Raw genomic sequence first — 144,179 nt, forward strand, 5'->3', positions numbered from 1 at the left:
GTATGGGTGGCTAAATTAGTTCAATTTAGTATGATTTGCCACTGCATGTATTTAACAATTAAACCTGTCTTGCCGAATGCAGAGAAAAGCCTTCAGCAAAGCTCAGGGACTGGCTTTTCATCAGTGATAAGAGATGACAGCAAGCACTGGGAAAATATGTCAGTAAGTTTGTTATTGGTTGAGAAATCCTGTTCAAGGAAAACTGAGATTTTCTGGGAAGTTACTCTTCCGAGTAGATTTGACAAAAATGAAGCGAGACAATCTTTTGGATATGTCAAAACTACTCATTTTAGCTTCAAAAAATTTTGAAGGCTGTCTGTACTAAAAAACAATGGAATGAAGAGCTGCAATAATTGTCGCAGAGATGGTCTCCGTTTAGCTGCTACCTTCCTGGTTACAATAGTTTCTCAGGATGTGGGAGACGCAGCTTCATAAACGTGTGGAGTACACTCACTGGCTGCATCTGCGCTGTGAGGGCGGACGTACCTACAAACATAACACATCTGCCCGAGCAGACCTGTAGAGCAATTCAGCTGATGTGGAGTACCCGGTTGTCCACCCTGTGTGCCGTTCAGGGGACTTTTGCTTCAGGCTGGCTCAAGTGTGGCTGTTTGGCCTCCACCTTCGTTAGCAGTTGGAGCGGAGTAGCGGTGTGCTTCGATTTACCTTCCTGTTCGGTTTCATCCATTTTGTGCAGTGCACTCTGGTCAGTGGTACCAGGCAATGCAAGTGTCGATGTGCTCGGTCAAGTTCTACAGCGGGGGGTCTGCAGCCCGTGATGGCGTCCAGCCAGGAGCAGACACCGGGTTTTATTCAGTTGGCCTATAAACCCGTACCGCTCTACCCACAAACTTTGTCTGGTTCCTGCAGCCAGGGGAAGTGAGGGACGGTGACCTGAGCGGTTCGCTCTGGCCCCCGTTTTGGTGAATGTTTTGAGTCTCGTTATTCACAATTCGCTCGCCCCTGCTGGAGACGGTCTATCAGATTGACCGGGGGGGGCGGCGGGAGGAAAAAGTGCTTGTCTTTATTGAGACGTGCTATTTCACAGCAGCGGTGTCCTCTTTGCATTTTATTTTTGATGAGGGTGAAACAAATAGCGTTTCAGTAACAAGAGTAAATTACCTTGTCTGGGCAGCACCGTTGCGATAGCAGTTAACTTTGTATGTTAAAAGCGACTTCAGCGCTAAAAGCTGTAACAAGGGACCTATTCAGTAATTCGATCAATTTTCAACGAAGATGCGTTTTCAGTAAAGCTGCTGTAAGACGCATCGTGGTCAGTCGCTTCGCTACCCCGTGCTGCCGCTCGAAGGAGCCAAGGCCGGTGCCGGGCGCCGGCCCCTTCACGACTCGACCGGCCTCCGCTGCGGGCGGCGGTTGGCGGCCGCAACGCCGCGCCGGGGGCGCGAGCCCGCCCCACCCCGCCGCCGGCCGTTGCGCGGCCGCGCGCTCCCCTGGGCGGGGAGGGGAAGGGGCGGTGACGTCACAGCGGAGGCAGAGCCGGGAGTTGCGAGGGCGCCTCCACTCCGGCGCGAGGCGGCGGCTCGCGTCAGCGTGCTCGCTCCCGCCGCGCCGCACGCCGGGGCTCTCGCGAGAGCGGGGAGCCGGCTCGGTTCCTGGTTGGTGGGCGCTCGCCGGGCAAGCCGGGGCGGCAGCGGGGACGGGCCTCCGCCGGCGGCCGCGTACCGGGCTCAGCGCGCCGCTTCCCCAGAGCCCCCCGCCGGGCGGCCGCCCTCCCCCCAGCGCGCAGCCAGCCGGGCGCGGGCCCGGGACCCGGCGGAGCATTGTCCGCGGCGGGGATCATGTCCGCCGGGCAGCAGGCGCCGCTGCCGCCGCCGTCGCAACCGGACGAGCTGCCAGCGCCACCGCCAGGCGCCAACAGCAGCGAGGCCGCGGGGACAGGTCCCTGCGCCGCCGGCCCGGCCGGAGCCGACACCGAGATGGAGGTCAGGCGTTTTCCGCCGGCGGGTACCCCCCCCCTCCCCGGGGCCGCGGGCCCCGGCGGCGGGCTGTGGCGGCGCCGCGGTGGGGGCGCGCCCGGCTGCGCGGCGGCAGGTGTCCGCCATGCGGGACGGCGCCGGCGGGGCGTCCCTGGGCCGCGTGGGGCCGCGGGAGACAATGGAGGGGCGGGCGGGGGCGGGCGCGGGGCCGTGCCGTGCGGCGCCTCCGGGGCGCCGCCGGGCCCTGGCGGGAAGGCGGGTGGCGGGGCCGGGGAACGACCCGGCGGCTGCTGGGGAAGGGTCGGGGCGGCGGCGAGGGGGGGGGGGGGGGCGTTGCTCCATCTCTCCGCCTCCCCTCACCGCCGACCGCCGCACGCGGGCCCTGGACGCCGTGTTCCTCCGCCGGCGCCGCCGCGGGGAGGCCTCGCCGCCAGACTACTTTACGGAGTTATATTCTTGGAGATGGGGTCGCGGGGGGAGCCCCGCTCGGGAGGTGGTTCGCCGTCCTCTCCCCCGCGCCCACGTACGCGTGAAAGCGCAGAGATCTCGCTAGGCTCGTCACCCCCTCCTTGCAAGCAGCCTTTCTCCTCTCCTCCCTCCCTCAAAAGCCTTCCCATCGTTTGCGCTTCCTGCTTCAGTGATGAGCAAGTCGGCGTTCTCAAAAGCAGTAATGTTTTCTCTCTTCTAAAGTCCTTCAAAACTAGAGTGCTTCAAAACTTCTTTTTTGGGGGGATGGGGGGCTTGTTTGAGGTTTTCCTGTGGCAGCAGGTGCCTATTCCAGAAATTTCAAGGGGTTTCAGTGATTGCCTAGAGATGCAAATTTTATCGCAGCATTGTTTCTTTAATGATATGAGGAAACTGGTTGGTCCTGCTTTCAGGCTGGGTGTTTTGTACTCTGAGTCATGCTGTACAGTCCAACCGACTTGATCTAAATAAATTTGCAAATGCCATATTTTTCGGATGAGCAAGTAGCCAAAGCACTGTGGGTAATAAGTCCTGCTCGAACCTGCAAAAATAGGGCAATTCCGGGCTGGGGCTTAAGCACGTGGAGGCCGTGAAACGCGCGCTCTTGAGGTGCACGAGGGCTCTCTGTGCTGGCTAAGTTGGTTCCTTTTCGCGTGGGGAAGGGATTACATTGCGTAAAGTGACATTTCAATTGAAATAGCTTCTTGATAGTCCGGATCATCTGAGAGACTGCTTTTTCTTACTCTCCAGCTAAATTGCAAAGTTTTGTCATCTTTATTGCACCTGGTGAGGTCAGATGGCGCGCTGCTGCCTTTCTGTGTTTAGCGTGTTAGGCATTTCAGGAGAAACATGAATTTTGTACAGAAGTTCAAACAGTCCTGTGCTTGTGCTCACTGGTAGGTAGGTGGGTGTTGGCTAAAGTCAGTGGGAGATGAGTGAGAAGATTTGGGTATGAGTTGCTCCATCTCTCCGCCTCCCCTCACCGCTGACCGCCGCACGCGGGCCCTGGACGCCATAATCTGGACGCCTGGATCTTTAGCCATAACTTTTTATGCTCGGTCCTTTATAGTTTCACTGGTGAATGAAACATTTATATTGGGATTTTTCTGTTTCCACACACCTTGCCTGTCAGAGTTTTGTGAGGAAACACCCGCCCACAAACATCCCATGTTTTGCCTGCCTCTGTTTCATGTTGTTTCTTACTTTCCTGCTCCTTTTTTCTACGTTGGCTAGTAAAGACCGAATTTAGCCCAATTCTTACTTGGCTCAATTTAACAGATGGCTAATAATGGTGTTGACAGCATTTCATTTGTTTCCTTTTCTCACCCTTTCAAGAATTATTTTATACTGCCTTAGCGTGGTTTACCAGGGAAGGATAACCCCATTGTTTTTGGTTTTAAGAACAGAATATGAAGTTACACGTGGGAAATGATGGGGCAAGAGTTAACCTAGTAACAGGAGAGACAAGGATAAAACAGCCCTCATCTGAAAGCATAATTGAAGGCATTATGTCAAGGATTTGGCAGGAAGGGGATGAGGAAGGACTGCCCCCTCCAAACCAAGTTTCTATTAGTAGTGGTACCATTGGTGATTACAACAATTATTTGATTCAGTAAACTAAACGGGGAAAATGCAGTGTGTCTAAATTCCTGCTCTGTTTCCAGGACAAAACTGCAGTCCGGGTTCTTACGTAGACTTGTTGTCTTGATACAGAATGATGAGGGGTTGGGGTAATCTGGAAAAAGAAAAAAAAAAAAAAAAAAAAAAAAAAAGTGGAAACTGTGCTTGCTTCAGGACTGGAGCTGGTTCTTTCCCAGTACTCTCCAGAGCCAGCTTGAGGAGGGCTATGGCTCAGCAGCCTAGAAGCGGCATGCTGAGCTCCTGGACCACAGCTGTCTCTCTCATTCACATTGATGTGAGGCTTTAATGATGGAGCTAAATCAGATTACAGAGATCTAGCTCTGTCCCTCACCCTGTGGCAGGGATCTTTGATCCATCTCCAGGTAATTTTACAGTAAGTAATAGAAAGCTGGCTATATCAAAGCAGCAAAAAATGGCTGTGCCATTTGATGTGGATACAGAGTAATTTGAAACAAGCTTATTCTCCTTTACATGGGTATCTTCTCTTGTTCAGAAATAATTTTTTTTCTAATTCTTTTTCATCTCAGGAATCTTTTGATGATGCATCACCAGGAAAACAAAAAGAAATCCAGGAAGCAGATCCTACATACGAAGAGAAAATGGTATGTAATATTTGGGACTGTGTACAGCTGTCTAGTAGTTCTGCACTTGCTGAAAATAGACTGAGTTTTCTGCTTGTTTGAAATCTCGTGACTGGATTTATAAAACTTTGCCTAGTTATTAAAAAAATATTTAAGTAACTTGAAACCAAAAAATACCCAGAAAAAACCCCTCAGACCTTTTTCCTTTGTAGCATTTTTTTGCTGGTCCTCTGCTCTTTCTCTATATCCATTGCAGTCATTTGTGGGAATAACTGTTGATGTGTTTTGCTGTTTCTAGGAATTATAGTCCTAACAGCTTTGAGGTGCTCTAGATTTAGAAGAATGAGATAATGGGAAATACTCAAATGTCCGAGGGGAAAAAATGTCATTAAAAAGTTGTCAAGTTGCTTTTGAAGTTATTTGTAGAGTTGTCCTTCCTGTAGGCAAGGGGGACTATGAGGGGCTGAGTATTTATGTTCTTGGTCAGAAATGGAAAAATGCTCTAGGAAAGCATCCCTAAGTATTTAAATGGCTGATACCTTACTTTTTCAATTGTATGGAATCAGTTGAAGTCTAGGACCTTTCTTATATTGCTGTTGAATACAGGAAAGTAATTCCAAACTTACTTTTGAACTGCAGGAGTAGCGGTTCTTTGTAGGAAAAGTATAGTAATTTCTATTGGGGGGTGAGCAGTAAAAAGAAAAGTTTGACATAAGGCTTTGAGTAGGCACTGCATTCATTTTCAGTGGAAGTATGCTTTAGTAGGACGACTTCAAAATAGGCAGGTTCTTTCAAACAGCACAGTTTACGGGTCAAAGTAAATAAAAGTTAGCTTTCAAAATTCACAGGAGGCTGAGGAAGGATTTGCTGTTTAGGACAAACACTGACTGTAAGTCTTGGCCAATTTTTCTATCCTTCTACTTTGTTTAGACTGAATGGGATTTTGTTAGCTTTTTCTGAAATTTAATTTGTTCTCTGTGAAGCTCTAGTTAGAGTCCTAGAACTTTTGAAGATGGGTGATTCTGTGTTTCATGGGTTAGGAGAAAACTTACTGTTTTCCTTATGTTTTCAGTTTTTATAATATCCTGAACGTAAGAGATGGAGCCGTCCACTCCTCGCCATCTCATCACGTTTTCTTTCTCTGTTCCTCCCTGTTTGCCTTCCTGTTTGTAATTCCAGTGTCTGTGACTGCATGTGGAATTTCTTCATAGGAAAGTGAAACCGGTTCTTATAGTTTGCTGCTTCCTGTGTTGTTTTTTCTTGCTGCTGAAAATAACCCAGTCATCTTCTGCTAATTTCCTTGTGCTACTTACTGGCAAACTGAATAAAGTGAACTTGGGGTTGTCTCTTCTAGTTTCTAGGCAGGCATGACTACAAGGAAGAATGTATTTTACCATTGGAATAGTCAGAAGATGTGCCAGAAAGGAAAACAGGAAAAGTTGCTCTGTTGGTAGGAGGATAGCTCAAGGTTGCCGAGTACAGCCTGTTCTTGTCTGTGTCCTATCTAAAAGATACAGATAATATTTGTTAGTCTCTTAAAGGAATATTCTTAAGCACAATGAAAACTAGTTGTGGTGATGTGTGTGCAGTGACAAAACTTGCAGAAGATTCTTCACTAAAATTTTAGAGCAAGGAAGCTTTTGCAGTGGCCTTTGTATCTCTTCTCTTTTGCACAGCCAGTGAACAAGTACTTAAAAATAAGGATCAGCAACATGGGTAGCACTAATGACTTACCTAGTTTAAACTTTAGAAGCTGTTATGAAGTAAACAAAAAAACATCCTATGAAGAATAGACAGGAAGACTTGAATTCAGTGGATGTGGATTGTAGCTGTGTCAATCAAGCTTAAACTACAGTTAGAGAGAGTCTGACTCTCTTCTGGTACATACAGGATCTCTTTTCTTTGCCTCTTTCTTCTCTCACCCCCTGTCTTCCTGTCTTTTACATAGTGCAGGACTGCTTGCTTTAAAGAGGAGAACACTCACAGAGCTGGCATTGCTCTTGCAGAAGTCTGGAACATATGTTCCTTCTTACTAAGAAAATTGACTTCCTGTAACTGTGCAAGTTGCTAAATACCAGGTTATGTTGTGGCAGCTGGCAGAATGTCAGAGTGGTTGCTGTTAAGCTTGGAACTGTTTTCTGTCTTGATTGTCTGTTCTGAAGTCTTGATGCGGCCGTGGGAAGGTGTCTTAATTCCAAATGAAGCCTGTCTCAAAGGAACCGAACCTTTTAGATACTAATATTGTCTCCTGTAATCTTTTTTGCACAGCAGAAACAGCAACTCATATCAAAGGGGGCAGCCTGACAAGTTAGGCTGAGCATATCTAAGAGGTCTCTGCTGCTGAAATAGGTGTTCTGGCTTGTGGCTATGGGCTCTTCTGCCTTCTCCACCCGCTTTCATGCCAGCCCTTTTGCTTATCTGACACTGCAGTGAGGTGGTGTATGTCACTGAGCAGGCTGGAAACTAATGCGGTAGAAAATAGTTGTTGCCAGGTTGGTGAGATGAATGAGTTCATTGAAGAATCCTGTGCATGCTGGGTAGGGGTAAATTTATGGGAGCGGGACTATCATTTTTGATAGGAGAAGGTGGTTAAGGGGCCTCTGGCCATGTCTAGTGACACTCATGCAATATCTGTGCCAAAGTCAGATTGCAGTCGTAGCGCAGGTCTGTCTTGCAACTTTGATCTTACTGGGTAGCAAAGGCTAGCCTTGACCCAATGAAAGAATATTGAATCTGTCAGCAGCAGTTAAGTTGTTGATGTTAATCATCTCTTCTTTCTTATTGTAGGTATGTATACAAAGAAATGTGATTCTATATTGTTTAAAAAACATTTGTTAGTTTTTTCTTTTGAGTGCATGCATACTGTAACTCATACTTGTTCCACTTAATTTTCCTTGTCAACAGCAAACAGACAGAGCAAACAGATTTGAGTATCTGTTGAAGCAGACTGAGCTGTTTGCTCATTTCATTCAGCCTGCTGCTCAGAAAACTCCAACTTCACCTTTGAAAATGAAGCCTGGACGTCCACGAATAAAGAAGGATGAGAAACAGAATTTACTGTCAGTTGGCGAGTGAGTGATGACATGTAGGCCAGCTTGTATTGTAATTATGGATTTTATTGTACTTTAGAAGCGTAAGTTAAGCTTGCTAGTCTTTTGTCCTAATTGGGTGTGTGTTTTATGCTGTGTAATTGTGGGGTTTTGTCAGCTGCCCACCTGTAAGTTGACGGTTCTGTAAGAATTATAGGAGTTACAAGAATTTTGTGTTGGTGGTGATTCATGATTTAATCATCATTAAAAGTATTCTGGCATGAAGAAAGTGGGGGCATAAAAGTAGAGCATTTGTGGCAGTAAGTTGTAAGAGTTCATGGAGAACGTCAGTATACAGCATCTTACAGGTAGCTTGAAAATCAGAAGCCTAGAAATTTGGATTGCCTTCATTGCAGCTTGTATGGCTACACTATATCTAGCGTTTGGCACATGTTCCAGACCTCTTACATACAGTGTCATTCCCTGTCTTACAGGTAAAGGCCAGTACCGATACACACAATTTATCCCTTTCCAGTCACTTTGCTCCAATATTTGAGCCTGTTAACAACATGGTCATCTTATTTTATTAAGAAGCTAGTGGATCTAAAGAGTTAAAAAAGCAGCATTTCAGTTGATCAGCTCTAAACAGGAGTTCTTTTGAAGAATCTTGCAAGAAGCTTCTTTGGGTGTTTGCATTCTGTACTGCAATGACGTTAGATTTAATTTTGGAACAGTTTCGCATCTTTTCAGTTGAGCCAGAAACTTAACGTACTTACTTGTACTCTTTCAGCTACCGTCATCGTAGAACAGAGCAGGAAGAAGACGAGGAGCTGTTAACAGAAAGCTCCAAGGCAACTAACGTCTGCACTCGATTTGAAGAGTCTCCATCATGTGTGTTTCCTTTCCCTCCCACCCTGTTCTTTTCCTTCAAAATGTTGTTTAAAATGAAGTTTATTTTCATCCTTCCCAAGGAAAACAAATCAATATTGGGGGGCAGGAGAAGGAGAAAAAAAATCCAGCACCAGTCTAATGGGACAAAATGTGTTAGCGAGGGACTGTTTATTTTTAGTCAGGCTATAAAGATGGTCCAGTGAGTCTTGTCCTTTACAAATCCAGTTGCCATACTTTAGTTACTAGGAAAGAGCTAGCTGTTTCTAAGTCTGTCATCTTACAATTTTTACATATGTAACCTGTCTTCTTATAGAATTTAAAGTACCTAACAGCTTCCAGTTTATTTAACAGAGAATTCAGTATTCTGTTGTTTGAACGTTTGATTGTGTTCTGATTTGGGGGCTGGTGATAGAATTTCTACATGTTTTGGGTTCTTGCAGAAAACAAAGCTGTTGGAGCAGCTTGCAGAAACAAAATTAACATGTCGCTGTCTCCAATCTGCATTGTCCTTGGAATTTACTGCATGAAATTTGTTACTTGATTTTATTCAGTAGCTTAGATAATCGGTGTCAGCTAGCAGGCAAGGGATGGTGAAATTCTTTGGTAAGTTTTTACAGATTTTTTTAGTCTATTCTTTCATGTCTTTTAGATGTTAAATGGGGAAAGCTGCGTGATTATCAGGTGCGAGGATTGAACTGGCTCATCTCTCTCTATGAAAATGGCATCAATGGTATCCTAGCAGATGAAATGGTATGCCCACAGCCCATGGGGACTTGTGAACACATGCTATCGCATACAATTTTATTTCAGCTATATATGTGTTTTTTCTAATAGCACTAAATATAATATATAATTTGCCAAATCTTATTTTTCTCGTATTTAGTTTTAAGTCACTAATGTTAAAAGTGTCACAGGTATGTTAATTTAAATAAACTGTGCAGGCAGTTTTAGAACTTGGCATACAAAAAGAGAATCTGTCAACCTTTAGAGAAATAAAATTTGGTGGAGGGGAGTTGTTCTATAGAATGATGTGTCCTCTATTCTTTCCTCCAAACTGCCACTATTTTCTTACGGTATTCTCAAGCTGCCCTTGTGAAGAGAGTGTCATGTATGAAAAGAGCAACAAATGTGGGAGTGCTTCTTGTTGTTGTTAGCGTAAAATACAGATAACAGGATACGTATGTCCCATGTGGACGGATCTCAGCAGCAAGAGCTGCGCTAGTGGGCAATTTTCTGGGAAGAATGATACAAAGATAGGTGTAGCTAGAGAGCCGTGTTAAAATTTCTTTCACACCATGACCATGGACACTTCAGTCAGCACTGGCCATAGCAGCTTTTGCTTCTGTTTTTATTCTTTTTCCCTGAAAGACACGGGATGAATGCAGAAGAAATTGTATTAGTTTGGCAGGCAGGTATATTTTTGTCTTTTTAAGTTATTTTAGTTGTATCTGTTTTTCATAAGGAGCAGATAAGGAAAAACAAAAATCTAACTATATTTCAGTGTATTTCATTTCTCATACTTTCTGGTAATTTCTGTGCAATTAAAGTTCCATGAGGTAAAATAGACAAATTAATTCAAATTATCATTTAGTAACATGTTTAGTTTTGAAATGGATCAAGGATTTTTTTCAACGTATGTGCTTATGAATAGAGAAAAATTTTTTTTTCCTGAGTGCAGTAGGCTTATTATAACAAAAACGTCTGGGAAACTGTATAAGTCCTTGGATTTCTGGTATTCCAAAATCCATCTTGCGTTTAGGAGTGTAAATATTTACTATTAAATATTTTTGGCTTCATTCTTAAATATTAATCCTTTTGAACTTGTTAATGCCTTTCGCACAGCTTGTAAACGCTTTTCCACATCTTACACCAGGTGGAACGTGGTTGTTTTGAAGACAAAGACTTGAAATTTAGAAGCAAAATTAACTTGTACTGATGGTTTTTGGTTTTTTTAAATCCCGTATGTTTGAGTCATAATATTTTTTGAATTATGGAAATTACATGAATGATCTGGTTTTTGCATGTCTTCCTCAGTTTTGTTTTAATTAAAATTATACGCTGAAGACACAAGGTTTTAAATATTTGTTGAATAGAGAACAGAGCACTTAGAAAAAGTATTTCCAAAGAAACTCAGTGTTTGTTTTCTTCTTTGACATATGCAGCTGTTTACATTTATGTTTGGCTTTCTTCTCACAAGAACTGACATCACGTCGTGGCCTGTGAAAACCTTACAGGGTTCTTAATTTATTCACTTTATTTCAAGTTTCAGAGAATGCATATGTCCTGTTTGTAAAGTTCATTGACCTCTAAATAAATAATCTGAGCACACCCTAGTCTACAAAACAAAATTTCATGCAATAATGTTTTCTTGCACTTCTAAGAATGTGTCTTATTTGAAAGGTAGGGCAAAATTCCAACTTCATGATCCAAGGTTAATTAAATATGGGAAGCCATACAAGGTTTTCCTAACCAAGATTTTGATGCCTTTTGTGAGTAGCGCTGTCTTTAATATATCTCACTCCTTTGTTCAGGCTCCTGTGTCTTCTGTGTACTTACTGTTGGGGGTTTTAAAGGCGTTTCTTGTAAGAGAGATGTTTTTTCTGACACGTTAATGTCTCTTACAGGGTCTCGGGAAGACACTGCAAACAATTTCTCTTCTTGGGTATATGAAACACTACAGAAATATTCCTGGCCCTCACATGGTGTTAGTTCCAAAGTCCACTCTACATAACTGGATGAATGAATTCAAGAGATGGGTACCTACACTTCGAGCAGTTTGCTTGATAGGTGACAAAGACCAGCGAGTAAGTTTTGATGTGGTGGTTTTTTTCCGTGTCAATCCAGCATGCGATTTTGCTGTCCTTTACCCATCGTTCGAAGGGGGGGATATTACTTGGATTTGTAGTGGTTAAACAGTAAGACCTACAAGTGCTACCTACTTAAAAGATAACCAGCTTAGAACTCACATGTATGTTGCCCAGCTATTGCTTCATCACTTTACACTCCTAATTTCTTAACCAAAGGTTCTCTCTCTCTCCTTTTGTGAAAGCAATACACTGTGTAGACCAGCAAAACCTGATGAATTTTAAAATAGGAAAATGAAGTGTTTCATGTACAGTGCTGTCATTTATATGAATATATGAGTTTGTGAAAAAGTAGTTTATTTTCCGCTCTGCATAGTACGGTATGTTCTGTTGGCTGTAACAGCAGCTCTTAAGAGGATTATGGGGTCTGTCACCTAAGCTGTTTTCTGAAAACAGTTGTCAGCTTAATGTTGGAGGGGGCAAGGTGGGTTGGTTGGTAGAAGTGATACGCAAGTGGATCTTAATTTGGCTTGAATTTTGTCAATTAAAAGAGAAAATACTGTTCAGCCTCTTATGTATGGCCTTAGTATTTCAGTCATTCTCTTTTTGTTACTTCAGTATCAGTTCTTTGCTGCTTGTTTTTTTAGCGCAGCAAAGAAAATTTAAAAAACATGGAATATGATGGCACACCTGTAGGTTTGCTGACTGTTAGATTTGCGGAGTTACCCATTTATTTATCGAAGGAAGAGTTATTACTGGTGACATTAAACTTCTGCTTTTGTCAGCAGATTTTTTGTATTCTGAGGTCATCTAGCTCTATTTTCAGTTTGGTGGGTTAGAAATTACAGAAATATTGATGAAAAGTGTAAATAGTTCTGGGGGCCATTGGTTCAGTTCGGATGTTTTGTGAGGGTTTTGTTGCATTTTTTTTTAATTGAAAGTTTCCTCAGTATATTTCTTGCTATGTGAGTTAAGCTCCTGACATTTATACCTCTCTGTATTTTGAATTCTAATTACTCTTTCCACTTTTAGCCGTGGATGTCAGTGTTCTAGAAATTGTTCAGTTAGCCAAATAAAGCTGTGCTTGGGTTTACTTTTTGTATTCAAAAACTACCATTTTCTAAACATTTTAAAAAAATACAAAGCAAACCTACAGAAAATTAATTTTGAGTTCTCGTCTTACAGTTCAGCTACTGAAAACCTCATGGGTATAGGTAGTCATCTCCAGTTTCCAAAGCCGGAAGCTGAAATCCCTTCACTGCTCCGCCCTAAGGGTTTTAGCAGCTTCGGCACTGACAAAATTGTCAAGCTTTGCAATGGTTGTATGTTATAAAAATTTTGTAAAAAATGTTTTAAAATTTTAACAGTGCTAGGGCGTTCTTTTTGTTTTAGATATGACAAAGTCTCAGTAACTTAACTGTCACCTTGTTGTCTAGGCTGCCTTTGTCAGAGATGTGTTGTTGCCTGGAGAATGGGATGTCTGCGTAACATCATACGAAATGCTTATCAAAGAGAAATCAGTATTCAAAAAGTTTAACTGGAGATATCTAGTTATAGATGAAGCCCACAGGATTAAAAATGAAAAATCAAAGGTAACTTATACTTTCACAGAAAGAGACATTCGTGTGGGTTATTAGGTGGTGGTGTGGGGATTAGCAGTATTTTTATATTTGCTCGTGTTTCAATGTCTTTCAGTTATCAGAAATTGTGAGGGAATTCAAGACTACAAATCGGCTGCTATTAACCGGAACTCCACTTCAGAACAACTTACATGAACTCTGGGCACTTCTTAACTTCCTTTTGCCAGATGTCTTTAACTCATCTGAAGTAAGTCTTTATTTCTGCTAATCAAATTAAATGAACTTTGCTGGTTTTCCAGATTTGAAAATAGACCTGAATATGTGTAGTTAGCAGTATCAGTTACCGATAACGATAGATTGACAGTTAGAAATGTTTCCGGAATTGTGAAGTATAGTAGGGTAGACTATTTTTTTCAGCTTGGCCATTTTTAAGGGCTGTGGTGAGCTTAGCAGCTATAAGAGTATTTAAAATGACAGCCTGAAGATGATCTCTACTGCGATTCAGAGTAGGTTTAAATATTGTGATGGCTAAACCAACTAACTTTGTTCTTATATTTAAGTATAAGTTACCTGGCTGTTTATCTAAGACTTCTTTTCTGTGAGTTGGGACATACTGTATAATGAGCAATAGACTTCACAAAGTGAAGCGTATGCTTAACTGCTTCGACGGTGAATCGGGAGTGTAACGTCTGTAGAAAGCGAAGCCTTTTGGTGCATGACACCAAAATTCTACTCCTTCCGTTTCATTTTTCATCAAATGCCGCGGTAGTACACTTCTTCCAGATGGAATTTGTCCAGTGGAGTAATAAGAGTGAATCTTTTTCAACAGAAAGGAACTTGCATATTGATTTTTTTTTTTTTTTTTTTAATTTTTTTCCCCTTCCAATGGTACGGAGCGGGGTTTTTTTGTTGTTGATTTTTTGGTTTTTTTGGAAGATGATGCATTATAGCTTTCCGTAGAAATAGACCAAAAAGGGTAATTTGTTTTTTTTACTTACTGCCTATGTAAGAGTATCACTTGAGTTGTATTTCTTCACCATTGTAATGACATCGCACCTTGAAAGGAAACCTCTTACATACCAGTGATTTTGTTGATACAGGACTTTGATTCATGGTTTGATACAAACAACTGTCTAGGGGATCAAAAGTTGGTGGAACGTCTCCATATGGTAAGTCTTTCTGCTTTTTGTGGAAGTGTTACGTTTACCTAAATTAGGTTCTAAATAATTATTCTAACGCTTGTTGTGAAAGAATATTAGGGTAAGTTAGCTTATTCCAGAAACTATGGTAGACCTTCAGAATAGGTTGGTGAAGCTCAGAAGATGATCTGTTTCTTGAAAAGGAAATTGCTTTGGAGGGGAGAGAAGGGTCGATAGTTCTGTCTTTCAGGGTTCTGAAGTGCTTACAGTAGAAATACTGGCTATGAACAGGTGATAAATACTTCAGTCAAGCAAAATTTAGAAAGAATCAAGGGGCATAGAACCATCTGAAAGATGCTTTTGGCCTAATCTTAGTCTTCCAAAGAAAGAGCGTGTATATATTCCCATGTACAATAACCTGTTCATGTAGATTGCTTTTTCAGATGATCTGGTAATAGGTCTGGTGGTTGAGCATTTACGATAGAGGATATCTGCACTGCTTTTGTCGGTTGACCTGTTCAGTATTTCAGTTTCCAAAATATGTTTAATGATGCAATCTCTTTCAGGTGCTACGACCATTCCTGCTACGTCGCATTAAGGCTGATGTAGAGAAAAGCTTGCCTCCAAAGAAGGAAGTTAAAATTTATGTGGGTCTCAGCAAAATGCAACGCGAATGGTAATTCACAGACTTGACTGTGCAGTGGTTAAGGCTTGGAAGGAACGTGCTGCTTGTGACTTGGTTGTTGCGTGGAAGTTGATTTAATTCCTTCTGGTGTACTCCCAACTCATATGTATTTCCTTGTGATGCTTTTGTGATGACAAAAACCATGCATATCAGGGAGAGTTACCCCATGAACTGAGGGGGAGGATGGGCTTTTGACTGCACTTATCGGTTAAAGAAAGGCCCACCTTGTGTTAGAGTTACAAAAGTTTTTTCTGTCTTTGTTAGGTATACACGAATCTTAATGAAGGATATAGATATATTGAATTCAGCTGGGAAGCTGGACAAAATGAGACTGTTGAATATTCTCATGCAGTTGCGAAAGTGTTGCAACCATCCGTATCTCTTTGATGGAGCAGAACCTGGTCCACCTTACACAACGGATATGCATTTGGTCACCAACAGTGGCAAAATGGTAGTATTGGACAAATTGCTACCTAAGTTGAAAGAACAAGGTATGCGTCTTGTCGTCGTCGTTTGGTTCAACGATAAAAATGAAAATCAGCGCTGCTTAATGTTTCCATGTATCCTGAGTGAAAAACAGCACGCTTTAGCCAGGATTATTGTTGGTTTCCAGCATGATACCAGCTTGTCAAGAACTGTATCTTAAGTAGTTGATACAGAAACAATTTGTGAAGTGCTTTCATAAATAATTGGACCAATAGTTCTTTATGGCTTTTTGTGATGGTGAAGTGTTTTGGTTTTTTTTTTTTTTTTCATCCCAGCTAAATTGAGACCACAGAAATATCAGTTGGTCTGGGCTTTAGGTTTTCTTTCTTAGCATTACTAGCTGTTTGAAACCTAATCGTGCGGTATTTTAGCCTCTCCTTTGGTTTGCCATGAAGTACCACTTCAGAGTCAAAGTCTTCATGTAGGGTTAAGGTCAAATCCCGTGTGAAATGTTGGTCTTTCTCGCTGGATATGATTTTGAGCAACACCTGAGTTTTTTTCAGTGAATTCTTTAAGGCGTGAAAACATGGAGGAACACTCAGTTATTGTAGAGTTATTTGGTAGCAGGCACAAAGCTCTGGAATGCATTACCGTAAAACTCAGTTGCCGCAGAATTTTTTGACTCTGGAATAAATTTTTAACTCATTATTTTAATGAGTATGCTTATGGAAGTAACTGGGCTAAAGGAGCGAAGAAGAGTTTGTTACTGGGGAGGCGTTGCAGAAAAATAAAACCAAATCCAAACCTTAGCCTTAGGTAATATAAAAGTAACCTGTACTGAGTATCCGAGTATCATTCAAGCAGCTGTGGTGATACGTGTCACTGTAAGACTAAAAAAGAAAAATTCAGTGGGTACTGTGCTTTTTTTTTTTTAATATTGGTTTCTTTCTGCTATTGAAAGAAATTGCCCTGATCTTAAATCAAATGATCATCTTAAGCAAAAGAGTGTTCCTTATTAGACCTTGAGTCTAAAGGAAAAAAAAAAAAAGATGCTAGGAGAAAATAGGTGGAAGTGGAAGCTTTGTAATATTCTGTGTTTTACTTAAATCTCTTAAGTAGGTGGGAAATGTTTGTATGTATATGTGTAAGTCACTGTACTTTTACATTTTTTCGGAGGTTGTTGGCAGGTAAGTAAACTGACAAGTTTTTAAGACGACAAGTCTTTATACTCCTTGATGATTTTATATTTGTGTTATCATCTTACTCTGCGGTGTCTGGGAACATTTTGATAAGGAGTATGACAGAAAACAAAAGCAAAAAGGCAGCCACTAACTAGACTCGAGTACACAGTAAGGCAAGCAAGGCCCTTGGCAAGCACAGGAGCCTGCCAGTTAGTAGCTAAACAGCTAGAACAGCCATGAATTCGGTGTAGCACACTCTAGTCACGTCTGCTGTTATCTGGAACCCTTCAAGCCCCACGTTGGCCACCATAAAGGACTGTTGCAGTTTAGCTCCAGTAGGCAGCTAAGCCCCACACAGCCGCTATGATAGCAGCGGCTGCAGCCCTGCATTATATATTGGGTTCTGAAATTCTAAGTACTTTTCTTCTTAGTACATGGAGCTGCTCTCCTTCCTTTTCTGGTAACGCAAACTTGCAGAGTTTTGATAAATCTCAATTTTTGGTGAAAGCATAAAAGGAAGCTTTTTACCCAAACAGGTTCAAGAGTCTTAATCTTCAGTCAGATGACTAGAGTCCTAGATATCTTGGAAGATTACTGTATGTGGCGAAATTATGAATATTGTAGACTGGATGGACAAACACCGCATGATGAGAGACAGGTATTTAAATTTTTAAGTATTTCACTTAAGTAAAAGTTGTACTTGTAAAACATTTGGTTCAACTGATATGTTCCTTTTATTTATTTAGGCATCTATTAATGCATATAATGAACCTGGTAGCTCAAAATTTGTGTTCATGTTGAGTACACGGGCAGGAGGTCTTGGAATCAATTTGGCTACTGCTGATGTTGTAATTCTGTATGATTCAGACTGGAATCCACAAGTAGATCTTCAAGCTATGGTAAGAATCCAGCCAGAAGTTGCGTTCTTTTTTTCTTCTCTTTCTTTCTCACAGAACTTTCCTAGAAAGGTGTGGGTGGCATGATACAGTATTTCCAAAATAAATTGGTATTTTTCGTGTTTTAGGACAGGAGTAATACTTTAAGACTGATTTTTCAGTTCCAGTGCAGCTTCCGCTGTGTGGAGCCTTTAATCACATTTCGGATATTGTTGTGGTTTAACCCCAGCCAGCAACTAAGCCCCGCACAGCCACCCGCTCACTCCCTGCCCAGGGATGGAATGGGGGAGAATCAGAAAAGTGAGAAAACTCGTGGGTTGAGATAAAGACAGTTTAACAGGTAAAGCAAAAACCGCGCACGCAAGCAGAGCAAAACAAGGAATTTGTTCACCACTCCCCATCGGCAGGCAGGTGTTCGGCCATCCCCAGGAGAGCAGGGCTCCATCATGTGGAACGGTTACTTGGGAAGACAAATGCTGTAACTCCGAACATCCTCCCCTTCCTCCTTCTTCCCCCGGCTTTATATGCTGACCTTGACGTCATGTGGTATGGAATATCCCTTTGGCCAGCTGGGGTCAGCTGTCCCGGCTGTGTCCCCTCCCAAGTCCTTGTTCACACCCAGCCTACATCCTGCTGGGGTGGTGTGAGGAGCAGAAAAGGCCCTGACTCTCTGTAAGCGCTGCTTAGCAATAACGAAAATATCCCTGTATCATCAACACTGTTTTCGGCACAAATCCAAAACACAGCCCCGTACTGGCTACTATGAAGAAAATCAGCTCTATCCCAGCCAAAACCAGCATAGGTATACAGTGATTTATGCAGTGGAGAATGCTGAGTGTATGCTAGAGTACTCTTAGTAGTACTGAATGAGGATAGCCTTTGTTGTTTTTAAAAAAGAAAAGATCTAGCATGGTATGTGTTAATCCCAAAACCATAAAGCTTTACTTGTGTGGGGAGTGGAGGTGAATGTGTCTACACTGTGTTCTCTGATCCTTGGGAAACGAGACAAAGAAAAGCTGAAGTAAGCTTTTCAAAACCTGCTTTTATGGTGGTGATAAGTGAAGCTCCTTTTAGCAACCATCCTTAATTTATCTGCATGCATCTGCAACCTCAGGAGTAGTGTTAAGAACACCATTGACAGCATAAGAAAGTAAAGCTGTTTTTAAAACTGCCAATATTTTTTGACAAATGAGGCCCTTCAGTGACAAATCTTGGAAATTTATTTTTAATTATTTCAGTTAAGCTGTAGGTTCTCAAGTAGTCTAGCAAAAAATCAGTTCAAAAGAATGATGGAACCAGTGTCTGGAAGCTAAAGCGAGAGAGTTCCAGCTACCGCTAAAGAGTATGCTAATTCTCACAGTGGTTAATGATTTGCCAGTCAGGTGAGGTGGTGCATTGTATTTTTCCTGAAATATTCATGGCCCAACTGAACAATTTTGAGAAAGGTAGCTTTTGGTCAGTACAGAGATAATTTCTTAAATACTTTGATTTTCACAGAAGGTTACATAAGGTCAGAAGCATCCAGTCTTCTCCCCTGTGTGATTTAGCTAAAAAGCCCAACTCTAACACACCTTGTATTTGGGTATGACATCTGGAGACATACATTTAAAAAACACCTCAAAACTTGTAATGGGGATAAGAATGTGCTATCTTGGGTAGTCATGTTAACTGGCTGCGTATAAAGATTCAACTAACCTACGCTGTTCTGTTTTGTAAATTAGTATGGTGAAACTAATGAAAATTGAAGACTAATTACATAGTCGTGCTGGAAACCAAGTACTGAATTTTTTGTTGTTACTGTTTGTTTTTCATGCCTAGGATCGAGCACACAGAATTGGCCAAACAAAGACGGTGCGAGTGTTCAGGTTTATCACAGACAATACAGTGGAAGAGAGAATAGTGGAACGTGCGGAAATGAAACTCCGGCTAGATTCCATAGTCATTCAGCAAGGCAAGTATATGAAGGCAATTTGTTTGCACTTATGATGCGAGTCTCTTCTTTTTTTTGCCACTTGTAAACTATGGCAAAATCAGCTAGTAAGAATTAATGGGAATGGTGCTTTTGCCTCAGCTGAACTCTGAAGATAGAGTGCAAGGGCCTGATCCACTCGAACATTCATTTTACTGTAGGGGTAGGCTTTTCCTCGCTACATTTTTGATTGCCTCCCTGGTGAGATGTATGTACAAGTGGATATAGTCAGATTTTTCACTTTTTTTTTAAAGCACTCAGATTCTCCTTTGAACGGGAGAAATTAATGCCTTGCCTTTTTTTAATAGACAGGGAGAAGTGATGACGGTGTAAGCTTCTTGGTTTACTTGATTGGAATTGGGAACTTTATGTTTGAAAAAAGGATTCAATAAGGTTTAGTCTGGAAATTGTGAAAACAGGCACCATAAAAAAGCTTATGTGGAAGACCTTGCATTCAAAATGATGTTGTTAGAACACAATTAATGTATAATAAAGTAAACGCTTGTGGTCCCTGCCTGGATTTTGCTGGCGTTTGGTTTGTTGGGTTTTTTTTTCTTCTTCATTTGGAATTTCCTTTACTGAGAGAAGAGGATATAGCTTTAACTTGGAAATGCAAGGGAGGGAAAAATCATGTATTGCTTCTCCTGTAATGTAAACTCCTTCAGCTAGCTGCTACCTCCAATGCTTTTGTCTTCAGGAAGACTGGTGGATCAAAACCTGAATAAACTTGGGAAGGATGAAATGCTGCAAATGATTAGACACGGAGCGACGCATGTGTTTGCCTCAAAGGAGAGTGAGATTACAGATGAAGATATTGATCACATTTTGGAAAGAGGGGCAAAGAAGGTGAGATAAAGTGTAAAAAAACAGAAGCCCGCCTGCAGGCTTGACGTTGATGGCGAGATAGTATATCCCTAGATGATAACTTGATTGTAAGCTGGAGAGAATAGGGTTTTTGCAGTTGAGGGTTTTCATATTGGCTCAATGTGTGTGTTTTTTCTATTGTTGTGAGTGAGTAAGTAAGTGAGGTGTTTTAGAATGAAGTACCTTTGAACACTGCTGATGTTCTTTTCTCTCTCCTCCAAGACTGCAGAAATGAATGAAAAACTTTCAAAGATGGGTGAAAGCTCACTCAGGAATTTCACAATGGATACAGAGTCCAGTGTGTATAATTTTGAAGGGGAAGACTACAGAGAAAAACAGAAGGTAACGCTTAAATTTCTTTTGGAGGAAGGCGCTAAGTTGTATGATTGAACTGTATTTCTCGACGAAGTGTTGGTTAAAATACAATATAATGTATAAAAACAGTTTTTATAAGTCTTATTTAATGAAGTAGATGTAGACCTAGCTGGTCTGAATATTTTGCAAGGCTTCGTCTTAATATTTTTTTGGGGTGGTGGGATTTGTTTTTATAGATGGCATTTACAGAGTGGATTGAACCACCTAAACGGGAAAGAAAAGCCAATTATGCGGTGGATGCTTACTTCAGAGAGGCTCTTCGAGTCAGCGAGCCAAAAGCACCCAAGGTGAGTTGGACTAAATGAAAAAACTAAATTGTTCAGGTACGCATGATAAATGGCTAAAGCTCAAATTGAGAAATTGGTCTTTATTCATAAAAACTGCTCCAGTCACTCCTATAAATTGAGGCGGCGATGTAAATTTAGAAAAATCCGAAGGACTTGAGACAGCTTCTGTGAGAAAAAAGTAAGAGCAGGGTGAAACATGTAAGATGGTTGGAGGGCAAGACCAAAGAGTTTCTTGTTTTATTTTTACTTAAGCAGCTGTGGATTTTCCCTGCTGCTGCTCAGAACACCTGAGCTTTGTTCAAGGGGCTGCATGTGGGACTCTTTCCCAGCTGCAGCCTCCTCCCAAAGGACCCTCTCCCCTTTTCTCACGGGGCGCTTAACTTTTAGAATTCTTCATGGTTGTAGCTGTCTCTTGCACGGTGTGGCCTTTTGGTTTGGTTTTTTTGGTTGTTTTTTTAGTAAAGACAGTGCATTTTTTTAAAAATGGAGCTTGCTTTTTTTAAAACTGAAGTGGGTTACTACAAGCAAACAGATTCTGGATGCGAAAGGGAATCAACGCAAACTTTGTATGTATGTATTTCAGGCACCCCGGCCTCCAAAACAGCCAAATGTACAGGATTTCCAGTTCTTTCCCCCACGCCTGTTTGAGCTATTGGAAAAAGAGATTCTCTACTACAGGAAAACGATTGGGTACAAGGTAACGGAAGAATTCACGCATTGCCACAGTTTACTGCAACATTAGGAAAATACGTACTTGTCCTGCCCTTCACACTAATACAAATGAAGGGAAATGAGGTTGAGCTGAACAAATGATTGGGTTGGTTACATTAACAGCAAAGTGACAATTAACAATTACCTGTGAAAAATTCATCAGGTTTTGCATTTTGTAAAATTTTTCAGGTACCTCGTAATCCTGATCTCCCCAATGCAGCCCAGGCACAAAAGGAGGAACAGCTTAAGATTGATGAGGCTGAACCTCTTAATGATGAAGAACTAGAAGAAAAAGAGAAGCTTCTAACGCAGGTATAGTTGGGTCTTTCTTTAGAAAGACTGACAGCAGCTGAAGCTTGCTTTGTGTGTTACAGCACTAGAGGGGAACATTTCTTGGTCATCGGTTCATACTGAAAAGAGGTTTAGCGTTAGGTTTGTCGTGGGCCCGGACACCTTTGAAGAACACGCGCCAAAGTGGCGTATCCAGGTTCTACTGAATCTGATCTGTGTTCTGTGTATTTTAAGCCTGAAGAGTAAGAACTAAGCCTAGCGTCAGTCTGGCTTCCCAAGTTTGCGTTGACTGTAGACTCTGATGTCTTTGCTCAGCTGTGGGACCTTGCAGACTGGCTGCAGCGCTTGAACGTGCTTCTTGCCACATTGGCAGAAGATTGGCTTTGAATAAATAAAGTAAAGTAAAGTACCGCTCCTGCGTGGAAGTGAATCCTGCATGGTCAGTCTTCCTAAGCTCTCTTTAAGAGAGCTATAAGCTGAATAGGGATGTAATTAGGTAGCATGTACATTTAAATAATTTAAACCAGGTTAATTAATGCCTGTTATGCCTTATTTGGGTGTTACATTTTCATGTTGTATTTTGCGGGGAGCAATTACGGGACGAGGTCTCTTGTTTGAGTAGTGCACTATGAAGAACAGTACACTCAAGTAAGCTGTGGCTAAGTCATAATGTGGCTGGCAGAATGCTTTACTCTTTGTAAAAGTTAAGTTAAATTAGTTACTGCTGCTGTGAAATCAGCCCATTTGGGCAGCTGCTAATTTCAGCATTACCATTCTTGTCCCTGCTGAACAGCATCACAAGACAGCTTCAGGCCTCCTGAGGGAGAGGGACCCGGGGAAGTGGCTGATGGTGCGTGTTTGAGAGGCACCTGGGGAGCCTTTTTGACAAAACAAAACCGTCACAGAGACTGTTGCTTCACTCACTTACTTGGGGTTTTTTCTTTCTCCTCCTTAAAAAGTGATCCCATGTTCTCTTTCAGAGAATAGTGGTAGGAGGGATTCATTGAGGAGCCTGAAGGACTCCTCTGTGCAAAAAACTAGTGGGTACGTACGTACTTAGAGAACCAGTGCTAATCATCAGCATTCTGCAGTATGTAGATGGAGTGACTGCAGTAGAGCAAGAGTTTTTCCACAACCATTAAACTGCAGAGAAAGCAGCAGAGGTTTAATACTGTTGGAATGATTGATGTGGTACAGGCCATTTAAAGAAATCTGTTGATACACATTTTGGCGAGAGACAAATAACTGAACTTCTGTGCAATGTTTCCTTTTGGTTGCTATAAAGGGATTCACTAACTGGAATAAGAGAGATTTTAACCAGTTCATCAAAGCTAATGAGAAGTGGGGCCGGGATGACATTGAAAACATAGCACGAGAAGTAGAAGGCAAAACCCCAGAGGAAGTCATTGAGTATTCAGGTAACTAACTTACAGTGGAAGCAGTCAATGCTGTGGGTCGGTACCTAATGCTGCTTTCTTCGTTTGAACTGCCTGTGAACCTCTTGAAGACTTTCTGGGTAGAATTGTACCAATGGATTTATTTGGGATCTACTGGTCTAGATTTTACCATGTTTAGCCCCTGCATAATGAAAAGCTGTACTAAAATGTGCGTGCAAACTGTTACCGACCCACTTTAATAGATCCTAAATGTGCTCTAACTGCATAGTGCTGTATTTAATTCTTCTTAATTTTTGCAAACAAAAAGCTGAGAAACGATGCTTAGCCGGAGAGATTTTGTTTTTCCTTGTATTCACTAACCAGTGGTTTTCTGGAATCTTTACACCTTTATTACCTCATCCTCATCAAGAGTGGCATGCAGTAAGCATTTTGTGACTGAAGATGTAATGGCCATTGGTTTCTGTATCCTAAGTCCACTTGGCTACTTACCTCTGATGTCTCGGAATTGTATTCTGCTGTAGTGCAAGGGCCTGGGACTAAATTTCTAAAGGTATATAGCAGTTTACAGATGTGAAAAATTCTTTAAAAGAAACTTAAACCCCTAATTGTCTTCTGCTCTTGTCTTTGGCCACTCCGTTGCCCTCCCGCTTCCCTCTGTAAAAATGTATGGCAGTTATATCAGTTTCCATTTCAAAAAGCTTTTTCCTTTGAGAAGGAGATTGGGTGAGAAAAACCTTTCTGGCCTGTACCGCACCTCATTTAAACTGAGGGCTCCTCTATCTACCCCCTTCAAAATAGCATTTGAAATACTGCAACACACGAGACCAGGGAGTTCCTTATCAGGTCAAGAACGCCTGCTTTTATTACAGCAGTAAGTTCTGGCAGAAGGAAGTAACCTCTAGCATCTTTTTTTGAGGTAAAACCAAAACCCAAAGCCTAACTTTGATAAGAAACTAACCAGTTGTTCTTGTCTTAGCTGTGTTCTGGGAAAGATGCAATGAACTCCAAGACATAGAGAAGATCATGGCTCAGATAGAAAGAGGAGAAGCCAGAATTCAGAGGCGAATCAGCATAAAGAAAGCACTTGATACAAAGGTACCTTTGCTGTGTTTCTAGCTCCCTTTTTCCCCTTGCGCCAGGGAGGCAAGATGCAGGACTCCGTGTCTAGCCCAGATTACTCACGGATGAAGACAAGGCGTTGGGCCATGGTATTTGCCTCCTTTGCACATTCCCCAGCAGTTGCTTCCTGCAGCTTTCCCATTCCATGGAAGTGCTGTCCTGGCTGAGAGCTATGACGGTAACTGTAGGTATGGCCTGATGTCTTGGGACGTATAACAAACTCCCAACAGCTACGTGCTGCTTGAAGAAGCAGAATTTTTTGGACCCGTGTAACTGACAATCACACAGACAGACACATGCACACAGACATGCAGACCCACGCACACACAGATACAGAGACATGCTTAGATGCACACAGACACAAACATGCAGCCCCACATGCACGTGGGTGCAGACACTTATGCAGACACAGAACACACAGGCACACACACAGGCAGAGACATGTGCACACATGTGCCCACATGCAGACAATGCACACACAGACAGAAACATGGACACACATAGACATGCATGCACACTCAGACACCCATACACAGACACATGTTTAGCACACTTACTTAAACGAGGGGGGAAGACTTACCAAGCAGAGGGGGCTTTCATTCTGGTCTGTGTCACCAGCCAGGGTTTGGAGCAGCATGTTAAGACAGTGTCTCAGAATTTTCCCCCCACTTCAGGTTTAACTAGTTAGTTAGTTATCTCTTCTAGGGCAGTCGGGGAAGAACAGCATCTGACTCGATTAATCAGAGTGCAGCTGCAGCATGCGCTACAGTCTCACGTACCTTTTTACTCTTCCCCGCATTTTGACCATACCTGAGGATTTGTATGTATGTTAACAAGGATCGTTGCTATTTGAAGCCTGGCAGATGGTGGCTATTTGCAAAGGTAGCGACAGGTCTGCTGTTAAGCAAAAGATCAGAGACAAAGCTGTCCTAACCCAAACGTACCATTTTAGGTGGCGGTAAATGCCCTAGCTAGAGCCCACGCTTCCTTACATGTGGTGAGTTAGCACCAGAGAGCACGGATGATCTACTTTTCTGACTTGGTGCTGATCACGCGATGTATTGCTTTCATCTAAAACAGTTCCATGCTATTTCTGAACTTTTATATGATCTTACTTGTTTTGTTTAGATTGGCAGATATAAAGCCCCTTTCCACCAGCTAAGAATATCATATGGTACCAATAAAGGGAAGAATTACACTGAAGAGGAGGATCGCTTTCTAATCTGTATGCTTCACAAGCTAGGATTTGATAAAGAAAATGTCTATGATGAATTAAGACAGTGCATCCGAAACTCCCCGCAATTCAGATTTGACTGGTTTCTCAAGTCCAGAACTGCAATGGTATGTACTGCTCTGCTTTGCTTTTTGTTCGTGAATGCCCATGGCACCACACCAACCAGGCTAATTTAATAGCTAATTAAATATAGGAATACTGTGGTATGTGCATCTGTACAGCACACAGAATTTTTATAGACTTCCCTCTACAACTGTAGAGGATGGCAAATGCAGTAAACCAAAAAGCCCAAGGTACCGTTTTTCAAAATCAACATGAATTTGATTTAAATATGTTTATAAAAGGCAAATATCTGTGATCAGATCCATTCCTGTGAAGCCAGCCAGCAACTATAAAAAAATGTATTTCATTCCTTTTTCGCTCTGCCAAGATACAGCAAAAAGCTTACCTACTTACAGGCATTCCCAATACGATTTTTATGTTAAGTGGCTGCCCAATATAGTGAGTATCTTGTGTGATTTAGGAGCTGCAAAGGAGATGCAATACTTTAATCACCCTAATTGAAAGGGAAAACATGGAACTGGAAGAAAAGGAAAAGGCAGAAAAGAAGAAACGTGGACCAAAACCATCTTCGGTAAGATCTGAAAAGGCATTTCTGTGGAAGAACTCATGTGAAGACAGGGTGCTTTTCTAGCTGTCTAGGAAGAGCAATATCTAAAGTTAAAGTTATCTATAAACAACAAGAAACCTTCTAGGGCAAGGTTAAGGGCTGCTTAAAGTTCATGCTGTCATTCCACTAGCACAGGAAAATAAGTTTAGGTTCTAAAGTGTAGCTCACACGCTTTGGGTCACAGAGTTGGTACCCTATATAGGTGGTTTACCCTGATAAAATAAGCCAGAGATTTGGCCTTTTGATTACTTCATATCCCTAAAGAAATGGTACGTTTACCCCTGAGGGATACAGAGGTGTTGCAAACCACTCGTTGCACCCTGACAACGCTACAGGTCTCTTCACGAGTGTTCCCAGGTAGACTCTGCTGTCTGCCATCGCTGTCCTTGTATGGGGGACAGGCCATGAAATGGGCTTCTAGAGCTCGATTTGAGAAGACAGCCCATAATATGCTTGACTACTCTCCTTGCTGAGTACGCAGGCCTGTGTCGTAAAGGAAATACCAGCTCTACCCCTTTTCTTGCCAGGATGTGTTGTTCAAGTTGTTGCCTAGAACTAGGGTTGTACCAAAACCTTTTAGAAGCACAACTTACATTGCAGATTTGCAGAAATCGGTAAAGAGTTTCTTAGACTATTCAAGTGCACAGAATATTTAAACAGGTATTTAGAAATACCATTTCATAAATAGGAAGCTTTGTAAGATTCTTACTTGGTTCTATAGACTTTTTACCTCTACAAAATTGTACTCTTCCGGAATTGGAAGAATCCAAAATGACGACTATCCTGTTTGCCCTGTGACAACGTTTGCAATTTATCACATTTTCACGCTGCCAGGGTGTAAATCGTCTCCATCTGCTTGGGCTTGAAATGCTGTGCTTGCTTACAAGCTTCTTGTATCATGCTAACTTAATTATTAAAAAACTTACCTTACAGGCACAGAAACGCAAAATGGATGGTACTCCTGATGGCCGTGGAAGAAAAAAGAAGCTAAAGCTGTGAACACAGAATTTTTGTAATCACTAAATTTAAAAAGTAGTTCTTTAATTTACGGGTCTTCATAAGATGTACTGTATAATGCTCAACTATTATGTCATTAAAGGACATCGGGTTCATCTGTTTACTGAACTAGAAACATAGTACTTAGTTTCACTTTTTTAAATGCAACAGCTGTGCTGAATTTTTTTTACCATTAACACTTGAAGTAATAAATAGGCTTCATTTATTAATAAGGCTGAACGTGACTTTTTTATTACTGTTTCTACTGGAATACCTCTATGTATTTAGCCATCCCCCAATTTTTTCCCTCTTAGGGTGTCGTGAACACTTTTTCCATTGCGACCACTAGAACAATTTAGTTGCATTTTCTTGTTACAAGCCACCTGCAGTGAAACCCTGATTCAGTGGCTCTGACCTTACCTTTATTGAGCTTACTTTTACTGCACAAATACACTCTGTTCTTTGACATCAGTGGAAAGGCCAGGTATTTACCTCAAGAACTAATGATCGACAGCCATACAGATCAGAACAAAAGGATAACGTTTTTCTGCTTAAAACATGTGCCAGAAGAAAGGTAAGCCAGTCAGTCGTGCTGAGGTTTGTACTCAATTAGAACGGCCTAAGAATGGCAGAATTGGTTTTATTCGCAAACAGCAACATGTCGGAACAGTAACACAGTACGTAAAACCAGCCCCCTTCTCTCAAACAGCCATGGTGAATGCAGAGTCTGATGACTGGGAAGAACCGGTGCTGCTTCTGGGGGTAACTGTCCGTCAGTCCCCACTGTTCATGCTGTTCCTACGCCGTCCTCTCCTTTGTGTGTATCTGGCATATAATGACAGATGAAATCAGGTGTTTCTCAAGGCCGTTATATTATGTGGCATGATTTTGTCATTTTCTGGGAAAAAAAACCTCAAGCAAACAGAACAAATGCTCAGTTTGCATTGAGTAATCTTTGCTCACTTTTGGCCCTTTTAAGAACACGTATCAAACAGAGAGAAATGCATTTCCTAGGAAGAAACAGCTTTTTGGAACTTAAGCAAAACAAGACTTGAGAAAAAGCTGAGCATCCACATACATGCGTTTCCCATACAGCAGTACAGTTCTCACTAGTACATTGAATGACTTTGTATTTGCAGGTGACCAACGTGCAGGCACCAGCTGAAAACAGGTTGAGTAACCATATTTTGCTGTACGTACCGAGTTCTTTGTGAAGAGCAGAGTTAACGTATGAGTTGTAATTATCCTGGCAGCCCTAGAAGAAACAAGTCGTAACTGCTTACACTTAGCGTACCCTAAACAGAAATGCTGCAGTGCTGAAGCCGGCCTTTAAAAGCATCCCTTTTCACAAAAAAAACCCCAAACACAACCAATTATACACAACAAGCCACAGTTGCTTGTTTACAACTAGCCTAAAGGAGAACCTTTAGAGGACACAGAAGGGAAAGATTTATTAAATGCTGAGCAGCACTTCATTTGTGCTAATGATTCTCAAGTGCCAGTATGCAGAAAGCAAACATGATGAACTAAACCTTCATGTCCCAAAGGGCAGCCCCTACTAGTTACAGAAAATCCATTTTCTTTCAAGTAGAAGTAAAAAAAGCAAAGTATTTGCTCTAGATGATACAAGTGTGTTCCCCCAGTGCCAAATGGCAAAATAAGCTACCTTTTAGAAGTATTTTGATGCCATAATGTCCCTATCAAGCACAGGAAGATAGGCGATTGCTGTACAATATGGGAAAGTGGTCACTAGTAGTGCTCTGAAGTACTAGAGCCTGGCTTAAGCGTGTTTGAAAGCACTTAATGCCAGCACCTAAGCATTAACATACTATTTTTCTAGCGTGGCTTTACAATATAGTTCTCAATTCTCATTGACCACACATAATGCTCTCCTTATGGTTAGTTGCAATTACAGCCTTACCTGTGCGAGGCTCCCGCTGCTGTCCGTATGTCTGAGGTCCTCGAGACAAAACTGTTGGTATCACTCATTTAAAAGAACACTTAACATCTACTACTCCACTTCCATTCTAATACTACTCCCTCCTTCCTTCCCCAGCAATAATTATTAAAAAAATAACTCCAAACCAGTTATATGAAAGCTAGATACTGTACATGTGATCACAACCAGCATCCTTCTAAGCAACCAACATTTCATGGTGGATATAAGGCACTTTTGAGCTGCATATATTCAAAACATTAAAGAAAAACTACAAAAAAAAAAAGGGAAGAAAAGCATCCACTCCCATTCACGGAGCACTAATTTGACTTCTAGGAGTAAGTTACATGAACCTAGTACGCCAACACCATCAGAAATAGCTGCCCATTACAAATAATTAAACCAGCAATCGGCTGTGCAACAGACTCGGCCAAAGCTAGATCAGAGCGTCTGCTTTTCGGTGACATTACACGTTAAAAGGCAAGCACCCAAGTCATTGGCTAGACTTCTGAACTGTCGCTGCCGCTGCCACGAGGTGTGGTCATCGCGACGCTGCTGCTGGAGTGGCTGACAGGGGCTTTGCTTTTCCCAGCAGAGGGCTGTTGCCTCTGCTTCAACAAACACACAGCTACGACCACAGCGCAGATCAGAAACGGCAGTCCTGTCAAGCCTGCAGTAACGGGTGCGATACCGTTTCCAGAGTCCCCGCTTGTGATTTCCAGCACCAGTCTGTGATGCAGCACCCCAGCTGGGACCACGTCTTTCTGGGTGACGACAGCTTTGTCAGAACGGTCAAGTGCAAGATGCTGAATATTCGTGCCCCTGTTTTTATCTGCTCCAATGTCTTGCACGAAGACGGGGTGTCTGGGCTGGCTCTGCTGCTGCCGCCTTTATAGGCTGTGGTGCTAACTCCTCCTTTAGCAGAGGACAACACGTGGTTGTAGTGAAGGCTTCTTTTGCCGTTGTGCCTGTGTGCATTTTCCTTCGATCGGACAGTGTAAATAGTGTGAATGTACCATTCTCGGCCAGCTGTCGCCTTAAAAGAAAAACAACAAACACATAAAACCCCAACAAACCAGAACCACCCCCTCACACATTTACTATAATCTGGGAAACACCAAGCATCAGATTCATCCAGACAGGTCGGATCATCATGTTGGTTGCATCCCAAGTTTGCTGCCAAACACGCTTCATTAAAGTCAACGGCAGAAATAGGCACTTGGACACAGGATTAATCTTTTCTCAATGCAGACTGCTGAAGTGGGTCAGATAAACTATGTTTCAAGAGAGCCTGTATCTTTCCAGTGTTAATGCAGAAAGGCTCCTGCATTTACCTAACACAACACTAGTCTTACTTTAGGCAAGAACAACCCCACTTCAGGAGGACAAAAAAAGACTTCAGGAATTTGAATTAATCTGCCTTACAGCAGGATGCACAGTTCTCTTCTTTAATTTCATTTTGTATAGAAGCCATTTACCTTTATTTTCTTTTTTCCCAGTTGCAAGAAAATCAAGTCTAATTTCTCAGTTTTCTCTCTGTGAAAATGCCCCCATGGTGAGCTAAACCAGCGACCCTGCTCCCAGTCACAGCGAACATGTCTGCAATAACAGCAAGGCTGCAGAAGCATAGCTCAGCATTACAAAGCAACGCTGTCGTTGTCTCCACACTGTTAAGGAGGGGGAACAAAGTAAACGTGTTGCTGAAGTCTGTCGCTGACTAACACAGCGCCCATGCTTACCTGCATGCTCTGTTCTCCACCTCGGTCGTCTTCTAGCATGAAAGAATTTCTGCAATATTTTTATCCGACAGCTTACCTGGAAGAGTGGAGCAGACAACAGGCCGAAGCCATCGGAACCCAGCTGTTTTACTAGAGGAAAAGCATCTGCATGATCAGCCGCTAACGTGGCGTAAACTCCAGGTTTCCAAAGGTTCTTGCTTGTGTCTCAGGTTGAGCTTTATCCTAAAGGAAGTAAGTTCAGTATTTACAGATTCTCGTGAGAATTTTGGGCGTCTAAAAATGCATGCTGCCATAACTCTTCATTTACGTACCAGGATCTTGAGTCTGTACAAGAGAGAGGGTGAGTCAGCCAGGCATCCGTATTCCCAGCTCTTTGGGCTGCGCTTGGGCACGTACCCATCGGCACCGGTGCAAAGGAACACCTTCTCCATGTTGCAGCTGAAGGATTCACCGAGATTCTGAACTGGATCCACCATCACTCAGCCATAGATTTCAGGTCCTAGTAAAGCAGATAAACACATTTTTACATTATACCGGTCACTTCAAAATTATTAAATCAAGTTATTACCAAACCATTCATTGTTAAAAATTGTCAGGATAGGAATTATCTAGCTTTAAGTGTATTTCTCTCTGCACATGAGGACAGTATGTTCCCTGGCTGTTACTACTGATTTATCATGGGCTTTAGTCTTATTTTCTGTTACAATTCCTACTGACATGTGGTTCTTAGAGTGCAGCTCTTCTTAAGCAAGCTGCTCCCTTCTCTTCACTAGAGGGCAATCCATATTCACATATAAGAAACTACCCAACCTGAGAGCATTATATCAAGCAAAATAAAGTTCTTAAGAGGACCTTTGGGTTTCAGGCTGATAACTCAAATAAGGGACCAATTAACACCAAAATTATTTCTAGTCCAATACTGCTGTTACCAGGAGTTTCTCCGGAACCTGATAACAGCTCCAGTCAGTGAGTGAGTACAGCGTGTGAGAGCACCTGCCCTGGGCCAGAACTCAAGAAAAATCAAGAATGAGTCTGAGCAGCTTGGCTGAAGCCAGCTGCAGTTACTGTGCATCCAGTCTGCCAGTGAGAACAGCTGCAAGACCACATCAAGGAGCCTCAGGTGTTCAAGTATTCGATTCCTGCATTCCTGACCAGAATAACCTAAGCACTGAAATTACTTAGCCCCCTCAAAATGAAGCAAAAAGTTCTAGAATGGGCAGCTTCAAAGCAAAACAGAGTGAAGGCAATACGTGATTATGCAGTAACTGAGCAAAAGTTTTCAGAACTGTGGTTTCAGATATACGCACCTAAATTCTGCATCTACCTTTGGAATGCTTTTTCTCTCAGAGCCGATAAACAGAACCAAAGACTGTTTCAATTACACTAAATCACATCGTATTTTAGTGCTTCTGTATTTTACTTTTCTGCAGTGGAAATACATAGACCACGTAGGGGCTATAAAACTAGTAAAATACATTTCAGCTTTTGTTAAAAGCGGTTCTGTTTTAGCTTTCATAATATGCTAAATCTACAATTGACTTTTTACCTTTGGTAAAGGCTACATCAGCTCCTTCTCCAAATCCCATTGATCCCTCAGATATCCAGAGCTCCTTTTTGGACAGCAGAAACATTTGAGTGTTTAGGCTGAACTCTGGGTCACTGACCTGTGGGGGAAAGTGAAATTCAATGATAAAAAAAGTGCCTTGGTTGATGCTTTACAATGATCATTGTACACCATTGCCAGAGTAGCGATGTGCTGATCAAACTTTGCAGCAGTACACAGCATTTATAAGAATCCCGCCTGTATAGATACATACGTACATTCATAAACCTCCTGTTGTGCTTCTCATCGGGACCCATTAAAATACACAATTGTAGCGGTTTATTTCAGCATTGCTGAGAAAAACAGCAAAACACACGTGTTTCCTCAGATACAGGACAGCAGTGTATCTTTTCAGTGACACTTGGAAAAGTTAGTGGGAGCACGGGGCTGCGGTGCAAGGGGCCAATACAATTAGATCAGGACCAGAACCTAGCTCAGCACCAACTTGCTTCCCCTACTCCAAACCACCCGCGTGCTCAAACCAACGAGCACAGGATGGGAAACCTCGCCTGCCCCTACTCAGCGATGGCTGCGCTCTGCACGTTCCACTTGCGACCTAGAAGCCGCCTGCAATTTGCCCGGAAAACTAACCTGGCCAATGGCCCACGCCTGGAGGCGACACGGGAGTTGCCCTGCAAGTAGGTTAACTCCTCTGGGGCGATGGTAGGTCGCTCCTGGTCACCACCTTTCTGCCTTCCCCACCGCAAACACCTCGTGGCTGCAGAGGCCCAACAGAGCCCGACACATTTGGATGGAGGAAGCTGGCACCAGGCTGCCGGTTGTGCCTGTCCCCCGAATCCGGCACCCCGGAGTGCTGCCAGGCCCACCACACGTGTAATGCCAGGGAAATGGAGAGGGGAACTGAAGGTGAACGGAAGGTAAAGAACTAAACTGGCTCATGCCACTGTTTCACCTTGTTAACCACAATAAACCCAGCATTTATGGGTAACAGTCATAAGCGTGTGATTATATAGACAGAAGCGCAAAAGCAACTTAATATACAAATACCACCTCAACTCTACTTATTTCCTTCCTCATCAAATCATTTTCCTTTTCCTGTGTAGCATGCGTGTCCTGCATTAAAAGGCGGCAGCGTGAAGACTATTGCTGCAGCAGTATCTTTAATTTAAAGTGACAACATTTCAATTCAACACCAGTTGTGTGAGCAAACAAGACTGCGACATGCACGTAATACAGTTGCCTCCACACTTGCCACGCCACAGGATAACAAAGCAGAAAGCTGAAGAGCAGCTCTCATGGTCAAAAGGGCTGAATGGCTCTGACTCACACTGACAAGGCCTCCGAGGTATCCAGGACATTTTTGGGTGGGGGGGGATCATATCATTTTTCATGTATTGACTGAGGATGCAGAAGATTTTAAAAGTTTGGTGTGTTCACTGGAAGTTAACAGATCAGATTTAGAGTCCTTGGTCCCCAAATGCTAAGTCATTCATCAAGCTAACGGCTACAGAAAAGCCGGTCTTCGTAACAGTCCACAATAGTTAAGTTACTGCTACTTGGTGCATTGCCTTTTTTTTTTTTTTTTTTTGCATTAATATATACAGGAAAATTGTCACAAAGCCACACTAACTCTGAATGAAGCGTTTCCCACTGCTTGAGGAAAAGACCCTCTTGATACAATTATATTACATTGAATCTCAGTTTTAAAAATCAACCTCAGGACTACAAGTTACTTTTGAAAACAATCTCACTTAGAACTAAAATTCCTTCTCCCTTCAGCCTCCATCTTCCTGAAAAAAACAGCAAAGTATTTGGGAATAGGGTGGACTATGAGGTAAATAAATGGAAAAATAAAATTTTTATTACTGGAAAAAAAATATTTTCATTTGATTTTATCTCACCTGAAAAAATGAGGTCTAAAGCAATCTACAAGCACTGCAAAACACCTTCTGAAGCCATCAGAAATACTCCATGATTTTCTCTTGACAACTGGTGCTGGATAGCCTATGCCAGAACTTCTCTTTCAGTGGTTACAGAACACCTGCCTTTTCAGCCTAAACTTGCTTTTGGCTGGTTTTGCCCGTGAGGCTTCACAGAAAAACGTGTAAGTCTTCAGTAAAATGGTGCACCTGTTGGAACCTGATGTCCATATCAAATCCAATCGGGTCCCGTGGGCTGCAGAAGACAGGAAGGGCATATTGCTGACCAGGTGCAACAATGCAAGGGATGAATTTCACAGTGTAAGTACCCGAGTAATCTCGTACCTGGGAAAAGATTAGAGAATTGAGCATTGCTCCCCTCTCTCTGAACAATCACTTTTTCAGCTCACATTGTTCCTGAGGCCAAGCTGAATTCCCAGCAGCACCCCAAATGCTTTCACAAACTCAGACGTTGCTGTTGATGATCTCAGTGCTTTAGCTCATGCAGGAAGCGTGTGCACCAACGCTGTCGGAGCGCTTCAGCGGCGCAGGCAAGGCACTGACACATGCTGTCTCTCGTCTACTTCTGTGTAGAACGAGGACTGATACACAACACCTACTATCAGGCTTTTGAGGGACTGACCTTGCCGCAGCGGTGGTGGGAATCAAACATGTCAACGTCCACATCTAACATACTAAGCCTCTCTGAAAATAGAATTATTTTGGACAGACTTTTAGTGAATGCAAATGGCTCCTCTCCCGCCAGCTCAGCAAGAGCTGAGTCACTGGCCTGCGTCCCTCTCACAGGTGCAAGGCACTTTTAAGCCAGCCTCTTCTGCGCTAGAGGCACAGGCTTTGGGGCCACAGTAGTTCCTGAGCTCAGCAGGAGCTAAGCAGCTTTGCCACATGTGGGGAAAAAAAAACCCCCAGCTTCTCAGAACAGCAGCAGCAACTCCTGGATCACAGCTTCCTGGCAATGCCAAGGGAGGTAACATCATGGCAAACTCCCCAAGAGAAGCCACAGCTCCAGCACTGGCCTGCTCGATGAGTGGTGCCAGCCAGCGTTGGCGGGAACACAGGTTCAGGCCTCTGGATCCAAGCTCCAGGGACACCAGGGACTTCTGACCGTTCATTGTGTAATGAAAATACATGACTGCATCCGAATGAGTTGATGCTTACTGATCTTACAGTGCTGATGACTGCATGGAAAATACGTTAAAACCTTTTGAGTCCCTAAATTCAAGCCCGAATGCAAACTCACAGCGAAGTCGGAGATAAAACTCCACTGCTGCACAAGCTGGTGGAAGGTCGCCTCGCTTCGTAACAGACTGAGCGTAAATGTGAGGCCAGGGTGGTCAGCAGACATCACCATTGATGCCAGAGATGTTCCTGAAAGAATAAAAGGCATAGTATAATTTGCCATAATTAATACTGACACCTGGCATAGTATAAAATCAGCACGCAAAAGCAAATAAGCAAGAGAATGAAAAGAAATTAACTTACACCTCAGAAAAGGAAGCGCCTCAGTTGCTTATTCCCCTTCTACACCAAGACAGACCCTTTACTGTGATATCTTTCTCCTCTGCCAGGTACACAGCACTACAGATACTCTGGCTAGCACAGGGGGACAGGCTGGGTACGCACCTGGGTGGGACATCACCAGCCGGCCCTGGAAACGAATCTCTGTTCAGAAGTTCACCACTAGTCGCCCTTCGTCATTGATCCGCATACTTGTGGCATAGAGGGAGCCTAGGGAGGAAAAAGCCAATGATTTTACCACGAACATTTCCCAAGTGCATCTTTAAAGGAAGGCTCTTCATATATTTTCTGCATCTGGAGATCCGAAACACTTTACCTAAACCCTGGTGCTCTTCACAGATATTAAAGCCTGTCACACTGATTGTTTTGAGACAGATCTCCAAACCCACCAACCTCAGAAGAAATGCACTCATTTACACCTGCTAATGGTTCAATACACTAAGGCAGAATTTTTTTCCTCCCTTTTGCTGACATAAGACCAGACTCACCTGAAGTATATCCACATATGCCAATATAACAGAGCACAGGCAGGAGAAAGAAGGGGTCTGGGACTTTTTGTCACACAGACACCAAGGCTTCTCACTCCAGTAAGGTCCCTTTTGCAGGCGCTGCCCCTGCACAGGGCTACGTAAGTGCTTCCATTGCCCTGTAACTGTGTACCAATTCATCGCTGGAGTCTCTCTCTCCATAAGAACGTCTGCTTTGGAGTTGGTCTGTGCACTAATTTATCTCATTTTTTTATAGATTAAAAGCAGCATACAATTTAGGGAAGATTCAAAACATCTGGTTTAGTAACATAAGGCATTAAAAACCAAACATAATTGTCCTTTTGGTGGGTGTTTTAACTGAGGGAGTCAGCATGCTGTTACTGCTTTTGAGACTCTCGAGGCTAAAAAGCATTGAATTATTGACCACACATCTCCCATCATCAGAACGTCAAATAGGATGGAGTTTAGAAATGACAGCATCTGAAACAGCTCACCTTGGAGCTCTGATTCAGGAGGGCTGCCTATCCCATCTTTCCACAGGATAGCCGTGTCGTACACAAAGGTGAGTCTCAGTTCAGACTGCAAATCAAAATGTTGCCAGCCACCAACAGCAGCAGGGGAGTGGAAGACATAGGAGACGTAGAGAGGCACCCGCAGAGTTACATACGACTGCACCAGATTTAAAACCTGAAAAATATTGAGGTACCAGGTTACTGCCTGCAACCTGAAAAAAAAGTTACTTTCACCACCAGCCTTGCATTCTCATGAACTGCACTCTTTAAACCTAAGCAACAAGAACTGCACAGAAACATTTTACGTCTCTTACTGACATCACTATTATTTCAGGTCCTGCAAATCACCTCACTTGATGGTGTCCTCGAATCTTTGCTAGATTAACATAACAAGGTTCATACCTCTCTAAAATAAGGACCACCTAAGATCGAAGGTGGCCTAAATTAAAATTCCGGATCAGAATCAGCAGATTCCTTAGGCATTCAGAAATCAAACACAAATTTAGAAATTAGTCCTGTAAATAACACCTACCTTTACAATAGATTGAGCTCTATGGATTATGGCACCCTGAGACACTGCAATTTAAAACTATGGTCTGAGTCAAGAAGATGTCCCTGTCTACCAAGCAACTAACAAGCAACCGAGCAGATAATTAGTAAATAAATATTCTTTGCCCACTGAGCATCAGTTGAGAAGATAACAGTGGAGCACGCACCTACAGAATGGTAAAGTACCAAGCTGCTGGGCCAAGGCTGGTTCAAGGTGGAGGCAGCACAGAGGCTCTACAGCCCCCTGGCCTTTCCTCTAATGTAAGTGCAATTGCTGTAGGGCGCTTGTGCTTTGGGTTATTTTCTAAGTAAATGCAATGTGCTGTCAGACATTGCACAGGGGAGCCACTGTGCCTGCTCTGTGATCGATGTTGATGTAATTCATATCAAAGACCGGGAACGATGGCCTGTTTTACTCAGGACAATTATGTGTTTGTTTTCTCCTTATCAACCAAGCTTCGATGTATAAAATCTCACGTACTTGACAGGTCTGCCTGAAGACCAAACACTGTAAACCTCAATCAGAGCTTCTAATTAAAAAAGTGTTTTGGGTTTTTTGTTAAAAAGCATTTTTTTATGTAGCCTTAGAACACACTTCCAGGATCAATAACATACTTCACACATATGGTTTACTTCTATAAGGCAATAAAACTGTACCCTCTTCTTCCCATATGCTGGTATACAGGGTTTGGATGAAAGCACAAACACGTACATAGGTTGGAAAAGCTCTTTGAGTCAAAAAAACTGAGTTTCCAAAATCCAGACTTAGGAGCAACAGCAATACAGTAAGCTGTGCTCAATTACCGGGAAGATGAATCATGTCTGTGTACAGAAATACAGCGCAAAGGAACAAATTTGTACTTCTGAAAACATTTGTGCTAAGGGAACACATATTAAGCTGCCTACATAGTGACTAAATCCTTTCTCATGCAATCCTTAGTAACACTTTCTGTTGGACTTGTGCTTCCAAAGTCTCCTGTTGAGAAAGGAAGGCGCTCCAGTGCCACATACCTGCCCATCTGTGCCAATGGAGCCACTGCAGTCTGTCAGCAGCTCAGACACATCGTAGTAACTGTTAAACTCCCAAAGGCAAGCCTCAAGGTTGAGGTTCTGGTAGAGACTCAAGGTTTTGGCAGACCGCAAAGCACTGCTGTACTGGTAAGTTGACGTTTCTTGAATCACTTTGGGGTTCTTCGTTTCCTCTGTGATAAACCCATGTTTGGCCTGGATCTCATTATAGTCCAGTAGGTTGGAGCACTTGTGTCCCACACGAGTGCCATCTGGGCTAAGCGTTAGCTCAAAGTTGGATAAGGGGCATGTGGAGATAACTGGCAACATTCCTAAAACATAAATGTCACATGACCCATTAACAGCCTGAATGGAAAAGAGCAAATGAAGTATTCATTAATTGCTTGTGAACATATTTTTAGAGCTGCAGTGTGGAAACATAGGAGCTATGTTTCATCCATAGGAAACATAGGAGCTATGCCCAATGTTTCATCCATACATTAACCTTGCAATTGGCAAGTTGTTCATTAAACATGGATTATTCATGGTTCTGCCTCAATGTAGCAAACCACCGTGGAGACAAATCTGTGGGAGAGGAAAATTCCAAAGCAGCGTGTGTTAATTAAGTGGTAACTCTCACCACCTAATGCTTACCATCCATATGGGCCATTGTGACTGTTAGTCAAATCAGATTGGGATGGTCAGGATCTTCTGGACCCGTGTAGCGAATTTCAGCTGAGAAAGGTTCTGCTCCTACTGTTCCTGGGATGCGAGGTTGGCAAAGACCTGAGCAAAGGGGAAAGACAGGTTGTGAGATGCCTGCTAAACTGTGTCAAGCAGCGTGGGGATGTCTGTCCATAGAGCTAGGTCAGAAAAATGCAGAAACGTTGGCATGCTAATCAGCGAGTTCCTTACAGCTCTGCCCATGCTGCCTGGTCTAACCCCTAGGGCCAAGAGGTCCTTTTCCCGAGAGGCAAGTACAGAAGTATGGAAACCCTTCAACATCCAGCAGCGGCTGAGGAACCTGACCTCTTCCTGATAACAATTTATTCTCCCTCCCTAGAAATGGGGAGGTGGCAACTTTACATGAGCATTTACCTTGGCAGCCATGAGGTGAAGGGCAGGGTGGTTCACAACCACACCTGCGCTCTTGCCACAAAAAACAGGCTGCCTGAAGGGAGCTGCAGACAACAGCTAACTAAAGTACATAGGGGCAGTTTGTGCCGTTCTGCAGGGTCCACCACTTACACTGGAGAGGTATTTTCAGGTTCTTTCTTTTCTGTGTATGACTGAGGCAAAGATCATTTCTGATTAAATTACAAAAAACTGATACTTTAGGAGCATAGTGGTAAATCCACAGAGGAGCTATGGTGCATAATGGCCGCTTTAGACCTATAAATCTAACACTAAGGAGCCTCGGGGAACCTTGAAAACTTCACAGGCTACTGCCCAACTTCCTAATGATGGAAAGTCTCAAGGGAGCTGCTCTTCAGCCACTAAGCTGCCTAAAACCTCGATGGATTTCAGTTTGGATCACATGCTCAAAAGCTCCCCTTCCTTCCCTAACTTGTGATCTTAACAAAAAATACTGCCTCTATCCACAAGCCTTGTCTTGTCTTGTTGACAGGCCACTGCCGTTACAGCAAGACCATGACTAACATCCTGGTAACACAAAACTTTTTCAGTTCTTCCCACATTGTTCAATCCGACCCAGGGCTTTTGCACTGCAGCTGGAGGAGATAGAGGTGAAGGACTTCATGTAGCAGAGGAGGTGTAGCAGGAGGACTGAACTGCACAAAACAGAGAGCTGACAAGCACAGCATGACCCCCTTGTATAGTCAGTGAGCTAGTGCTTCTCTCACCCAGTGAGCATTTAATTATAGACCCTAAATGAAGTATTTTAGTCTAAAGAAACAGAGAATAGTCACCCCCTCGCACCCAACATCTTGGCCCCTTGAATACCGAGATGCAGTAAAGTCAGGCTCCTAATTTTATTTGGGCAGAACAGAACTTTAAAGTAACTCCCAAATAACTGTTCTAGTCAAGAACTGATTGAGCAAAAAGATGCATTTTCCTCATTTGAATTTCTTAGAAAAAGCAACAGATTAGACATCCACATCTATACATAGATATAGATATGCATCACAGTAAAGAAATGTGAGGGATGTAGGCTAAACCCAGAATTAGGATGTCCCCTTACCTTCTAAGGCATAGCCTAAGTTCTCAGCAGTTACTCATGCAGTGCTACTATACCTGAATTTACACATGGATTTCATGCCCCCACCCTTTTCCAGCACCTGTTTTTTAACTGTCTTCAGTCTGCAGGTCTTTAGATAACATCAAATTCAATATACCTACAATCTGCTCTCAGTGTCAGTAGATGTGTTGTTTAAACTAAACACATATGGAAACAAAGGTGTATTTGGAATATGTATGTTGAGAAAAGCAAAGGACCCAAGACTGGGGAAGTCAAATTCTGCTCTACTCACTAGTCAAATTAGATGAAAAAAAAAAAAAATCATTATCACCATACACCCACCAATCTTTTACATGTGACCTATGATGGGTCTTGAAAGACCAGAGCTGATGAGACGATTACAAGATGCTTCTGCCTTTCACTAGCAACAGTCCCATATGTGTATGAAAAAAATTAACTGAACACGTGAGCACTAATGCCCTAAAACAAAACACCCCATAGCAGACCACCATCAGCTGCAAACACTACCTCATCTTTTCCCAAGAAAGGCTACCCAATTCCCATGATTAACAACTTACCTTCCTCTCTGTTTACTGTACAAATTGGACTTAGCAGCTCCAGACCTGCATCACCATTGGCATTCACAGCTCGCACTGCACACTGAAGCCTGGAGCCTGCCTGGAAGTATATAGAGTCCAGGATGATGGATTTGGTGCTGGTAAAAAAAGTGTTGGAGTCCGCTTCCCTCATCGGGCTGGTGACACCATCACTCCCACTTGGAGCACTGACAAGCCAGCGGTACAGGGTCAGAGTATCACTGATGTTTTCCATGGCGCAGATGGATCCAGTTTTGTCGTAGTTTAAATACTTGGGATTGCATGCCTATGGGTTGGCGTTTACACAAAATAAAGGGGGTTATCTATTCTTACCTACACCTCCTCCAGGCAAGCAAACAATTAAGCATTATTCTAACAGCACTTTGCTTATTACTAAACCTGAATCAGGAAAGCAAGACCTTTATGCAGGGACACTATTTTCCCCTTAATTGAGGGGATATGAATGAATGCCATGAGGTTTTTAAAATTAAAAACAAGAACAAAAAAAACAAACCCCAGATAGTAGTGAGTTGTTGTTCCAAATCATTTGTCACCTCTGACTTTGCTAACTGGACAAATGCTAGTGGTAATGCCAAAAACTGAACTCTTACTTGAAAACATCAAAGTCAGTTCTCCTAAATTCAGACACTCTAGCTTGAAAAAATCCCAATGTGAAGCCACTCTAATAAATTAGAGACTGTTAGAAACATAACGTGAATGGCCTGAATTCATACATCCCTGGCAAAGAGCTGCCAAGTTATAACTGCGCCCTCCCTGGCAGTCTGTTGCTGCTCCCACAACAGAATCAAGCAGGAGTGAAGATGCATGTGTGCTTTTTGCTAGTGTAAAATTCAGCTTTTTTTTTTTTTTTTTATCTTAAAATCATCCTTGATCAACAGTTTAAAACACCTGACTCTACACAGAAGCAGCAGGCACACAAGTACATATCGCTCTGCCAGCTCAGTCTGGGAGAGGAGCCTCCTGCAGATGGGACAGGTGGCTGGTACCAGAGGCTCTTCAGTCAACTTTGGTAAAATCTGCTGCTCATGGCACAGCTCTGTTCACAAAGCTCCAGATTCAAACTGTTTCTAGAAAGCTCTGTATGGCCCAGCCACAGAGTTTTTTTACGCAGCACTTATCTCCTCTTCACCTTCCTGTCTGCTCATCTTTATGTTTAGAAATCTCTGTTTTTCTGGCCTTAAGTCATCATGCATCCCAGTCATCTCCTGGAACTGGTTATTAGTTTGACAGCACAGCCCTGTACCAATGACCTATTTAGGCTGGCAAGAAACACTTACTGCAGAAAGAGCTGTTACGGGTTAAGGGTATCAGTGACCCTCTCTTGGAAGCTCTCGTTCTCTGGGTTAGGTCAACAGAAAGACTTATGCAAGTGGCTCTGACACAGTAACAGCCTGCTGCTTTTAGTTGTTATTTTCTGGAATTGAATATTTTTTCAATTACTTTACATGGTCCAGAGCATGGAATGAGTAAGTTGGACAAAAGCATACAGAAACAAGTCTTACCGTTACACAGACAACAGGGTAACCAGTTGAAGGGTGTGGATTCTCTTTGCTTTTAGCAGTATCGTCATACATCAGAAGTGAGACAACCTGGGGCACAGCTGGAAATGTCACATCTGCAACACTGTCCATTTCTTCAATGTACACAATGGCTTTATTCATCTGAGTTGAGAGAGAGAAAAGGTTATGTATACTGCTGAAAATAAGGAATGGAGCAAGAAGAAATAGTGCCTGCAACTTAATTTCTGATACCAAGCTCATTCTGGTTTTACCCAGGATTCTTTGATAAAATGGTGATTTGTATTAACGAAGATTCACTCCTCAGTGGTTTTTAAAGCTTTCCACTTAAAACCTGCTCACCAGTAACTAGCTAAAAATAAAGGAAGATTTAATTTCCCAAACACTAGGAAAAGGGAAATGAAAATATTCCAATTTTTCTTTAAAAAAAAGTTAGCATTGGCAAACAGTCAAACAGTTGCTCACTCCCCATCTTCAGCATGGCAAGAGAAGGAAACAGGATGAGAAAGCTTGCGGGTCCAGCTGAAGACAGGGAGATTGCTTACCAGTTAAGCTGTACTGGGTGTGCACAGCAAGGTTTTGGTAACGGTGAGGCTGCAGGGCTGGCTTCTGTGAGAAGATGCTAGAAGCTTCCCTATGTCCAGTAGAGCCAATGCCAGCTGGCTCCAGGATGGACCCACCGCTGGTCAAGGCCAAGGCCAAGACCAAGCCCATGAGCAACGGTGGTAGCGCCTCAGGGATAACATAGTTAAGAAAGGAGGTAAAAAAATGGCAGCAGAAATCGCAGCCGGAGAGGAGAGTGAGAATATGTGAGAGGAACAGCTCTGCAGACACCCCGGTCAGTGAAGGAGGGGCAGGAGGTGCTCCAGGCGCCGGAGCAGAGATTCCCCAGCAGCCTGTGGTGAAGACCATGGTGAGGCAGGCTGTCCTCCTGCAGCCCATGGAGCTCCATGGTGGAGCAGATCTCCACCTGCAGCCCATGGAGGACCCCACGCCGGAGCAGGGGGATATACTCAAAGGAGGCTGTGACCCTGTGGGAAGCCTATGCTGGAGCAGGCTCTGGCAGGACCTGTGGCCCTGTGGAGAGAGGAGCCCAGGCTGGAGTAGGTTTGCTGGCAGGACTTGTGACCCCGTGGGGGACCCACACTGGAGCAGTCTGTTCCTGAAGGATGGCACCCTGTAGAAGGGACCCAGGCTGGAGCAGTTCGTAAAGAACTGCAGCCCATGGGAAGGACTCATGTTGAAGTTCATGGAGGACTCTCTCCTGTGGGAGGGACCCCACGCTGGAGCAGAGGAAGAGTGTGGGGAGTCCTCCCTGTGAGGAGGAAGTAGCGGCAGAGGCAATGTATGACGAATTGACCATAGCCCCCATTCCCTGTCCCCCTGTGCCACTTGAAGGGAGAAGGTAGAGAAAATAGGGAGTAAAGTTAAGCCTGGGAAGAAGGGAGAGGTGGGGGGAAGGTCTTTTAAGATTTGGTTTTATTTCTCATTATCCTACTCTGATTTGATTGGTAATAATTGAAACTAATTTCCCCAAGTCCAGTCTGTTTTGCCCGTGATGGGAGTCACAGAATCACTAGGGTTGGAAAGGACCTTCAAGATCATCAAGTCCAACCGTTAACCCAACGCCACCATGCCCCCTAAACCATGTCCCGAAGCGCCACATCCACACATTTTTTGAACACTTCCAGTGATGGTGACTCCACCACCTCCCTGGGCAGCCTGTTCTTGACAACTCTCTCGGTGAAGAAATTTTTCCTAATATCTAATCTAAACCTCCCCTGGCACAGCTTGAGGCCATTTCCTCTCGTCCTATCACTAGTTACTTAGGAATTGCTGAGTGATCTCTCCCTGTCCTTATCTTGACCTAAAAGGTTCTCACTATCTTTTCTCTCCCCTGTCCAGCCGGGGAGAGGAGCGACAGAGCAGCTTTGGTGGGCACCTGGCATCCAGCCAGGGTCAACCCACCACAGACATGTTAGCTAAGAAAACGTGAATTTTGGAAATGCCAAAATGTTCTTATGATGTTTGCTGAAGGAACAGTTTGGCATCTTTGCTTTTTATTTTAAAATTTAACAAACTCGGAAGGCTAAACACACTTGGCTTGGGGAAAATTAATTTAATTTATTACCAATTAAAGTAGATTTGAGTAGTAAAAAACAAGGACAAACATTAAAACACCACCGTTCCTCCTCATTTTCCCATGCTCAACTTCACTCCTGACTCATCTACCACCCCAAAACTTTGCACAAACATAAAATACAAAAACAAAACCCCAATGTAGCTTGTAGCAGCTTTAGCCTACACGTCAATTTGATCTCACTTGACAGCCAGTTTAGGCTTCTACCAACTGAAATATAAAGACTGCGTGTTAACTTTAGAGCCTCTGTTTTTAAACTAGTGGCCTACAAATTTATCAAGGTATAATATACATGATGTAACGGATCCCAGGGCCATAGCTTCTCTGCACGCAGTAATTTATATAGTATTGAACTAAGAAGTTGCTAGTGTTTGAGTCAAATGAGCTCATAAATAGAGCACAAAATGACAGGGCGGTGCTCTCCAGAACTGTAGTAGCTCTAACACTTGCGCTCTCCTCTGCTTCACTAAAATAAAGGAAGAAGTGGGAGACAAATCTGTGCCCATCTGCCCCATTCATGCTTTCCTCCCTGCCCACAGACCTCCTACCATGGGAACGGGTGAGAAGGCCTCACGGAGCTGTACTTGGGCACATGAAATGGTGCAGAGCGCTGATCAGAGCACCACAGCAGGGCTGCAGCTGCCGCCGCCACATCTCTCCACACATGTTTAGAGAAGGACCAGTGCAATCTCCCTCTTTTGCTGGGTCTCTGGCAGCCAGAGACACTATTAATACAAGCAAAAACTGCCAACCACAGCTTCTTCCTTTCTTTTTTTATGTTTTTAAATCTTTTGATGTAATAGGAAAAGTCAGAAGAGGTTTCTACAAGCCAGTTAGGGCACTATACTTTCCTAAGATGTGTACCAATAACTTGGAAAGAATGAGAGAGCTCTCCTCTGCCAAACTCTCTGTGAAGCACATAGTGGGTCACACATAAAATTTGTAATTCAATGCTTCTATTTTGTTCAAAGTGTGTGGATTTACAGCTAATTTATACAGTCTAGTATAAATACCAGTATTTAGACAGGTATGCACCAAACTAACCAAGGAGCATATGAATGCCAGGCTGTCATGCACGGTGTGAGCACATGGGTTTTTAGATGTTTTTATACAAACAGAAAAAATATCATTATAAATGGCAACTTTTGTTGTCAACAGACCTGTGTGTCTGCTACCATGTTCTCATCAGCTTTCAGGTGGACAGTAAATGCTTCTCTCATTTCTCTTATGCCATCATACAGAATCTCTACTTCAACAAAATGCCTAGTTTCTCCTTCTCTGAATTCAATATCTGATTAAAAAAAGAAAGACAACAGTTTAATGTAAAACCAAGAGCCAAACAACTGTTTTCTTTGTCAATTGTGTTCAAGTAATGTATTCTGTTGCGATAACATGTTTTTTCCTCTAAGTAAAATGTACTAGTAGACCGAGCTGTTAGCATCTGTTCTTTAGCAGAATGACCCTGTGAAACCAACCCACTTTTGCTGGACAGAAAAAATAAATACAAGTTGATACTGATAACTTGTTGGAAGACTTAAAATAATATAAAACCACAATATCCTGACATGATTTTGCACCAAGCCAACTAGCTTTCTTCCAAACAACTACTGGACACAGTCCAGAATTAGTGTGGGCCACGTAGGCAGTTCTCATGCAGAGATCCTGCTTCAGTGGCAAAGAAAGTTCAACAGAGTGGGTCTGCATGCCAAGGAACGGTCCAAGGTACGTTTTTACAGCAGTACAGATACTGCCTCAGGCTCCATTTGCGGCGCATATTTAAGCAGAATCCAAAACACTGCACTTTGAACTGAAAATTCGACATACGTAGCATTAGGTCTTTAGCAGACGTGTTCATCTACATGAAATCCCAAGACAAGACCAGTCTATTAGAAATAGGCATCTGTAGTCCTTCCTCCAGGAACCAAATGGGGATTGTTGTTTCTTGCTAAAAGCCAGGAGGAAGCGGTACCCTTTTTTCTGATACTAGCCCTCAATCAATAACATGAATACTCAAGAAATGAGAGTCCTTGTGTGTTCATTTTACTCTAATTGTATTCAAGGTCATACCTCCCCAGGAGACACTGTAGAAGATTTACTCCTCTAGGGAGTTTACATAACCACCAGGTTCTAACTGTTCCCGTGAGGGTGACACTCCATCAAAACCATGTCACTATGAGGAAAACAGGGTCCAAACGCAGTGGCTCACGGAAAGAGAATAGGGTCTATAACCTTGAGGCTTGGACTGCTTCCTGCAAGATGGGAGAGCTGCGTGCCCGCTCCCAGAAGCGGGTTTTTCTATGAAAAGTATCCCACTATTGGCAACTCCTTACTGTAAGTGCTTAGGGCAGATCTCTCTTCCATACTGCAGGTTGATGCAAGCAGAATAAATCTAAACAATTGCCTTAAAATAGCAGAATCAGGAATTTGAGCATATTCCTGTATCACCTTAAGCTGTCTATCATAGCAATATCCTAACCATCTGCTGCCTCAGGGGACCTGCAGGCAAAGCTCAAGAACCAAGTTATGCTCAAACACATGACCCTGGCAGATAACAATCCGAGCTAGGCTGAACTTTTGTTCTTATGAAGAAATCCCGAGTTTGCACTCCAGGTTAGGAAATTCAAAGTAGCTCAGAGCAAACAAAACCAATCCAATGCTAATAAAGTACCCTACAGGTCCCACAATTAACTTGGAGAAAAACAAAAGTAGACAATACTAAAATCTCCCATTCCAAAACACAAAAAGTGAAGCAGGGTGTTTAGACTTTCTGAAGTACAGTTCTTGCCATTTGGTTATCAGAAAAAAAATTCAGCTGCCTGTCCAGTACTCATTTGCAGTAAGGCACTTCCCAAACTAATGTTTCCCATCCCCACACTGAATGAAGCCCTTACCTTCTGACATTGGATTGTCATCTTCCCCTGAGGTGGCCGAGCCATCCTTAGTGTGCACTCTGACAACAGATACTTTGGAGCTATCACCAAGGCGTAGAACATTTACGTAGTAACAGATTCTTACTAGTGCAATTTCTCCAGGTTCCTGAGGCTCCTGAATGCTGTGTTTTATTTCAGAGAATTTAATCACTGGTTCTAGATGTGAAAAGAAACACAACAAAACCCTGATCACTGAAAAAAATAAAATAATAATTTACTCATGTCAACTAGACCAAGTGCAAATACCTTATCTGAGAGTGGATAGTCCAAAGGAAATGAGAAGATGATAACAAACCTGAAAAGTCAAAGTGATTGCCTGGCTATTAATTTATTTGGTTTATTAATAGCTGTCTGGAATGATCAAAGTGAAATATTTTGGAAACTGGAATTCAGATAGAAGTTTGTAGTTGTTATTAAGAGAAGAACAGATGGTCCCCTGGTGTTTGCATTTGTGGAGTCTAAAGTGGAATATTTCAAGATAAAATACATTTAGCTTTTGAAGAAAGCAGTTACTTTTATAAATTATTTATTCTAATGCCTTGTCAACGGTATGGGATAAATCTGTTTTTCTTAAATGATTCTCTACAACTTGTAAGGAGTCCATTTTACAGCATTATCAATTGTTTTATGTTTTGGGTTTTCTTTTTTGTTTTGGTTTGTTTTTTTGTTGGTTTTGTGTGTTGTGAATTTGACCCAAGGCATCCATGACTCTTTCAACTTGTCAAATCTATGATACTCTTATGAAAGCAACACCTTTAGAGCAATAAATGGAATGGAAATAAACAAGAGCATTTCTCTTCCCATTATCCCACAAAAGGCAAAGCCAGTGATGCGTTCAGAATAGATTAAAAAGGTACAAATTCAAAACATAAAAATAAAATACTTGATAGTATTTTGAAAAATTTGGTACCAGGTACTTTGAAAACTGTTGAACCAAACACTAAAAGGAGTTAGTCCCATTTTCCCATTTGCAGCTACATATATAATCAACAATTAACACAAAACTCACTGTCTTCTTCATCCTTGATCTTGATCATGGTCTCTTTCTGATCCCCAATGGAAGTACCAAATGTGGAATCGCTTTTTGATGTTCCAAGCACCAATCAGAATTCCTCCTCCTCCTCACAGATTACATCATGCTCCAGAGTTACCACACAGGGCTTCTCACTTTCTCCTGCAGAAAGGTATGAAGCAACAGCAAGACATTATCTTCATAGGAGTACAAAAGACTAGGATAAAAACAAAAAGCTCGCACATTTTCAGACTTGCCACAGAAAATACAGTCTCAAGAACATGGAAGCAGAGACTAGTGCCGACTGGCACACTTCATTTTTTTGTTGTGTTTGAATCTACCCCTGCTAAGGAAAAATCCCATGACTCTGCTACAACAGGAACTAAGCAGCATCCCTTGCAGCATTCAGTAGGGTGTTGTACGGCAAGGAACCTGCTGCTCTGATTCTCTTCTGCTGAAGGCACTGCATCAGTATCATTCCTGTTTATCCTCATGAACGAGAGCTATGCTCAAAGGGGTAGCAGAAGGTGTTTAATATTGCAGAATTCCTTATTGTCCAACTTCAGTCATAAAAACTTTTGAAAGCTCTGTGGCCATAGTCACAAAACTATTTGTTCAATAGTCCTGTGCCACCTTCTTCATCCACAGATGCTCAACGGGCATAACAACTCCCAGAACATCCTGGAGATCTAGCTCTTATTTACCATCAGATTTCTTGTCAGACAAAAGTAACACATTGTTTTCTAATTCCCATGGGAAAAGCTTACCTGGGAGAACCACCACTAGAGTATCCTCTCTAGTTGGCCTCTCCTTGTAGTCCATCATCACTTGGGCAGAACCCTGGCAAGTATAGCAACGCACAGTGGATTTATGGTTAATGTCACCGCTTCGACAAATGAGGGCCACCAGCTGTTCGTCTTTTTCATTTGCCACGTACACTGGTTCTTTGAACTGGACTTTGGGTACTGACAACAGAACATGTTACACAAGTTGAAAAGGACGCTCTCACCTGGACAGACAATATTAACTACATTCCTATATTAAAAAAAATAATTTTCTTTAGCTTAGCATTTTATTTGCTAACCTTTCACAATAAACTGAAGAAGGTTCAGATTTATGCATGCTTTTTAAACACTTATTTTGAATCTAGATGAATTCAAATACTTTCCTGGCTAACAGCAACTCATTGCCAACTTAGTACTAGTACCAACTATATTCCTAGTCTTCTCACAGTAGCTAAGACTTGGTGATTTTCTTAAAAACAGCATTTGAGCCATTTCTGAGCTGTGGGATTATTTTCTATGAAGCAGTCTCTTCTACCTTTGATGCAGAGAGGAAGTAGGTGCATGATACCACAAGGGCAAAAAGGGGTGATGACCACAATTCCACCTCCACTGAAGACAGTATCATAATTTGCACAGGCTTCAACAAGTGGATATTTCTGAGAGAAACGGTAACTGTTCTCCAGAGTTCCATTTGAGAACAAGCTTTCTAAAACAATATAGCTTCTTTAAGTCTCTGAAGTGCAGTGAATTTGCAGAAGCCTGAGACTGCTGAGAGTCAGCTCCATTTATTTACCAAGTGCTGGAGAACCTGTAAATGGTGCCGTGTTGAGCGTTGTTTAAAGTTTTACACCTACCTTCCCCGCCCCCCGCCTTAATGCTCCCCTAGAAGAGACAATACAGTTATAGCTTCATGCAACAGCAGTCTACATAATTATTCAAAAAACTTAGCTCCCTACAATTTTGGTGTTCGAATAACTACTAGGGGAAAAAAAAAAACCAAAAAATGTTTAATCCCTATGGCTTCTCTACCTTCAAAATGAATATTCATTCAAACAAATAGCTTTAATACACCAGGCATAAACAAATGTACTTTCAGCTTATGGCACAGTTCCACTATTATGTTAATTTGTCCAAAACAGTATCTTCAAGTACCTTATGAGAAGGAAGACAAGCCAGAGTAAAGAACCTGCACTATAGACCCATGTTCCAACTTCAAGTGTAGCACACAGCTGTTAATCTTTATAACATAGTTGGAGTAAATGATATATCACAGCACTTATACACCTAGTAATTTATGCTACCACCAAAAGAGCTCTTCCACCTTCTAAGTGCACTTAAAACACTAAAAAGAAAAACCCTTGGAAAAACTCTCCCCCACCCCTTTATACCTACAGTCAGTGACTGTGTCATTGATAAAGACAGTAGTTTTGCTAGGCTCTCCAAGCACTGCATTCGCAGGCATGCAGAGAACTAGTTCAAATTTCTCCGGACCTTCCAGAATAGCCTGGCCCAAAGTCATCAAGGATGATCATTCGAAACACTTGCATGTTGACTCCTGGTGTAAAATCCAGGTTACAGCTAATGCCCACGTAATCAATTCCAGCTGTTTGGGATGCAACAGGACTTGTACAGTCAGTTACTAGCATATGTTAACATTCACTTGTACATTTGTGAAATGTGTTTGCAGCTGTTTCTGTTGCTGTCCTGGAGAAAATTTAATATAGATTTTTGTCACGTGCAAATGAATTTGGGAAAAATGAACATACAGTGCAACACACAGACATCTGGATCATCCTTTACTCTTTATGCCATCAGCATAATTAAAACTTGTTTAAGAACCCTTAAACTGTAGAGTAACAGGCTACAGCCTCAACAACACGCAGCAGACCTGATGCCCACAGCAATTTAACCCTTTTGCTCAACTTTGGACTACATACACGAGCTATTTACCTCTAAAGCAGCAGATATCTCTCCCAGAATAATTCCAGCTGTACCCTCAGAGTTAGATCAGTGAGCTTTAAAATCATGCTGTTACCACTGTCTCATCCCTATAAGAAGCAGGCAGACTCAGTGTGGGTGAAAACAGCTAGAATGACTTTTTTGTGTGTGTGTATGAGACTATTAGATCTAAGCTGGAAGATATGTATGACAACTTCACTTCTTCCTTCTGCTTGTGTCCCATTGTTTCACTGAGATTCTATTTCCATAATTTAGCATTCTTTTTAAGCAGAGTGTTCCTCCCTATCCCTTTTTAAACATTCTACTTGTTGCTTGTAAGGACAGCGATTCTTTCCCTTCTTTGTCACAGTGTGTTGAAGTTTACATACTTAAAAGCAATTGTGCCTTTTTCTTTTACACATCATTATGCAGCCTCTGGATTATAGGCAAGGAGCACTCACCTACATAAAAGTTGACCTCCCTGGTGGGCTCTGTGTATCATGAAGAATCACAGAAGAAGTACAACTCTTGCACAGATTTTGTGCTGTTCTTAATCAAATAACATATGCATAGGCATTTCATATACAGCCGTATTAATATTTTCTGTGTGCAAAACTCTATAAATACTCGAAACTAGGAAAAGATTTTTTTCCAAATCTCTTAACTAGGCTTTAACAAAAATTATTTTTAAAAAAAGAAGCTATAAATACAAGATTAGAAATGCAACATTAGTTTGCTACTTTATATGCAACACAGAAAATCCTGTAGGACCCAATCATATTTCTTCACCTGAATAGTGAGTCTTCACATATTCATCACATCCATTGTCTATTTTGCTAACCACTGCTCAGTTCTTCAGTAACTGTAGTCAAATTCTATTTCAATATATGTACTTTAGAAGTTAATTAACTATTCCTTCAACCATACATACTGCATTACTAGTTGCTGTAATTATTTGGGGGTTTTGGTAACAAATCTGAGTGTGTATAACGTACGTATTAAAAAAGACAATTTTTCTTTCCACTTGATTAATATGAAAATTTCTGAAGCCTTATCTGTCTCTTGCTAGTGTATCATCAATTTGTTTGGTTTAACAGAGAAATCCTCATTAATGCAATCGATTTCCTTTACACCCAGCAACTATAACTGCTCCTTAAAATTAATTTAGCAGTTAGCAAGTCAATCAACATATTTAAACAGTACCACAACATTCTGGCCAGCCTAAGTATTCCCAAAGTCTGATAGGGAAAATGACTTTTTGTTGGGACTGAGAAATAAAAATAGGGTTTTACAGAGACCGTCACCAGATTTTGGGTATTTTGGGTCAGTGCTGGGCAGAGAAAATCCCTGGAGGTCACACTGGTGGTGCCTTCCAGAATTTCTCTCCACGGTAACTGAGACACGCTAAAAATCTCCGATGCACCAGTTCTCATAGATAAACAAAGTTTCCTTGGCTAATGTACTGATAGCATCATTTCAGATGCAGATTTATACTGTAAATTCAGTTTTATTCTAGGAAAACACAGTGCTATAAAGACAATACTCTCTCTTTCACTCCAACTGTTTCTTCCATTGTCTGCCATCAGTTGAGGTGCAAGCAAATTAACAATCATCTTATTCACATCCGTTCTGCAGTCCCTATCAGAAAGTCAGTGAGCTTAGCCAAGCTGTCCTTGCCACGCACAACTAGGACACAAACATCATCTTTTCTACCTGAAAAATCCATGTCTGATGTCTTTTACTTAAATTTTCCACCCCATACGTAGACTGAAGCTAAGTAAGAGCCAATGCCAGATATCCCATTTTCATGCTCACATACTCTAAAGCAACCTGAGTGACATTTTTATGAGTAACTCACCCTCTGCTGACACTGGTTCTGTTTTTCTGGAACGCACCGTGACAGAAGCTGCTTTGGACAGATCTGTTCCAGTCCTCCAGACACAAATCTCCATGTAACCCGTGCTTTCATCCACTCAGTATTCAGTGTTACCAAAGTACAAAGCAGATTCTAAACACAGAGGGAAATACACGTATTTTTGAAAGAGCCTCTTTTGGCCTGCTCTTGTGCACAGGTATATTTAGTGCTTAAAGCCTCCAGTCTGACTTCTAGTGTTCAAACACTGAAGGTTGACTTTCAATAGGTTAACAGCTAGGAAAGAAAAAAGAAAAAGCATTACTACTCAGATTTGCATGGGAAATTGGTGTCTACTGTCCACTTACGTAAATATTATTATGCACCTGCTTAGCACTTAACATAAGGAGTTTTTTTTAATCCTTTAAAAACCAAATTAAACACTCCTTGAATTAAGTAAATAAAGTGTTATATCTATAGATTTTTGATCTTATCTGCAGCTGACAGAGATCTTCCACAGCAGCCGTTTAGCTCACTGGCTGTTTACCTTACCATCTGCAGTAAAACAAACATTTCAAAAATTTTAACTCTGTAGCATAACAGAGTCGTAAGACATGGGATAGTTCTTCCATTACTTTTTTGTTAAGCGAAACAAGGTAGAATTTTTTTTTAATTTACTATTAAAGGAAATATATACCTAACTATACCTTCCCCCCTCCCTAAAAGATAATGGCAATTTGCAGGATTTCACAAGTTTAGACTTTTAAAAATTGTTTTCAAAGCATACATTTGACACGGGTGTAGCAGATTTAAGGGTTACAAGCTGGTTTTTTTTTTCTTCAGTGTGGTAAACTGACTTTAAGTTATTCACGGGGAGTACAAAAAGTTGCACAATCCAGGTCATGGAAAAGGTCAATATTAAATTGGGTTTAAGCAAACTCTGTTGTTTAGTATAAGAGATCAAACACCACAAGGCTGTCTCAAACTAGTGCCAATTTATCCGCCTTTCCAAATACCCATCAAGAGGAATGAAGAAGCATACGCTGGAGACACGTTATACCTGCTGCTTTTACTAAGTAATGGATAGAGTCTGCTAAATTCAATACATAGCCTGCTTTACTTTTGTCACCTAAACAATAGTAGGCTTTATCTTGCTATCAGTATTGCTAGAGCCTGACATATTTTTCCTGTGTTGCATATTACTACTAATCTATATTAACACAATGTAGAGAATCTCTCCAATACCACAGAAACATTATTTTGGCACAATAGCCAGTGTCGTCTTCAGTAGAACCGCCGCAGTTGCACAAAAGCCTGGCACTCATCTAATACGCTGCATTTCTACTGTACCTCTTGGGGGAATTCAAAGAAGTTTGAAAAGCTTTAGAAATTGTGATTTTTATCTCCTGCAGCTGGGGAATCGGAAGCTTAGAGTAAAACACCATGGTCCGTAAAGAGTTTTTAATTTTTGGCTACCTGGTGTTTTCCAGAGCTCAGTTTATTACTGAGCTTAAAGCCAGTTTTACAGAAGGGACAGACAGTTTCCAATGACTCGATGTGCCAAGCAGAGCACAGAAAAATACACAGGCTTTTTTTATATAAAGCAAAGAAATTCAATAATAAAAGTGCCTTATCCTAGTAATAATTTTTTACACTTTGGATCTCACCTTCCCAAACCTAAGTAAATGTTCTTTTGGAAATAAGGGAGAGTATCTAGTTAAGTTTTTTTCTCAACAGGGCCAGACAGCACTGCTCAGCCAATTGAGAATATTATATTTGCCTAGAGGCACTGTCTGCTTCCTCCATGTATATATAAAAACATCAGAACACTGTCTGGCCCATACCTGTATAAACATTGCCACTCCAGCGTGCAAGCACCTTTGCATACCTACTGTAATTTTCTTGAGCCACTGAACTGTGAACCTTTGCATTACTTTACCATCAGAGCAAACCCTCACAATCACAGAGACTTGCTGCAGGAGCAGATGAGGTCTTCAGCACTCAGCATTAAGGAAGGTACAAGTGTTCCAAGCAGGACTGCATTAATATTTATTTTCAACCTATTGATAGATTACCTTTAAACAGGTTGAAACAATTCCTTCCTTTGTCAGCCCAGCAGGATGTTTGACAAAGCAAAGCTTTTGCATGCAAAACTCAAGAGAAAGGTTAGAGAATGAAAACAGACACTTGATGATGGGTTAAACAATTTAACAAAACACAAAACTCTTTGAAGATGTGATTTTTGAGACACAGATCTATTCATCAGGACCGCAGGACTTGCTCCTAGCTAAAAATCACAACCTTTGGAGGATTGGAGGTGTTGGCTTTCTTCTTGAAAAATTCTTTTTCAATCCCTGAAGTATTTTTGTGTTTTAAGAAAAAAGGTATCACGACTGAAAGTCAAACTGAATGTCTCATTTTATGTCAGTTAAATACTTCAATCTGTTTTCCAAGAAAATTTTGCTTTGCCTAAAGCAGTACCCCAACATAAATTTTTCTCCTCACCTTCCTCCTACTCCTCCAATCAGCAGTTTTGATGATCAGTTATTTGCCAGTTTTGGCATTTTTTTGCCCTGCCATAACAGGTAAGAGTTTGAAGATGATCACATTCCTTCCACTGGCTATGCAGTTTATACTATTGAAGTCTTCCCCACGTGGTGGGGAGAAGAGTAGGAGTCTAAATACCCAAATTTATGTGCTTTTTCACACAGCTAAAGGATTATCAGGGGACTAACGATGCTCTATAAGTTGTTACAGATCTGTTTAACCAACTTGTGTAAAGCGCAGAAAGAATAATTCTTCACAGGCGATGGCAACACTGCAGGTAATATCAGTATCACTGGGACCAGGATCCTATTTTCAACTGAGTGGGCAGAAAAAATCATCAGGGTTCCCACGAAGAGTGGAAAAATCATTTGGAAAAATACAACTTGACAAAAACTGTTGCAATTTCAGCCACATTTTATGTGGATGATCATGGCAAGGTGTTTACTCTGGCAAAAGTAATCAAGAATATTTGTAATTAAGAGAAAAATATTATTTACATTTTAAAAAAAAAATTTGTAATATAATATCATCTATTCTTTCCCATTCCTTCTTCCCCTCTGAAAGAACTGCCCAAGATTCTAGACGTAGTTTAAAAATTAGACTGGTTAGTTTTCTCTATTTACATGGGAATCTGCTTTGAAATATCAGAAGTCCACCAATTTCCCTTAGGCACAGCTTAATAGGTTTTCGGGTACAGGTTGTAAATTGTTTTGAAGTTTTAAGAGATCAGGCAGTTCAGCCTATTGCTTGAATCGGCCTTTAAATACCAGCCTCCTTAACTGGGAGAGTAACTCCCTGCCCCCCCGCCCTTGAATGTAGATACTGTGTCTACAACTTTAACATTATAACTTCAGACGCCAGCTCTGCTCCTTTTGATAACAAGCTTTTTGTTTTGAAATATGGCTTAAGGAAATGCAATAATGAGTCCTATTATTCTTACTACAGTCATCTTTCCCATTTCTATTATACTCACATAATTTGGCATCTTAAATTGTGCTAAGCTTTCTATAATGCTCCTGCTGAGAGAACTTGAAATGCTTGCTGCAATGATCCAAAGTTTCTCAATCTTATTGTATTATCAATGAAAAATACCGAGTAAGGAAACACTTTTGTTCATTTCCAACACAAGCAGATGAAAATTAGATTAAAAAAAAAGTATCTCTATAGTTATTTTTTTAAATCATACAGATGAACATGTTTCCCATATAAATATACTACAACAAGAGAGAATTGTTCCTCGGATGCTATAACCAGTGAAATATCAACAGCATTTTCTGTGTCTTCAGAATTTCTGAATGTCCAGTCTAAGTACACCTACTCTCCCAAAAATAGTAGGGAAAACAAACATTGGTTAACAGCTTATTAAGTATACAGGTCCAGCCCTCAAGGAAAATGACACTTTTGACTCAATTATTACAGCAAATTAGTCACTTGTCTCTGAAACATAATCCACTCTTATTATGGAGGCCAAAGATAACCTCTGTATCCTTTAAATTCTACCAAGGCAATACGTTTTAAAGACATGTACTTTATTTAGGATTTCAAAAGCTGATACACCAAGTCAAAAACACACACCACCCCCCCATCACTCCCCCCAAAAAAAGAAAAAAAAAAAAAGAAAAGCAGTTTTAAAAGTGGAGGCCATTCATGTATTTATACTCTTCCCCTTTTAGGATGGTCAGTGAAGAAATCATTACATTAATTACTGAACATTTGACTAAAAGCAGAACAGCATCTGAGCTAACTGGTAATCTTTAGTAAACAACAGTGATTTCAATCATGAAATGCCATATGCTATTAATTTTAAATCAATTTTCCATCATAAATAATACCCCTAAGTGTTGTTAGTTTGGCCTTTTATTTTTTTTCTTTTTAAAACTGTGGCCCTGAAACCTGTTCTACCTGTGATGCCACTTAAACACATAAGCAAACAGCTAATGTGGATTTCTTTTTCCTTAGAAAACCATAAGCTGTTTGCACCAATTTCTTCAAAGCTGTTTACTGAACAGCCGGATCCTTTGTTCAGCCAGAGACGGACAGCATGCTCCCAGGCACCCATATTACAGGAAAATGATACACAACTCGGAGCTTATGGGTTTAGGATCAAGGGTCTACTACAAACCCTGCATTGTTCTCTGGTTTGGAGAGACCCTAGATCAAAGGATAAACATTATGTATTGATCTTGAACTTGCTGTTTCTTTTTTTTTTTTAACACTTGGACTACATTTTCCTTTATCTATATGTTACTATGATGCTATGAGAGTGTGGACTAATAATTAGTTTTAGAGATATTTAAGTTTTAAACTTTCTCATGCACTAAGCTATATGGCACTGGTGACTCTGAAGACTCTCGAGGCCTAACGATGAGTTATTTCTGGTTTTTATGCGCATGTAATGTGACTCTCTGAGAAGCTATGGATCTTCACTTGAGGCAGTCTGTGGCACGCCTCTCCTTACAGCACTGAGAACAGAATTTTAGGATTCTTTCCTTTATAAAATCTGTTTTCTCTTTAAGGAATCCCTGGGCATATGCCTCTCAAACCATACTTCAATTTTTGATCAATGCAATCTTCTGTGTAATGCATGACCTGTATCACACCTGAGTAGAGACGGTGGAAATTTAAAACCTTCAGATGCTAAACAGGGATAAGTTTCTACAGTTGTAACCTGAGAGATGAAAATAGACCCACGTACAGAATTAATACTGAAAATTTTCATGCATTTCACAGAAAAAGGTCGCTGTAATGTGTGCTTTATTTTCCAGTATAAGGCCGTTATAGAGAACCATTTATTTAAAAATGCAGCAAGGTACACCCCTTCAGAGAGGGAAACCTAAGTGGAATATATGTAAGAAACCTCAAACCCTGAAACAATAGAAGCAAGAAACTGCTTTCTCCTCCATCCTCACACACATGTAGCACTGTGGATACCAGTGATCTCACAAGTTTTATGAAGCTCTCATGAGACGTCTCAACAGAGCAGCCAGAAAGACGAAAATAATTTCCATTCCTGCCAGTGCTCTGGTATCAGATTTTCAAAATGGGAATAGTGACTAGGAGAATTTAATAATGTTTGAATGCCTGGTATTTATTTCACCTTATGGTGAAATTATCTTTACTGATAGAATGTTTTTCTGAAATATGTTACATACTTTGTGAAGCACTCTGTATAAATAATTAAATAGGGGTAATTCCATTAACAGAAACCGACAATACCTGACTGCTTTCCTCATTAATACTTTCCTTCTTGCTGTAAAGCTTAACGTGAGTAAAACCAGTTTAGATCACTTAATATAAGTAATTCTTCAACTTTCACTGACATGCAGCAGCACCAAAATGATTGACATTAAAGTTGTGGCATTTACATATAGCTTGCTTTGGCCTTTTCTCTCCAAAATTTCTTCTTTTTTTAAAATTGTTGACAAAAAAATATATTTTTTACTTCAAATCTTACTAATATTAAGCAAGACCAATACTAATGCCAAGCAACATCCTGCTTTCTTTGTATTTAAATTACGAGATTTGACAAATCTCATCAAGCTAAGGACCATGATACTCTTAACTTCATTCTTATGGCAAATTCACTTCTAATGTAAATCTTTTGGCCTCAGAAGAATTACATCAGTTATTATTTTAGCCCATTCATGATCCATTTGAGAATACATTTTTTCCCTCATCAGTTTGACTGTGACTGTTTTGACTAGTTGCCTTCTGCAGGACATACAAAGGGTAGAAACAAACAGTAGCTAATAGAAATATTCTCCTGGATCTTTAGCGTCTTACTTTTCTTCATATAACAGAGTGAAAAATATTTTTTTTAGTTACAGGACACAGAAGTCAGCCCCCACATTCTCATTATTTATTAAGTTAATCAAAAGCTCCAAAGAATTAGCTGAGTATAGCTTAAATACCAAACCTGACCCCTATTGTGTATCTAATTTGTCTAATTGCAGTACAAAACTCCTGCCTGATTTAGCACAATTCTATTCACAAGATTGGATTAGAAAGAAAGATTTAGACAGGGACTTAAAAGAACAAACAGAAGCATCACAATACAGTACATGGCTTCTCTTCTGCTCTAATAGTATCAATTCTTAAATCTAACTCTGTCTCCAACTTTAAAATAAAAAAGGAAGACTTGTATTTCTACCTTAAAGGTGCACTAATCTTGACACACTGGGAATCACTGTGCATGGCAAATTAGCCTCTATTAACTATTTCTACTCTTTAGCTTTAGCTGATAATATACAAACTTTTTTCATCTGTAATGTCACAAAACCAAACATATACCTGTGTGAACTACTGTAATCACAGACTCTGCTGCAGTAACAGTAAATCTAATCCTCACAGATCTACTTCAGAGTAATAACTGAATAACTGCCATCTAGTCCTACGCCAGAAAAGAAAACAAAACCCAATCCTCAACTACTATTGCAGTAACAAAACAGCATAAGCCAAAGTGCATAATACATATTTACGCTGCATCTTAAACATAGTTCATGTCTGTTCTGCCAGTTTTTCTACTGAGTAAGCAAATCCTAGACCCATGTTTTCAGCTGTTTAAAACACTAAAACACAGTGGAAAAGATTACTTAATCAGTAAAACTTCCAAAGAGGAAAGTCGCAGCAAAACAAATTTGCTTCTTCATACTCACCATCATCCGTGTCAGCCCTGATCATTACTTTAGTGCTTGGGAATTCAGTGCCAATTTGGCCACAGAGAAATATTGTGGCCAATATATCTCCTCATACAGAGAGTCATTGATAATGATAATAGGACAGCTTTTCTTCGTTTCATCCTTATTAAAATGAACAATGCTGCTATGTTCTTCAGGACGTGAGACGTAGTCAGAATAAGACAAGATAGTGGATGGTACCGTGCCAGTAGCAGAACCTATGAGGAGAGAGGGTAAAAAATAAATTACAGGGACTCAGGACTTTAATGAAGAGGAAGAACAGCCCTTTAAATGAAACAAACACAGAAAAAAGTGTTTTATGCTGGAACTGACTTATAAATGTGCTTTGGTAACATGTTAAACACAAGAAATTGTTCCTATTTATAATTACAATTTCTCCAGTAGCAAAGTGGAGGGCTCTTATTATCACCCAGCACCCTCATGAAACCATTCCTGCTCCCAATTCACTACTATCTCCAGTTGTCCTGACTCAACTTTTTTTATGGGGCTGCACTTCAACCAGGTAAGAGAAGTGAGTCAACTAATTAAAAAAAACCCCAAAACACTCAACTCTCAAAAAATATGCTTTGATACTAATTATGTAGAGCACAGCCCCATCACCAGCTGAACAGTCACAATAAAAAGCAATTTTGTGAAGGAAGAAGGAAAGAGTGCAAGAGCAGTTAGGAGAGGCAAGGGGCAAAACATCCAAATAAGTTTTGCTGTTGAAAGATGAGGCCATAGAGCCACACCTGATTTAACATCACACATGACTGACCGTATTTCCTAACATTTGCCCTGAAAAATGGCAACAACTTTGCCAAAAATGGCAAAATTTTCACTTCTACACACTATTCTTTCATGGATCAGAATGCCTATTAAAGTCACTGGGACTTCAGGATGAGGACTCTTCCTGAACATATGAATGTGAATTTGAACTTCATATTTACCTCATTGTATGATTTGTAGAAGCTGGGGGCGGGGGGGGGCGGGAAATACCTCCCTCTTACTTCTGCAGTATTTCTTTGTGTGAAATACTTGTTTAAAAAAAAGTAAGGCTTATATGCAATATGAGCCTAAGAACTGCTGTGGATTTGCACTACTAACATCCTTGTAGCCAACTGGGATGTTACTATCTGGTTGAGCAGACGGCTAGATGGGTGAAAAATGGCTAGATCACTAGGATTAAAGGGTGGTAGTTAATAGTTTGTACTCCACCTGAAGGCCAGTTACAAGTAGAGTTCCTCAGTGGAATGCCCTGGGTCTGCAGCAATTTTCAGGGGACAAAAGCCTGAGCAACCCTGTCCTACCTCATAGCTGGCCCTGCTTTGAGGAGCAGATCTGACTGGAGACGTCTCAAGGTCCCTTCCAACCTACATAATTCTGCATACATTAGGTGGCCTGATTTTCAGAGGTCATAAGTACATACAACATGTGTTGATTGCCTTCCTTTACCATGGACAGGGGTTAATAATGTGTCAGACACTTATTAAGCAGGCTGAGAAAGATTAAATGAGAGACAGTGTCATATTTACCATGCTTATCATGTTTAAAACTTTGACAAAAACTGTATTACTGCAGCATGTTTATGAAAAACACAGTTCATTACAACAATTGCAGCAATTGTGCATTTGGGTAAATGGCTAGTGTTATCAAGGCCAGATAGATTGACAGCCTACAAGGACAAAAAAGCCTTAAGTAACTTGGTAAGATTTTCTGTGCCGCAATACACAACAAAAGAGGGGAAAATTCTGTTAAGCCCTTGTAAGTCACTGATGAAGGAACAAATGACCTCTGAATGCCTGACACACTAAAGATTCCTGCCAACCATTCAGGCTGACTCTTACAGGTAAGGATAAAACAGAAACAGAAGATGTTAAAAGGATTTTCTGAACTAGAAGTTTAAGTAAGTCACAGAACTGAGGATGATCCCCCCTTTCCCCTGCCCAGATACAGAATGCTGGTATCTCTAGCTATGACAAGCTGATACAAGACTTCTATGTGAAAAACAGTTTTTTCAATCAAAACTTTCATATTTCACTGCTTAGAATAAATGTTAATCTTTATCTTAAACCTGGTTTCATTTATAAATTCCCATTACCTTATCTTTATTAAATCTATTTTTAAATACAAATTTTAGTTTTGATTATGAGTTATCTGGTATTTTATAATATCTAGTATTTTTACAGTATCTAATACTTTTTCTCCTCTGCCATCTCACTTTTTCAGTTTATAGCGGGCTTATTTAGTAGTCAAGAACTATATTTGGAAAACTTAAGATTCAAATGAGTTGAAGAAGGAATCATATTATCAATTACCTGTCTGTATTAACTATAGTATTTGAGTGACTATCACCCTGCTGAAAGTCAGCGCACCACCACAAACTTACATTCACTCGTCTCTGAATATCTAGTGAAGACAGGGTTGTGATCTGATCTTTATAGCTGGCCTCTAACCTAAGCAAAACCCCGAAATCTCATTTGATTTTAGAAATGGTTTAGTTCTAAATCTACGTATCTTCTCTCTGGTTCATGACCAACTCTTTGCCTTCTTTGATAACACAGATTCACAAATGAGATAAAAAGCATTAAGACGGGCAGTCGCTTCATGCGGCCTTCTGTGTCAGTTATGTTTAAACAAAAAGTAGTCTGTCAATTTTTAAATACTAGTTCTTGCTGAATCAACTGAAACCCTGACTTGGCTTCTTCCAGCTACACAGTCAAAAAGGAAAACACTGACAACAGGAAAAACCCCACGCTGGGTACTGCAGTTCTCATTCAGGGTATATACTAACGTGCAATGATCAGTCAGATCCTCAACGACAGGAGAGGTACAGGGCTTAAGACTAGAAGAATCCTCTTTTCCCTCTAAACAATCACTGCAGGGACAGGCGTTTCCTCTTCAGAGTGAAAAGCTGCAGGAAAAAAATGGTGCCTCTTCAAAAAAGGGTATACATATATGTATACATACACACATATATATGTATGTGTATATACATGTATACATATATATGCATGTGCACACACACACATATTCTTACATTTTGGGCTTTAAAACATTCTTTAAGCAGAGAACTAGACACACGTAAGTTGCCTGCAAAAATCACTTGTTCCTGCTACCGAAGTTACTGGCAATACTTGCTGACTAACAACTGCATTTGCTCTCTTACTTACCTAAACGTGAATATTATGCTGAATAGTCTGTTACCTAGCTAGATAACATACCTTGGTGTGTAGAACAAATGACCATCAGTTCTTGACTGACATCTCCAGATCTTCTAATAGGAATCAGCAGTTCACCTATATCTTCCTCTACTTTATATTCCAGCTGAGTAATATACACTGTAGATACTGAAGAAAAACATGATGAGAGAATGGGGAGACCAAAGTTGAACACCTGTATGACATTACATACAGAGTACGAATTTAGCCAAGGAAGAGATTTAATAAGAAATACAAATGCCTTGTTCAGCTAGGTGAAGCTTTAAGACAGGGCTGAACCACAACAGAGCAAAGACAGATAAGGTCACCTGAGAGTCACCTCATCAGGAGACAGGTACTCACAAAACCTGCAAGTGAACAATACTGTGCCTAAACACAAATTCTAAGGGAATGAGAAGTGATACATACCATCACCAGGATCCACGATTTCAATTGTTGCTGTTGCTGGAATCTCAAGGGCAGCCATAACTGGATCGGATAGAACAATCTGGAATGTTTCAAATGCCTCATATCCATTGTCTGAAAATATCCTCACTCACCAGGTAGCCAAAGCCTGCCCTGGATTGAACTGGACCTGTTTCTGCGGTTTCCCCTTGAAGTCTTTATCCTTTACTGCTGTACCATCTTTGGTTCCAATTCCTGCATAAAAATTCAGAGGAATTATTATCCATGCATTTTAGTATTTTAATAAAATCAAAGCAACTACCACAAAAAGTACTTTTAAAATGCTAATCTGGCAGTTACTAACTTTGAGAAAAAAATAAGGAGGGTTATATCACACTTTCTCTAACATTGTTGCATAGCTCGTAAAAGATAGGTAATTAAGGTAGGGTCCTGGCAACATTTGTGTGCATAAAAAATTGTATTTGCATGAAAAATTCCCTTTACTTCATCTGCTGGGCACGTAAAACCTATGCAAGCAACAACAAAGTTACTGAGGCATGAGGCTATTTATCAAATATGACTGAACAGAACTGTTCAACAGGGCCAATTTTCCCATCTATATAAAAACTTGTGGAACAAGTTTTCCAGTTATGCATTCAGAAAGGATGCATCAACATGTTAAGATTATTTATGTCAATTAAGGTGCTCACCCATAAAAAAACAAAACAAAACCAGAAAAACCCAAAACAACCCAAACTAACAAACCACCCAACCACTCATCTCTTTCAAAGAGAAATTAATCATTATATGTTTATCACTTTGTGCTTACAGTTTCTGTTACTGGGCTGTGCTTATATACATTTAAGATCTGTGAAGTTCTTTTACCAGTTTTACCTGTACACTAAATCAGCCCTAAAGACTTTTGCCATCTGTCAAAGTCTTGCTTCTGCAGATGCTCTCCTAGCTAGGTGAGTATATAACTGGACACTTGGTGTGGAATTGCAGCTCAGTATGACAGAAAAATGTTCCCAGGGTTTACGGGGTCCACCATGCTATGCACATTTGCTCCTTCTCTCCCACCCCCTTTTTTTCTTCCTTGTGTGACTCTAAACTGCAATACCTAGTAACATATCCATCTTCTCTGCTGGGGTATTATTCAAGCAGAAGCTTTTCATTGTACAGGTTTAAAAGACTGCATGTTCTCATCTTAATAAAAAACACAGAGGGTAGTGGCATAGAGATTCTAGGGCTAGAGATGCATCCATTTAATTCAAAGTTAAGCGGCAGCAAGGATTTAACTCGAAGTAGATTTTGTTTGCTATTCTGACCAGATGGCTTTTGTTGCATCATAAAATGATGCTAACCCACGAATGTTCTGAAAGAGCAAAAACAATATCCAGAAATGTGAACATGCTTTATGCTTTCTTGGAAACTCATGTGCAGGATGCTACAACTGACATAAGGATTCATTCAGTTTTTTCTACTTAATGCAGCACAAATGCTCAATTTTTTGATTTTTTAAAAAACCTTGGTTTTAAGTAAGACCAAGTGCATCATAGGAAGGCACTCAAGAAAACATTTTTTAAATACAAAAAGCTGTTACACATTTTTAAGCTTGCATATTTTTATAGATAGATTTCTTGTTTGTTTTAATCAAAGGTGCACACGTATTGGCAGAATCCAACTGTGGACATAGTGAAGCAAAGATCTGTAACTCACCATGGGGTTTTGAAATTCATTACTGCCTTTGGGTTTCAATCCAGCATTGGTTCAAATATATGAACATCTTTCTATTAAGGTTCAACACCAGCAACGATGATTCACTTTACCTCCCCAGCTGAGGATGATTAATCCCTCTCAAGTCAATGGTCTACACATTTGTTGGAGAATCTGATGGCTAGCAAAGAACTTCTGAAGGCTGTGGAGCATGAAACCATTCCTAAATGATTTAATTCCTAAATTCCCACAGTTTGTCTGTTCCACAAGTGCTTCGGTTTTAAATGCCTGATTTAATACTCAGATAATAGCCCAATATATTTGTGTTGTGCAAAGCAAATATTGTCATACATGGGTGTAAATTATAAAAACCCTAAAACTTTAAACCCTTTCCCTTTTTGTTTTTAAATTGGGGAGAAAAAGATCTTTCTCCTCAGTGCTCCCTGAATCACTCCACTGGTGCAAAGATTTCTCTGATTCCTATTTACTTTGCAGAGCTGTCACGATTGGGTACTCTGCTATCTCATGATAGCACACTCGTAACTTCAGTGTGCTCTACACCTGCCACCTCTGCTAGCAGACAACCCTTTTGAGAATTTCTAGCAGCTTTCATATTTTCTTGTACCTCAAAGGCCAGTGTAACACTGCCCTTCTAAAGTGAGGAGTTGTAACTAACTTCTCCACAACTTGGTTCTGCAAGCAGACACCAGCTACTTCAAGAACTTATTTGTTTACTTATAGCTGAAGTTAATGTGTTAAAAAATGTACCCTCCTGCCAAAATAAACAAAGCAGAGTATCCGAATTTCTGTTTTGTTGTCTGGCAAGTGATTTCAGGAAAAAGACACTGGGCAAACAGCAGCAGTTCATTTTCTTGGTTTGTTCTTTTGTCCACTAACATACATACTCACTTAGATTTCTGGATGGCAGCAGTGGAAAATGAAACGCATAGTCAGGTCCAAGCAACAAAAATCTATACCATTGTTAGTCTCATCATTTGGCATTTATTATATAAATAGAGGAAGAAGCAACTATGGAACAGCTCCTTAACAGCTACCTTTTCTGGTGCAAAAAGCTTCAAATATTAAAGATTTACTTACTGATAAAAGAGGTTTCTCGCAGATATCCTCTGCGTCTGATAGTCACCTCCAGAAATTTGGAGTTCTCATCTACAATGTAGTTCTCCTTCTCCAGTGAAATCCAAGCCCACTTCAGTCGAAATGGCTGGCTCTTTAACATGTTCCCCCCTGTGTCACAGAAAAAGCATCCTGAATACTATATGTATATATGTTTGCAAAACACAACTATAATTCCCTAAGGTCATTGCTTCAGCATATTTATATCACTTCAGGACAAAGACAACCTGCCTTTTTACCTGCAGATATGAGGGACAGAGGTGCATCACATGAATCACAATGGTCCACTCTCACAGACCTTCCAGAGTTGAATGTGTCTTCCAAGAGGCTGGAGGCTTGTTCAGGGGTCCCAGCCTGTGTCTTAGCACACCAGCTCCCTAATTAAGCTACCTATTAACTCTCAAAGATTACTTTTGCAAAGATTATTTCTGTCAGGAGTGGGATTAAACTGTGAAAATAACTCTTTGGGAGGCTTTAGGTGGGTCACATTGTAGTCTTGCCTTACTGACTCTTTAGCAGTGCTAATATGTGCCTATCAACATCAAACATGAGTATAAGCTGAATTCAGCATCTCCTAGCAAATGTAGGCAACATGTAGTATCGTGAGAGGAACATATCATATCATGAATTATATATTGATTGATTGTGCAAAAATATTTGGAAATTGTGACTAAGCTTCTATTCTTTGTTTTCAGGAAAATAGTTTATTAAAAACAGCAGTTATTTTGTATTACACAAAGTAAAACTGAAAAACCCCAACAATTTATGAATGTAATGCTATTTAAAAACTACCAAGCCAACAAAATTTAGGTTATCATTTTCTTCTGGTTTGGAAATTAACTCTTTAGAAGTATTCTGTAAAATTTTTATGTGATCCGGCAAATCCCCTGTTTCCACACAAAAAGGTAACCAAATAACAACTGGTCTTGAAGCCGTAAGTTTCCACCTCATTAATTTTTTTTTTTTTCCTAGCAAAATTAGGCCTTATGCTGCATGCAGTATGCTTTGTAGTACAAGGTTATAGCATCTAAGTTCAGGAACTTTTCATTGCTTACAGATAATTGACAAAGTATAGACAAGATAAGATTCGACAAAGAAAAAAGTGACTCACATCAAGAACTAATATAACTGTCCTCCACTTGTCTGATGATTTTCCACACAATGAACAGAAATTTGCAAAAAAGAGTAATTCAGATATTTAAGAAGCCTCTACTTACTGAAACAGACAATTTAATAAAAAAGAAAATTGTACCCTGCTAGCATTTTTTGTTGTTGTTAAAAATTAAATTGGTTAACATTTTTCTTTTAAAATAAAAATCACGTTTTGCTCTATAATTATGTACCTCTGTTACACAAGGGTGCCAACAGGACATAAACTGACTAATTCAGCACTGGATAAAAGAGGTATTGAAACTTTTGATTAAAGGATCTAATTCTCTACTAGTGCCTGTTTGACATCTAATCAAAATCACCACATAATTCTCATCTGCTTTAATGTTGCAAATTCTTATACCAACATTATCTCTACGGGAGTTGCCTCAGGCTCTTAAAAAGCGTAGGGCAAAAGTCCAGCATAGGATTCTCTTGCTAACTGGAAGAAAGCCTAGATTATCCATTGCGAGTAAATCCAGTAATTAGTGAGGTTACAGCTGCGTAAACCTATGAGCCTGGAAGCAATTTAAGATGTTCTAAGTAGTTACAACTTGGAATGAATTGTGCCTTTGAACAAAAAAACCAAGTCATTCAGCAACATTGCAAAAAAAGCATTGAAGAAAATGTTGATTTCTGAAAAAATCACCTTAGTTGCAAGCTGAAGCCTAAAGCTATATTTACCAACTGGAATATTTTCAAAAAACTCTATCTGTTTGGCTGCTGCTTTGGCTGAGACTGTTACTGCATGTAGACTGGAAAAAGACCTCTGAAAGCATAATTCACACGTCCTTCTTGGTGACTACTGCTTTTTTATCCTAGAAACATCCCAATAAATGACATTATTTCTGCTGAAAAATGCTTTTTCAGCAGGATCATTATATTGCTGCTACACGTCTTTCCTGGTGGCTCTTTGTTTCACAGCCTTCATCTCTTGAGAGACATCAGTGTTTTGAGGGTTTTGGCTCCCCCTTCCCTCCCCCCCCCCTTTTGTTTTTTTACAAGTAAGACTGAACACAGTGTGCTCCAAATTCACAAAGATTTATAGGCTTAGAAATGAAGGACTGGGGAAAAAAAAAGGAGATTCTGACTTAAGGCTAGATTAAAACCAAAACCAAGCAAAAGGCTCACAAAATGAAAAAAAACTTTCATTCAATAATAAATTCATGATAAACCAGCCAATTTCCTCCTAGTCAACATCTGCAGTCAAAAGCTAGTTTACTGACAATCTGCTATATAGACCTACACAGAGCTAAAACCCAGATGTGATGGGACCACCTGCACACTTGTTTCCAGTCACAAGTACCAACATCTGCGCCATTCATTTGCAGTGCAAAGCTCTCCTACATACATAGAAAACACGTACAACCTCCTTCTCCATACATACAAAACACACTTATATGTGTAGGTAAATACACTGTTATATACAGCTGTTTAGCAAAGACATCATTCTTCAGGTATAAAAAAAACATACTGTTGGGAAACACTGTGGGCAGCGTATTGCATACGTTCACCCATAGCATTGGCAATCGCAGCATGGTGTATCACAGGATCTGATAACATAAAGCAGCTCTCCTGAATTGTTAGAAGATGTCTTTTGCTTTCATCATGACTAGGAAAGATCAGAGAGCCAGAGCGCCAAAGATAGACATCACGTTTCAGTGGGGTGTATATCACACCCAACTGAACTCAATGCCTGGCTTTTTGTGAACTACTGCGTTAAACAAAATGATCCCAAAAGCAGACCCCAAACACTCTGTAGGCTTAAAGCAGGCTCAAAGTAGACTTATATAATTTCCTATTATGGGAATATCACGGAATATTATCAGCATCCTAGAGGATAAATGTCTGGAACACCCTTTGACCCTGTCTTTTAATATACAAATAGCAACATACCCATTCATACTCCTAGGCAATTTTTTCCCCTTTCCAAAAAGACATCTCATTTGGTAGGTGCACTTCCAACAGTAGGTCCCCAACCTTGGGCTGCTTAAGTTCAGTGAAAATCAGGATAGTTGAGTAACTTTTGCTATGGACAATACTAATGCAAGGTTCAATATGTGTTTACCACCTCACAACTTCTCCCATTCCTTATTTCAGAACTGGGAAAAGGCCAGAGCAGGAGGCAGTTAAATTTTTAAGGTAATACATTTTCTGTAGTTTTTAAGAGATAATAAAGCGTAGTCTAAGGAATCCATTATTTGAGAACCTAGTAATTCTACTTTGAAAATAACACACACGAGAACTTTATTCTGTAAAGTGTTGTTAATATGTTTAAATATCTCTATTTTCTAACTAAACCACAAATTCTTTAGATTACTTGCATGCGCATCAGAAGTTACAAAATCTTGCAGCTTCCCATTTTGCAATTTTTATGAAGAATATATATGCAGGGGCAATTACTGGAAAAATTAAGCATTCCTATTAAGTATTTTACATTTGCATTTTTCAGAGAAACAGAGGACACTGAAAATGACAACAAACCACAGCTTAAAACCAGGCCAGTATAAATTAGATGGTTGCCAATTCTACAGTTATGATAAACACAGGTACTCCAACAAGATATTACAATTAGTAAGGCCCCTAACTCTTTCGCTACACAGTCCATCAGCCTTTTCCTGGCCAAAGAGGGAAGCCTTTAAGGGATGTCTCATACCATCAGCTTCATAAATCTAACGAAGCCAGAACTATTTTTCTCTTGTAAAAGTAAATTTCATAAAAACCTCCCAAGTTTCATAAAAGAGAGCCCTCCATTTTCAGTGTTTTCCTAAAAATACTCTCCTAGTTACTGCGTTCTTGGTTTTATTACCCCTAAGCAAATGTTGATGTCATGCCAAGTGATCTTGGGGAAAAAGACTAGATTAATACAAGGAGGTAAGTGTTGGCCATGTGCTTGGCACGTGGGTCCTGCACGCTATGAAACATAGATTGTCTTTCTGTAACCCTCACAGACAGCATAAATATATATTCAGCAGTTCTAAATTAGTAAAGAATAGTACATTAATAACCCAAATGGAAGGATAGTTTCTTCCTTTTTGCTCTGGTGAAAAGTCCATCTGACCACCATCTCAGACTCTGGCTTAGCTTGGGTGGCTGACAGTGTTTCTGTCAATTCCTTCAAGTGAAGTTATGTTTCTTTACAAGAGCTGCTCTGTGGATGCAAACGTATTTGTAGTTGGCTTTGATTTGCTGAATAGCTAAAATTTACTGAAAGGGATCAGAAAGATAGAAAGCAGTTCAGGGGAATAAACAGTGAAGGAGCTGAAAGGAATGAAAAGTTGGAGAAGCACAGAAGGAAGAAAGCACAAAACCCACCAGCTCAGAAAAAGCAAGTAAATATGCATATGTATGAAAGGGAAATAGTTCCAAATGTTGGAAAACTTAAAAAGGGAGATGAGAGGGAGGGAAAAATGTGAATTAATTTGTAACTTTAGCTAAAAAAAATTCAGGGGTGGCAAAGTCACAGATGGACACTCATTCCCCTACCATCCAAAAATCTTCAAAAATTCTTGGGCAAGGGACAGAGAGCAGGTCAGGAAATGTAGAGTTTTTTGGGAACTAGGCAGTTTTTCTTTTTGTCTTTATGTTGAACAAAATTAATCTAGTACTACGGCTCAGAGAGTTATTTTTTCAGAGAAGTCACGCTCCAAGAAACTAAAAAAGAAAAAAGAGAAAAAATAACCCCACAGCAAAACAAAGCAACACCTCTCCTGCCCCAGATACCTCATTTTCCCTTGCATTTACATAGATGCACCTCGAAAGGGGTCTTTTGTTTGTTTGTTTGTCTGGTGGGGTTTTGTTTGTGTGTACCACAATATCAGGCTGTATTGTAACGAGTGAATATTCTCAGTCTGGTATTTGTATTGAGCAAACATTCTGGCTCAGAAGGAATAAGCGGCTGTTCTGAGCAGACCAACAAAAACAGCTGCCATTAATCCCTAATCTTCTTTTATCTTCCTTCTTTGCTGGCATGCACAGAAGGTCTAACATGCTACTCAGACAAGCAGCAGGCAGGCATACTACTAGACTCAAGAAAACTTTGTTCTCACAAAAATATTTCCCAAGAAACGTTAAATAAATAACTAAACAGCCAGCAATAACCTCAGACTGAAAATTCAGAAATAGACTTACTCTTCCTAAAAGTAATTTATTTTTTATTTCTAAAAAATGTTTCTATACAACTAATACTGTAAGCACAAATTGTAAAAATAGAAGATGTAAAAAAGGACTACTTCTTTGTCTTTACTTTTGATGTAATTAGTAGCTTTTCCTCTCCCAAGTGCCTTAAGAGCTGAAATAACAGCATAGGCTATCAACCTAGAAAAAAAAAATTACTTTTTCCTGAAAAAAGTAATTTTCCTGGGCCTAATCTAAGCAGCTACTTTTATATGAGCTAAAGGAAAATCTAGAGAAACATCAAATTGTTGGTGAAATGGCTTTATAAAGAAATGCATCACTCTGATCTCCCAAATACCTTAAGCCTCATTATAACACAAATTCTATTTCAAGGACATGCCATCATTTTGAAAGACCTTAGACTTGACTTTGAAGAACAAACAAATAAAAACAAAGAGTAAGCAAGTTATAAAAATCACTTTTTAAAAAAATATCTAAATGCAAAATGCAGAAATACATGTCAAAAGTGGCTGCTGTATAGTATCACACTTTTTCTTTAAGCATATGCCAAGTTAAAAATAGGAAAAAATTGTAGGTGTTGGAAGAGCACTATCAAAAGAACAAAAATTAACTGAGAAAAAGTACACCTGATCATTCTGAGTGCACAAATCTAAAACAGTGGTATCGTGCCACAAGTCAAGACTTTTACATGGTCTTTAAATCGGTATTTAATAGGTCTTTTACAATTCATGCCTGATTTCAGTTATCATCAAGAAATTTTGAGGCCTTAATGAATCTACATAAAGCTGCTTATACTCAAGATTTTTTCCTGTTTGATGTGGTTGGACATGGGGCGGGGAGAGTTGAAGGAACAAGCATACTGTTGTTCATATTTCACTGGAGCTACTTTCATTATTGCAGCTTGTGGTGGAGGGCTGGCATGCACAGGTCGAATTACCTTGTCTTCTGCTTTTAAGTCTAACCCGATTATGAGGATTTTGTCTTTTCATCCTCCTGAATACCAAGAGACCTGGAAGTTGACTAAAAGATTTGTAATTTGAGAATGATGAGCCAGTGAAACATGGGGCGAGCCTGTGCTCATATCCCATCTTTGCCTTCGCTTGCCTATCCTTCCTCGCTCCCGTTCCAGGACTAGAGGTTTGCAGTGTATTGTTGATTAACAAAAACTACATGTATTTTATTAAATAAAAAACCCAAAACAACCCTGATCTGCTGCCATATTCTTGGTCTGGAAAGAGCGTTACTTCATTTGTGACTCCAGTGTTTTTGCTCATACTCTTGGCCTTTGTTACTTTGCTTTGGCATGTTTTTATCATGAGTTAGTAATCTGCACCCAGACCCAGTCATCCTCCGCCTAAATCAAATATTGTAGCCTTCTGTTAAAATTTGTCATTTACACTGTATCTTTATAGTCCTTCTCTTTCTGTAAGCCATTAACTCAAGAGAAAAAAAATGTCCTTAAAGCCTCACAATAACATGCTTTGCTGCACTACATGATTCTATACTAAAATTATTTATCCGGTGGAAGTCATCATAACACACTGTTCATCTGTGCCAGTGCAGCCCACTGGAACACAAAAGCCATGCTCCAATTTGCTGTAAGTATTAGCATGGAGGAACACGGTTTAGCCTGCATGGCTGGGAAGGTGTTTTCCATCAAATAGCCCTTCCCAATCCTTGGAGTTTTTCCAATATATGAACACACTGCAAGAGATCAGACGCTAAAAGCAGCTCTCAAACAAACTTACTGCTGCTCCAGAGACTGTAAATATTTTCAAGTATAGGAGTTCACAAAAAGCCCTAGAATTTACACTCTGGCAGAACGGAACTTGGTATTTGCAACAAACCATCATCACTGCACTTCAAAATAAACCGATTTTGTTGGTAGAGGGGAGTTGTATTTAATAGTATAATTAGGAGAAAAATAAGGAGAAAACAAGTTTTGTATCACTGGCTTATCTACAAGGCTCTTAGAAAAACAGAAAAAAATTAGACAACTGCAGTCTAGCCATGACACGTTCTGTTTAGAAACATTCCCCTTTTTAGAAAGGGATAGAAAATTTAAAACTGGAAGGTTCAAGGACAGATTGGGCAGGGACTGAGACAGAGCTACTGTAGAAGGATGTGTGCTACGAAGACACAGAAACACTGCTTACCACCATCCAAGGAATTTCCAGTTGTTCCTGAGAGCAACTGTGTATCACTACAGAGATACAACAAAATTTATTAGAGGTCATCTACATGCATAGTCTTACATACTCTGCTTGTTATGAGTTAAGTCTAACTCCTACTCCCCATTTAATTTAAGAACAAACTAATCTTACTCATGTAACCAGGCATCTCAAACAACAATAAACTACCCTGAAATCAGGCCTAGGGTCCAACAAACATATACACAACAGATGGGAAATAGGAGTTTGCTAGGTATTATTTCACAAAAGCCTCTTTGTCTGGAAAGACTCAGAGAAAAAGAGAGAAAGGGGAGAGAAGAAAAAAAAAAAAAAAAAAAGAGACAGAATAAAGGAACATCAGCATAGTGAAGTCAACAACAACAACAAAAACCCCAAACCTGGAACATGCCCCTGAGGGAAACTAAGAGTGAGCTCTTCAGTCATTTTTCACATTAACTTGAACAAGAAGAAAAATTAATTTTTTGGCTAACCAGTTCTGTGCCAACAAAAAATCTTCATCAAAAAAAGGAACTGAAAAAATTCCTTGCTCTAGATGCTTCTTGGAATTTTATCATGCAGAAGACTATTAAGTACACTGTCTGCAGAAAGCAATGAGTATTCCTTGCAAAATGTTTGTAGGTAAAGCTAATAGTAAAGTCTCTGCTTTTCTGGACTGTATTAGGCCTGAAAGAAGTCATGGTAACTGTGGGAATTTGTTCTTCCACCACCATCCTTTTTTGCATTAATTACATTAAAAACTATATTCCAAGGAATCACCTTCATCTCCATGTTTAGGTTAGTTACAGAAACTACCTGCCGCTGTAGAAGCAGCAATATCAACCAATTCATTTAATTAGATAGTCTAAATTGTGCAGTGTTCAGTTTACAAGCTATCCATACACTAAAGACTTTTACCAGAGAATTCTACCAGAGCTTCACAATGACAAACACATTCAAAAATTCTGCAAGCCATTTGAACTGATAAACCAGATAAAACTTATGTGATAAATTCTTCATTAGAAATTTCCTTACCCAGTCATAGCCTTGCATATACTTATGGTCTGTCTGGGCTTTGATCCTAATCCAACCTAATACACCTGATCTATTTTAGGCTTCCTCAGTACCAGATGTTTCAAACAGCTATCAATCCATTTGCAAGCTGTCGTATCTTATTACCTATACAAATGTTTTGTCAAATCGCTAAAATATCAATGACAACAATATACAGAATATGATTTTTATTGATGTTCCTTTTACTATGAGAATATAAGTACCTTAAAAACTCTGTTATACTCTGCTATCAGCTTTTGAAAGGGCAGTATGATAAACAAGCTTTATGCAGTACAGTGCAGCCAAGGGAAATTAATACAGGAAGTAACAAACCATAAATGAAAGGAGAAACACTGATCACCAGGCTCCACAGACACTTGTCTAAATTCTGGAGAGGTGCTAAGAGGTACCACAGAAACATAAGATATGTTTCTTTCATGCTTCAGAGGCCTTCCCTTTTAGTCCCTGGTGAAATGCCTGCTCAGTCTTAAAGATCATTGCCACATGGCTATTTTGTAGAGCCACAGTGAGACCAGTAGATGAGGACGGATGACAACAAAAAGGTTTCCTGAACCCTTCAGCCACTTGACGTTGGCTGAAGTTCCGCAACAGGGTAACTGACCGGAGCCTCTCCAGGAGCCTTATAGAAATCAGTGTTGGTCTAACAATGATCAGCATTATAAGAAGCGATGACTGCCTCTGCCTCCCTTTCTCTTGATTTTCTGCCCCTGTAACTCTGTGATAGTCTTGATTTCTTCACACATGGAGGCTGAACTTGCAGTCTCCTTCCCAACAGCTCAGTCACTACCTATGACTATGCTAGCGTATAACGACAACAACAAAGTTAGTCATTGGATGTCTCACATTGACTAAATTTAATAAAAGGTATAGTGATGTCTTCCAGTCATAATAACTATGATGAACTACGTATTGTAATCTCATAAAATATAAAAATTCAAAATTTACTCCCTGTATTGGAACAAAACTCCACAATTCTTTCAAGTGAACCATAGGCCTGAATTTGAAGCAGACTATTTTTGTTTGAACTGCCCGATTACATGAAGAAGCTTAATTTGTTTGCTATGTTGGGATAAGATCAAAGTGATATAGATAGATATATACAGCTGAGTAGATATACATGACAATCTTAAAAAAAAAAGGCTGTTCTTCAAATGTTTGTTTGTTTCCATGTGTGCTAACATAGGATAAAACTACCCATCCATAATGCAAATGGAAGCTTTAATCATAAATCATAAAGTTCCTCCCCTGAAACAATACTCTTCTGCAACATACTTCAATACGCTTGGCATTTCAGGTCCCTGAAGAAGTTGAGCCTTCACAGAAAGACCCTGGAGACGCTGTAAATCAAGAATCAGTGCAAGAGATTTGTTATAGTTTGACCTTTAAGGTATTCCAGCAAGAAGCAGCTGACTGATCCGTAGTTTGAATCTGCAGTGTTCGTAAGCATGATGGTTGTCTTGGGAAGTTATGGCCTTCATAATTCCCCAAATTACATCAACATGTCAAAACTAGGCAACACAGTTGATACTACAGGCAGTCATTAGGGAAGACTTAAAGTGCCATACTAGGTAGAGGCTGAGGCTGAACAACAGATAGTACCTTTGAGAAATGAGAAAGAACTTTGCCATCTGGGATGGTAAGAATATATTATTCATTTCTTATCTGCAATCACAAAGAAATGTCATAAACCTCTGTAACGTCAGGAAAAGCAGCTGCCTAACTTCAGATATTTCTTTCCTAGATAAGGCTAATGTGATTGTTGCTGACCTGTGGAACCATTCCTGCATAACAAAGTGAAATACACACTGGGTAAGAAGGGCACAAGAATACACATTACAAGAGTAATGGACAGGAACATGGCCAGCCTTGGAAAGTTTGGTCTCATCACTGGTGCAAGTTAACTTCAAATGACATGTGAGAATCCAAATACCTTAAGAAGTATTTTCCTGGTCACAGTATTGGAAGTAGAAAATCCGGCACTCTTCCTCCCCATCCCGGCAATGATCAGCCAGCCAGGACAAGGCAGTGCAGGCCCTGCCTCAGGAAGAGCATAATGGCTCTTCCATTTGTCTACATGGAAGATGAAGCTAACAAGGGAGAATCTGGGACCACCCTCATCAGGATGAGTGCTATCTATGCAACAGCTGTGCCCCTCATGAGTTCAGAGACTCAGAGACTTGCCTCTTGGGACACAACCTCCTTTGGAAGATACTGCTTTGGAGCAATGTCTGGTCTGCATATTCTGTCTATTAAAGTACCTTCACTTAATTTTTTACAGATGAACAACAATACTGAAATGCATTTTCTAGTGTTTCAGAATAGCTGACTTCTAAGAACAGATAACAGGCTGAAACAAATGGAAAATATTAGACTCAGACATCAAAGGGGTTAATGCTGAGATGCTCCATGCAGATACTGATGAAGAACTTCAAGGAAATTTAAGTGAGACCAGGTAACAAGTTTGCAACTTGTTGCTATTTCAATTTCCATTTTGCATAATTCAGCTTGAGTTCCAAACATTTGAAATTGAATCCCATAGTATCCTAAAAACATTTTGAGTACTATAGGAGATGCATGTCGAACAAAGAAATTTGTATTCTGTTTGAGTCAGGCATATTATATGGAACAGGTTTATATGCTCTTTTTTCTTCCACTAGCTTCTGAATAGTGACAGAGAAAGGAATAACCACACTTTCCTCAATGTATCACACGTGTGAATGGCACAATCAATACCCAATGGAAAAGCACATAAAAATTAATTTTAAGTTAATTAGCTCTATTTATAAATACCTTCTGGATTCAGATTTTGCATTTTGAAAATATACTTCAATTCCTAATTGGCCATCTCTGTATTCAGATGATTCACCAGATGTTAAGGGAATTACAGGGGAAACTCTGCCCATAAGAGATTAAACTAGCAGCCATTTCATACCATTTTGAATACACATTTAGTCCTCATGCTTAAAATTCCTATCACTGACAACACTTATGGAACAGAAATATTTTCCTTTTAGCCATACCTTAAAGAACATTACCTACTTTTGCTGTCGAAGTCATTAGAAAGACAAATCGCAGACCCATGTGAATCCTGCACACAGAAACAATGGTTGAATTTATTTTTGCAGAGCTTACTGATACATAACATAGGGAAAAAGTGAACAAGGTAAAGAGGAATTGCTAAAAGACATGCAGATGAAAAAAAAAAATCTGAGATTTTAAAGAACCAAAGGACAGAAGACTGCCTAAGGCATGACAGGTCTTCAGGAAGAAGATCATAGACCGAGTCATCAATTTCAGCAGCGCTAGAAATTGCATCTTTTAATTATGTATGTCCTGTTCTGGAAAACAATTCCCCTTCAGTGATAGATTTGAGAAATATTTACTCAGTTTAACAATCTTGGGGGAACTGAAATCCAATATTATCAAAGATGTCAGGTAAGCAGACAAAAAGAAACTAACTTTATCTATTGTCCAAGGAATTGACCTACATCAGCTCTCCTAAAAAGAAAAATCTTATCATGCCATCCAGGAAGAACTTATCTGCTGCCACACATTCACAGTACAACATGTTTGGAAGCAATGACAAATATGTCAAGTGCCTGATACACAAAAACCTTCCTAATATGTTTTACATATCTCATAACAACAGATTGAATACATCGGAGACTAAAACATGTGCATGCCTTTTACTCCTATACATCCAAGCAAAACCCAAAGAATTCTATTATCTCATGTTAGAATTACAACAAAACATCTACAGAACATATTAACTTATCGGGTAATGGGAAAAGATCACAAATGCATACATTTAATTTAAAAAGATCACAGTCTAAAAATAGGCTAATTTCAACAGTAAGTCATAAAAGTTCCTAAATGTCTATTAATGTTATCTTTTAAATCTCTCAGGCTAAAATTGTCAAATGAAGATGTAAGCAGATTGAGACATGAAGAAATTCTAATCAGTGCTCACAAACTGCAATAGACAGCCATCCCATAAACTCCTCCTTTCATATCGTTTTCCTTCTTTCTCACTCCTGCACTCGCTCATGTTCTTTTAAATTTTGTCTTATGGCTAAAACGACAGAGAAAAATCCTTGTAGTAAAATAAGACATCTATGAAAAATTATGTCCTGGTGCAGGCAAGATATTCTGGATTTGATAAATTAGAAGAAAAGGAAGATTTTGCTTTAAGGCTTTTATGATTCATGGAGAACCCTTCTGTTGCAAGCACTTAACCAACCAACAAAAATAATAAAACACACAAGTTATATTTTCTGTAGGAACTGCCAAATTAGTCAAACCCATCAAAGGAGTGTCATGGGGGGAGGCAGGCAGATCAGAGGGCTTCAACACTTGAGCAAATCATAGCAGTAACACAGGAGAGCTGATATGTAATAACTCAGTGTACATACTCTGAGACTGCAAAATATAGGGAAAAAATTACCATAGTCCCATTTCCTTGAGTTTATGCAGGTGTTGAGAGAAACATATGGAGAACATATACATCCATGATACTCTTGAAGCCATGTTATAAACAAGTGTTGAGTACAGTTTTGAGTGGGATTGTGTTTGTAGAACCCACATCCTTCTTACATTCATGGGTAGCCATCAGGAAAATAATCTACTTAAGAAGCCTGAAGCTCTAATAATCTCTGCAATAGTTATACAAAAAACACAAAAATTGATCTGACATTTTGCTTTACAGAGTAATACTATATAAACTGCCAACAACGTATTAACTGGAAAGAACAGCAATGAAATTTTAATCAAATATTTTGTTTTTTCTCAAAATTGTATAAAAAAATCTGCTGTTATATTTTGTAGTTGGTTCCCCTGATGTTACCCAGGTGTAAGAAAGTAGGAGTGTATGCATATTTTATGTCCTGTCATTAGAATACAGAACCAAAACCATGAAGACAAACAAAATGTTAGCATAAAATTCAGCTCTGAAGATTTGCTTACCTCCAGCATATACTATAGTAAAAAATAGCCCCAAAAGACTAAATGAGTCTACGATGATTTAAATAATATGAAAGAAAAAATTCCTTCCTACAAAAAAATTTTAAAAAAGGGGAAAACACAAACTTTCTCTAAGTCCACTCTGTTCACTTCACGTCAACATTAATAAGTTTTATAACAAGACGCCAAGATCCTCTAAAAAACTACTCTGTGGAAATAAGTTTAATTTCCTATTAAAAGAAAATCAATTCATATAAGTCAATAAGTCTTTTGTTGCTACTACTATTTAATCATATTCTTAATATACGTAGTTTGGTGCTCTTTTTTTGCACACCTTATCCAAGAAAATGCCACCATGGTAGGTGACACCTTAGTTTCACCAACCAAGCAAATTTCCAGCTGCTTTGCGCCATCTGAGCAGCTTTGTGTAAATGGAAGCAGCTTACTGAGGACCTGTGCTGTTGCTCCTGTTTAGAAAAGGTTACTGTCTATGAGGCCTAATCAAAGCTCACTGGGTTTTTTTTGAAAGACTTCCATTGACTTCAAAAAGTTTTTATCAGGCTCCTAGATAAGAAGGGATGTGAAGACAGAGATAGCAAAGGATTAAAATAAAATTGTAAGTCATATTGTATAGCAAAATCTTAGCTTTAGATTTTTAAAGTATACTTAAAAATTCATGCACAAACCATTAATTTGGTTCTTTATCACTAGGTTAAATGAAAAGCAGACTTGTGGGCTGTTCAAGGACAGCAGTTAAATCTATGCAGAGTTGACTGGAAGGGCCATTGGGTTACAATAGATCATACATGTATCGCTAAGGAAAGGGGAAAAACAACTTTTTTTTTTTACAGTCTGTTTACAGAAAGTACAAGAGAGATTACTGCGGCTTCTGAAGGGCAAGTTGTAGGTTTCAATACAATTACTATATAAACAAGAAGATAGCCATATATATTTTTAAGAATTCATTTTATCTTAAGATTTAGGCCAGTGAAAAGATACCACCAAGGAATTATTTAATACACATGATTTTGAAAAGTTAACACAGTTCTCTGTACTCTGCTTTACATGATTAAAAACAAGTACTCAGCCATGAAATCCTCTATGTACAAAGAAATGTATCTTAAACCTTGCCAATTTCCTGTGCATTTGGTGTTTAGTTTTTCTATACTATACTCTTAAGACATTTTTAAATGAATAGTTTCCTTTCCTATTAACGTCTCTCTTTACAGGTGCATATGCTGGCATTAATGTTTAAATATGGTATTTAATTTTAAATAAGCATGAAAATTTTTTTGACAAATGAAATAGCGTTCAAAAGCAGTTCCCAGTGTGTGCCTTTAAACACGTATAATAGGGTGGTCAGATGAAGACAAATGAAGGCAAAAAACATAGCTGCCCTGCTTGCCCAAATTATCTCAGGCATTGAGAACAGAGCTGTGCAGCAGATGCCAGCTACTTAACACATTCAAGATTTAACACTATTCACTACGTTCAGTGCAAACACTCTGGGGGAATTTTAGTTTTATTTGAATTCCACTATGTAACACTGGGACAACCACTGCACTGACAAGAAAATAGCGTGAAAAAGTTTGAGCTCGAGGCTGCAAAAATCCCTTTCTCACCTTTTAAATTCCTTCAATACACTTAAATAATGCTGAACATAGTTAATAATAATATTTCACAATTTAACTTTTACCATTAAGGTTTTAAAAGCTTTTGGTGGAATATCAAAGACCACACTTAAAAATTAATCTGAACTCAGATGTAACTGCACATGTGTGTATCTTCACCTAAAGGATAAGGACTTTCGAGAAAGGCCAGGAAAGAAAAATCAAGTACTTCTAGCAAAAAGTCTGTATTACTGTTTGAATCTGACAAATTTATAGGACTGAAAAATAATTTCTGAAAAGCCATAATATTGGCCAAAACTCCCTCCCAGCTGACATCTTCTAAAGTAGGTCTTGCTGTGACATTGGTAATGAATAGGTTCTGCGTGAGGGAATTTTCAGGATTTAGAGCGCCCTGGTTTTAATCTCTTTCACATTAGTGAAATACTAGAATTACTTTTTTTATCACTCATCTTTAATTTCTTAAAATTCTTGAAATTAACAGTTCAGTCACAGTCAAATCTCATCTAAACCCTAGGCATCATATGCTGCTATTATTAGTTGAAACAGTGGTCAGTGGAGTGGTATCAACACAAGAGGAGACTCAGGACCTTTTTCTTTTAGTTGAGAAAGTCCTCAAAAACCAAACAAAACATACAATTTTCTTATGAGGTGCATGGCAGATGAGCGAGTCGCTCTCGAAACTAATTCAGCTTCAGAATTGCCAAAGCATCTGCTTCGTCCCGGCCTTGTAAGATCCCAGGCAAAAAACAAAGTTCAAACATAGATGCGTAACAGAGGGCAGCACCTTCACAACACTTGCTTCACATACAGGGCTGCTTCCATACAGTCAGCTTACAGTGTAAGCAGTACTACTGCCCTGGGTGTCTGCTCCCACTTCAGACACACATCTTATTTGCTACACACACATAAAGGGCACAGATTTGAACCCTATGGCTACTGGCTAGAGAAGAATCTTACTCCACAAGGACTGGAGTTGTACGTAGCAGAAAATAATGAGGCTTTTACAAATACAACCTTCTAGCTCATATTCTTATGTACCAAAAAGCCGCAATCAAGGAGACGGCAACTCTGCAACTACCCAGCATGTGCGAGTAAAGATGTGAAGGCAGTAACGTGGAAAGCAGCAACACATGAGCTAATGAAAAGCAGAGAGCAATCAGCGTGAAATAGAAATTATCAAGCGCTGAGTGTCAGGGTTATGCTTGTATCCGCTCAAAGGGTAGTCTAAGTATTATGTCTTTGGTAGCTGCTGCTGTTGTCATTAGAACAGAACTGGTTAGCAGATAGAGATCAGCCTCTTTGAGCTATTGCCTATTAGAGCCTTCACATCCTATTTTCTTGTCTCTTGTTTTGGGCCTGCCCTGACACTGGGCATTGATAAGGGACAACAATACGAGGAAAAACAAATGTTAACACTTGTAAGTCAAAGAATCATTCTCTCCACCCCCAAAGATTCAAAACCTAAACAGCAGCATCATTTTTTACAAAGAGATGCTTAAATTACTAATGATGCAGGAAGGACAGAAACATTCAGCAGAGATTTCTTTTTTGTCAATAGAAGCAGACCGATGGCCTTGTACTATAGGAGAAGGAACTACTTTCTAAAGCAGCAAAAGCCAATTTCTAAATTGCCGCTAGAAAGGATCGAACACCATATTTTTAAAAAACAAGCCCATGTACTCTTCAAACACATGCAGTATGTGCCAATAATAGAACAGCTGGCAGATCTTACTCTCTTTCAGAAAGCACTATTTCTAAATGGGATTAACAAAGGTTAGTACTCAGCAGGATGCTAATCTGTTCCTTCCTAGGAGCACATCATCTTTTGCGGTAATACTTGATGATAACAGACTGCTAAAAAAGTTAAGAGAGAGGCAAGAACAGGGAAAAATTTGCTGAACTAAGTGACCTTCTGTCCTGGTTTCAGCCAGGATAGAGCTGGTTTTCCTCACAGAAGCTAGTGTGAGACTGTGTTTTGGATTTGGGATGAGGAACTGTTGATAATGTGCTGATGTTTTGGGTTGTTGCTGAGCCGTCAAGGACAGTCCAGTTTCAGTAGGCAGTCTATTAAAACAAATTCCATGTTTCAATACCTACAGCGGTAAAGTTTTACAGAGGTTTTTGTAGATCTTATCAAACTCAAAGTAGACAGTATGTACGGAATGAGGCACCTTGTCCTGGAAAGCTGCATTTCTGAAAAGGATCTATTATGTAAAGCAGAAAAATATATCAATAATAAATAATCTTCCGCTGCAATACTGGAGCTTGAAAATCCTTTGTTATATGAAGGGGAGAACAGTAATTAGGAACTTCAAGTTATTTTACTTCTCTACATTACTAAGAATCAGAACTCAGCACACAGTTCTGTTTTCTACAGTTAAAAAAGGCCTTTCAGAAAGTGGGGTAGACAGCAAAAGGGACACAAAAATAATTACTGCCTCATTGAAAAAGTATTTCATATCAGGAATGAAGTACATATAGATTGTAATATAGTACATTGTGTAAAATAATGCTGTGGCAAGAAACTGGACAGTTCTAGCTGGCAAATAGATTTACATAACAAAGCAGCACCACGTGCAGAGATACAGGTTTGGATCTGACTGGACTTCAAAAGCTCAATCAAAAGAAAACCAAAAGGTACTTTGACTGCAGAGTAGAAATATTATTTCTAGGAGAAAACCAAGAGTGATAAACAACTCTTCAATCTAGCACTGTCATGAGAAGAATTCGTAGCCCAAAGATGAAGCTAGCTCAAGCTTTTGTAAACACACATTTTCCTCAGTGAGGATGATCAATTACTAGAATATATTACCATGGAAAGTTATGGCTTTTCCTTACTTGTGCTTTTAATCTAAAAATCGAGCCTAGATATTCTATAAAATGTGTTAGTTCAAAGAGGAGGATTCTGGACTTAGTAAAATAACTGAGGCATCTTAGCAGGGAACTAAGAGAAGGCTGCGAAGTTGGGCTGGTGAGGGAAGAAGAGAGCAGTCAAGCAGCTTTAGGAAGTAAAGAATGGAAAGGAGACCAAAAGAAACATGGTTTGGGAAGGAAGTGACATAAAACCTTGTTGCAGTGGTAGTTCAAAACAGTAAGTATTAGTGATAGAACCTAGTAGTGTCAGGGCACAGAAAGGAAAATGAAACTGAAAGTGTTCAAATAGGAATGACCATTAGCCTCTGCATCTTTTTGACTCTCATTCAGACCCATCAAGCACCTCAAGATGTCCATAATATTCATACACAGAGTGGGGAGGCAAAATAGACAAACTTGTGAAATTAACACGTTCTTGTGCCCTGCAATTTAACTGTTCTCTTCCAGACCAGGCGTCTCACATTATACAGGGTGTTAAAGGTAAACTTTGCTAATCATAGTAGTAAAGAACACTTAATTCTCTTCCTCTTATCTGTATTAACAAATGCCATATACTTTCTCTGTCTCCTCTACTCTATAATGAACAGTACCACATCCTTTAATCTTTTCTTACTGGTCAAGTTTTCTAGATCCCTGGTGATTCTCATTTACTTCCCCCAAGACAAGACAACTTACCCAGTTTTTCTACATCTTCACAAACTCAGACAAACTTTGTACAAGAAGTCTAGTATGGGACTGATTAGCACCAAGTGGAACAATTATTTCTTGCATCTTAAAAACAATACTGTCATCCAGTTCCTCTATTACACAGTTAAAAAAAAGTCTTGCATCAGCAGAAATGGTATCCAACACCTCACAGGGGAAGATTAAATAAAATAAAAAAAGAAATAGATAAAACCTTGTCTTCAGGTATGTAACTTCACTCATTTGGAAAAACTGGTTTTAGAATTGAAAACACTGTAGAGTGCATATCTTGAAACTGCAATAGATGAAGGGATGAATCAAAGCCATGTCAGAAACACTTCATTCCACAATTGCTCACGTTCTCTCCTTTCAGCTGAAACATAATGCCTTTGCAAACAATTGTATCAAAATAAAGCCTCCCCACCTAATGGGTTTTCATTCTTGAGGTCAACACAGGTAAAGTGCATCATTCAGTGCTGTCAAGCATGACAGTAAATTAGAGCAGACCAAAAAAACACTTTAAAAATGGAAGGCATTTTCCCACTGCATTCAAAAGATTCCTGCAGTGCAAGTTATTTGACAAGCTTTGTTGCATGAGAATTTCTATATCTTTGCTGACTAATGTTTTCAAACTTTATTAAAAGTAAAAAGTTTTTGTAAACCCCTTAAACATTCTACTTGGGAAAAGCATAGCTGTGGGTTTGTTTTAAGGCTACTTGAAAATGGCTCATCAGCTGGAAATTCTTTGCCTCTTAAATGGTGCACCTTTGTGTCTAAAAGCGGTGAAATTATACCACTGCAACGTCTTTTGCAAGGTCTGCAAACTATGTTCAGATTTGTGGTTGTGAGGAGATAGATGCACAAAACCTGCCTACTAAGAAGGAGAATTACCTAGCAAGAGAATGGTACACTGAGTTGTATATGATAACATGAAGTTGATTTGTAAAATCATTAGTAAAATTAGAGGAAACATTACCTACATGTAAAAGTAGACAATTGTGTTAGATAAATACAGTCATTAACATGCACAAATGTCACCAGATATTAAGTTTGACCAGTAACTACATTCTGCCAGTTTAAGTGATCAAATTCAAACCAACCACTGCTGACAAGCTGCCGGAATTGCCATATTTCCATTTGTGTTACAAGAGGAAACAACAAAACACAACTTAATTCTGCCGAGAGATTAATTTTTCACTTGCTCATTGTGCATTAACAAGAATACCTATTTTATAAGCAAGCATGCGACTTACTATAGTATTGTATTAGAATCTGCGAGAACTGTGTAGCTCACAGAATTACAAAAGCCTGTGTTCTTGTACCTTCTTAGGTGCCAGCTTCAATCAAATCCCTGAGATGTTATTGAGAATTAAGGAGCCATACTCCTTGCCTAGAAAAACATTAACAAGCTTAAAGATAAAAGGCTGAGGCTCCTTCTATCAGCCTCAGGGAAGCCTGGATGATCCCCTGGATCAACTCCCTGGCTGAAAAGTCTAAGTCTTTGTAAAGCAAAAGCTAAAAGGTGGGAAAAATCACATACTACCAGAAAACTGCTAAGTTTTCCTTAGGGTTTTCACCCAACCACACCTCGCCCATGCAATTTATTTGCAGTAGCACCAATCAAATACAGGGGAGAAGGCCTCTGAGTAAAATCCCAGGCCAACTAGAATTAATAGCAAATCTCGCACTAACTTTAGCAGGGTCAGATTTTCACCCTGCAGACCTGAGGCCACATTGAGTAAAATGCACAGAACAAATTCACACTTTATATCATATTCTAAATTTTTCTTTCTACAGAGTGCTTTAGTGCATTTTGGTAAGTTTTAGAATCGCATTCCATGCAAAGTTTGAGAGAAGCATGAACTAGTCTCACAAAGTTCACATCAGCAAACCATTGTCGCTTTCAATAGCGGCAAGCTCTCATTACTCTTTTGGCAGCAGTAATTGCAAACAAGGTCTAGAGGGCAGCAATGACAGGAGTGTCAAAAGGTTAAGTGTACTAAAAAAACCTACAAAATAAAAAAGGTGAACTCAACAGGTAAATAAAGGAGTTACTCATACAAAATATCACTGAACATAAACCAGGTGGAAAGGCATTGGACTAACCAAATCTAAGTCAATCTTTGCATAAAAATCACCAAGGAAAAATAACAAGTGCTTCCGAAATCAGATATTGTAACGTCAAAAATAACCACTCTAGTTTTACTGCATGTCATCACTCCATTACAAATCTTTGAACAAACTTGACATTGTGCTATATGTATACTCACCCCAGGAATAAATCATTAGAACTGACTGAACCTTACCTACTTTGTATTCAATTTGTACCAACATCTGGCCTGTGAAATGAACTGCAGGCTCAACACTGAACACTCACAAATCGGAGCTGCCGGAATGCAACGTAATGAGCAGGTTAAAATTCTAGTACTTCTGCCCAAATCTTCAGTTTAATAGCAGGATTGGAACACTTGCCTCAAGTTAGAGGGATTGACTTTTCTGAAAGCTGCCAGCCATTCTCTGTCAGACATGTCACTGAAAGGTTTGCCAGCAGCTCGCTTAAACAACAGAACAAGTAGTTATCCAGATAAAGAATGTAAAGGAATCTTTCCTACCCTCAGGTTTGACAAAATGCTGTTATTCAAAAGATATACCCTCCCAGTATACCGCAGAAGTTTCAGAAGCGTAAAACTTCTGTCTGCAAGAACCTGATTGTGTTTGTGCAAAGGGAAGTGACAAGACAGAGAAAAAAGCATGCTTTTCCTCCTCGCATTCGATATGCACGCACACACATTTCATTGCTCAGAATTGCCTTTGTACTGATGCAAAATTAAATGCTTTTAAGAGGACTTTAGAAGCTAGAACATAAAAACACAGAAAACAGCAGGCTCTTGAGTGTTGATGAAGCAGTTGCAAACACTACTAAAGCGGTGTACATTCCCTCCTCCTGCTGGGCCTTTAGGTATTTTTCCCTCCCAAGTTGTACAACAGCTATTACAGTTGTGCCTTCTTTCAGACACTCCCTCAGGAGGTAAATGCCTCTGAGGGAATATGTTTAATGTATTTCTAAGCACCAAAGCCATCAAAAGACTAATCCAGATAGAATTTCTTTTAGAAGCATTTCCTTGTGCTGTAGTAGTAATGACATCATTGACTTTTCAACCTTCTTTGCCACACCAAACAAGTTGTAAGTTAATTTCCAGATGTTACTTGCTCAGCACACCTTCCTGCAGCCATGTACTCTTCCCGCAGTTGTGCCAGTCACACCAGTATACAACAACCCTTCAGTCAGTACATGCTTTCGTTATAAGCATAGCTCCACACATTTATTGCCACAGCTTTTCTTACTCTGTCTGTTGATATCTGGAACAGACAAATGATGAAATAATCTAGCTGAAAGAATCACTCCATTTAGCAGAGACTGAAAGTGCTGTTAATGAAAACATTCTAGTAACTGACTCCCTTTGTGTCCCTGGGTGTATAAGGAATAAGAATTGCCATCTGTTCGGTCACGTCATTCCTTTTTCCCCCCATTGTTTCTCATCATTATTATATTGCCCCACTTAGTCATGCCACAGAGAGTTGTATATTGATCAAGTGACAGCAAAATAAGATGTAAGAAACACAGGTAGCAGTTCACAGCACTTTCTCCTGTGTGCTAAGTGAAATGTAAGAAAAAAATAGACAAATAATGCATCTCCAATCTTTCATAAATTAATAGCCCCATTTGATTTTAATTCATTGGTTGCACACTACTTCAAAAAGAGCTAGAAAATAACTGGCTTGTGAAATCTAGCTAGTTTTTTCCATCCCCCTCAACTGGCCAATGTTCAAACTTTTTCTTTCAGCGTAACCAGAGGAAGCAGAAACCAAAAGCCATTTTCAGCCTGTCATAGCTTTGTCTCCCAATTACTCTACTGGCTCCTAAAAAAGATCTTTCCAGCTGTAAGGTTGCCAAGGTGTCCTGGTTTCAGCCAGGATAGAGCTGGTTTTCCTCACAGAAGCTAGTGTGAGACTGTGTTTTGGATTTGGGATGAGGAACTGTTGATAATGTGCTGATGTTTTGGGTTGTTGCTGAGCCGTCAAGGACAGTCCAGCTTCTTGTGCTGGCCTGCCAGCGAGCAGGCTGGGGGTGCACGGGGAGCTGGGAGGGGACACAGCCGGGACAGCTGACCCAGACTGGCCAAAGAGATATTCCCTACCATACGACGTCATGCCCAGTACATAAACTGGAGTTGGCCGGGGGGGCGGAAATCGCTGCTCGGGGACGGGCTGTCGATCACGGGGTGGTGAGCAATTTCTGTATTGGGCCTCACTTGTTCTTATACATTCCTTTGTTGGTATTATCATTATTGTTCCCTTCTTTCTTTCTGTCCTATTAAACCGTGTTTATCTCAACCCACGAGGTTTTTCCTAATTCTCTCCCCCGTCCCACTGTGGGAGGGAGAGTGAGCGAGCGGCTGCGTGGTGCTTAGTTGCCGGCTGGGGCTAAACCACGACACAAGGATACAAAGTGCCAGCCATGGGCAATGCGTTAGTGCATTCTTTGCTTATGAAACAGGTCATCCAGTTTCCTGAAGCCCAGTGTAACAACAGCCGAATGAAATAATTTGCTTAACCAAACCTTAATTAGAAAGGAAATAATTCCCTTCAACCTATCAATACTGTGCACAGCTGCCTACTACTTCATCATCATTTGTAAACATGAGAAACTTGTCCCCAATAGGATCACAATGAACCAGCAATATGGTTGATCTAGTATTGAAAATGTTTTTAATGTCCCTTAAGCTACATAATCTTTCATATATGAACAAAGTGACAATACTAAACGACTGGTTCCAAATGTTCAATTACTTCTTGGACAACTGCAAATAAACAAGTCACATTTCATTGTTTTGCTAACTGATACCCTCAGCGCACTGCCAGCAAACAGTAAAGTCTTGCCCTACGGATTGGGTAAACAAAACACTGGAAGTCATACCCAAGGTGCTCACGTTCACCTTCAAGTCGTAAAACGAACAGGTTCATCTCAGCTAATCAAAATGTCTCAGCTAACCAAAGTGTGAGATAGTTCTTAATCCATAACAGAATGTTTATTTCTCAGGCACATGCTTATCTGTGGCTGGATTGGTTTATAGCAAGTGGTGGACATAAACCTACAATGACTTATACGGTTAAGAGAGCAGAAACAGACTGATTATAGACAGAATATAATAACTGGTTTTCAAGAGATCAAGATATACATTTTCTGGTTTGCAATAATTAGAATAGGAAGCATTAGCAGACTCAAAGAAGCCGTTGTTTTCCAGTGGCTATCCTCATAACCAATGTTATAGGACAGCCAGAGTCTGCCAATTTTGGACAAAATATTTTAATGGTGTTTCAGATTTGTTTTGAGGCCCATTAGAAAATACTTACAAATTTAACTTTCTCTCAAATGCTGTGTTAGAATGCTATTCTGACATGTTCTATACACTCAGGATTACATCAAACTTGTCAGAAAGTTTACAGGGATTATTGTAAAGGCAGATCCTTATGCAGAAGGTATTTAACCAAATTGCAAAAGTAGTTTACAATTCTTCCTGCCTCCCTTTAATTAAGGGGAACTTGTGTAAAATTTTGATAAATTCTCAGTAAACTTAATTCATGTGCATGATTGGAGAAAAATACTGCAGCCTACAGGAAAAGAACAACACACAAACAGAACAAAACAGACTTTAAAATCAAAGTCATCAAAGCAATATGCAAAAAAATGCAACATACATGTATCAGTTGGTAGAAATAATCACTGATCCACTGACGCCTCCAAAACAATAACAATTAATGCAAAACAAGGATGTGCTTCTGTATAAAAAAGAGCAAAATGGACTTAACCAGCCTATCTTACCATTTTGCCAGGCTCTCAGCCACAATCTAGATCAGCTGAACCCTCCTTATTTAACAAAGGTTAGCGTTAATTTTCTCTTTTGATTCAGTAGTTGGCCATGATTCCAAAACCACCAGGGCTCCACCTTCCACAGTTGAATTTTTGTAACACGCACAGCTGACTGTGAGGGATTGACTGTCACTGCTAACAGTCCTCCATAAAGGCCACTGAACAAACAGTATTGTGACAACAGTATATCCCACTATGATTTCACAGCTTGCCATAGGAGTTTGCATTAATTGTGACATTATATGTTCAAATTAATGAAATATTCTGATTTGTGTTTCTATGTGTTCATGGCACTTCTACATATTACTTATAAAGAAGTAATAGATGACTTGTTTAACATGAACAATCTTCCAGATGGTGTGATTCTAAGATACGTATAATTAAGCATCTTAATCTTACCATTGTCTTCAATGGAGAAATAGAAGATGTCCCTGGTAGCGTTATCACCTTCCTTCAAGATGTAGCTGATCTTCATTTCATCAATATTGGCTAAGAAAAGAACATGCTAAATGAATCATCATAGAATTTTTACTACAGAATATAGGACATAGTTCATTCTATCTTTACTATTTGATTATTTAGTAATAAGTTGGCTAATTTGTGGATAAAGCATTTCAGCAAACTTGTACAATGTGGCATGACTTCTGACACTGGTCTATACTCAGCAACGCAACATAAATTTAGTTATTAGCTCAAAGAACAATGGTAGTGAGATATAGTTTCCCCATAAATATTTATTTTTTTAATACTAAAGTCACATCCTTGTTTCAGCACATTAGGAAGGATTACTTTGCTATAACTAAATCAAATCTATTGGGAGTAAAGATCTGCTCATTTTTTAAGATCAATTTAATCAATTTTTTTAAGCTGTTCTGTGACACACAGAACTGTTGCAGGTACATTGGGAATGAATACAAGAATGTATTAAAGCAGAAATAGGTCTAAAAGTCAATAAAATTTTGATTCGATATTCCCAGAGAATAAGGGAAAACCATCAGGATATTTCTATTACCCTAAAGTTGCAGGTGTATTAGCCTGTGCCACATTTCGTCAATGTGAAGACTTCAGGCAAGTCTTCTACTTTTGCTTTTATTTTAGTTAAATAAACAACAATTTCATTTGATACAAAAATGTTTGGGATATACCTAAGTGTTCTTTAAACTCCATTCAACATTAAGCTGTTCTAGAGCTAATTCTGATCTACTAAGAGACTTACTCCCCTGGGGTTACCAGTTGCTCTTGTTCTGGCATGGCAGATTTGGATATTTTCTGTCAACTGAAAATGTATAAAACATTCTTGAATGAATGGCAAATGATTTTTCACAACACTGTAGCTTGGCAGATGAACTGCAGGCTTTAAAAAAATAAATTGTGTTATCATATAATCTTAAAGCTACAACCTGTCTGGAAATTATAGTTAAATACATATAAAGACTTTTTCTCTCCCCGGATTGTTTTCTTTTGCAGAAGAAAGGTAACATACTTGAGCACATAAATATAATGGAGACCTCTAATCCTATTATAGTGTCTAATTAGAATTTTGGTAAATATTGTCCCCCCCTGCTGATAGTCAAAGCACACTGGAGGTAGGCAAAGTCTAGGCTAGAAGTTCCCTTGTGAAAGCTTTCAACATATTATTCTATGCAGGACAGATGAATGACAGTCCTAAATCCAGCAAAATCCCTAAGATTGGCTGGAGCACAGGAATATTTATAGAGTCTGGCTGCCATTGCTGTGCCCCACCATCCTCTGAGGCTCTTCCCTCTGCACAGGTTTGGTAGAGCTGACCCAGAGGAGGCCTCGCTACCTACTGAGCTTTCTCTGTGGAACAGAATCACACAAAATGTCACCCAAACTCCTGAGGCTATACTGGGTGTCCCCTATGTTTTTGTTTTTGTTTTTTTTTTTTCTTTTTTTAAGTACTAGATCCAGTGATGTGCAGAAATGTTAAGCACATTTCCAAACAATTTTCTCTGAAGACAACAGTGATTTTTGAGCCTGGGTTTAATTTCCAGGCAGGCAAACAGGTACTTAAGTCTTCAAAAAAACCTGGAGCGGGATCTCCAAATCATCATTTCAGATTTTATCCCATCTTCTTATGAGCAGTACCATGCTCTGTACCTGGTAAGATGTATATTTAACACACAGTAGGAAACATTAATGCATGCACATACAATACATAACTTTGCTATCGTGTCTTCATAGGTAAAACAAAGCTTCATTTCTAAAATGCATGTATTATAATTCTGAACATTTGCATAAACTTCATATTTTAAAATAAATTACTTCCTAAATCCCCAAAACAAAGATTCAAATAACATAACACAAAATGACAGCTCGTTGAGCCAAGTGTTTATAAGCAAATACAACCATGAGCACCAACCTTCCATAAACGTTCTAATGCTCTCATTTCCAAGGCCAGTATTAACAATGAAGCCATGCCTGGGCCTATCTGTTATTTTGTATTTCAACAGCTTGTGTGGACTGTCTCAATCCTCTGCCTTTAGTGCCTTACTAGTGATCAGAAAGCCTAGGTGCCCAGCAGGAAGTCTTCTTAGAGCAGGAACACCCTTGTTCACTACCAACTGCAGCACTCTGTTGTCCAATGAACTGATCTGAATCCTCATCATCTAGGGTTGATGGATCTCCTTGCTAGTGTCAGGGAAAAGATAAAAGTTTGTGTGTGTTCCATCAGTCACAGACAAGGAGAAACTATCCTGGATGGTTTCTGTACCATCATGTCTGTAGCTGATAAGATTCTCATTCAAGTCTTGTTTGGTGAAGCTGGTGACTAGGTAGCTGCTGTTGTACAAAATATGGCCATGCACTAGAACCTGAGTGACAGTGAATAGGAGTAAATGGTCAGGTGTATCCCCATCCTCCACAGTCAGCTCAAAAGGGGTAATCAGCCTGGTCTCCCCTTCCTCAAGAACCAGGTCACCAATAGTTAGTACTGGCTTTTTATTGTCCACATCTGTGATGGAGACCCTGAAGGTACGGAAGACTGGGTTATACTCATCTGTCACTTCAAACTCAAAACTGTCCATCTTCACCTCATCCTCTGCAGTGTGAATGTAGTAGATCTCGTTGCCAGCAAGTTGGAGTTGAGTGAAGGAAACAATGGGTATTCCAGGACTGTCTGAACTCTCTAGATGGCCCTGGGTTCGGGAGCGAGTGACAGCAAAACACAAATTTTCATCAGGACTGTTAACATCACTTGCGCTGAGCAGATCAGTTGTGTCACCTTTCCACCTTCTTTCAGAGTTACACCCTTGTTGATCACCTCAGGGAAGACTATCAAGGCTACCAATGGTAATATAGAAGTACCTGTCTATCAAGGCATTAATACCATCAGTAACATCAAATTTAATCAGATCACGTACTCTATCTAGGCCAGTATGAACATAGTGGATAAAACCCTGGTCTAAATCATCTTGTGTGAAGTTTGTGCCTTGTGTAATGTTGCACAGCACTTCTTGCCTGTTCAGATGCTGTAAGAAACGCTGCGCAGGTGCCAAACGGATGACATAGACAAGGCTCTTGTCCTCTGAATCAATGTCTGTGGCTTTAAGGTCTTGACTAGAGATGGCCTTTGACTTGCCAATCTCTACTTCCAGACCATTGGTTGCCATCCTGGGGGTCTCATCATCTATCAGGATCACCGTAATTGGCACGTTCTGTTCCATTGTGTGGTGTCCATCAGTCAGCTGAATTTGGAATCTATCTTCTTTCGTTTCCGAGTCATCATGTTCATACACAATGCTGGAAGCCTCCTGAATCTCCTCCAGGGTGAAGCTGTGAACAGGCCTGTGGACAGCTGCTGCACAATCTGCCCATGCTTAGGAGGGACAGTAATAACAAAACGCAGCTCATCTGGAGGCACGTCTGCATCAGCTCCTTTGAGGATGGGGGTGTCAATCACCAGGCTCATCGCCTCAAGCACCACGAATTCATGTACAAACAGCTCTGGCTTTTCATCATTGGTGGGAATGATGACAATGTGGAAGTACTGATGAGGTGAGAAGTTAACACCATCAGAACACTGGAAAGTGAATCTATCCTCCACAGGCTCCATCCCTTTGTGAATGCTCTGCACATAGTTGACATGGCCCAGACGAATATCTCTGATGGAAAAAGCACTAATGGCAGTACCAGCTCTAGACTTCTCGGACCTTGGAGGTGGAGAGACATTCTCCAAATATCCTGAAGTGGACTGAATTGTGACAATGCACAAGATATCATCTGTGGGAGTATCTACATCCTCCACATCCAGATGATCCAGAGTTAGAGTGCTCTTCCCTCCCTCGAGGACAGTGAGCCATTCTGCTGCAACCATCACTTCAGGTGCAATGCTGTCCACTAAAAACACAGTTACAGCCACACGCACCCTTTGTACTGTGCTGCCTCCCACCACCCATTCACTGGAGAAGTCAGAAATGGTGAGATTGAAGCAATCATACCTCTTTTTCAAGCCAATCTCTGCACTGGTGTGAGCGTAGGCTACTACTCCACTGATGAGGTCATGCTGGGTAAACTTTTCTGATCGCACTCCATCCATAAGGATGTCACCCAACTTGGGTGGATCCTGCACAATGAAAGTCAGCACCAAGTCATCTGTATCCTCATCTGTACCCTGGATAAGCGACATAGTAATTTTAGTAACACCATTTTCCAGAACATCAATGGCTGGTCCCACCTGTCTGTGACCACCAGGGAGACCGATACTTGGGTTTTCGTCATCCACAGGCCTCACAGCAATCTTGACTGTGATTAGCACATGATGGACTCCATCGCTCACTTCCAACTGATAAGAATCACTGGCAAACTCATCACCATTGTGCTTATAGGCGATGCACCCACCAGCAATGTCATCTAGCAGGAAGGATTCCCCTTGCACCATCAGACCTTCTTCCAGATAGTGTAGATGGCCATTCTCCGGAGCTTGAGTTACAGTGAAGACAATCTGGTCTGCAGATGTGTCCTCATCTGTGGCATCCGGTTGATTGCTGGGGAGGAGGAAGCTGTTACCCTCAAGCACAGTGAAGCCAGTATTGGTGATCTGAGGTGGCTGGTTGTCCACTGGCTGCAGGAAGAGAGTAAAGGTACCTTGTAGAAAATTGCCAGCTGAGTCCTCTACAAGGAATGTGAACTGAGCCACCCGTGGTGTGATCCCCAGCTCCTGATCCAGGGGTCAATACAACACCTTATGGTGGTTGACCTGAGCTTGGGTGAAATGTGTAACAGATGTCTCAGGACTCTTGGCCAACACAATCTCTCCAATGACCACAGAGTGGTCATCTGTGTCAGTTGGGAGTGTCAGTAAAGTGTACGTCAGCTCTCTGTCATCTGTATCCAGGTCAGCGTACCGTAAACAGTGCTTCTTAAAGACAGTCAGCTGGTACTCCTGCACTGTCATCTGCAGGCTACTACCTGGGTACAGTGCAGGTGACAGGTTGTCTACTGGTTGGACTTCGACAGTGAGCACATGCCCCCCGACTGGTTATGGGGATCGTTGTCATCCTGCAGCTGGAACATGATGCGGCCCATCACTGGGCTGGCACTGTGAGCTCCCGTGTGCCTGAAGAATGGCCTCCCATCAAGGATGTCCTGCTACAGCCACTCATTTCACCACTCTTTCATAGACATGTTCATCCTCCACAAAGTGCCAGGGGGAGGAAGAAGAGTCATTCTCCAACCCTGCTCCGCTTTCTTTGTTCTCATAAGATTCTGGTGGCTCTATCTGATGCAGCAGCAGCTCACCAAAGCAGTGGGAGTGTAGTAGGGACACTGAGAAGTCCTCAACCAGGACAAATTGGATAGACATATCAGAGTCAATGTCTGTGGCACTGAGGACAAAAGGTGAGATTTGGACAATCTGGTGCTCACTCAGCATCATCAGCCCCGTATTCACATTCAGCAGCAGCGGCTGATCATCATCATGAGCAATGGTGTTGGGGTACAGAAATTCGACCTGGTGCTGCCCATCTGCCATGCGGAAAACAATGTTGTCACTGTAGCTGTGCTCACCGCCATCGTGCTGGTAAATCACCTGCCCTGCTGCTAGCTCTGCAGCAGTGAAGTGGCTGGGTGGTACACCCAGTAACTTGAGCTTCCCGTACCGCAGACCCCGTGTGACCCAGACCTTCACCTCTTTCAGATTGTCCCCATCACTGATCTCCAATTTGCCAGACAGGGGCCATGACTGGCCCTCAAAGAGCATCAGGTGCAGGCCAGCCACATGACTGAAAGTGGCCACAGGGGCCAATGTGTTCATGGGTTTTACCAGGATCATGAAAGCAAAAGGCTCCGATAAGGCACCGTCAGGGTCCATCACTTCCATTTCTACCTGGAAAAGCTGGTCTTGGTCTGAGTCCAGGGTAGGGGGCTGGTAGGCAATCTTCAGAGCTCTCACCTCCCGCTGTGAGAAGGCAAAGAGGCGGCAGCTGGGGTCATCAGTGCTAAGCAGAAAGCCTTACTGCCATGGGTCACTGGCCCAGACAGAGGTGAGGTTGAAGATCAGGAAGTCCAGGGGGGTCTCCAGGTCCTCAGCAGGCAGCATGTCCAGGGTGAGGGCTGTGAGTGCAAATCTGGTCCACCTCCATCACAAGCAGCGCCAGGAGGCTGGGCTTAGGCAGCATATTGCCAGCTCCCTCGTGGACCCACACCACCACCTGGAAGTACTCCCGCCACTCCGGGCCGGCGGCAGGCAACAAGGACACCCTGCCCGGATGCAGTCCCGGCCAAGGGAGGCAGTGGCCGCCGTGTGCTGGTAGCAGATCCCCGCTTCCAGCACGGCGGAGCAGTCTCCGCTGTAGCCGGTGGGCAAGGGCCACCCCTCGGCGTCCAGCAGCCGCCCGTAGGCAGGTAGCGGGCCGGCGCCGGCGGCCTCGGGGGGCAGCAGGGTGAGACGGCAGCGCTGGCCGGTGTCGCCCTCGAGGAAGCCCAGCACCTTGTCGTCCAGGGGGGCGCTGAGATCCCGCAGCTTCTCCACGGGCAGGGGCAGGTTGCGGCTGAGCAGCCGCAGCTGCTGGAAGAGCACCTCCACCTCCAGCGTGAAGGGCACGACAAGCGTCCGGCGGGGCGAGTCATAGCGGAGCTGGAGTCACAAGCAGTACCGGCCGGGGCTACGGGCCTCGAAGTGGGTGTAAGTGACCTGCCCGCGGGCGAAGGTACGCGGGAAGTGCGGGGAATGCAGGGAGCCGGCGGGCTGCGGGCCCGGCCCGCTCCCCAGCGCCGCCACGGCACACCTGTCCCCCGGCCGCACCGCAGCACCAGGCCCGCGCCGGGTCGAGCGAGACGGAGCAGCCGAGGGGGATGCGCAGCCCCTGCTTGGAGACCAGGACAGCAGAGGCGACGGGCTCCGCCGCGGCCTCCGCCGCCACCCCGCACACTCAGCAGCCCGAGCAGCAGCAGCGTCGCCGCGGCCAGACGCCCCCGGCGCTCCTCGGCCATGGCCCGGCTGCTGCGGGGCGCCCTGCGCCGCCCCCACCCCGCCGTGGCTACTAAAGGGTTTAGTAGCCTACTAAAGGCTACTACAGGGTTTGGGGAGGAGGCCGAAGGGCCCTCCCCCAGCGCTGCAGCAGCAGCCGACCCCCGCTGGGGCGGCCGGGCAGCAAGGTCGCCCCGGCGCAGGCACGGCCGCAGCCGCGCTCCCTCGGGCTACAGAGAGATGGTGGGCGGCAAATAAGGAGAGAGGTAGATGGGGAGAGCGGGTCAGGAGGAGCGAGGCGGAGGGGAGCGGTCACCCGGCGGCAGACGGGGCGGCGGGGCAGCAGAGCCCGCGGGGGCTCCCGCAAGCGCCTGCCTGCCAGCGGCCAGCCGGCTGACAAGCCGAAGTACAAGTTTCCTCTCACGGGGGAAACAAATTCAGTCTGGAGAGGCGCAGATGCAGAATTTCAAAGCCAACACGACCATCCCTTCGTGCTCTAGAAGGGGCTATTGATATTTCATCTTTCCGTACAGACAGAAGTTTCCTCCCCTTCACCCCAAACCTGGCATACAGTTTGCGCTACGTGCGGACAGTAAAAGGGGGGGAAAATCAGCAAAGCCCCCGCGACTGGAGGGTGCGTGCTTACTGCTGAGCAATTCCTCACAGCCAGAAAAGTGAGAGCAGCCTGGGGAGTTTGCACTCTACCTGGGACCATTCCTAGACAGTTGCACTTGCAGGTACTCAGTCCTTGCTCAGGCGTTTGGCTGGGAACAGCAGATAAAAATGCTAAAACCTTAAAAACCCCCAAGATTGCAGTTGGAACTACTACTGCACTTTTTAATATTTTGGACATTTAACCTACTATTTCATTAAAGGGACAGGTTGCTTAAAGCTTTTATTTACTGTTTACAATTTTTTTCCCCCAAATTCTTCAGGAAAATACCAGCAAGTTACTGAGTCCTACCATGCATTAAGATTAATTGGTTACCCACTCTTAAGTACCATTCTTAAGTATTTCACTTGTGTTCTGGTATCTTAATATCAACACATATTTGAAAATACAGTGCATAGGGAGACCAAGTATACTTCCCTGATTTAGTACAAGGTTTATACAATCATTTGCTATTACTTTATCAATGTCTTTTTTTTAAGCATAAGGACTTTCTCATACCTAATTTTCCACGTACACTAGACAGCAGTTCTGTACGCCATGGAAGTGTTCTCCAGGCTGAGGACTGAGCCCCTGGTGCGGTTGACACTTTTACTGGGACTTGACCCTTCAGGAGTCTAAATATGTTCAGCTTATCTTCCTCAAGCCAACAGGATATTTCTGGGCAAATAAAACTGGACTAATGAGTAACAAAGATGTTGCTGAATAATCACTTACAGATACAAAGGGGTTTTCTGTTCTTGATAGATTCAAAGCCATTATGCCAAATTCTTTTCTTTCTTAGAACCATGTAACCAATAACCCAAGTTACCCATTGAAACCTGTGTGTACGTCTACATATATACACAAGCATGCAAAGTTCACAGAATTTGCATTTTTTCCATCCTTAATAAAGTCTAGGCATTTGTTCTATAAGGCACAGTACCAGTACACAGGGTCTGCGTAGAACTCAAAGACTGCATGCCGTTTCCATCTAGTTTCCTGGAAAGTAAGACAAATTTTCCTATTATAATAAACAGAATGAGAAATGTGTTCAGTTACAATTTTTATCTCAAGAGCGTGTTGGGCAGGTAAAATTGAGGAATTGTTTTCCCATGTATTTGGGCTCAACCTGCTTCTATCTTTCAGTTTGTTATGAGGTAGTATGATTTATCAGAAATGTGAGCGTACATCAGAAAAAAGTAAATTATGTATTATGAAGTTATGGAAACCTGACATTAAAATGTTGACAAACTAAATCCCAACCGCACACAATGGTTCTGACTGCCTTGCTCATACCTATTCTTGGCTTTGTACACAGTACAAGAATCATTTTCTCCTCTTTGTTTCACTGACTTTTAAAATTCTTCATCTTTCTTACGTTACTGTTGTGGTTTAGCCCCAGCCGGCAACTAAGCACCACGCAGCCACTCGCTCACTCTCCCTCCCACAGCGGGACGGGGGAGAGAATTAGGAAAAACCTCGTGGGTTGAGATAAACATGGTTTAATAGGACAGAAAGAAAGAAGGGAACAATAATGATAATACCAACAAAGGAATGTATAAGAACAAGTGAGGCCCAATACAGAGATTGCTCACCACCCCGTGATTGACAGCCCGTCCCCGAGCAGCGATTTCCGCCCCCCGGCCAACTCCAGTTTATGCACTGGGCATGACGTCGTATGGTAGGGAATATCTCTTTGGCCAGTCTGGGTCAGCTGTCCTGGCTGTGTCCCCTCCCAGCTCCCCGTGCACCCCCAGCCTGCTCGCTGGCAGGCCAGCACAAGAAGCTGGACTGTCCTTGACGGCTCAGCAACAACCCAAAACATCAGCACATTATCAACAGTTCCTCATCCCAAATCCAAAACACAGTCTCATACTAGCTTCTGTGAGGAAAACCAGCTCTATCCTGGCTGAAACCAGGACAGTTACTGAAGCCCAGTCCTATAAGTATGTAGACACAGGTCTACATTTAACATACTACATGTTAAAATTGGTGGAAATGCTTTCATATGTATTTGCAGAAAAGGAGTATTCATTTGTCCAGCTCATATAACCCAATTCAAAGCCCTTTAAGTTCTGCCATCACTTCTCAGTTGACTTTGATGGGTTTTGGATCAATGTTAATTATACAAAATATTTAAAATCAAGTTAAAAAAATCTGTCAAACAAAACCAAAATTTTACTCGCTCAAATAGCTTCATTGTGCCTCAAATATAGTCAAGTAGCTTCCTTCCTACAATCATATTCCCGTTAAAAAAACCAAACCACTGTATTCCAACATTAAAGCAAATTTTGACTAACAGTAGAGATCAGACAGTCAATAAAATACGGATGCTTTTGATATCAGTGAAAGGTTCTAGAGATCTTGATTTATCACCATTGCAGTCCAGTGTTTGGTAGCATACCTATAACTAAAAAAAAAAGGAGGTTGCCCATTTTTCCTCTATGTTCTACATATCTTTTATTAATACTCCTGATCCCAAATTAGGCTCAAGAGCATTTCTGCTCTCCATTCACAGTAGAGCATAAGGCATTCATAGCTAGGAGACAGTCCAAACCTTGGTGTAGCACAACATACATAGCTAGGTCCTCAAGTTCTAAAGGAAAGCACAAATAGTTGCTTAGAGGGTTCATTAAGCTGGAAAAGAAAATCTCCACCTGTTCCATTAAAAAAACAGTATATCTTAGTTTAAGTGTTACACTGACAAATTGTTTAAAAAAATGTGAAGTTAAGGAACTCCTTGCAAGTGTTCCCTTCTGAATCAAAATTTTGCTTAAAATCACACAACTATAATTAATTTTAGATACATAAGCACATGTTAACCTCTAGTAACCAAGTAGGTGGAGCCAATCTGACAGTTCCCTGTTGCAACCTTCTGATGTGTTGGGAGTTAAAATTTCAGAGCCAATTACCATGGAAATTATGATCTGCAGCCCAAAACAGCAGACAGATTTTTCCACAGAATGATACTTACAGCAATCACTCCAAGATCCTTTTTCACAGTCACACGAATATACATAAAATTGCAACAAGAAAGATGCTTGAGTGAATATTTGCTACATCAGTGATGAGGAAGCATTTTAAAAACAGACACTACATCTTCCAGAAACTCTTCCTGATGGTTAGGCTATTTCTTATGCCTAACAGTGAGCATTATAAGCAAGCCTTAACAAGCATCCGTTAAGTGTGTGGAAATACACAGAGATACAATAGATTGATATTTTTGCTTACCTTGGAATTTGTTGCCCAGTTGCCTCCAAATTCACTGTTGGTTGTACAGCTCCAGCTTACTCCAATTTAAGGCTCCAGTCTTACTGTCTGGACCCTTCAGTGGTTGGGGACAGTCCTTTCCATCTAGCCTGGTTTCAAGGGGGTTTGTTTTTTGGTTTTTAAAAAAAAACAACCAAGAGAATACTCAAGCTAGTAGCATTAGCCCATCTTTTTGTATATCACATCTTGAAGTGAGGTAAGAGGAAGCGTTTTCTTGGATTAGTCTTGGAGACAGTAGTTGCAGGGAAGGGACTCTTGAAGGTATTCAAATTTGAAAACATGAATGAATCTAAACAAAAAAATCAAAGCATAGAAATAAGTATTTTACTGAATTAACCTAATGAATATAACTATTTTGCTAAGTGCATAACTGCAAGTGCATTTTAATATGTTTCTTTCATTTGTGAATGGCAGTATGAGATGCAGCAATGATCAAATTAAACATCTGTTCCCCACCCTGGAAGTCATTAGATCTTAATTCCATAGTAGTAGTGTCAGTCAAATACTGCTTTGCAAGGCTGAGCATACTAGTGCTACTTCCACTTAACGTGATTTTGATAACAATAAGAGTCAGCAAGGGCTCTCTTTAAAAAAATTCTACCTTATGCAGATGAGATGCCTGGTTTGAAAGCACCAGGATCCTGCTCAATATCTTAAGAGAACTTTTGCTGCGTGACCTACCTTTCTTCTGCCCACACACAAGATGCCAAACATCCCTGTTTGAGGCTGTGAGGAGTGCACCAATCCCTAGCACTTCACAGCCAGTTTCCGCATGCATGATTGCATCATCTGCATGCTATCTTTGAATTTCATACAGGGCCACCCCCCCAATTAATGCAGTTCCAACGTTATCTGCCATGTTTATCTTCAACAGAAGATAAAAACTCTGTCACATGTTACATCACGTTAGGACATACTAAGCTATACTGTATCATGCCATAGGGTCTAACTGGATGAATGAATGAGAGCAAGCATGTACCTGCACTTTCAGGCAGCAGACTTGCTGCACTTGACAGCTCACAGGGAACCAAGTACTTAGGAAGAAAATAGAGTGGATCTGCAAGATCACATACTATGAAATATATGTACCTGTTCTGGTAAAATAAGATGTTGAAATGCTTCTGCTGTACCTTCTGCAATGCTCTTGATTGGGAACAGTTGTCCTGATCAGCTGACTGTGTATAGATAAATGTGGGTGTATGTATATATGTATAAAATTCAATTTTTGAAACCCAGCAGCTTTATAGGACTTTGGGGATGGCAACACTGTAGTCCTTAAAAACTCAAGAGCTAGAACAAGGTTATAAACCTCAGTTCCAGGCTAAGGTCTTACGATTGCACTACTGAAATCCGTTCTTCTATTGTATTCTAGACCCCTTTAGAAATTCTCATGCAAGTTAAAAAAAAGCAGAGAGGTAACTTTTGGAGTGGAAAACATCACTGAAGAACCTTCCCTAAATTCAGGGTGCATAGCAATCCAGCAGAGAACAGTCAGCCCGTAGAACCTAGGCATTTTGACCATATAGATGAACACACACAGAGTCAGAAGAACACCTGCTGCAACTTCCTATATAAAGCATATACCTTTGAGAGGTTTTTTGGGTTTTTTTAAAGTACCTAAAGGCCCTTTCACAGTTCCTAATAAATTTCCATCTGATTCCTGCACTAACTAAAGTCTTGTCAACATAAGGAGGAATAGCTGCGGATTCTTAGGAACTTCACCATGAACCCAGAGGTATCCACTTGTGCACCTTATTTTAGAGAGAGAGATCTGCTAGGGCCAGTAAGCTAATACATGTCTAAGTGGAGTGCTAAGAATATCCTCAGAAAGCAAAAATCACTTACAGTAGAGAAAGGAAAAAAGATTGCAGAAAACCTAACAAAGATCAAGTTAATTAGTACAGTGCTTAATTTCTATAGTTTTAAGTAATTCCACAACTGGAGATTCAGCAAATGCTCAAGTGCTTTTTCTATCAGCGTAATGACTCCTCACTTTTTAAATAGAGGAAAACAAAAGTATCCAAGAGGCTACTGAAATAGCAATAGGAATAACCTTAAGATTAACTTCTTTGACTCAAAATCAGACTTATATTGATGGATACTGGGACCTTGCACACTTGTTCATTCTTCCTTCCCCTCTCCCCCATAAATCAACAAGAATTGACTATATTGCTTGAGATAACAGTCTTTAGGTATGGTTATCTTCAAAGGAGGCTATTGACATTAAAAAAAAAACAAACCATGACCATGAGAAGTACTCTTTCTTCTTTAACCTGAGGCTGTCAGTCTTGCAAGATGCAAGGACATTTGTCAAGGCCTGCTTCCCCGAGTTTATTTCAGACAAGATGTCATGGGATCTGAAATGATCATTCATGCAACACCCCCTACCCCCAGCCGAAGTGCTGACTTATATACTTCATGTTAAAGCACAGGGCTCCTTGCATTCTGGATGAGCAGATATGACAAATGAAACCAAACAAATGCACTAGTTAGAAGCTTTTCATGTAAAATTATTTTAGGGTTAAATCACAGTATTACTATGAGGTCATAAGGTATTAAATCCATATGTAGAATAAGAGAGCTCCCTCTGAAATTTATTTAAATAAAGTTATGAATGGTCAGTCTTCACCTAGACTTGAGAATCTTCCAACATTGTACAAGTGCATAAAATGGCTTCATGATGTTCATGTAACAATTTTGCATATTATTGTAAAAATACAGTTACTAATTAAGAACTTTGTAGTTACTACAAAACAGCTACAAACATTGTGATGATGTTTCCTAAGCAGTCTATAACCAGCTAAAGCTATATACAGGTTCTTCCTTCTATATTAAAATTGAAAATATAAACACTAAGTAGTCTATGTATAATATTCTTTTCCTCACAGACTGATTAGCTCTTAGTCAGATGTAATTAAAAAAAACAGGTAGCAATTTGATATTGAAAGTAATTGAATACTATTCAATTTTTAGATAGGTCTATTCCATTTAAACAGGGGAAAAAAACCCAGTGCTGCAGCTGCCATCCTCAGGACTTCTTTAGGCTCTCTGCATCTTGCAGCTGAAGAGCACAAATGAAGTCCAGGAGCTCCCCATGGAATGTTCCAACAGGCATTTCATACCATAACTTTCCCTGACGATGGAGCCAGTGGCTTCACTGAGTTTGATTGGCAAGGTGGAGCAACTGCGCAGTGACACATACAAACATCAAGGAAGCTCCCCTGTGCACAAGGCTCCTAAACTCACGGCCTTGCTGTCCCTTTACTAATTTGCGGTAGCATTCTGGGGTACATAGACAAGGCTTGCAAACAGTTACAGGTTTTGAAAAGACCAACTTTTTACTTGCGTAATCTTAAACGTTAGTGTCAGATCCAAACCATTCTGCCCAGACAAAACTGTATTCTACCACAAGGAGAGGGGGAAACAACAAGTCTTTGGTATCTGGCTACAGGCTCCAGCTACACCCTTGGACAGTTCTGCCCAGTTCCCACACAGAGACAGGTTCTGCAGAGTGAAGGGGAAAGGCAGTCACCTAAAACCATGTGCTCACACACACACCCCCCAGTTCTACCCTGTGCAGAGTACATTTGCCTTTAAATGCATTCCCAGACTGCCTGATTAGTACAGGCATGTAACAAGACCACCACTCTTCTCGCCAAGAAAGTTAACATCTCATGGACCTCAAAAATAATTGCTCCAGAACACAAAGGTAGAACTAGACAGCTGTATTAGGAGAGGCATATTTTGAATGTGCCTTCCAAATCAATTTAACATAGTTAAAAAATGATGAACATATCCAGTGACTATCTGTGAAAATAAGATCAGGGATAATTTCTCTAATAACACATGACAGTCCAGAACAGAAACAGATATTGCCTTATACCTCAATTAAGAGAAAGAATGTAAAGACCATGACCAAAGTCTAGACACCGCTATTTCATAGATTCATATTTCTATAAATACATAAAGTATTCTAAAATGTTTAAAATGTCCCTTTTTTAAAACTGCTTATATACAAATGTAGTGAGATCCCAGTGGTTATGTGCACCTTTGAAGAAGTGTAGTAACAGAAGTAGCCTTTTATTCGTCGCATTCAAGTTTCAAAAACATTTCAGAGTACACACACTTCATCTGTGTGTGATTTCTGGTGGCCAAGTACCTACCCAGACATGTTTACTGAGTGCATGGCACAGGTTTTTTCTTTCCCTCCTTCATGCTGCAGGTGCTTCCTCTGTGACATTTCCTGAATATATAGAAGATACAAACTTCCGCCCAGGTAGGTCAGGTTGTTAATTTATCTAATAGTCTACGGCCTATAATCTTCCTTCCATCTTAAATAACTAAATCCCAAACCATATATTGGGTTCTTTGAAACGAATAGGCTAGTCTTTCTCATCTTAATATCTCTTAGTACTCTTTAGAGCAACTAGGAAAATGTCAACAAGGTTGTTCACATGAGCACTACCAACATCAGAGAGGATTACAGAATCAATAGCTGCCGAGATCTGCTCAGGTAGACTAGCCAGCTTTTCATGCAAGCAGCCCACTGTACTCCAGGTAAAACTGGAGAAATGGCTAGAAAGCTTTAACTCTTTCACGCACACAGAGGAGCTGCCTGTTCACCTCTGTGTGAAGCAGACACAATGCAGAGTTGAAAAGGAGCACATTTGTGATCCACTGTTCACTGTAGCGGTTTGAGAGGTGGGTGCTCCTCTAGCTGTCGCCCTACTGGAATGGAAACTATACCATTTTAGAATGCAACTCACCACCTATGAAAGTTCGTGGGTATGAAAAATAGACAAGGAAGTCAGCCAATGGAAGTTAAAGAAACCTTAAGCTAAAGCAAATGCCATGTATTTTACCATAATACAGAAATACAGCAATAAATACAGCAATAAACCACTAAATACTTATAAGGATTTTTTTAAAATCCTATATAAAAAAGTTTCTTTCCTCATTTCATCATGTAAATTCTATCCAAAATATGCCAAATAATTTCTTCCTATCTTTGCTCTACTTCATTCTAAATCAGGATGGATTACATAACTACTTCATTCTAAATCAGGATGGATTACATAAACTTGGTACTCCGTGGCAATCTGGCCCTTTTTGTCAATTGGTTTTGTTTTCATCAAATCTGCAACCTAGCAACTTTACTACAAAACCAGCAAAATTTTCTTTAGATACAATCTTTAGCAGAGTATAATTTGATAACTTTTTGCTCACTCACAATTGTTAGAAGCTACTGCCACTCTAGAGACTTACTTCCCATATTTACAAAACCAAAAGCAGTTGGGTGGCTCTAAGAATTTGCAATTTGTCATATTTTAAAGGAGAAAATTACATTTTTAATATTTGATGACTGAGGGATTCAAGGACAGTAACATATAGGAAGAGCAGTGGGATTGGCCAGAAGTTCTAAGAAACTTAATTCAATTTAACCTCATTTTAATTTGTAAGAGTCACCATTTTCTCTCTGTGCTGTTATGTTTTAGTGCTGTCCTTTTCCTAAGTGTAACCCAAACTTCGGAATCTGAGATGAATCTGACCCTGAAGATTCCCAAGCTCTGTAGCAACTATTGAAATTGTTCTTATTTTGATGAAGAAATATGGAAGAAGCTTATCCAAATTAAAACCAAACCCAACAATTCAATATTCTTATAAGAATGGACTTGAAGTGGTCCTGTATTTGTATCAGAGTTTTTCCACACAGGTTTATCATCAGCAACATACTGGGGATTTTTGGCATGTGATGTGCTGCCTCATTGATGCAGTGACAGGTCTGCTTAGGACCTATGAAACCAGATGCTACCCATCTTATCTGCACCATCTGCCCTGCCATAGACATGAGAGGATCCAAGTTCAAGTCCTAGCTGTTGTATGTTACATATAAAGAGGATTTAGTTGGCTCGTAGTCAATGATTCCATTCTGTTCTAGGGAGCACTCTCCAATATTCAGGGGATCTGTTCCATATCTTTCTTTAGGACAGAGATGCTGGTGTTTCTTAAAAAAATCAGAACAAAAGTACAGTGCTAGATCACAACAGTACTTCTCTGAAATTCCTATTCTGTGAAATGAGAAATAGTTCCTACTTGTTTTATTTTTCTGCTTTACAGGGAAGCTTGAGTACTCTACTGTTGATGCTAACCATTTGAAAAATAATCCCCTTTCTCACCACCACAAAATACCTCTACCCATGTGTAATCTTTAAAAGATTCTAGAATTAGTCTTCTCCTTCTTACTGCATTGTTTCTATTTATGGTAAATGAGACAGTTATTCAGATTCATGGGACAAAAAAAGACTGAATGCAGGTGCTTGTAACATTACCAAGCTACTCAAAACAGCCCAGAGGGGAGGAGAATGAAAGCACTTTTACTTACTTACTGAACATATAAACCCTGAAGAGTAGACCAGGGTTCACCTGGAGGTTTTGCTTTTCTTTTTTTCGACAAAAAAATTTTCTCTTCCAAAGGAAAGCACTGATTTGACAGAAAAACACACTTTTCACAGACATCTACTTCAGCGGTGTGAAGTAGATACTTACAATGCGGAGAGCACTCATTAAGCCAGTGGAACCAGATGACTCCAGGCAGGACTCGGGAGATAGGTTCAAGCCCAGGCTCCACGCAACACAGCTACATAGGAGGATGGTGCCAAAAAGAAAACCTGTGGCACACGTTCCCCCAGGTAGCCTGAGGCAAAAGGCAAAGTGGGTACGAACACGGGTCTCCCACAACCCAAATTAATATGTGGGCTAGACTAGATCAGGTGAATCCACCCCTCTGGCGAATTTCAGGTTACCCTTAACACAGCATAACACATCTTATTAAGGCTTTTCCCCTTCTAACATTTCAGCGTGCAGTTTCTTGCTTACTCTGGTCACCACATTTGCTACAGAGAAACAGCAACAGATTTGAAAAATCCACAGTTTCTGACTTAGGGCATGGAAAAAATTTTCTTAAAGTTAAGTCTTTTAGAAGACCAAACCTATACAATCTAGAAAAAAACATATACAGGATATATAATTGTTGACATGAATGTTCACAGCAGGATGTTCACGCACCCTGCATGTGCACCCCAATTAGCTGTTGCACGTTCCAAGGCACAGTACCGATGTTAAAGACATCACTAGAAAGTTGCTGCTCAGTGAGAGCATATGCAGAAGAAATAACTACTGCCATGTCATATTTGTTTTTCCACCCCAAAAGAGTCACCCTTGCCTTTTAATATCTGACATCCCCCACACACTTATTTTATACAGTCATTCTTCTATTAACAAGAACTGTAATGTATGTATGTACTGTAATGTACTAACAATGTAAGTAAAGGCTAGGCAACTTTGTGAAAAAGAAGACTATTCACACTAAGATTAAAACAAATACAAGGCTAGAAAAGAAGTAATAAAAAAAGAGAGAAAAAAAGACAAAGATCTCTCCTGTCAAAGCAAGAAACCTCTTTGAAGCAGTTTTGCTTAGATAGGGGCACCACCACTCATTGATCAAAGCATCACATATAAGACACTATGCACAAAACTGGCAGAATTCTTCTCCCGTGATGCCCAACTGCACATGGAAAGCAAAAAGCTAAGCCTTCAGCTAAGGTAAAAGGAGATCTCAATCCAGCTCTCCCCTACTATATTGCTAGATAGTCAATACATAAATCATTGACTTTATATAGTAGTCTATATATATATATAGACTATATATAGTGAGTCAGTAATAAAGCAAGAGATGAATCAGATGCTACAGGAATTGTATGAGCCTCCCATAACAGTCCTACCTTCTTCCAAGTCCCCCATCCAGATGTAGGCACCATCAATAGAGCAATGACAAATTATAATTACCAGTAGTCCCTCAACAATGCATATATCACAGCACTAAATCTAATCTAACTCTTATTGCCACTTTGGTCTCCAAAAAAGTTGAAGAACAAAGATAACAACCTGTTCAAGTGCTTCAGATTGATTGACTTTTAGTATATTTCAGCAATACCCTTGAGGTTAGCATTTGGCAGTTTAATTTCCTAACATGGAGGTTGTTGTATATAGTGTCTCTAGTGTGAGTCTCACATACACATTCAGAGTCCAACACCGTGCAGAGATAGCAATCGCTTGCTTCTGAGCAACTGCTTGTCTTCCTAATATTCAAAAAAATCTCATGTTTGAGATTATTTTTAAGTTTGATAGTTCTGTGGTCTGCAAGCTGGCAGAAGTGCTTTATGTTGGATACATACATATGAGAAACTGCACTGAAAGCTACCTCTAGGTTTTTGTATATCTCATCAGAACTCAGTGCAAAGTTATAACTCTGTTCAACTCAAGCTATAAAATATTAGAAAAGTCTGAGGAAAACTGTTAAAGAATCATATTCTATTGCTCTGCCACATTCTGTTGAAGCTGGTAAGTATCAGGAAATCCAAAGCTCTAAATATCAAACGAGAGTTTTCATACTAGAAACTGCAGACAGTGTTTAAGACCAAAGTGCTTCTCTGAGCTTTAGTAAAAGATCAGAAAGTCTGCTAGGCTAATATTAAAATCCCCATTAACACCACTTTGAGGCAGCTAAGGATGCAGATAGGATGTAATCTGGTAACAACCAGGAAGCTCATAGGAGCTCCAGCAGCAACAAGAACAATTTTGTTCCAACTGGAGAGCTTATTTTAAATTTGAAATACTTTTTCCAAGACTAACTAGTACAGTTCAATGGAGGGGCTATCAAGTTTAAGACCAAGAGCGTTCACCAATACAATACTTTACATTGCCAGTGTAAACAGAAAGACAAATACCAATGTTATACAACAGCAAATATAACAAATTTGTAATAATCTAGTAAGATTTGGCTATTGACATTACTAGTGCTCTTCATTCTATACTACTGAGCTCTCGTCTCTATTTATTGATTCCATACCTCAGTAAAGAAATTGTTTAAGCACAGCATCAGACTGAAACAGTCATTGTGCATCTTCAGAAACCACTGCTTTGGATAGTGGCAATAAGTTTATGGACCATACTTGATAGCAACTTGCAAGGTCCACACCACACCCCAGGGGTTCACATGCAGTTTAAACACATGTGAGCAATCAGGGGCTTAAGCAGAACTGGCTGTGCACAGGTACAGCAGCAAAAACAAGGCATCTGATATATAAGCAAGGTTAACACAAACAGGTAAGAGACTCTCAGGAAGCATAAAGTACTATAATTGCACTGAATTGTAAATAAAATTGCAACCAACTTAGAATGCATCCTATTGTTTCCTCTCCCTTTAGCCAGTCTTCCTCACCATCAGGCACTCAGACTCACCCAACTGGTATTTATTTGTATAATCCTGCAGTCACTATGGCCAATCAGAAGCAATTCCCCCAGTCATACAGTTAAGAAAGTTTGAGAAAAAAAAAAAAGTTGTCATTTACAGCTTGAGTCTTTGAAAGCTGATGCTTTAAATTTTTTTTTAAGGGTCATGTATAGCTGTAGTTTTCATTTAAAAAGTAATATACAAACTTACTCACTATGACTGCAAAATATAAATACTACTTTAACCCTGATAACAGCTTAATCAGGGTTAAACATAAACATGCTATAAACATAAACAGCTATACCAATTTATTTGGTGATATAAAGTCAGGATATAGCTGCACTAGTTTAAAGCAAGTTTGAACATCACGTGGCATTTTAGATTCAACTGTTCATACGGCATGCCCTACGGCACACAAGGAACCTCGGTGATACCAACACAGGAGACAGTTACCCTCCATCCACAAACACCACAACTCTAACTGTTTTAGAGAAGCAGTGAGCTTTTCCCAAGACCAAAAATCTGACCTCTCATGGAGTCCAGTAAAGGCTCAGCACCTGGGAAGTTGCTGGTTTGTAGCACATGCTGAAAGAACACTCTGCACTGTGCCCTTTTCATGGTAGGTTTTAGCTAGGAGCATAACCACGACATGGTAGGAGCCCTAACCAAAACAAACTTTGCTTTTATATCAGAAAAACTATCCCCTATGAAATGGAATGCTACAGAGGTTTTTCTTGTTCTCTTCCTTGATAAGGCAGCATTATGTCATCTGTGCCTCCTAATAGCTCTCCGAGTCACAAACATTTTGCTTAGTCACATAACTTAAAAAAACCAAACAACAATCCCCCCCCCCACCCACACAAACAAAATCTATTTGTAATATGAAACAGAAACTAAGCAAGGAACAAAAGCTTTAAGACTAATTTGAGAAATACTCAGTTGGGTTATCAGTAAGACAAACGTTCCCAAGTTTAGAAATACAAAAAAACTGAGCAAAAACTTACTAAAGTCATTCAAACCCATAGAAAGAAGAGCTGCCTACCTCTACAGCTGGTAGCAAATGCTCATTTTCACAGCTCTACCAGGGCTCTTTTAAAACTGCCACACTATAAAGCCAACTTTGTCTACTGAAACAGTGACCTCTCCAAACCACTGCTTTTAAGGTCTGATTCTCTGCTCGGGTGTTACGAGCAGGTGCTGCTCAGCTGACCCGATTGGCACCAGCCTTCCTTTACACCTGGGGAAGGTGCTGCCCCCCGCCCTCAGCAGCTGAGATCGACAGGGTCGTCACAGGCATGAAATGGCCCCGTTTCTCTGAGTTTACAAGACCAGAAGCTAAATAAGAAAACAAAACAGCTTTGGATCTAAACCATATAATTGCTTTGTTTTTAAAGCTTAGAGCTTTTGAGAGGAAGAGGCTTTACAGTAAAACTTTCCATAATTTGTAGCTGCTTTGAAAGCAGAAAGGGAGGTTTTAGATCACAGAATAATCACGTTATCACAAAGAGCCCATCACAAAGAGACTATTGTAAGTCTCCCATTACAAACTTTGAAGTCCTTTATTTAAAAAGACAATCCCCCCAACACTCTCAAGTAACTCCCTCAGCAAAACTTCTTCTTTCCCCACCCTACAAGAAGAGCAATTCATTTCAGGCTGCAGTGTGCATACAAGCCCTCATCATAGCTTATATTTGCAAGCTATTGGTTACTCTCCATTTACAGCACTGAGTTTCACAACATATAGATGAGTTTATTAAGTGATGTGCTTTGCTAAGCCAAGATGCAAGCTATTTTGACTTAGTTCCTCTGGAAATTACTTAAATATTTGATTTCAACAACCACTCAGAGGTTATGTGGCCAAAAGTTCTCATCTGAAGAATACCATGACTCTACTATAGATGTACTTGCATAATTCTAATTCTAACTACTTAGTTAACCTTAAGAGCATGGCAAAGCTTATAATAAACAAAAGTATGTCACAGCATGGCATTTTCTCAAAGACTTTACATTCCCTGATTTCTAAACTCTCCCTAAATTTAATGCCTTTCTTATTAACATAAATATTAGAAATCCACACTGCCAGTATCTGTGCTTGTCATTACCAAAGCTACACAAAGTTAGGATCATCTTCCTACTACTGTTAGTTACTGTCTTGGTTATACAGCCAACATTTGCATTAACCTTCTCCATCACACTTGAAAACTCACACTGAGTTATGCTCTGGGTCCACCTGCCTTCCAGGATATGGCTCTGAATTCCTTGACCTTAAATGCAAATGTTTTGACCTTAAATGCATGATTCGTGGTCATTTTTCCCCAATAATACTCAATACTAATACTAATAACAACAATGAAGTTGTAGTGCTCATATGCCTCAGACTGGATCTTTACAGTAAAATACCCTTAGACTGATGTTATGATTTTCTACAAGCTTTTCTTAAGTGAAAAAATTATTCTTTAAGTAGCACAGGACTGTACATCATCTTTTGCATGTCTAGTATAATTAGTGTCTCAGTAGTTTGCTAGGTAGGATTTCTAATTTCTTATGGATTGATTTTTCTGAGAAGGCATTAAAAAACCCCACAATTACCCTTGGTAGTAACCTTAGGGGGTTATTAACATTTAGGAATTATCCTGCATGCTGTGCTTTCTTGCTTTGGAATATTTTAAAGAAAAACCTCTCTTGTTAAGCTATTTTATAACTAACAATAGTTTTGATCAACAAATATAATACAAAATATTTCTAAATATTATTTATATTTAAAAGAATGTGGGGGTTTTTGTATTGCCTCAGCATCAAGTTCAGCAAATATTTCTCAATATAATCAATTTCATCTATTTAATTTTCCATCTAATTAGTGGAAAAACTCATTTACAATAAAAAAAAGAGTAAGAGAACTCTTTTGTCCCTGTAGCACTATACCTAGCATTTCTTCAAGAACTCTTAGAATCTAAAGGATGCATGACAGTTGTCTATGAGACTCTAAAACATTATGATTTAAAAAAATACAGGGATTTCCATCCTGCCTATGTTTCTGACAAGTTGCCTCCTCATGTTTGTATAGCAATGAAGATGTGTCTGTCACCAAAAATAGACTTTTTTGTTAAGTGGTTTTAAAAAGATATCTATAGAGATATTTGTTCTGTATGCTAAACCTAGGGTTTGTCAGACAAAAGCATGCTATAATCTCCCTTAAGTCCATGCTAACAACACAGTCCCAAGGTCCTGGCCACACAAACCTGTTAACATTAGTGAAACCCTTGTCCCTCTGAAGTCAACAGGAGCTTTGCAGCCAAGTTCCACAAGAACTTGGTTCATTAGTATCAAACTTCCATATTTCATCCATTTCTTTGATCACCTATTCTGCCTATAGTACAGAAAAATATCTTTGCAGGTTTCAGATATCTGCATGCTTACCAAACAGGTATGTTTAGGCCAGCCAGCAAATACCTCTGGAGCAGCAGGTCTTAAGAAATGGAGAGCACTGCAAGGCTTCACAAAAAGCTAGGTGAGCCCAGGCCCTTCTTTTGGGGAAGTTCCCATTCCCTGGAAATCAGATTTAATTTTTAATCACATAAAAAGCCTAAAAATAAGTAACCACAGTATGAAACACTTTTTTACCTTTTAAAGGAACAAGAGTTGGGACAGCAGTAATTTGTTTCATTTATTTCCATTCATTCATTTCCATTTGATGGAAAACAGATGAAGGGAAGAGAGGCAGGCATTTACATTGAAACCAACAGCACTTTTATCATTCTTGTCTAAGTCATCTTCCCTGACACCTAGAAAGAGATTCCAACTATATTAGTGTAGGTGGACACGTCCCATCATTTGTGTAAATTTTTGCCCACACAACTTTGGTGGTTGAACAACAGAAGTTATGAAAGTGGTACAGGGCTCTGGCCGGCTGTGCCTAGAAAGTAGCTATGGCACCTAAGAAAAGGAATTCAGGTCAGGGTCAAAACACAGACATAAGCCTCATGCAGGAAGAAAGGTTTAGTTACAACATGATTGAACAAGGTATTTTACACAGTTTATCAATTTGTAATGGTTGCACGCATGCGCTAGATTAACATGAACTCCAGACCTTGCCCTCATCTCAGCTATCCTGGTCTCCCATTGCCTCCCTTGAATACAGCTCTATAACGGACGTGACCTGATCTTTCCAGGGCACCAAGACAAACTTCTGCACCAAGACTCAGCCCAGACACATTTCCTCTAACGATGTTACGCACCACCATGTTCTGCTATCACTTTTCCTGGACCTGCTCTCCAAGTCCTCTCCAGTTGTTTCTGTGGCATACCCCAGAGCTACATAGGTCACTGCAAGCTTCTTCCTCAAACTTCCTGCTCATAATCCACATTTGTCGAGGAGGAGCTATAGGGTTTCAGCAGGGTCTAAATAGTTTGGCTTTTCCTCACCACTAACATGAATTCTTGCAACTTCCTCACAGCTGGCCAGCTTGTTTGCCTTTTACAGGACCCTATTGACTGACCTACTTTCACCCATTTGAAGCCAGTAATATGACTCAATTCTTCAACAGGAGAAGGTGAACCAGAGTAGATGCAGGTGCAACTCAGCTCCAGTGCCCTCCCAGGGCCAATCCACCCTGTGGTGCTACCAACAGTCCAGAACATAGAGACTCAAGCTCCCATTAATCTTGTCATTAGTTCCAAGGCAAGAAAGGCCACCAAAACTACTCCCCCTAAAATCAGTAACTGTTTATTAATCATGTTTTTCTAAAGGTATCTATCTTAGGGGTTTTAATTGCCTTTACCTATACGAAAAACGTGTTGAAGTTTAGATCCAGCTCCAGTATACTGTACATAATAGCTGCATCACAAGAAGTGTGGCCAGCAGGTCAAGGGAGGTGATTCTGCCCCTCTACTCCACTCTGCTGAGACCCCACCTGGAGTAGGGCTCTGTACAGCTCTGGGGCCCCCAACGTAAGAAGGACATGGACCTGTTGGAGAGGGTCCAGAGGAGAGACACAAAAATGATCAGGGGGATGGAACACCTCTCCGATGAGGACAGGCTGAGAGAGTTGGGGCTGTTCAGCCTGGAGAAGAGAAGGCTCCGGGGAGACCCTATTGTAGCCTTCCAGTACTTAAAGGGGGCTTATGTGAAAGATGGGGACAGACTTTTTATCAGGGCCTGTTGCAATAGGACAAGGGGTAATGGCTTTAAACTAAAAGAGGGTAGGTTTAGACTAGATATAAGGAAGAAATTTTCCACAATGGGGGTGGTGAAACACTGGCACAGGTTGCCCAGAGAGGTGGTAGGTGCCCCATCCCTGGAAACATTCCAGGTCAGGTTGGACGGGGCTCTGAGCAACCTGATCTAGTTGAAGATGTCCCTGCTCATGGCAGGGGGGTTGGACTAGATGAACTTTAAAGGTCCCTTCCAACCCAAACTATTCTGTGACTCTATGATAACAACAATACAATGCAATAGTGTTCCTCTACAAACTAAAACTATCTATCAGCAGGAAAAATTAACAGGCATGCCAAAAACGAAGGTACTAGAATTTGACTTACAGATTAGATAGATGTGATCAATGTAACCTATAAGTTTGGAGGTATGATAATATGATATAAAGTATTCTGCTGCAAGGACAATGTTTTTTAAAATGAAAGATTTTTCTTTTCTCATCCTCAAAGAATTGCTGGTTGTTGTCTTCGAATTTAAGTAAACTAAATTTTTATCAGTTTTTAGTATTCATAAATGATAATGGATTGTTGTTAGTTAACACCATACTTCCAAAACAAAAGGGGAAACATTTGTAGGGAACTAGGTACAGTGTGTTCCTGTTTTCCTGTTTGCATACGTGAAGACTCTCTCTCTTTTTCACCCGTCTAAAAAATCAGAAGCCTTTTTCCATTTTCTCATAGAAAATACTAAAAATACTGAGACATGTAACTGATCCCACTGCCTGCTCTGTAATCTCTTACATGTGGGCAATGACAATGCTTTGCTTTAAATCAACCTCTTTTAGAAGGATTAGTGTGATTTACACAGGCAGGGAGAACCAGCAGACAGATTCAAGTAACATTACTTAGTTAACAATAACACTATATTGGCAAAAATAAAAAAACCCCATTTGATTAATCTTGTTCTCCTTGACACTCTTGCTTTATGGGAGCAATACATAATCTCCTGTTTTCAGAGACTTCCTGGATGTCTGACTACTTCACCCTCATAATTGACTGACTTTCTTGTATCTTTAACGTATGGTTTTAACAAATCCTACTTGTGTCTAATATCTTCTTCTCAGACAGCCAGAGGGTCCAATTATGTAACTTGAAAGTTTTGGCAACTGAGGTAAAACTCCAAACTCCTTTCCTCCTATCTGAGAGTCCTGCCATTCATCTGTCTCCTGGCTTTAAAACAAAACTATAATCAATGTTCATGGCACTGGGCAAAAAAATAGAGCGATCAATTACAACAAGGGAACAAATATCAAGTTACTTCATACTTAAATGACAATTCAATATGAAGCATAATGTCATTTGGCTGCCTTGAAAACCTGTCTTGCAACTCCACCAACTTCAGCACTGAAAAGAAAAAGACGCTGTTGAGCAAAAAGCTGTGAGGAATCAAAGCTCACTGCCTACTTTCAGGTCTCTTGCCCTGAGAGTAACTTTGATAATTGTAAAGAACCTGGGAAGAAGTATCTGGAGAGTCTGGATCAATGAGTGACAGATACACACTGGCAATGATCACAGGAAGGTGTTAGTAACACCCCTGGAGTACACAATTTTGTAAAGATGCTTGGGTTTGGACTGTCAAAGCCTGGGTTTCTTTAAGGAACATATTCATTTCAGCTGGAGCTTTGGTGCTTTAGTTAAACTAGCTTAATAAAGGGCTAATTCTTTCAAACTAAAAGTACGTGTGAGACGTGATAACATATTTGGGATCAAAACACAGGTCAGGTAGCTCAACGAACCAAAGTGTTGTAGCAGTGTTGCCAGATACAGTTCTACAGTTCAACACAAACATTACTTGGAGGGCAGAGAGAGAATATACTTTTCCAGCAGTTTAGCATTCTGAGAGAATGCAGCAGCAAATAAAAGTATTATTTCTGAGCAAAACTGCAGTTCTGATAGTCTACAATTAGTTGACATTTTGTTTGTAAATTATTCTTGAATATATTCCTGAATATTCATTAGGTAACCAGATATGCACCTCTTGTTCAATATACAAGATATTATAATACCCAACATCTGGCTTTTAATTATTTTTAAGATAAGAGAGAGTGAGAACAAACCCACTTTAAAATTGGGTATTCTACTCAGGGGAAGATTCAAAATGCCAGTCCAGTCAAGTGTCATTCAGGAAATAAGACATCGAATGAAACAGGATCCAGATACAACTGCAAACACTTAAATCACAACCTTTGAGAACATCATTATGGCAACCAGGCAATAAAATTCAGGATTACCAACACAGAACAAAAGTCAGGTGTGAAATAACCTAAAAAGTTTTTGCAAGTGCAAAATTCTAGACCATTACACCAGTGCAACAATATTTCATAAAGCTTTAGACTGTAATTAAAGTTTTGCTCATCTGAGACTTATTTTATGCCTTGGTGAGGTTTTCATATAAAATGCATACTAAGACTCATCTATGAAAAATGTAATAAAACACAATTAAGAACATTTTTATAAAAGGTCATTTTCATTTGTTTATATCATTGACAAATGTTCATTTTAGGCTGAAATTCAGTAAATTTGATTTATTTGAGGGACAATTTGCAAATGACATTTCAGAACTGTACTGTGAGTCCATCAGAGCTAGGTTTCTCTTTTTACCTTTTATATTATATCTTATTAATCTGATCAACTCAGATATTTGTGTATTCATCTTCCTAGTCCTCAGAATAAATTGTGGTCCTCCCACAGTAGTAATTTACTTCATAGATAAAAATAGCTATGAGTAGCTCTTCAGCTGTTACAAATGCTGGTCTTATACTATGAAATAGTTCCCCTAAATATCCTGTCTGCTGAAGTGGCAACAGGATATCAGATGCTTCAGAGTTGTGTTTGAAAAATACAAACATGAAAAACAGAAAAGAAACAAGATTTTTTTTGATGACTTGGATAAAATTAAATCCAAATCCTTATGGTTATTTCTTGTGAAACTAAAAACAATAAAAGGTTTTGCAAAATAAAAATTTGGCCATCATGCAGCTAATAACTAACTGATGAGACTCCCCTGTTCCTCAAACAGTCAGTTTATCAATTGCGCCAGACAGTTCAAAACACCTAAATTTTAAGGTGTTTGGGTTTTGTTGTTTTTTTCCCTTTATCTTCTTTATTCTCCCTCACCCGTCAAGAGTCTCAAAGTAAAGATTATGCCCTTGCATGCAGGAATGACACTGTACTAGCTTCCATAAACGTCATTTCCTGACAGCAGATTTACAGTATCTTGTGAATAATTGTTAGTGACCTTACTCTCATGGGGTTTCTTCAGCATCTATTTCTTAGGCAGGTTTACCTGAATTGCTATTCCAAAAGGGTATATATGAAGATCTGAAGTTATTCCCTGCTAGTCTCTTACTATTTACCTGGTCCCTTGAGGCCTTGGGGAAAATGTTTTACATGTACTTTCTCACTTTAAACATTTTACCTCTTTCTCACCGCTGCCTCCTCTCCCTCCTCCCCAGTGATATAGGTTCGACTAGTTTGCCTGTCTCACAGCTGAAGTTTTTTTTAGGTTCTGCTTGAAATCACAGTGATACTTATGTCTCTTCCCCCCGACCTTTTGGACCTATACGTTATGGTCATTCCTTCTTGACATCTCACGCAGCTTCCTGGGACCATGCCAATACCTTTCCTTTCCACAGCTTTTTTTTTGTTTGTTTCAGGTTAGTTTTTAGAGGATGAACATCTGACCAGTAGTGATTAATGGGTATCAACTATACATGCCAAATTTTCTAATCTGGAAAGCACCCAAGCTTCATACATTACTGAAGCTGAAGTATGCACTTTACAGCACGCTCTGCAAATTAAGTACTCTGGTTGAAAAAAAGCCAGGAAGCACATAAGTATATTCTATATCATGTTCACAAAAATATTACTATCTAAAAAGACAAAATACTTTTTTATTAGATTTTATCTTGAGACACTAGACAGCAGACTCATTTTTTAAAATGGACAATAATAAACTCATATAATTAACATAGAAATTATAGTTTTATTTACATTTCCCCCCAAGGTAATGCTTCTCTTTCATTATAAAAAAATAGCATAAGATCTAAACTACAGTTTGTAGTAGAGCTACCTTAAAGTAAGATGAAAAGACTGTTAGACCTCTAGGATATTCTCACGATTTTTTGTGGTGAACAATTTTTAATTCATTAAATATGCATGCTAGTTATTAATTTTTGCACTTCTCTGTTGATTTCTCCTCCCACTCAATTCCCCTTCAGGTTATACTGTTTTTTTTCAGATTTGTTTGTTTGTAAGAAGCAAAAGACTATTACACACTGCATATACCCACATTAGAGTGATAAGGATAGAATTCTTACACTGTTTACACCAGATAAAGATCAACTATTTTAAAAGCTGCTTTGATAGTGTGTAAGTGTAAATAAGATACTGTTGCACTGAAATAATTTTGGTTGGCGTTTGTAAAATATTTAGTATCAAAACAGACTAACTTTGCATTCTGAAACTAGATGGTTTAAAACAATTTTAAGCAGCACTGCAACACCATCAAGCAGCCATCAGTGTGAGAATTTCTTACACAGGCTAAGCGTGATTTAGGCTTGGTCTCTGAACACCTGATACCAGATATAGAGTCGGGGTGATACACTGGACTAAGGTCCCTAGAATAGTTTGCATTATGTAATTGATCCCAGGTTAGCAATTAAACTCTTCCAGGAAATCCTCACACTGTAAACAGTAAAAAGTAATAGTGCAACAGTCATATCTCCTTTTAAGCCACTGACTCTTTTTGCTTGCATGGAGACACTCCATCACAATGGAAAAAAAAGTTAAATATCACACAGATCTCTTTCACTAAACTTCAAAGAATAAGAAGAAAGATGTCCTTTTTCCAGCCTTCTCCAGTTCTGGGTTTTATACCTGATTTTATCCTTACAAATTCACAAAGCACACTACTTCCATCACTCTATCACAACCAACATTTTCACTGTCCAGTGCATACATGTTTCCACAGTTCCCAAGCATCAGCTTTCTATACAGAAGGCTTCTACTACCTTGCAAAGGTTCACTGTTACTTGGATCTGCCCACATCTTTGGTAAACTCAAAAGTTTATGGACTTGGCAAATTCAAACCACCCTCCTGAGAAAACTGAAAACAGTCTCCTGGGGATGGTGGATGTCCTCCAAAGTGGGAGAATGGTATAGCAGGAATTTGAACTGTTAAGTCTCCATATATCAAGTGAGCCCCTCAACCACCAGGCTAACAAAAATGGAGAGATGATCACAATCTTCCCTTCTTTTTTTCCTTCCCAAATATTTTAAAGTTTCTTCATCTGCGTGTGGAATAAGAACTGCTCTTGAAATTGCAAGTATTTGAATGGGATACAAATACAATTTTCCACACAGTTTCAGGAAAATAAATTTAAGAGAACTGTCTACCCTTTAGTACTGCTGGTGTTTGTTGGTTGAAAAAGAACAATCTTCCTTTCTGCGTCTCCTGACTCCCTCTAAATGAAGTTACAAATACATTTTACTTTCTGTATGCCACAACACTGTTCCTTTCTATGCTTTAAGACAGTTGCACAAAATTTAACTACTTTCTTCCTGTAGAAGAAAGCATTACTACAAAACAAAGCATTTATTACAAAACAAGTATTATTACAACATTTTCATGCAGGATCACGGTATTAAGAGGATACTAGTAGCTTGGCAAATAAATTAAACTGGCAAAAGCACTGCTTCCAATCCAAGACTCCCAACTCCTTCCTTCTGACTTTTTCATCAAGACTTCATGACCTTTGACTACATTAGGTCCAAAGGCCAAGAAGCCTGTGGAAAAGTAGTAGTTAGCTACTTGTTCTTCTGCAGCAGACTGAAGTATCTATTGAAAGGACTTCTGTAAACTACACCTAAAGGTATTTTAAAACATTTTCCCCGTTCAAGGGAAAGAAAATAATTTTAGTATTTGTGCTTTCAATAACCCATTTTTTCCTCTTTTTTTAAATAAAATGAAACTGTAACCCAATTCAGTGATCATGCAGCCTTTGTGGAGCAAACAATATAAAAAAAAAACCCCACATGGTGTAAATACAACAAATAAAAATAAACCAAAAAATGTCAAGTATCTCATTTCTCAAAGCTGACAACTGATTTTTGGAAAGGAAAATTCAGAGGGGGTGGGGGGGTGGGTGGGAAGAGACCAGGCCCAAGTATTCAAAATGAAGCAAGAAAACAGAAAAGTGTCATTATCTGAAACTCTCTTCTTTATCTCCCTGTTGTGTCCATGGTCTAAGAAGCCCTACTACAAACACTATTTGGATGCAATATAGGTTTTTAAGAAGTGTATGCAGTAGTCTATATAAATTGTACTAGTCAACTTTTTAGAAAAGGGCGTATATGAATTCTTGGTTTCGATATTCTCTCTGAAGAAAGCAAACAGCTAACTTTTCAACGTAGCCTTAAATATCTTTCATTTTAAGGGAGTAAATTGCTTTGGGTTTAGGTAAAACTCTTCACTGCTGTGACAGGTGGCCCATCTTCTTTAATTTATTTGAAAGCTGAGATAAGCCAGGGCTCCTGTTTCACTGAAAGATACAGCTGAAATGGTGAGTGGTTTACTTTGCATTTTATTACAGGTCTTCCACATTATTTGAACAATAGTAGCAGGCCTGATAGACTAACTTGTAAACTGCTTTTGTCAGAGAGATTCTAAGGAAAGCAACCTGGAGTTCAGGTTATAAATGAGTATAATTTAGAGCAAATAAATGAATATGAAAAGGAGTTTCTTGGCCATCAGAAAATAATGAGATAAAAATCTGTAAGCAAGCTAAATACCCTTAAAGCATCCAGGCATTAACTGCCAGCAAATTTTTTAACCAAAAGTCGGTATACCTAAATAAACCACAATATTTGTTATTTTCTACTACTTTCCATGCTATGTGCAACTATTTGCATCTCATCAAGCTTTTTATAGAAGTTATTTATTAGCCAGTGTGGGAAAAAAAAGATCTCATTTTAAACATGAGCTACATTCAATGCAGCACTACCAAATTTTCATCATAGTTAATATCTTCTATTACTTCTTTGCTTGCTACATCAATCCATAAGGAAACTTACATTTCACTCACCTTCATTCCCCTGCTTTTCAGTCCTATATATTCACTATAAAGTCACTGTATATTTAATATAACTTGGGAAGTATTTTGGGATAATTTTGATTAAAGGATATTGCATTAATGCAAGAAATTATCTGTGTGTCTCTGGCTGAATCCACCATATTTCCTGAGGGGTCTAGGTGATAATCACAGCCAAATAAATCATAATCTCTGGCATTTAAAGCCTCCTTTGGAGAGACGGATATTAATATTTCCGAGCAAGTATAGGCTATTTTTAGCAGTATTTTGCTGTAGACAGCATTTAAAGATATTGGCAGTGTTTTTTGGTAGCTGTAAAAATCAGATAAATTTCCAGGCACACAAGTGATTGTATACAAACATGCCCAAAGCTGTTTAATTTTCCTTTTTTTTTTTTTTTTTTTTCAGTTGAATTAATTGGAGATATTATCTCTACCTATAAACTTTGTCCTGACAGGTATCTTTGGCATTCTGCCTTCTGGACCATTCTCTTATTTATGCCTATTGTCCAGGGCTGGTGCCATACCATGTTTTTCCGAACTGTCAAACCTGGGCACATTTTCTTCTGGATTAAAATTAGTGGCACAAGGCAGACCCCCATGACTCTGCGAGCAAGGCTGAACAGGAGCACCATGACTACCTTCTGCGGCCATCACAGACCACATCCTTCCTCTTGGTTCTGCAGATGGGCACCTCCTCTCAGGATCTGTAGATTGGTTGCCCATGGCAAATCTCTGTTTAGATTTTGTCTCTGACTTGCTACAACACATAATTTTTGCAAAGGCTGTTTGGAAAAGATGGCAATGACCTCCTGGGACCAGCAGTTTAGCAATTCCACTATTATGTTAATTCTAGGCAACGTTGTTTTTTGGAGTGATATTTTCCCTCAGTTTTTACCCCATGAAATGCCAGTAGCGCTGTAACAGCGAACTAATGATCTGAAACAAATTCACTGATTCAAGATGTTTGTCACTCTGAAAAAGAAGGAGAATAGGGTTTCAGCTGAGCTGACCTCTCCAATCATGTGAGATATGCTCAGACAATTAGGGACACAGGATAAATACCATTAGACATACACCATGGCATACATCTTAATGTGCACATCTTCTCAGGATAATACTTCACTGACAGTCAGATAGAGCAAAAGGTGACCTCTTCTGAGAAACCTCTGAATTAAAATACAGGATTGGCAATGGCTCATTTGCTAATATTAGTCAAATTTGAGCCAGCCAATTCAAAACTATTTCATAGAATCATTAACGTTGGAAAGGACCTCTAAGATCGTCAAGTCCCATCATCAACCCAACACCACCACGCCCACTAAACCATGTCCCGAAGTGCCATGTCTACACATTTTTGAACACCTCCAGTGATGGCGACTCCACCACTTCCATGGGCAGTCTGTTCCAATGCCTGACGACTCTTGCAGTAAAGACATTTTTCCTAATATCCAATCTAAACCTCCCCTGGTGCATCTTCAGGCCATTTCCTTTCATCCTAATTTCTTGTCCATTTCCTTCAGTCCAAATATTTCAGGCTGGTTTGCTGAAGAGATGAAGTTTCCTCAGTAATAAAATCCATAATTATTTTTGTCTTCCATTTTTGTCCAAGTAAAGGTTAATATTCAGAACAATCCTTGTGACAGCCCTTGTAATGAGAGGTCAGAAGAACAGCAAAGAGGGATCAACAAAGAGTATTCTGGAGAAGGTTAACAGCCCGAAAGATCATATTTCAGGGAGTTAATTAAATGTGCTGTTGTTGTAATAATGGAATAAAACCAGCATTTAGTTCTTTTTGGTATTTGACCATTTACGGTATATCTTACAGAGAATGGATTTGTTTGTTGTTGTTGCTTATTGCCAAACTACTGTAACTACCAGAAAAGGAGCTATAATATCCCTATAACTGTGCTCTCTCCTTCAATAAAGAGCTGTACATTTGTTTAGTGTATTCTCAGAAGTTGCAGGAAGTGAGTGTTGTTTATTGCCCATTCAAAACTACATGCTGCTGGGTCAAGAAATATAAGTTGTCTTAGTGGTGCTGAAAACAGTAAAATATTTTTTTCTTTTGGCTTGATTTTAACATCTTTCCTGGGGCCGTTCTGCCACGTGGCTACAGCTGAGCAGAACTGTAGAGAATACTATTAACATTTGCAAATAAGTTAATTATGTTATACATATGCAAAAATATAGGCTGAAGGCATCAACCAGCTATGATGTTTCTCCATCTATATCGTCAGGAACACATTCATAAACGTTTTAGTCCATTAATAGAAAGATGCAACTGAGGGAAGTTGCTGCAATAATTTGTGGGGTAGAACCTCACCTGAGTCATTCATGTCACAAGCAACTCTCACAGCCACCAACTTTGACAGCTGTCAGATTCTTCAACTTTGAGAATTTTCTCTTTGCTAGCCGGGTGTTGCTCTTCTGTCCCTTTCTAAATGCCTTTATAGATTATTTCACCATGTGAAGAAACATCTTGCCACTCCACTGCCTCTCAGAAAAACATCCTTCCTTCACGCTCTGTGAGACGCACGACTGACCCAAGTATGTAAAAGGAGACAATCTATGTTGGCAAACTGAGGAATTTCCTGGCCCCTTAAAGTGAAGAAATACCCCATTTTCTCCCAAATAACTTTTCAAGACTGTTTAGGAAAATCTTGTATTTTGTTTTCTTTCTTCAATTTTTACTTCCAAAGTCGTCTCAAAGGTGTTATACAGTATTTGGGAATATGGATTCTTTGTTGCAGAGTACTTATTGAAACAGCACTGGAAAACAGGCAATTTGGAAGCAGTTTTCTCTGTACATCAAATGAGTGCAGATGGATGAAAAGTAGTAACGTCCAGATGTAATTTACATCTAACTTCAATAATTACATTTAAAGAAATATATAGTCCACTTACAGCATATATATCAGCTGAATTTCTAACATCTTTTACAACTTGACTCAAGGTCAAGTTGTCTTGAACAACTTGACAACTAAAGAACTGAGCTGGATAATGATTCAGTGCCCTAGTTCACTGTTAGCAGTCAGCCTGTGATAAGATGCAACTGTAAGTCTGCATAATTCCTGAGGAAAAAGTGCCACCACAACACTGTTATTTTTACAGAACTGCAAAACAGTAATGTAGGATGACATAGAACTTCTTAAGTAATATTAATGTGACCAGTTTTCTCCAGGCAAATGAGATGGGTCTGGTCATGTAATGCTCTCTCTCCAGCTCTATTCTGACTGGTTTTATGTATGATTGCCATAGTAAGGTCAAACCTTTTGAATTTCTCTTCTAGGTTTTAAATTCATTTTAATGGAACTTAATGAGCTAGATTAACTTATCAGTCTTATTCATGTTTACTTTGGGAATAACCCTGGACCTTGAGTAAGGCTCCAAAATACACCATAGAAATAAATAGGTGTAATACACAGTAGAAAGACATTTTTCCCCACTGGTGTGTCCTGAGGGGGTGGAGATGATCACATGCTCCCAGAAATTACTATCAGTTTTGGTACAGCATGGCCACACCTGTTTTTTACCCAAGAAATCTTTTGCAAGTATTTTATCTAAATATCATCTAAGCTATCTATTTCACTACTTTTTCCATAGAAATCAATGGTCCTGGTTTAGACACATTTTTAATGCCACTATTATAATATATCTAAAGTAACCATTGAGCCAATATTTTTTTCTAGCACATCTGAAATTCCTATTAACAGTATTAATTCATAGTAATAACAAAACCAAAGAGCATCCTGTGGCTATTTATACTTGATACTCAGCTACTTTTATTAAACTGTCTCTGCCAAGTGATTGCAAACATGCAGCCGCATAGAACAAGTAAAGGAGTTACACCTAACTGAACATCCTTCCTCACATTTTTGGTCTAGTCCACGAAAAGCGAATAGGCTGATTTTAAATTATATACGTGTGGCACATTTGTAGTCTATGCTATAAACTGGTTATTTTAGGGAAGTGGACCAGATGACCAACTCTTTCTAGAGCCTGAAACAACTATTTTCTAGTAAAATGAGGAGAGGTACCTTGCTATGAACCCTAGTTTTACAATGAAAGCCACCGCTATTCTTCTCATAGACATATACTTTTCTCATGCAGAACGTTTCTGTACGGTAAGTGACACAGACAATTTCTTTGCCTTTCTGAGGAGTTCAGACCAGAAACTGACCTGTCCTAGTGTAAGGGGAAGATAATCCTTTTGTGTCATGGTCATCTGAACGAAAGTGAGCTGATGTCATTACTTAATTTTGTCTTTTGTTTTGTCAACTTTTCCCAATCATTTGGCCCATGAATGGAGGCACTCAGATGGTGCTGTATCACATTTTGTACTCAACTGTGGTGGGTTAACCCTGGCTGGATGTCAGGTGCTCACCAAATCCACTCTATCACTCCCCTCCTCAGCTGGAAAGGGGAAAGAAAATACAACAAGAAGCTCATGGGTCAAGGACAGGGAGAGATCACTCACCAACTGCTGTCACAAGCAAACCAGACTTGACTTGGGGAAATTAATTTCAATTATTACCATGGTCACTTCCATAGGGTGCCGTCCTCCAGAAACAGACTGCTCCAGCATGGGTCCCCGCCAGGGTCACAAGTCCTGCCAGCAAACCTGCTCTACCGTGGGCTCCTCTTTCTCCACAGGTCCTGCCAGAAGCCTGCTCCAGCACAGGCTTCCCATGGGGTCACAGCCTCCTTCAGGCACATCCACCTGCTCCGGCATGGATTCCTCCACAGCTGCAGGTGGAGATCTGCTGCACCGTGGCTGCAGGGGACAGCCTGTCTCACCATGGTCTTCACCACAGGCTGCAGGGGAATCTCTGCTCTGACACCTGGAGCACCTCTTCCCCCTCCTTCACTATCTTGGTGTCTGCAGAGTTGTTTCTCTCACATATTCACACTCCTCTCTCCAGCTGCAGTTCCCCATGTTTTTTCTTCCCCCTTGCCTATGTTATCCCAGAGGCGCTACCACTGTCGCTGATGGATTTGGCCTTGACCAGCGGCAGGTCCAACTTGGAGCCGGCTGCACTGGCTCTATCGGACACAGGGAAAGCTTCTAGCAGCTTCTCACAGAAGCCACTCCTGCAACTGCCCCCCTACCAAAACCTTGCCACAGAAACCCAATACATCAGCATATTCGACTCGTCCATAAGTAGAACTGCAGCAGTCTTCTACAGCCACCAGGGCAGTCATACAGATGAGTTTATAGACAGCTGCTGATGGGTAGTACCCATTTTGCTTGCATTTCCTCACCAGGCTATTTAGATGGAGCCTGACCAATAGCTGTTGAAAAGGCTTACAAAGATGTATGCTTTTTTTTTTTTTTTTTTTTTTTTTGAGTGATAGTTGTGCCCTGTTTCACTTCGTAACCTGTCTGCTTTCTGAGAGTGTACTTCATGGACCTTGAATATTGACCCATGTATGGTTCTTTCTGTGTTTCTCAGTGCTCACTGCCATTAGCAATGTAATCTGATTCTTCAGGCTGTCTTGTTTTGGTTACTTGATGCTGTCTGAGTTGAAGGGACAGCTGAATCTTAGAAGCACCTGATGCAATCTGCTACAGCATCAATGATCAAGGTAGTTGTTCACACAGTTGTGGAAAAACAGTGACAAATATGGATCACCACCCAAAATTCTAATAAACTTGGTTTCTAGTCACTTGTTTTTAAAACAAATGCTTCTTTCTAGATCCATGCAATGGTGTGTCAGATGATTAATTTAGTTTTCAGAACTTGAACATCAGTTAAATTGGTGCACTTTGTGCAAACCATTACTTTTCATTTCATCCTGACACTACATCATTGCTCCACCTTGTGTTCAAAGAAAGTCCTGACTTTTGAGGCTTGCACTTTGTTCCCCTTCCCTTTCTCCGAAGTAGGAATAAACTGCACCAAGCCTTTTGCTGGCACAAGGTGCTGGCCTAGTGACACCCTTCTGATGACCCAAGGTACAGATAGCATATACAGATTTGCAAGCTAGTGCATTGTGGGCACATCATAATCACAGTTTCCTTGGAAGTCAATAGGAGTTTATCTTGAAAGAAACAAAGTATTAGGTGACACAGATTAAAGCAGGTAACTCAGTTCAGTATTACTATCAACTTCAGAACTCATCTCAAGCATGTTTCCCTTTGAAATTAGAATTTTTGTAAAAGCAAACATGTCAATTTGCGTATTTAAAACCTAATCCCTGAAGGGTTTGATGCCAGGAGGCTGAAGTGACCTTGTTATATTTTCCGGGGAAAGTATATGCTCCTTCTATACAACAGGTAAGTTGTGCTGTGATTCAGCCTTGTACCTCCTGAGGTGATTGATATATAGCCTGCTTCAGGAAGCCTCTCTGGAAAAGCTAAATCTTTATAAATGTTTATTTTGCATAGTTTAGATTATTCTATTAATATCACTCCAGAGCAATAATGCTTGTGGTACTTTTGAGAGAGGAGAAAAGATGGTGAAAGGTGATACCAAATGCTACCTCCTAAGCAGGTCTGTCTAATTGCTGTCAAAACTGTATTCAATGTGAAACAAGGATCTAAAACTATTATAAGGTTTTAGCATGTGTCACTAATGAACTGTAAGTTTTGCAAATTTCTTGATATATGGAAGGTTATTGATTACACGATTAGTTTAACTTTAGTATAGAATTCTGTAGGCTAATAACTGTCTGATTATGTATAACGGCCTATTCTCGTAGTCCTTAGGCTGTATTTGCCTCAATGCTAACATTGTAACTACATGTAAATGGTTAATAAGGAAGAAAGCAGGCCTCATGAAAATCAAAACAAAGAAGAGTTAAGAGCAAGGACTGAGAGATTAAAGAGAACAGAGAAGATATCTTAACCTTGAGTGTAGGGACAGACTGGCAGGAACGCTCTAACAAGGATGATAACAAGGAGCCGCTTGGCTGGGCAACAGAAGGGGCAAACATCCAAGGAGAAGAAATTATCCTTGAGACACCTGTGACCATAAAAGGGAAAAAGGAGTAGGGGGCTGACTCCCCAAACGACCACTGATGACCACCCGAGACCCCCGCGAATGCGTAGTGTAGTTTTGCAACGCCAGGATTACATAAATGTAGTAGGTAAGCAAGGAGGTGGTGTTTTCTTGGACAACGTGTGAATATTCATGTCTTTAAGGTATATAAAGACACGCATGTTAGGAGGATATATCCCTCATGCGCCCAGTGCTGCAATAAAGATGTCTGCTTAATAACACTTTGATGTTATTGAGCTTAAATTTCTTAAGTTTGAATTTCTTTGAATCAAATGACAGAATGCAGCCATGTGTCTTTAAAGACTGCCAAGCCTGGCACTGGCTTGACAGCTGTTCAGGCAGCCTCAATGCAAGTAATTTAAGCTTTCAGAGAAGCTGCGTGACTGAGTGCTTAGTTGATTGAGAAAGCAAACTCATTTCAGAGTTGTCATTATGGCCACCTGACACAGTTTGCAGTGAAAAGCATCCTTAAATGCTAGCAAAAAATTTTCTCCTGTGACAGAATAAAGCCATAAGAGCTGTATGAAACCCAGCAAGAAGAGAGGAATACAGCAGTCTGCATCAGGTCATTTTAAGTTAGGAAACTGGAAAAACACAAAACTCAATAATCAAGCCTATTATGACATGTTTAATTACTGCACAGTTCAACAGACTCCTGCCTGCGTGAGTTTATCAAGTTACACAAGGAACTGACATTTAGAAACTGCTTGTCAAGCAAATTTCATGAGTAATTTCTTTGGTCTAATATGCTGGCCACTTCGTAGTGAAGTTTGCCTCTATGGTGAAGAAACGCAGCTGACCGAAGCACTTCTATCTTTCAGAGCTTCAGAAGAAATAGACTTTCCTTAATTACTCACCTTACCTGCTTTATAATTGTCTTGTGAGTAAAAACTTATTCTTAGGGTCCGTTTAGACTTCCTGAGGTGCATGTGTATCACATAGTGAAACCCATGTTTTGCATATGACAATTGTTTTGTTTGTTTTACCATGTCTTAATAATGACATCACCATAAATTCCTATAGCTTATCACAAGGGCCTGTTGCATTTAAAGCTTACACTATATACTCAGCTGTAGATATGCGTGTGTGGGCAAGAGGAAAGGATGAGGCAAAAAGAAAGTAAAATGAGGACAATGCTTTGACAGCTCTTTAAACATATCTGAAGCTTAAGCACACATTTTTTGGAAATAAGGTCTATTGCATAGTACGCATGGAGATATTCATCTACTACCCGAGAAGCTGAAGCAGCCATAAGACACTTGTCTTTTTGTGTCCTCTGCCTTTGCAAGGATGGAAAATAACCATATTCCTCCTATAATCTCTAAAATAAGGTTATTTATTTACTAAACTCACTGAAACTAGTACAGTTCTTCCCGGTATTGTGTCTATATTTCATGTTTCCCTATATTTCTTTGGCAGCTTTTCCCATAGTAACACTCCCTCCCTCAAATCCACTTATTAACTGAATATGGTACTATTGTTACCCACCCAGGAAACTACATCATCCTGTTTTACCATGGGAGAATTCAATTTGGCAAAGAAACACTTGGATGTAAAAAGATGAAGTATTTCTTTCAGGCAAACTACAGTGATTAATGTAGTAGCGAGTTTAACAGTTGGTTGTAACTTCAAAATTATATTCTAGGCCTGCCTTAAGCTACTTTGTTGGTATAAATAATCAAGCTCACTAGCTTTAGGAGCAATTTACTCTCCCTGAACAGGAGTATACTTCATTTTTATTTGTAAGCTTCAACTTTACTATAGACAGTAAGCATTACCTTCCTGATATTTCTTTTTTTTAATGCACAAAATTGCGTTTTTCCAGGCTAGCTGAAGTTTTCCTATACTTTCAAAAAGAATTTTTTTTTTCCCAAGTCTACCAATGTCTCCTTATCTCCTTCCCATTCCTTCCTGACCAGATCAGAGATGTTCTATATTGAAAACTCCCCTTTAAGGATCAAATTAAGTATTTATATTAATCATTCCAACAGACTAGTCAAGATTTTCTTTTTTAATCATGATGAACCTTCAACCAACTTGAAATACTTAAAAAAAAAAAAAAATCAAGTCCTTCTCCAGAACCCCACAACTTCTAGCACCCACTCCAATGTGTCTTAACACATATGAAAGTAATATAAGGAGATAAACATATTAAAAGATAAGCCAATTATACCATCTCACAGAATTTTGTTAATCAAATGCATGTATTTGTCTGGAAGAGCAGGAACTAAATCAACAACATTCTGTATCCTTATATGAAGGCTAAACTTGGCTTATGTAAGAACTTTTAATAACTGTAAATTCAAAAAATTAAATGAAGAGCATTATTGATATAGAATAACACTATATATAATTATATATATGTATATACCTAGCTAGAATTTGGTGTGAAACACTAACTTAAAATCTGGTTAGTACTAAATCAGTACTAACTGATTTTCAAAAGCATAATATAGCTTGTAAATAATTAGGTTTAACATCTATTTTACAGTAGATTTCTATCTGTTTCAAAAGTGATAGCTAGATAACTGTCCTGCTGTCATTATCTCTATACTTTTACCTATTTGTATCCTGTGAATAGGCAGACAGATTGCTCTGTACTATGTGATGGATGAAAGCTTAAGATCGAAATCTGAGCCAGCAATCATTCAGGAATGACAAATGTTTCCCAGAGCTTCCCTCAGAAGACTTCATCTCCAGAAGATTTTGTAGGACAATGGTCTCGCACAGTAACCCCTTTAAATAACAGAAAGGAAAAAAAAAATACTGTCAGAATTACCTGTAATAACACTTTCACACAGGTATGTGATAGCTTGTTGCCATTTAATGGATTCAGTATGCATGGTTACTCGCAAAGTGCTCCTCTGGGATTCAAATCACTGGCGTTAAGCTTTTCCTTTCTATCCACAGTGTGTCCCTATAAGCAAACTTAATGCTTGGTTGTAAACTGGGATGTAGAAAAAGGTGTAAAATGTTTTTGCATGTGCTATCTTAAGTCATAAGTGGAAGTTTTTGTTAATACGATACACTGCAAAAGCATTATGGAAACACAAGCCTTCTAGCATTTGAAATCCAAAGAGCACTTTCACTCCTAAGTGAGCTGAGTGTAGGTGACAGATCCAAGATTACAAACCAAAGTTCCCATGCACACCGTAAGCATGGAGCTATGCTAACTACCGTCACATAGACAAACCACAGAACCAGAAGTATGTAAAGGTGTGGTCTGGGGTCACCCAACCTGTTAGCAAAAGGAAGCACAGATGTGGAAATCACGTTCACAGGATACCATGTAGAGCCAATAAACATTGCAGAAATACTTGCAGACCCAGCCACGCTCTTTATTGACATGGCCTGGTGAATTTGCCTTGTGCTGTTACATACTTCCCACGTCAGTTCTCCAGTCCCTAGGAAGAGTCTGCTGTATTAAACTAACAACCAATTTTTGGAAGACATGCTTGAGGCAAAGGCAATGCATAGTGACATAGTTTGGCTTGAGCAATAGCAGCAGAAGAGTCAATATTAACATCCTCATATTTTCTTTCCTGAGTACTTCTTTTTAGTCTATTATAGATTGAACAAACACATCTCTCTTTAACCAAACCTGCCTTCAGATGTCATCCAGAGCACATGAAATTATTCCTATTGATTTCACCAGGTTTTTCATCAGGCCAGTTATACTGCACTTGGCAGCTAAAAACAACATACATCCTACCTCTCTAAATGCCCAAAGGAACTGAAAGGGCCAAACACACCCCGACAGTAGGTTTGTACAAGTATACCTGCTAGTATTACTAGCAGTCTGTTAGCAACCAGCATTTCAAATAACTGGAGAGAAGCTGTGGTAAATGCAGGTAGGAGAAAGGAGGGCCAAATAGACGATGCTGTTGTGGGGCAAAAGGTGTTCACAAAACACTTCCACATTGCTCTTGAAGATACTTGGTGAGGAAAAGTATAGTACAGTGACACAGCGCTCTTACTCTTCTGTTATCATTGCAGTCTGCTTCTCAGCTCTTCCTTTTCTCCATCATCAGTAATTCCCTTATATCCTTATTTACCTCACACAGCCCTGCTTGCTTTTGTATGCAAACCCACCCAACGCTTCACCTATCAGAGGTTGCCCTGGTGCCACCACTTTTCCATCTTTCCCTCCCAAGGCTACTGATGCTTGTTGATTTGAGCTTAATTTAGCAACAGTCAGGAAGATGAGGAATCCTCTGAAAAGACAGAGCTTTAATGTGAGTGTAATGGAACATTACAGAAGAAGAAAAAAGGTGTATAATTTACTGGAAATAAAATGGCATGATTCAGAGAAAGATTTTCAGGATCATTTGGATGGCTAAAGATGCAATTAGGTGTTTATATAACTTCACATAGCTGATTTTTAAAATATTTCTGAAACTTTCAGTCTATATGTCACTGAGTGTTCAAAACGCTGACCTCTCTTTCCTTCCTCCCTCATCCCTCCAGTTTTTCAACTGGCATGGCCAAGAACTGCAAAAAAATTGCCACAAGAAGGATATAGAGCATACTGTCCCTTCAAGAAGACCCACAGAAATTTTAATCACAGTCTGCTGATCAGTTTTGGGTTTGTGACAGGTGACAGATTAGCAGTTGCAGGGAGTCAAACGTTCTCCTTGACTGCTTGCTCAGTCACCTTTATTACTTGTAAAATAGCAGGTGTCTTTGAACTGAAAACTACAACTGGAACAACAGATCATACCAGCTCTTCAGAGTATCTGTTCTCTAGACAAGGTTCCATAATAAACATGGAAAAAACAATGGACTCAATTTTTCAAACGGCTTCATTGTAAACATTGAATAAAACCAATGTTATTCAACTTTTTGGACAAACATTATTTCTTACAACTTTGGATGTATTTTCTGCTTTTTTTTTTTTTTTCAGTCACACTGGAAATACCATTCACAAGTTTCTTCTAACTGGAGAAAATTAAAAAATAAACTGCGTTCTTTGTCATGTAACTTTGAGATATAACACAGTTCACAAATTAGCTTTGTACCACCTACTATCTGAAATAAATGATGAGAATGAGATGTACAGATTTCAAAGAATATGGGATTTTAACTCTTATCTACATACAGTTCATATTAAAAATGACCAAGTTATTAAAAGAATTAGAACTTTTTTTCCCCACACCTGTAAAAATTCTGCAGCTTGAGTGCCTCCATTTTAAAGCATGTCACTGATTCCTGAAGAGAAATATTATTTAATTTTTACACATATTTCACTTCTTTGTCAACAGGGTCTCTAGAGTCAACACTTTTTCTTTGCAGAGCACTGGTCTCTAATTCAGAGTTGTAAAGAATGTTGTGGTGAATTTCCTTAGTTCATTAGTAACTAATGAAAGGCAAAGAGAAAGGATTACTATCCTGCAATCGCCACACAGGAACAACCACCCAGGCAGACATAAACACACCTCCCATGTGATAATTACATAGCAGCTTTTGTTCCCAGTTTTATGTATTACCTCACCATATATCATCCTGATTCAGGCTTTTATGGGTGTGAAGTAATGAATTTAAAATCATAGCAAATGCTTCAAAGTTCTATACCATTTTAGAAGAAAGAGATATTCTGGCTGTATGCAAGAGGAATTTATGGAATACACTGCGTTATGACCGATCAGGAAGATCAAACGCTTCTGATGTTGACAGGTACTGGTTGCACAGGCTGCTTGAAAAGGAAGTGACTTTTCAAACATATTCTTTCTGCATATCTGTAATCTCTTTTTGGGCTAAACGCACTTCCTCTCCCATAGTATCATTACTGTCAAGTTTTTTAAAACCTGAAGTGTATCACATTCATTCAGTCATAAGCTTCATCAAGACTCCTGCCTCAAAGGATCTGGCTTGGGAACCTGCAATGTCATAATAGTTTTGCTGTTATCACCTTGACTTCGTTCCTCCTTGTCACTGAGGTCTGATAAGCAAATTCCCTTCAACATGTCTACATAATCGGATAAGAAATGTTCTTCCGATCTAACAAAAGTTTGACTCTAGAAAAGTATTTCCTTTTCTCAGCTGGGGAATTCACTTTGCTACCTTCTGTACCTAAAGAACATATAGACACAATGAATAACACATTAAGAATGATTACATCAACTGACAACCAAATTACTGGATTTCTTACATTGGCTTGCGAAATACAGCTCAAATACAATTCAGAGTAGCAAATGGTTTGATTGGCAGCAAGGATCCCGAGATTACCTTCTCTGAAATACCAAGATTATTAAAAACTCAATACACCTAAACCCCTCAAAACCCTGAGCAACAAAGCATCTCTTCATAGTTCCTTCCTTTGCTGTCATTATCTCACACACAGTAAAACTAGACAGATTAAATGCTTCTTCTCTGTCTTCATGTTTACACAGCCCCCCTCATTTGGAGACAAGGCAACCCACTCATGGAGAACAAGGCAGCCTCTCTTACTTTAATTACCAAAACCATAGAACCTTTGGATTGAAAGGGACCTTTTAAGGTCATCTAGTCCAAACCCCCTGCCATGAGCAGGGACATCTCCAAACAGAGCAGGTTGCTCAGAGCTCCGTCCAACCTGACCTGGGATGTTTCCAGGGATGGGGCATCTACCACCTCTCTGGGCAACCTGTGCTGGGGTTTCACCACCTGCATGGGGAAAAATTTCTTCCTTGTATCTAGTCTAAATCTGCCTTCTTTTAGTTTAAAACCATTACCCCTTGTCCTATCGCAACGGCCCTGCTAAAAAGTCTCTCCCCATCTTTCATATAAGGCCCCTTTTTTAAGTACTGGAAGGCTGCAACAAGGTCTCCCTGGAGCTTTCTCTTCCTCAGAGAGGACAAGCCCTGTCTTCATAGGAGAGGTGTTCTATCTCTCTGATTATTTTGGTGGCTCTCCTCTGGACCTGCTCCAACAGGTCCATGTCTCTCCTGTGCTGAGGGCTCCAGAGCTGGAAGCAGTACTGCAGGTGGGGTCTGACCAGAGCAGAGCAGAGGGGCAGAATCACCTCCCTTGACCACACTTCTTTTGATGCAGCCCAGGATACGGTTGGGTGTCTGGGCTATGAGCACACATTGCCAGCTCATGTCCAGATTTCCATCCACCATGATCCCCAAGTCCTTCTCGGCCGGGCTGTTCTCAATACCTTCATCCCCAGCCTGTACTGATAAAATGGGTTGCCCCGACCCAGTTGCAGGATCCTGCACTTGGCCTTGTTGAACCTCAGGAGGTTCACACAGACCCATATCTCAAGCTTGTCCAGGCCCCTCTGGATGGCATCCCGTCCCCTGGGTGTGTCAACTGCACCACTCAGCTTGGTGTCATCTGCAAACTTGCTGAGGGTGCACTTGATCCTAGTGTCTATGTCATTGATGAAGATATTAAAGAGTACTGGTCCCAGTACAGACCCCTGAGGGACACTACTTGTCACTGATCTCCATCTGGACATTGAGTTGAGCTGTTGACTACTACCCTCCGGATACAACCATCCAACCAAATCCACTGAATAGTCCACCTATCAAATCCGTCTCTCTCCTATATAAAGAGAAGGATGTTGTGCGGTAGAAAACTGATCAGGAGTGAAAAATGTTTTGTCTGAAGCTAACAACACAGCACTGGGTTTTCTGGCACAAATGGGTAGATGCAAGTGAGATTAACAACTAATGCACAGCAGGGCTTCTTAGCCAAAAATGAGTTTTGCAAGCTGTTATGCATCCCCCATACTGCTTGTTGAAGTAATGGTGATTTTTAAAATTTAAATCTCTGTAGCCCCTTGGATGGAGTATCTGCACTTACGTTTTACTCCAAGGAACACCAGGATGGTGTGGGTAAGTTATAGACAATATGACTTCAGATGGTGGTTAATGGTAGGCTTGTACTTGCCTGATAGGCTAAAACCAGCACTGAAAATCTAGACTTCCTCTAGTTATTCATAACAAAAACAGCTTTCCCAAACCTCGTGGGAAAATTTAAGGATGCGTTCATAGGACTTCAAGGGAAATGCATGCTTTAATTTGGTTTTGCTTCAGGCTTAGGCTGGGCTTGGTGTGGTCTATTGATAGATGCTTCCAACAGGGGTTTCTGGTTTGTGTTTTGCTTGCTTGTTACTTTTTTTAATAACTGTTGTTTTGATTGCTATGGAACACTGCCTAGCACCACACATTTGTCAGATCTAAAAATAAGTGAACTTACAGTAGCAACCTAGTAGCACTTAGCTCATTCTTCAAAAGACAGTCTGCAAAGCACTCCCTGGTAATCTAGGGCTGACTAAATTGCTCTAGCTGTTTGCTTTTACCCTGTTGCATAACAAAAGAAGCTGAAAATGCAAACATCTGGCTAATTTCTAAACAAGCAGTCCATGTATTCAAAACTAAAACTAGAACTCTGATTTCTGTGACAAGGAGCACAAAGTGAAAGCAGTGCCTGTACCATCTCTCTGTACCACAGTCTCACCATCTCATTACAGAGAAGCTTTGAGCATTTCTGGATGAAAGTCCTACCAACTCTTTGCCACCCTTCAACAATTAGCTTCATCACAAAGCTGAAAATTACCTTGGCACAGAATGGAAGGATAGGTGAGAAGAGAGCTATTTCATGGATCCATTACCACGTTCACCTCCTTAGCCACTTGAACATAAACTACGAATGAATCTCACTACTCTAATTTGGGGCTCAGCTACAGTTGCCTCAACTCAACTATTTTTGGCTTGCCTTGTCCTGCCTTCTTCCCCTCACCCTACCCCTTCATTCTTCACTGGACTTTTTCCAGGAAATTTAGCTCATGGAGTGGAACAATACACAACCATGCCTGAGCTATGGGGCAAGGTACTGTGTAACCCCACGCCAGTCCCATGACAAGTGCCCCAGTACTGCTACAGCTGTACCAACTGGACAGGGATCACTATTCAGAGGTTTTCTAGCCTCTCTGCAGTACAGAGAGAAAGAAGAAAAAATTCTGTCATGAAAATCCCTGTGGGATGTAGTATGAATGGGAATTAACAAGGCTTTCTACACTGCAAGAAATATTTCTCATTCTTAGAAAGCATGAAAGTTAGACATAGTGAGCTGCCTATTTTGAGGCTGCTTGCCTGACTGGTGTTTAGAAGAGTGTGCTTTGTAGTTTGTAAGTGTTCTATAAATGCATGATAACCACATTAACTACATGGCAAGGTAAGAGCATAGGACTGAAGGCAGTCTTACTCTTGGAGAAGTTTCCTACTTTTTTCCACAGTACAGCCATCAAACAGTGTGAGTTTAGTATATAAGACCATAATTTCTGTGTTTGAAGATCTATTAATTTTGTTTTAAGAGGACAATAGCAAATGTTTCATTCTCTCTCCTACAATCTAGATTTCTAGCCATACGAATAGTTGTTCAATTGCATGATTACTCAGACTCCCTCCTGTGTTTTAATTCACTGTACTGTACTGTGTGCTTTTTCATCTCTAATAGTTACAAAATTCCATTATTTTATATCTGACAAGCTGCAAATACAGATCGATCATCGTTACCAATCCAATTTAGGAAGCAGTTAAATGACATTGTTATAACAAGCTCCATAAATGTTGCCAATGTTTTTCAAAGCAAGTACTTTTGCCTACAGTCTCTGAAGAGATTGTTACAACCGGGCCAACCTGATGCTTCAAAATCTGTTATTGATTTTGTTCCCTTTATCTATCTGCCATCAACCTCTGTTCTTGATTTGAGTGAGTTCAGGTTACACTATCACAGGTTTTTCTCTGCTTGCTGTTTCTCCTCCCCTTAGGTTTAAGCACAGCATAGATTTTTCTTCATTTCTCTAAGAAGATTCTAACAGCTGTAACAAACATCTGAAGGACATCCTAATTTACAGGAGAGGAAAAGAAATAACTACTATTGGCAAATCACCTGTAAAGTCAAATATTTCTGTTTGCATGAGAGCTTTGCTACACTAACAGTAAAATTCTGAGTTTTATGCTCAACTATTGAACTTTATAATTTGTCCTGCCAAATGTATTTCATCCCTTTCCATATACTACAGGTTAGAAGTAATGTTTACATGTGCCCAAGCAACAAACTTGGAACAAAAGCTCAGCTTCTGAATCACTGCTCTGCTTCATAAGCAGTCCTGCCCAAGAAAGTATCTGGTGCAACAGACATTTCCAACAGCACTTGCCCTAAAGCACATTCACTGCCACTTTAACTCAGAAGCCTTTAGAGAGCAAGAAAGAGGCCTGTTAAAAACTTACTGACAATTTAATAGAACTTGTAAATGATCTTATAGAGAGTAGAATAGCAGACTTTTCTAAAGCGGCTTGAGAAGGGGCATTGTATTGAGTGATGGCAACATAAATGTTTACTGGAATGTAGTTTTCACAACAGTCTCTACAACTTCCTCTGGGATTTCCAGCTTCAATAGCTGTCTACATTTTGGACTTTCAAATTCCAAAGAGTAAAACTTGCTTTAAGTTTATTTTGCCTGCACTGAAGGTCTGACAACACTGCTATAATTTCCTAAGACTGACAGATTGTTGTATTTCATCATTTTTTGAAGCCTATGCTACTAACTTGGATTCTTGATTAATGAAGATGACTTGGTAAAAACAACAGAATAGGAACATTACATTGTGTCATGTCCTTTTTATTGACTCCGAGACTGCATCTGTAAGACTTCACACTCCAAAGTGCATGTCAAAGTGATCCTTGAAAGACTGAGCTACTATTTGAAACCTGTCACGACCTGTAAGTGGTGTCACACTTGGTCTCACGCCAGATCCAGTAACACGTGCCACCATAGTGACCTGCAAGTCTATAGCTGCTGAGGTATGAAAAGCAAGTCACACGAAAAAATGCAGGATTCAACATCTCAACAGCACTTCACAAGTGCTCATTATTTGTTTTAAGAGCTCAGCAACTATGGAAATTGTCATCTAATATCTCTTTAATCAGACAAACCATTTCAGGCCAGGTCCAACAAATACCAGTTATTACAGATCAAGAATCAGTATGGTAGGGCAAAGGGTCAGATGCCCTTCTGCTTAGATTCCGCTTGGCTTAACAGGGAGAGGAAGATTTTAATCTAAATGACCCTCATTAACAGGTTCAAACTACAGTAGACAGGTTCCTCAGGTCTGCACTGTCCTTTGTGAACGTATCCCAAAACTGTAGAGATGAATGAGATGTTCTCACCTGGAGATGCCAGGAAGCCTTTGTCAGCTTCTCAGCCATATTGCACTGGGAGAGACAAACCCTGAAGTAGTGATACCGAGCTGTTCTCACCTTGTCAGCTCATCTGTTCCAACAAATATAATCTTACTAAAAGCTAGAGGATTTTTTAAAAGAAATATTTCCTACTGACTTTGAGCTTAAGTTGGTTTTCATTAGAAATGACTTCAAGGCCCTGGCTGCACCTAAGGGGTTCCCTTGTTTCAAAAGGAAATAAATCAAGATGCTGTCTGTTCCCATGCTGATTTTTCTCCTCCTCCTCTTGCTTCTGCAGAACATATGTTCTCCAGTTTATCGAAAGAAGAAAAATTACATTTTCTTTTAGTGGTACAAGTCAGCAAAACAGTGCTCTGCATCTTCCCCTGACCACCATGAAAGAAGAAAGATTCCTGGCACCCCATTAGGAACACCCAGAATCATGATGTTCCTGATGGTTCATAGAGCAATATACCTAGCAGGGTTTCATTTGTTACTTTTCTGGCGAACACTCATTCTGTGTTGGCTGGCTCAGCAGTACTTTGCAATTGTTCCTTGCTTATGCAGAAATATTTCTTGGATTAGAATTCAGTCTCTCTGTGCAACTTATTTGTTGAACTATGCAGTAATAGAAATGTTATTTTGCCCTTAATCAGTGTTAACAGAAACATAACCATGACCGAACTATCTTGGATATACATACGATATTCCATATCATGTATAACAAAAGGCATTGTATTAAAAATTTCTATTGAGTGTCAATGGTTTTAGTTACAACCTATAAAATTACACTTAATGAATCCCATAATGTTTCACTTACTAGCATTTCTGTCTATAACAAATACTGAACTGGGAACTGCTAAAGGAGTACCACACTGATTCTCATAATAAAAGGGTTCATTGAAGTCATTCTACATAATCCTACATAAGTTGCAGTTTCCAAGTTTGTGATCCTTTGATGCTTATTTGGCTACAAAAAGCAAGCCATGTCTCCAGATAATGAAGGAAAGGAAAGTTGTCCTGGACCATCTGAAGTCTGAGAATATTTGATTCTTTCATTGCTACAGCTAGGCTTGTAAAGGATCAAAAAGATTTTTTGCAAGACTAGCTTAGTGTAAAAGGCTTATTTCTGATTTGTAGCACAACCAGTAACCATAAAGAAGGTATTGTCTTTGAGAAGCAATTGCACGCAGTAATTAAAAAGCAGGCTACAGATCATTTCATACAACAGGGAGAGGGAGTGGAGAGCTGTTTCAATACAGAAACAATTTCTGTACGTATACTCTTAGTTTTAGCCAGAATGCTTGAACTAACCTGGAAGCTAAGAAACTTACTGAAACTTTCAATTTCTTCTTACTCTTTT

The 144,179-nt window shown here is 40.2% G+C and overlaps 2 protein-coding genes across 2 annotated transcripts; one reads left to right on the forward strand and one right to left on the reverse strand.

Annotated features, from left to right (window-relative positions):
• Positions 1–1,799: 1,799 nt before the first annotated feature.
• Positions 1,800–27,243, forward strand: SMARCA5 (SNF2 related chromatin remodeling ATPase 5; the record flags this gene model as incomplete). The annotated part of the gene is made up of 24 exons (XM_081999706.1): positions 1,800–1,943; positions 4,571–4,645; positions 7,529–7,695; positions 8,444–8,544; positions 9,194–9,294; positions 11,169–11,348; positions 12,785–12,940; positions 13,044–13,175; positions 14,029–14,097; positions 14,634–14,743; positions 15,017–15,243; positions 16,896–17,017; positions 17,106–17,258; positions 19,074–19,210; positions 19,926–20,070; positions 20,311–20,430; positions 20,640–20,750; positions 21,334–21,447; positions 21,651–21,773; positions 23,038–23,170; positions 24,126–24,244; positions 25,397–25,609; positions 26,026–26,136; positions 27,106–27,243. 24 exons carry the CDS (start codon positions 1,800–1,802, stop codon positions 27,169–27,171), a joined length of 3,129 nt encoding a protein of 1,042 aa, XP_081855832.1. The 3' UTR covers positions 27,172–27,243.
• Positions 27,244–29,604: 2,361 nt separating this feature from the next.
• On the reverse strand, positions 29,605–99,148 carry FREM3 (FRAS1 related extracellular matrix 3; the record flags this gene model as incomplete). The annotated part of the gene is given in 48 exon segments (XM_081999607.1): positions 29,605–29,957; positions 29,960–30,133; positions 30,913–31,014; positions 31,017–31,065; positions 31,155–31,322; positions 31,326–31,342; positions 32,390–32,507; positions 34,537–34,671; positions 35,588–35,715; positions 35,971–36,013; positions 36,017–36,075; positions 36,848–37,040; positions 38,426–38,754; positions 39,077–39,104; positions 39,108–39,208; positions 41,198–41,501; positions 42,739–42,897; positions 46,054–46,184; positions 47,785–47,979; positions 48,833–48,926; positions 48,930–48,997; positions 49,603–49,800; positions 51,013–51,133; positions 51,135–51,223; positions 53,417–53,531; positions 53,535–53,566; positions 60,613–60,702; positions 60,705–60,851; positions 63,858–63,983; positions 64,263–64,389; positions 64,393–64,493; positions 67,053–67,199; positions 92,096–92,185; positions 94,080–94,185; positions 94,189–94,326; positions 94,330–94,937; positions 94,940–94,992; positions 94,994–95,501; positions 95,504–96,887; positions 96,891–97,186; positions 97,189–97,306; positions 97,310–97,321; positions 97,323–98,168; positions 98,172–98,282; positions 98,284–98,426; positions 98,429–98,798; positions 98,802–98,849; positions 98,969–99,148. Coding segments are annotated over 48 exon segments (9,252 nt in total).
• Positions 99,149–144,179: the final 45,031 nt, after the last annotated feature.

Source organism: Phaethon aethereus (assembly GCF_964289735.1).
Source record: "Phaethon aethereus genome assembly, chromosome: 4".
Lineage (NCBI taxonomy): Eukaryota > Metazoa > Chordata > Aves > Phaethontiformes > Phaethontidae > Phaethon > Phaethon aethereus.